General features: G+C 33.1%; 9 protein-coding genes, 1 non-coding gene and 1 pseudogene across 14 annotated transcripts; 7 read left to right on the top strand and 4 right to left on the bottom strand.

Moving 5' to 3' along the window:
- The first annotated feature begins 4,511 nt into the window (after positions 1–4,511).
- Positions 4,512–6,299, top strand: LOC133698410 (GATA transcription factor 5-like). Its single transcript, XM_062121318.1, has 3 exons — positions 4,512–4,744; positions 4,859–5,173; positions 5,267–6,299. Exons 2-3 carry the CDS (start codon positions 4,862–4,864, stop codon positions 5,936–5,938), a joined length of 984 nt encoding a protein of 327 aa, XP_061977302.1. The 5' UTR covers positions 4,512–4,744; positions 4,859–4,861; the 3' UTR covers positions 5,939–6,299.
- A 6,405-nt stretch (positions 6,300–12,704) lies between these two features.
- On the top strand, positions 12,705–14,885 carry LOC133698413 (cytochrome P450 84A1-like; annotated as a pseudogene).
- A 2,705-nt stretch (positions 14,886–17,590) lies between these two features.
- LOC133699798 (zinc finger CCCH domain-containing protein 19-like) lies at positions 17,591–29,558 on the bottom strand. The gene is made up of 10 exons (XM_062123266.1): positions 28,086–29,558; positions 27,876–27,955; positions 25,629–25,816; positions 23,362–24,277; positions 23,138–23,265; positions 22,719–22,778; positions 22,594–22,644; positions 21,340–21,410; positions 20,179–20,333; positions 17,591–20,070 (listed from the first exon to the last, which is right to left on the bottom strand). The coding sequence occupies exons 1-10, from the start codon at positions 29,435–29,437 to the stop codon at positions 17,993–17,995; spliced, it is 5,079 nt and encodes a 1,692-aa protein (XP_061979250.1). The 5' UTR covers positions 29,438–29,558; the 3' UTR covers positions 17,591–17,992.
- Positions 29,559–42,629: 13,071 nt separating this feature from the next.
- LOC133699567 (zinc finger protein GIS2-like) lies at positions 42,630–46,917 on the bottom strand. Of its 2 annotated transcripts, XM_062122863.1 has the most exons (5): positions 46,750–46,917; positions 46,239–46,294; positions 45,288–45,501; positions 44,577–44,669; positions 42,630–43,405 (listed from the first exon to the last, which is right to left on the bottom strand). In XM_062122863.1, the coding sequence occupies exons 3-5, from the start codon at positions 45,416–45,418 to the stop codon at positions 42,868–42,870; spliced, it is 762 nt and encodes a 253-aa protein (XP_061978847.1). In that variant the 5' UTR covers positions 45,419–45,501; positions 46,239–46,294; positions 46,750–46,917; the 3' UTR covers positions 42,630–42,867. The 2 variants fall into 2 exon arrangements, with proteins under 2 accessions (XP_061978847.1, XP_061978846.1); XM_062122862.1 differs by lacking the exon at positions 46,239–46,294.
- Positions 46,918–56,862: 9,945 nt separating this feature from the next.
- On the top strand, positions 56,863–60,715 carry LOC133699007 (endoglucanase 24-like). The gene is made up of 4 exons (XM_062122130.1): positions 56,863–57,353; positions 58,244–58,543; positions 58,706–58,867; positions 59,773–60,715. Exons 1-4 carry the CDS (start codon positions 56,934–56,936, stop codon positions 60,379–60,381), a joined length of 1,491 nt encoding a protein of 496 aa, XP_061978114.1. The 5' UTR covers positions 56,863–56,933; the 3' UTR covers positions 60,382–60,715.
- Positions 60,716–62,677: 1,962 nt separating this feature from the next.
- On the top strand, positions 62,678–62,750 carry TRNAE-CUC (transfer RNA glutamic acid (anticodon CUC)). The gene has a single exon. It is a non-coding gene; the product is annotated as a tRNA-Glu (tRNA).
- Positions 62,751–63,843: 1,093 nt separating this feature from the next.
- On the top strand, positions 63,844–67,272 carry LOC133699424 (uncharacterized). Its single transcript, XM_062122664.1, has 6 exons — positions 63,844–64,024; positions 64,282–64,410; positions 66,173–66,243; positions 66,363–66,402; positions 66,519–67,016; positions 67,103–67,272. The coding sequence occupies exons 1-6, from the start codon at positions 63,844–63,846 to the stop codon at positions 67,270–67,272; spliced, it is 1,089 nt and encodes a 362-aa protein (XP_061978648.1).
- A 1,036-nt stretch (positions 67,273–68,308) lies between these two features.
- Positions 68,309–70,562, top strand: LOC133699534 (fructose-bisphosphate aldolase 1, chloroplastic-like). The gene is made up of 6 exons (XM_062122817.1): positions 68,309–68,594; positions 68,840–69,109; positions 69,301–69,410; positions 69,511–69,601; positions 69,694–69,963; positions 70,122–70,562. The coding sequence occupies exons 1-6, from the start codon at positions 68,424–68,426 to the stop codon at positions 70,398–70,400; spliced, it is 1,191 nt and encodes a 396-aa protein (XP_061978801.1). The 5' UTR covers positions 68,309–68,423; the 3' UTR covers positions 70,401–70,562.
- Positions 70,563–81,058: 10,496 nt separating this feature from the next.
- LOC133699372 (putative transcription elongation factor SPT5 homolog 1) lies at positions 81,059–89,035 on the top strand. The gene is made up of 23 exons (XM_062122606.1): positions 81,059–81,289; positions 81,375–81,775; positions 81,858–82,099; positions 82,193–82,339; positions 82,452–82,610; positions 82,692–82,775; positions 83,012–83,082; positions 83,177–83,534; positions 83,654–83,809; positions 83,910–84,007; positions 84,087–84,135; positions 84,215–84,367; positions 84,445–84,588; positions 85,040–85,133; positions 85,297–85,458; positions 85,548–85,596; positions 85,679–85,773; positions 85,922–86,000; positions 87,332–87,386; positions 87,467–87,584; positions 87,662–87,805; positions 88,316–88,416; positions 88,654–89,035. Exons 2-23 carry the CDS (start codon positions 81,406–81,408, stop codon positions 88,897–88,899), a joined length of 3,174 nt encoding a protein of 1,057 aa, XP_061978590.1. The 5' UTR covers positions 81,059–81,289; positions 81,375–81,405; the 3' UTR covers positions 88,900–89,035.
- Positions 89,036–91,676: 2,641 nt separating this feature from the next.
- On the bottom strand, positions 91,677–94,725 carry LOC133698492 (B-box zinc finger protein 19-like). 4 transcript variants are annotated; one of them, XM_062121436.1, is made up of 6 exons: positions 94,323–94,725; positions 93,850–93,946; positions 93,623–93,738; positions 93,288–93,530; positions 93,100–93,167; positions 91,677–92,215 (listed from the first exon to the last, which is right to left on the bottom strand). In XM_062121436.1, exons 1-5 carry the CDS (start codon positions 94,413–94,415, stop codon positions 93,105–93,107), a joined length of 612 nt encoding a protein of 203 aa, XP_061977420.1. In that variant the 5' UTR covers positions 94,416–94,725; the 3' UTR covers positions 91,677–92,215; positions 93,100–93,104. The 4 variants fall into 4 exon arrangements, with proteins under 4 accessions (XP_061977420.1, XP_061977419.1, XP_061977421.1 ...); XM_062121435.1 differs by lacking the exon at positions 91,677–92,215 and adding an exon at positions 92,677–93,008; XM_062121437.1 differs by lacking the exons at positions 91,677–92,215; positions 93,100–93,167 and adding an exon at positions 92,677–93,036.
- Positions 94,726–100,618: 5,893 nt separating this feature from the next.
- LOC133699491 (uncharacterized) lies at positions 100,619–102,957 on the bottom strand. The gene is made up of 2 exons (XM_062122741.1): positions 102,800–102,957; positions 100,619–102,372 (listed from the first exon to the last, which is right to left on the bottom strand). Exon 2 carries the CDS (start codon positions 102,368–102,370, stop codon positions 100,835–100,837), a length of 1,536 nt encoding a protein of 511 aa, XP_061978725.1. The 5' UTR covers positions 102,371–102,372; positions 102,800–102,957; the 3' UTR covers positions 100,619–100,834.
- Between the last annotated feature and the right edge of the window lie 7,883 nt (positions 102,958–110,840).

The raw sequence follows: 110,840 nt of genomic DNA, 5'->3' as shown, positions 1-110,840 counted from the left end.
TTTGGTTACTGCATAAGCACTCACATGCTACGTGAATGGTGTGAAGGTCATCACGTGTTGACGCATGCACGCATCAATAATGTTTTTTTAATAATATTCTTAAACCTAAAATTACCAAGACGACGCTATAAAAATCCAAGAATAACAAAAAAAACTAGTTTAAAAAGATCAAAACACCCCGCAATTAGCCTTTGGTTTTTCAAATTCCAAGGGTAACTCTTACTTTTAATTGTTTAAATGAAAAGAAAAGATGAATAAGCCCCTCTATGCATGTATATTTCTTTTCCCTCTCAAAAGTATGACCATACTTTTATTGTTTCTTTGTTATCTAAAAAGACAGAAGAGCCCCTTACTTAAAGATTATTTTTTTGTATTTCTAAGGGAAAAATAATATTTATATTGTAGCAAAAAGAAGTGTATACACCATTTTTCCCCAATCAAATATTCAATATCAAGTGTATCCATGGAAAAGACTTCTTTACCCCTAATTGCATGCCTAGTCATTTTTTTTTGGCAAGGGAAAAATCATTTTTATAATGCTCCAATTCATAATAATACGTGTTTTGGTCAATAATAAAAGACTAATACCTTTTAGTTTTTTTTATAATAAAAAATATCTAAATATATTTGATTAAAGAAACAAGAATATAAAATAAATTTGTTTTTATGATAGTTTTTTAGTTATTTCTCACACTTACAAAACAAGAATTAAAGACAAATATATCTTCTTTATCTGACTGGTTTTGTCTTTTTTATTTTAAGATATATTGTTTTTTTTTCAATCTTAAATATATAAACAAGTTATTTAAAAAAAAACAATATGTGAACAAATCAACTCCCTTTCTTAACAAATAATAATAAGATATTTATTTTAAAATCTCACTTAAAAAGATTTGAATTTAAATTAATTCACACATTTTGGGTGCAACATATTAGTATTGAAGAGGTGGCCTTTTTTTGTTATCTTTTTAAAAAATTATTCTTTAATATTTGTTTGATTTTGAATTTATCTTTATAAATTATTTAGTTTGCTTTTTAAGGTTATCACTGTCTTAAACAAAATCTTGATATTTAGTTTGAGCTTGATTTATGAGCGTCTTTTTTTTATTATTGTATAATTAAGTAAAAAAATAATTTTAAAAAATAATGTTCTTAAACCCAAAGAAGTTCATCACTTGGAACACAAATTTGACATATTAAGTCGTGAAACACAAATCAATTTAATATATCATCATCTCCATAATAAAAAAAAAAGTTATCTTGATATTTTTAAAAGAATATAAACTTTAATTTTTACTTAGTTATATGAGTTATTTTTAAACTCGTTGGTGATGGGTCATGGTTTCTCAAAATCAACCCCATTTAAGATATAGCGTATGAAAGTCATAACCCGAGATAGGAGTTGTCAACGCACAATTCTAAGCAAGGGAGGGGATGATCGCCCCCAACCCCGTATTGGACTTGGGCGCGTCCCTGCCCAACCCTCTGTAGGGGATGGACGCGTCCATGCCCAACCCCGTGTTGGACGTGGGCGCGTCTGTGCCCAACCCTGTGTTGGGCCTGGACGTGACCGTCCCTGATCATTTTTTGGTGCAGCCACAAGCTGGACCTATTTTCTCCTGGGCTCTGAGCATGAATTAAGCCCCACATCCCTCAAATTAGGTGCGAAACTGAAGGGTTACTCTACACTGAGCCTCTCATACCCCCTCTCATACCCTGAGCCTGAATTAATAATCATGATACTCATCGTAATCCCATTAAATACAAACAAGTCGTCCATACTTATATTGATTAGATGTTATGGTACAAGCAATAGAATAATATTATTTTACTATTATGAGATTACATCTCTACCCCTCCTACATTGTATGAAGCAGCTCAAGCCAGAAAATATAAAGGGGAGTGGTATATACAGAAAGGGGTTAGAGACCTACTACCCTGAGACAAAAACACACTCTCAACTTCTTCTTCTCTTCTCTATTTTCATAATAGCTCATTAATACTTCCATTAATATTTTTCTTTACATAAATATTTCTGGTACTGACTTGATCTTTTAATGGTCCCCTATCAACACCCCCATAGGACTTTGTGCCGACATTTTTTCCAGAAGAGTTGATATCCCCCTAAAGAAAGATTTGCCCAAGGAAAGCCGACGTGGACTTGAAGCGGAGATCATTGAATTCACCATATATAATGTAGAAGAATTTCTAGAAGTAATTCATCCCAAAACATTTCCTGTGATTTTTATAATCTCGTCAGTCAAGTCAATTAAATGACACAAAAATAATATTTATTATTTAATTTAGAGTGTTTTTGTTTTTGAGATAGTTTTTTGTGATTGTGGTTTTAAAAAAATATATTTTAAAAACAATGTGGTTGGTTGGATTTAGATAAGTGTTTGGTAAAAATTATGGTTGAGGTTTATATGTAGGAAAAAACATGTATAAAATATTTGGTTAGTTGTGTTTGAAAGTGTGGTTGCGGTTGCTTTTTAAAGTATTTTTTACTTGAAAATGTATTAAAATAATTTTTTTAAAAAAATTATTTTTGATGTCAATGCATCAAATTGATCTGAAAACACAAAAAAATATTAATTTGAAGTAAAAAAAAAATAAAAAAATTTTTAAGTTTTTCAAAAACACTTTTGAAATGCAAAAATAAATAGCATTTTATAAAACTCGATTAAAAAAATATAAAAACAGTTTTACAAAAACTACATTTTAAACTTAATTTTTTATTAAACCCTATAATATAAAATATAATTTAAACCGTGTTTTTTAGCATAGCATACACAGAAATTAAATGTAAACAAACGCACAATAATTTCACTGATTTAAGCCGCACCGTGTAAAAGTGTAATCTAGTGGGAGCTAAATAATGAAGAAACAAATCAGAAAAGCATGCGGGTCCCAACAGACAGCTTAGAGACCATAATGCAACGCGCTTGGACTGTGCTTGACAACGTGGTGCACTATCGTTTCACACTTCAAAATAAAGAACTCCCCCTCCACTCGCTCTCGCAGCGTGACCGTTAGATGCAAGCTTCCAAACACTAGTGACAGCTAGATTTACACGCGTTAGGGATGCGAATGGTTGCTGAAGCAGAAGAGGACATGAAAAATCAGCCAGAGATGGTGGCGTGGTTAACGCGGCCAAGGAAGCTAATTTGGCAAATAATTTGAATCCGGAAGGACAATTTACGTAGGCAGAAGGGCCAAAATGATTTAGTGGCTTTTTCGATGATTCGTCGCTGTTTTTCCCTTTATTTTTGAATGTATTTGGCGCCGTGTGCTACCATGACTTAATTATTTCAGCATATAAGATCAAGGAAAGAAAAATATAATTGAGATATGTTTTTAAAAATATAAAAATTTATTTTAAAAACATATCTGTTTTATATATTCTTCATTTCAACTAAATACATGTGAACGGAAAAATTTAATATGCAAAACGGGGAACAAGTACGAAGAAATGTGTGGATATTTTTATGCAATTGAGAGAATCTTGTTACCAAAATTTGGGGTTCTCACGTGTGCACGCGTGCAATTTTCAGACTGCACGTGTTTGTGAGACAAACACACACATGCCATGCACCCTACATGACATAGACAAATATTGCAGCTATTTGTTTTTATTTTTTTTTATTTTTTAATTAAAATTTTTTATTTATCAAATTTACTCCCTTTTCATTTTATTTGAAATAATTTATAAAAATATTTTTCTTTTTAATTTCATCATCTTTCAACTTTTTTATCTGTTAAATTTGATCTCAATTATTTTAATTCTTATTTATTTTATTTGAGATAATTTATGAAATTATATTTTTTTTAAAGTTATTTCTATTCAACTTTTTAATTTGTTTGAAAAAAATATTAACAATTTATTTTTCAGCTTATTTTTCACGACATAACTAAACACTGAAAAATATTTTTTAATTTATTTTTCATCATGCTACCAAACATTAAAAAATAATTTCCTTTCTATAAATTTATTTTTCAAGAAAATCTCATCCCAAAATAAAATTACTTACAGCAAACAAACAATAAGTGTTATAAAAAGGATTATATCATAAATTATTTATTGATAGACAATAGCAGGATAAATCACTTACATGCAAAATTTCACTATGATATATTTCATTTTATTTGAGACAAGGAGTATATATCCCTATAGATTTAATTTTTTAATATGTTAATGTAATAAATAAATTTTTAAAAAAATAAAAAAAATATTAAACACCGCCTTCAATCTACTAGTGTAAAACAGTTGCTTTCTGAAGTCTTTCTCAACATAAATCAAGTGCGAATGAGGGCAGCTGGACACAGGTAGAAAATCAAAGAATCGGGGCCTAACTAACCACGAAAGTTCTTTGAATTTTTTTATTTTTTTTTTCTGGCTTTGGTGGATTCGTATGACCAAGGCATGGTGGCTAAAGGTAAGAAATCTATACGGAAACTGTGGATTCGCATGGCCAGCCTATAAAGACCTAAGAATAGTCATCTCCTAAATTGACCACATATCACTCACAAAAATAATTCGCCACCATTAACTTTTACATACAAACATTAAATTTTCAAAAAAAAAAAAAAGAATTGCTAATAATAAGAGAGAGATATCTAAGAGAGGCAGACAAAGATAAGCCATTAACTCCGCACCAGTTTCGCCCAGTAAGAAGCCTTCATTTCAGTGCCCAACTAACACCATCTATCCTTTCAGTTTCTTCCTTCTCCTCATCTTTGTCAGGTAATTTAGCCATTTACAGCACATAAGCAAGCAATTAGTCTATGAACAAAAAACTTGTTGTATATTTAGGGAATTTTGGTTAAAGTTTTTTTGGTTCTTGAATTTTGAATATAGAAAATGGAGTTCTGCATGGAGACAAGAGCCTTGAAGTCAAGTTTACGCAACGAACTAGCTACAAAATCAACCCAACAAGCTATTTCTGAAGATTTCTTTGCTTTTAATACATCTGCTGTTGTTTCAAGTGATCAAGATTTCTCTGTTGATTGTTTCTTGGACTTCTCTAATGGTGAATTCAAAGATGGTTATGCACAAGAAGAGGAAGAGAAAGACTCTCTTTCTGTTTCCTCCCAAGACCGTGTTGATGATGATTTTAACTCAAACTCCAGCAGCTTCTCCGATTCCTTTCTCTCAAGTGAACTCGCTGTACCAGTAAGTGAAGATGATTGAATTTTTGTCAGTTATTGTACCTTCTTCTGATATTTTTTGTGTTCTTAATGAAACCCATGTTTTGTCTTTTGACAGACCGATGACATAGCAGAGCTTGAATGGGTATCTCACTTTGTCGATGATTCTTTGTCTGATGTCTCTCTTCTGCTTCCTGCCTGTAAAGGAAAACCAGAAAGCCATGCAAAGAACCGGTTCGAACCAGAACCCAAACCCTCTCTAGCAAAAACTCCTGGTTTTTTCCCTCCACGGGTTCCCTCCAAGGCAAGAACCAAACGGTCCAGACGCACTGGTCGCACCTGGTCGGGTAGGTCGAACCAAACCGAGACACCGTCATCCTCAGCATCCTCAACCTCGTCAATGCCGTGTCTTGTTTCAGCCAACACGGTTCAAACAATTGACTCGTTATCGTGGTTGAGTGAACCGCCAATGAAAAAACCAAAGAAAAGACCGGCGGTTCAAACTAGTGGGATAACGGCGTCGCCCCAATTCCAGCGTCGGTGCAGTCATTGCCAGGTTCAGAAGACCCCACAGTGGCGAACCGGGCCGCTTGGTGCCAAAACGCTATGCAATGCTTGTGGTGTTCGTTATAAATCCGGTCGACTCTTTCCGGAGTATAGACCAGCCTGCAGCCCTACCTTTTCGAGTGAAGTTCACTCGAATAGCCATCGAAAGGTGTTAGAGATGAGAAGGAAGAAGGAGATGGGCGGGCCTGAATCCAGGTTGAACCAGATGGTTCCTAGTTTTTGAAGGTCTATCGGTAACATGTAGGTTTTTTCTGAACCAGAGTCGAACCCGGTTCAGTTAGTCCGGTTTTATTTTTAGGTTGCAGACATCGTATGTATCATAGGAAGGGCATTTCTTAGTTCTTACCGTAGTTTATAGGGAGATTCCTACCTCTATATAGTCTTATCCTTTTACTTCATTTTTCTTAGTGTTCCTTTTAGTTTAGTTTCTCCATCGTCTAATTTCTTATTTTTAATTTTTTATATTGGGAGGGTTTTTGAAATAGCGGAGGGGGAATATCCAGTCTCTGCCTATTCTTAGAATTCCCAGTCTGTTTTTGTTCATTATTAGTATTTTTGCTAGTAAAATGCCCATTTTTGTCAAAGTCCTTTGAAATGTTCAAAACAATCCAGCCATCACCTTTGACAATATATAAAAAATAAAATAAAAATTGAATGGATGGATGAATGGAGACAATTTAGACAATAAAATATTGGACAAATGGTGTTAGATTTCAGATTCAGACCACCAAAGCTAATTCAATTTTGGACAAATGGTGCTTTCCCGAGTGGGTGCACTATAAATTGTTTAGTGGTCTGCTGACTAAGAGCATGCCCCTGCTGTCATTATTATTTGAAATTGTATTTGAGATTGAGTTTTAATTTATTTTTTATTACAAATTATTTTATTTTCTTTAATATTCTTGGGTTGTTTTGATATATTAATATTAAAAACAAAATTTAAAAAATAAAATATAAATATATTATTTTAATATTTTCTTTAAATAACCAAATACTCTTAAAAATAACCAATATCACGTTAGGGTTATCAAATACCATCCAAGTCAAGAGTCATGGCCAACTTTCAATATTAATATTTATTAACAAAACAACCTTGATTTTACGGTGATGGATAAGCATCATCAATTGGTGCACTTACGTGCAAGGCGCATGAATCATTGGTGGAACAGTGGTTTAGTGTTTTTGAAAAATTTAAAAGTTTTTTTTTAATTTTAAATTATTTTTTTAAATATATTTTTTTAAAAAAAATTAAAAATATTATTTTATATTTTTAACTAAATAGCTGACCCTCCCGAGGCTGACAGGGGTGGCGATGTTTCCATGAACGTGAAATAATAAAGCAGCATCATTCTGGTATGGGACAACATTATAATTCCCGTCTTCTTACACGGGCATGATGTTATTTTAGTTGCGATCATTATTCATTGCAATTATTCAGGACCAAATAAATCATGAACATGATTGACTAAAAAAAATGTTTTTTTTTTATTTCTGTGGTCAAAAAATATTTTTGAAAATTTTTAATTTAAATTATTTTTTTATGATTTTGGATTGCTTTTATGTTTTAATATGAAAAATAATTTTTATTTTTTAAAAATATTATTACAATATATTTTTAAACAATTTTAAAAGTAATCATTGTTATAATATAAAGCAATACTTTAATCATTTGACTTTGAAAAATTTTAAGGATATATGTCTTCGTATCAAAGCTTGTTTTTAGTAATTTTCTTTTTACAATCATGTTGAAAATTGTTTCTCAGATATAGGTGTGTTTGGGATGGAGTTATAGTTTGTCTTTTTTTAATAGAATAAAAAACCAAGAAAAAACGTTTAGTACTGTTTATTTTGATGTTTTAAAAGTACTTTAAAAAAAATTTAATTTTTTTTTAAATTAATATTTTTTTGATATCTTTAGATTATTTTAATACGCTGATATTAAAAATAATTTTTAAAAAATAAAAAATATTATTTTAATATATTTTCAATTACAAAATACTTAAAAAAAAACTATATTATGAAACTTACTTTTTCCGGTGGCTTTTTATACATTTTTATTTTTAAAAAAGATCAGCACACTCATAAAGTGAAAACGTTTAAAGTGGCCTTCAAAATGGAATCATGATCGTTGTTCTGTTTTTTCTAGATGGGCTGGATGGACGGGTAGGATGCCCAATCCCCCCAAACCCTCTTTGGAGCTTCACCTTGGCTGTTGAAAGGGACTGGCTAATCATTATGGTTTTTATTTTTTTATTTTTTTTATCGGATTAAGATGGATTTGGAATGTGATTATCTTGGCATATACTGACAAACTAATTAATTGAAAACCTTAAAGGGATTGGTCCCTAGGAAAAGAGATTTAAATGCTTTCTTTTTTATATGAAAAAGAACTCCTAACTCATGTTTAGCACCGTTTATACACAACACATAAAATAACCTCCTTTTCAAATAATATCTGGATCAGATTCTCACAATTAAATATTTTGTTTTTCACAATTACTTTACTTCTTATAAATCTTAATTGACTTGACAAATTTTATAATATTTGAGCAGTAACTACCATATATATAATTTAATTAAATAAAAATTATTAACAATAATAAAAATAACTTCAATTCATTGGATGAGATTAGTCACAATTATCTCTGTATGTATAACCATGGTAGAATGTTAAAAAATGATACAAATTATATTTTAAGACTTCACCTAACATGTTATATTATTGGGTTGAGATGGTTTTTTGACATGGTATCAGAGATTTGATGACCAAACAGTCACGAGTTTGAATCTTATCATCCCTATTTATTTGATAAAAAAATTAAGTAAAGTAATGTGGGTCTGTGCAAGTTTCAAGACCAAATAACTTTCACTTGAGAGGGTGTGTTAGAGAATAATATAAATAATATCTTAAGATTTCATATAACAGCTTAAGTTATTAGGTTGAAATTATTCTTTAATATAGAATAAATTGTTACTAATCTTCCAAGTTTTCCTTCCCCACCTTTGTATACAGTAAAATATATGTTTGTATTTAAGAGTTGTGTTTTTTATTCAAAAATATATTAAAATAATATGTTTTTTAATTTTTTAAAATTTATTTTTAATATATCACATTAAAATGATCCGAAAATATATAAAAATTAAATTTAAATATATATTTTTTTAATTTTAATCGACCTCCATTTATACTACATTCCCAAACAGGATTTAATCGACCTCCATCTAGAATACATTCCCAAACAGGATTTCATCTTTTACAATAAGACAAAAAAAAAATTGAGCAAAGTATCATATTTGATGGGTTTCTCAATTATTATTCTTCCTCTGTATATCTTATCTCTCAACTTCTGCATTTTCTTGTTCTTAGAATTAATCTGTTTATTGTAATGCGAAAAAAAAAGTAATAATTTATTTTGTTTACTACAAAAAGTTGATTAGAGTGCTTAGTTGTTAGAGTTCGTCCACAGTATCATCACAGACATTACACATGATTTGGCAACTGGCCTCTTCTAATTAGAGTCTGAACTATAAGATGTTTAGAGATTAAGATTTTATTTTTATTTTAGAAAAAAAACTTGTTTACATGGCATCAAATATATATGCCATATTAGTTGGTGTTTATGTGGGAAAGTATATTGATAAATCAAAATTTAATGTAATTAAAAAATCTCTTAAAATGTTCAAAAAAACTCTCTCGTAACCATATGTGGTAGCAGTCTAGGTCCATGCTAGGCGTGCTACCTATTCCCACTAAAAAATAAGATTTATAAGCTATAAATATCATATGAATCCATCAAATTCAAAGTTCACAATCTCTTCATTCTCAATATTTTTAGCACATATATTTTTTAAATATATTTCTCTAAAACATCATTAAATTTTCTCACTTTATAAAGTTATCAACTTAAGCATCTAAAAGTCCCCGTGTCTATTAAATGAGACATTTCATAGGTATTTGGCTTCTCATATCAAGCTATAAGCCACCTTAACTTCTATATCAAGCTACCAACCACCATGTCTAGGAAAACTGAAAAAGATTACAAGAACAAAATGATTAAGCGATTATCCAACACATAAGATTTATTACTAAATTACTTGAATTTAAGCTTTTAGGTTGAATTGGTTATTTAACATAGTATTAGAGTTTTAATAACTAAGCGGTCATAAGTTTTAATCTCACTATCCCTATTTATTTGATAAAAATTAAGCATAAGATAATGTGAGTCTATACAAATTTCAAGTTTAATAAGTTTTCATTTAGGGGGGTATGTTAGAAAATAATATAAATAATATTTTGATACATCACCTAACAAATAAACTATTGGGTTGAGATGATTCTTTAATATATATTTTTTATAGAATAAATTTAAACATGCTATTTAGGAAATTAAAATTTAAAACTATCTGGTTTGAAAAAAAAAAGCTCAGCAGAAAAGTTATTAGAAAAATTTAAAGATTTAAAAGGAACGTAATATTTACCAATTTTCCATCATGATACAAAAATATGTTCATTTAATGGTTAAAAAAAAAACAATGGTTCACATGCAAAACATGTGCCAAGTACTACTGCCGTGTCATCTCCTAACAACGACAAAGTTCGAAATTATGTGCCGGCGGCTATTCCTGTTTTTTATTTTAAAATTGCTTGTCATTTAAAATATTTTTTATTTAAAAATATATTAAAATAATTTTTTTTAAAAAAAGTTATTTTTAATATTAGTATATTAAAACAATTCAAAAATACTAAAAAATATTAATTTTAAATAAAAAAATTAATTTTTTTTGAGAACACAGTTGGACCGCATTCAATGATGGTTTGTTTTTGTCTTTTAAAAGTATTTTAAAAAAAATTTAATTTTTCATATTTTTATTTACTTCAAATTAATATTTTTTGGTATTTTCAGATCATTTTGATGTGTTAATATCAAAAATATTTTTTTAAAATAAAAAATTATTATTTTAATATATTTCTGAGTAAAAAATATTTTAAAAAGCAATCATTACAGTATTCTCAAACACCATAATAATGGATCGACTTATAAAAATGCTAAAATATAGATTGAATAAAACTTGGCCCACATAATGAAATATCTTGTAATTAAATTTGTATGTTTATTTAATTAAATGAAATGTTGGAAACATAATTTTTTTACTATAAATATCCGGCTAGTATTTCAATAAAAAAAATATAACATAAATATGTTTAATTAAAAAAATCAATATATAAAATAAGTTTATTTTAAAAAAAATGAGTGAATTTTTTTTGTAAATGTACCTTTTATTTTTATTATAGCGTTTGATTTTTATGTAGAAAGAAGAACAAAATACTAGCCAAGTTTTCTTTTAAAAAAAGAAAAATGCAAAGATAACACGTAATTGACTGTTTAGAACCATCATGTAGGGGTGATGGAACAGAAAACTTTTTAGGTTCTCAATATATTTTATAGCTTTCATGCTGAAAAGGCCAAACTAGAGACTTTAATTGCATGGCCATCAAATTTAACTTGACATAATTTCTTTCGGGGCTAGAACTATTTTTATTCCTTTTGTTATGCCACGTCATTTCTCATTTTTTTCATGTTGAAATTTACTTTTAATCGACTGCAAGGCTTCAAAAATTTAATCATGCATGTTTATGGGCCGAAATGGGCCGGGCCGGGCCGGGCTGTTGTGCCAATCTGTAGACTACCCTAAAACCCACTTTAGGCCTCTACTCCTAGTGCTAGAGGTGTTCTCAAAAAATGAGCCTGGCCAATTTCAACTGACCTCGATGGGATTTCCATTACGATTAAAATAATATTTGGAAGGGTGGTATTGATAATATTTTAATATATATATTTTTTAATTTTTAATGTAATAAAATAATATATTTTTTTATTTTTTAAAAATTATTTTTAATATTATTACTATATCAAACGATTTAAAGACATAAAAAAATTAATTTAAAAAAAAATTAAATTTTTTCAAATATATTTTTAAAATACAAAAACAAAAAACAAATGTACTCGAAATAAGTGGAATTGACCATTAGATCCGTTAAATGGAGTTGTTGAAATTTTTTAGGTAGTAATTTGATAAGATGCATCTTTTTTTAAGAAATGAGATTAGCATTACTCGTAATTTATTGGGCATGCAGAGTAATTGGAGATAAAAAAAAATTGTTTTTATTTTTAATTTAAGCATCATAAATTTTTGAAAGATGAAAAAAAAAAAGAATTTCACTCCACTCGTACGCGATGCATACTCAATCAGAAACGAAAGTCTACGTAGCCATTTGAGTAAAGCTGATTTTGATCACTATTTTTCTCAAAATGATGCTAAGAAATAATCATCTCATAAGTTTTACGCAAGAATCTTACGTTGGACCCGCAAATTTAATGGTTGAGGTTTTTTAGGAAGTGATTCTGAGACAACCTTATCAAATAAAAAAAACAATAAGTGGGAATTGTTTTTATTCCATTCTGTACTCTGGCTCTTCACTCACTTCCTTAATTTGCTAACCAAACAGACCCTTGTCATTAGGACTAAGGACTGAAAAACATAAAATAGGGATGTAGGCAAGTGGTGGCCGGTGACCGATGACAGTAGCAAATCAAATCTGGAATCTCCAAATGTTCCCATGGAATTCTTCTACGTGCCATCTTGCTGTCGCCACTCATACAAGCAATTTCTTCGAATCATCTGTGTGCTGGTCCTCTGATAAAATTTTAGGATTAAAAAATTTGTTCTTTTTGTAGTTTTTGATTCGAGCTCTGTGATTGCTCATATGATAGCCACTTGAAGTTTACATAATCGTTAATTTCAAGACCTGTGAAATTAGTCGAGATGCGCGTAAGTTGATCCGAACACCCATATTAAACTAAAAATAATTTATCTGAACAGCAGTGTTTTATAGATACGGCTAATTCACTGATCTCTCTGTATAAATGCAGCCATGCAATGGTTATTGCCTGTTACCCCAAGAGTCACATTGTGCCAAACACAAACCCATGGATTCTCTCCAATCTCTTCAATTTTCTCCGATGCTTTTTTTCATCTTGGTCTCTCTATTTGTCTCCATATTTTTACTGATTCCGATGCGTAAGAAGCTCCCATACCCTCCTGGACCAAGAGGGTATCCGATTATTGGCAACATGGGCATGAGGGACCAACTGACCCACCGTGGTTTAGCTAGACTCTCTAGACAATACGGTGGGCTCTGCCACCTTCAAATAGGAGGGCTTCATGTTATGGTTGTGTCAACACCAGAAATAGCTCGTGAAGTCCTCCAAGTCCAAGATATTGTTTTTGCCAACAGGCCTTTGCCAATTATGGTTCATTCTGGCGTCAAATGAGAAAAATCTGTGTAATGAAGCTATTTAGTCGAAAAGGGCTGAATCTTGGGCCTTCGTAAGAGATGAAATGGAATTTACAATTAGACAGATGTTGAAAAAAAACTGGTAAACCAGTTAATAATGGTGACCTGGTGTTTACATTAACAAGGAGTATAACGTATAAGGCTGCTTTTGGCTCATCTCCAAATGAAGGGCAAGAAGAGTTTATGTCAATTTTGCAAGAATTTTCAAAGCTTTTTGGAGCCTGTAATGTTGCTGATTTCTTTCCTTGGTTGGGTTGGATTCATGCACGGGATTTCAATAAAAGGCTAGCTAAGGCAAGAAATCCTGAAGATGGACAGAGGCCGAAGTTTGTAAACTATTTTGGTTCTTTAGATAGGTTCATTGAGACAATCATCGACGAACATTTAATCAAGAAAAAGACTAGCGAAAGTCTCAATTCCAAAGATGAAAATGAAGAGGTAGACACAGACATGGTGGATGAATTGCTTGCCTTTTACAGTGAAGATGCTTCGAAAAATAATTTTGACGAATCAAAGTCCACCATCAAGTTCAACAAAGATAATATCAAAGCTCTCATCATGGTAAATTAAGAACATTTACTCTATGATATTCCCTCATTTATTTTTTATTGATTATATTGACATAAATTTAACATCAGAACAAGCTAGAACGTAGAATCTCTCGCACTAATCAATACGTTTTTTTACAATTATTTCTCTCGTTTTGCCTCCTTTTCTTTTGTCTCTATTTACCTCATTTTTCACTTTCGATCTTATCCATTCTTTGAAAATCAACACACCTTTTGGTGAACAAATGGCTATTTTTTTACTAAGAAATATATAATCCATCAACTCTTCTACCCTTGACAAGATAACTGCATTATAATATTTGATATGTAAAAATCACTCCACCTCTTAAAGGTTCATAAGTTTTTACTATTTCTTTGGTTATTATATTTTAAATGACAATTTGTTTATGCTCTCATTTTAACTATAAAATGGTTAAACTTTATATAAATTATTTCGATCTCAAATATAGAATCTTTAATTCAATAAACTATCCAATCTGTTCATTTAATTAAAATTAAAATAATCAATTAGAAATTGGTAAAAGCATTCAGAGCATGGTGGGCAGGAAAACTAGTTTTAAACACATGCATTGTTCTTCGCCTCTACAGATGTTTGGTGGAACTGAAACTGTGGCATCAGCAATAGAATGGGCAGTTGCAGAGTTAATGAAGAGCCCAGGGGACCTCAAGAGAGTCCAGCAAGAACTTGAAGACGTGGTTGGCATGAATCGGAGAGTCCATGAATCAGACCTCGAGAAACTTACCTATCTCAAATGCGCAATGAAAGAAACTCTACGTCTTCACCCTCCAATCCCTCCCCTCCTCCATGAAACAGCTGAAGATATATAGTATCCTTAACGGGTATGGAGTCCCGGCGACATCGCGTGTCATGATCAATGCATGGGCTATCGGGCGTGACCCGAATGCAAGGGCTGTTCGACTTGTTGCTGTGGCAACTTATAGGTTGAATTGTTCCTTTTGAAGTAAAAAGAGGCAGGGAAGAGGAAAATGGCGGTCAATCTCTTCAGTATGATCTTATGGTTCCGTTGTCTCAGAGTCTCGACATTATCCTTAGTACGTACTTAAGTATTTTGTGTGCAACTTTCTTACTTTACCCGTCTTTCCGTACGTCTCCTGTTCTGCTAGGTTCATGTGCGAGTTATGGTTCAAATTAAGCCTGAAAAACGATAGTCATGACTTGTTCTGTCTTTTCGATATATTGGATGGAAGTATAAAACTAGCAAACGAGATGTCTACGAGTTGGATTCTTGGTGTCTCCTGGGATCTTCAAAGCTATTCTGCTACAACATATAACCAAAGAATAGACTTGGGGCTATCCTGTGAGCGCGCCTAAAATTTTTTTAAATGTGAAAAAAAAAAGTCAAGGTAATGCAAGTGTTAAAACAAAAAACTAATTTTTTTTTATATAGATTTGGCCATTAAATTGATTAGATTTAATAAGCTCAACTAATTTAAATAATACAAATAAAAAATATGACAACTTTAAATAAATTGATAAAAAAATTCACAATGAAAAAAAAAATAAAAAACAAAGTCTATTCAGGTTAGTATGTCAAATTCATAACTTGATCATGCATGATATAACCTCATCGAAAGCAAATTAAATAAAACTATGAAGATCAATTATAAAACAATCTAATATTCAAGGGTGAAGCTGGAAAAATAAAAAAAACAATGAAAAAAAAATGTGTTAGCTTGGGTTAAGCCTCCAACTACATAGAAAGGAAATAAAAAAAAAAAGAGGCATGAAGATCAACTCCTAATAAATTAAATGTTTAAGGATGAAATTGAAATAAAAAACTTATTTTATGAAAAGACCATAGTCAACCCATATTAGCCTTTAAAATCTGCGACCCTAGTCATGAGTTTAAGACCAACACCATCGAAAACAAACCTTAAAAATAACAAAACAAAACTATAAATCAATAAATTTTCAGGGAAAAAATTGAAAAAAAAACGATAAAAAATACCCTCCAAAATAAAATAAATGAAAATTAAAATAATGAGCACTAAATTTGACACAAAAATAATTTGATATAAAATGTTGAGGGTGAAATTAAAAATAAAATTCAATTAGAAAAGTGATAAAAACAAACATAAATAAAAAAAATAGGGATCAACTTTAAAATTTAAATCAAATCAAACAAAATAATAAGAGATCAAATTGAAGAAAGAAATTAATAAAAAAGAAGAATAAAAACAAACCAAATAGCAATAAAAAAAATAATGATCAAATTGTATGCAAAAACCAAATGAAATGACACATGTATTCTTTCGCAAGGAGAAGAGAGAGAAAAAAAGGGGGGAGAAGATAAAAGTTCATAATAGTCCAACCACTGATCTGACAACCACATGTGCGCCGCCGTTGAAAAGACCATAACAATATGCTTCTAACGATGTCCTGGAAGGTGATGTTTGGATAGTGGACGGCGCTACACACGCCGCTCGAAAGGCGTTGGTGTCGTCCACATGCTGGCTCGTGCGTGACACACCGAGAACTTTTTTTAATTAATATTTAAATTATTAAAAAGACCAAACCACTCTTAACCCAACATGTTAATTACAAAAAAGCCAACCTGAAAAGCGCCAATACCCTTGGTTGCAAGGGTTTTTTTTTTTTTTTTTGCTTTCAAGGGCATAGATGTATTTATATTGTTCATAAATATGTTAAAAGACCAAATCAATCTCGGTCAACCTTTTAATTACAAAAAAAACTAACATTAAAATAAACAAATAACCATGTTTGTTATTTTATTTTATTTTTGCTTTTAAGGGTGTAAAAGTCTTTATACTATTAAAAAAAATATATAAAGATAAAATTAACCTTGTTATACCTTTAAACAAATTTTACTTCCAAGGTGATATATTCTCTATATTGTGCTAATGCAAGGCTACAAAAAATTATCCTAAATAATTAGATAATGACTGATAAATGCTTTGAAAACTACCAAATCAACAGAAGTTAATAATTTTTTTTTGTTGGAAGCTCAAAAAAATAATTAAACTATTCTAGTGAATAAAAATAGCAATTATGTATTGCTTTAAGGTTCAATAGATACCATGAAAACCCAATAAAAAATCTCACACATTACATGCCCATCACTTGTAGAGGTCACACTTCTAACATTTTTGATAGGCTAATTACCATTCTCATGTAATGTTGCGGGTTTATATTATTCTTTTAGTGAAATATTTCAGTGTTGCAAGCGTATTTTAGTCTTGACCAACTAAAAAAATTGGTTTTATTTGACTCATATTAGAAAAAAAAAAGACAACGATAACAAATGAGAAAACATAGATACAAAAAAAAAATACACTATCAACTTGAATTGAATGATAAAATTAAAGGGAACAAAACTTTTATAAAATAATTAAAAAAAAAAAAATCATTGAGATTTTGTTCATGTCGTTACCAATCTAAAGAGAGGTGAATGAATTAATTTGGACGTGGAAAGAAAGCCCTATTTTGGAACCCAAGATTAGCTAAACATTTGGTTAAACCATAGATTACAGGATGTATTTGAAAGCGATCAACGATGTGTTTGAAAATATGTTAATAATTGTTTTTTTAAATGTATTTTTTAAATACATCAATGATTTGAAAATAAAAAATAAAATATTAATATGAAATAAAAAAATAAAAAAAATCAGTTTTTTAAAATATATTTCTAAAACACAAAAATAAACCGGATTTAAAAAAAAAGGTATAAATTGCGGAAAACTTAATAAATCAATTGACAATGACTACCATGCACCCAATATATATTTTTTCATCCAAATGTCTACTATACCCTCCAACGCCAACCCACCCAAGGACATCCATTTACGTGGATTTGCTTCCCATGTCATGTGATTTACCACGTAATTCGATAGTGCGAATCCCGTGAACACATTGATATGATCAGATCAGTTACTGAGATAAAGAGAGAAGAAATAAAAAATCAGGTAATAATCTCAAGGCCTTTCATCGTCAGCCATAGCTTAAACAAAGGCTGTAAACATAAATTATAACTCTTTATCAATCACAAGACGAAAAGGGAACAAAAATTGTCACTCGATCAGCAACCTAAACGCATCAAATCAGAAGAGTCCTACTAGCCTCGTATGGAAACGGGACAATTGATCCCAAGCAGCTGCCTCGACTAGTCAAATAAACCGTTGACATAAAGGTGAACAGCCGAGCATCTACGCAGACGAAAATCCAAGATGGGAAATGAACGAGCTGATGCAAGAGGTTTTTAGAAGTATAAAGCATCAATGGATGATGATTATTATAACATCAAACTTCTATCAAAGAACATAACTGTACAGGGATTAACTAATCTATGCTGCCCCAAAATTCCTAAAGCTCTCAATTATGCATATAATCACATGAAGCTCCTTTTTTGCAATGCCCATGTTCATGGTGGTATTTGCAGATTCTCTGCCCTTTAAATGGAGGCCTGGGGGAGTCTCTGCTTCTGTTAAATGATGACTGCCTATTCCATGGCTTGCCTCCACCATAACCAGAATCTCCACCATGAGAACCTCTATCCCTTTGGCTCGAAAACCTATCTCTATCCCCATTTTGATTTGCATCACTTCCCCATGTACCTGCATTCCCAGTAGGCACTGACCAATTTGTATTTGCATTCGGAGGAGGAGGTGGCCCCTGACTGGGTGGCACCCAACCAGTGTTTGCATTTGTTGGTGCTGGCCCCTGACCAGATGGTCCCCAACCTGAAAATGCATTTCCAGGTGCTTGCCCCTGAACAGGAGCACCACCCCAAGCAGGATTTGCATTTCCAGGTGCTTGTCCCTGGACAGGAGCTCCCCAACCAGGGTTCACATTTCCAACTGATGGGACCTGACCAGGCACAGCCCACCCCTGATTTGAATTTGCAGGTACGGATACTCCCCAGCCCATGTTTTGATTTCCTGGAATTGGTCCCCAACTGGTATTTTGGTTTTCTGGCCCTTGCCTTGGAGTAGCACCTTGGTTGTCTGTAATACCCATGCCCCATGGTCCGCTGGATGGAACAGAAGGTTGAATGTTTGATGATCCTGGAACAGGAGCTCTCCAAGGATTGGTGCCCGTGCTTGGCACAGGGGAAACCCCACTTGGATTTCCTGTGGTCAAGGATGAAGAGGGGTTCCGGACAGAGGTTTGTGCATTGCCCCAGTTACTATAAGCACTGGGCTGTGAGGGCATTGAAACCAGATTATTTGCCTCTGGCTTCTGGGATTGGGTACTTCCCCATGCTTGAGATCCAGCCCCAGTTACTGCATTTGAGGCATACATTTCTGGCCTTGGAATTGAACCTGCCCCCCATCCATGTGTCCCAAGAGAGTTACCACTAGTCCCCGGCTGAACCAGGTTCTGGAGACTTCTCATATCAACAGTTGCGTTAACTGAAGTTCCACTGGGATCAAGTACTGAATGCATATGGGAATTGACCTGTACCTTGGGTGATTCACCTGGCAACATTGATTGAGAATGCATTTGAGGACCATTTGAAGAAATTGAAAGCATGCCTGGTTCTAACTGGGGCAACGGGCTCACTCCATGAGACATTTTTGATGGAGTCCCTGAGATAACAGTAGCACCTTGCAGTTCTACATTGCCTCCTGAGGATTGATTGGCTCCTAAGGCAGAACCCACTGGTTGAGCAGGAGTTGGTGACCATTGGCTTTCAAACACTTGCCCCTTTGTCAAACTTGGGGTTGTTTGGCCTGGAGTTGGAGAAGGGAGGTTTGTCCCAGAATCCCACCTATCCGCAGAGTACTTGGGGACCTCAACTGGAACCGGAGCAGCTTGGGCTATATTCCCTGTAAATGACGATGGTAGATGCGGACTCTGAACCAATTGAGTCTTCAGGAAACTATTGTCCACTGCTGGAGGGTCTCTCTGGAAATTTCCAGACAGTGCTTCAGTCAAAAGTATGGAGTCATCTTTCGCCCCAGTATTTCTCCATATCCTCAAATCAACAGGAAAATATCCAGTATTACTCCATTTCCGCAGCTGCACCATCGAAAATGGTCCTTGAATTTTTCCAGATGGATCCTGATAGTGCCATATTTTTTCCGCTTCATTAACTTTGGCAGCAGATTGTGTGACCACTGTAGATGGAGTTGAAGGTGAAATCTCTAGGGCAATCCCAGGAACAGATTCTGATATTACCGTAGAATTAGTACTCTGGGACTGCTGTGTTTGTTTTTCTCTTCCTTGACCCCAGAAATTCTCATTCACAGACTCACCACCTCCTCCAATGTCATCCCCTTTGCTTGAGAAACCTTTATCAGACAAGTTTCTGCTTAGCTCCCGATTAGTGCTTGAATAACTTTTTGATCCACCCCAGGTATCATTTGAAGTAAAACCTCCTTTTCGGGGGGAAATTGGCTCCCTCCCTTTCCTACTAAAGCCACTACCTCTCGGTCTGAGAGAGTTCTCTGCAACACCAAAATGTATTTCATAAATAAGAAATAATAAAAGATGTAAATATAGTCAGTATAAGTTGGAAGATTAGGTTTGAAATGCACAAGAAAAAGAGAAAGGACCTTGTCTCTTATCTTCTGTCTCGCCTTCATCTTCATCAGATTCATGACTTGGATCCATATTTGGGTCTGCATGTATTTCTGGAATTTCTTCCAATCTACGCTGCCGCTCCTCAGGTGTTTTTAGAAGCTGCAACTTCTCTACACATTCTCTAAGCGTGAACAGAAGTCAAGGACTACTTAAATATCCAACGGAATGAAACCATTTTCTATAGAAAAAAATCCAATGATCATGATATAATAGAATAAAGAAAAGTGTTTCTCTTCTTTTCCTTGGATGAGGATGCTTATATCAAATCCTAGATTGAAATAGGACCTTCTAGCCTGCTTTAGAGAGGAGCTATTTAACTGGATAAGCTACCACAAAACAACATTTAAACTTCATATCAGATCATCAATAGCAATTTGTATATAATTATAAGTACATCTTAAATGCTTGCTTGCTCCATGCAAATGAATGCATATTTTGCACAAGGATGTGGATAAAGGGACTGATAACGTGTTATGCATCTAGAGCAATATTCAAAACCGTTACAGGTTTTGTCAACAAAACAACCACGTATAGAAGCTCTTAACAAACCTACTAGTCACTATCATATGAATAGAGCTCACACAATCTCCTTTCTTCAAGAAATATATTGAAAAGAGAAAAGGGCCAAATCCAGCAGATGGCAATTGTTGTTTACATAATCACCAGGTTCTTCCTTGAAAGAAAGGGGAGTGGCAAGGCGAAAAGGGTTGAGCATGATGTCCATTTACATATTGTTTATTTTAAGTGAGAAACATTTTAATCCCGCAACCCAACCAAAGAGAAAAATATAATGAATTGCAGCTCGCAGGTTAAGTATCGTGACACTGAAAATAGAGAAGATTATCAGATCGTGTAAACTATCCATTTTCAGTTTGGATTTAAGAGTTTATATCATGCAGCACCTTTATCTCAACCAGCTTGCAAGACTTAAGGATTGTTAAGCCGAATCACAAATGGAATTAGATTTCCCACTCAACAGCTATTGAGGCATCCAGAATGAGGCTACAGAAGTCAGAGAACACTCACAACTTCCATCATATGTTCAGAATGTAAAACAGGACATAAAATGTTAATGACTGCAAAAAACAGAAAAATGATAAAATTGCCAATAAAATTTCATAGGCAAAGGATATTCCTTTCTGTGTCCCATATCACTAGCTCGATCACGGAGATGACTGAGACGTGTAATCTCTGACTCCAAGGACTGCATCAGAAGTAAGATCATTAACCGCCATAGAAAACAAACTTCATTGCATAATTATCACATACCCACAGCATAACAAATGAAAAGAGTATTCGATAAGCAAAGCCACAGTTATGATGGGGTAAAAGAAACATATTCAAGATGCTTAGCAAAACAATTGAGTCTACATGAGAGGTAAATTCACAGAAAAAGATCTCAATAACATCTACTATAAGGGTTGAGCAGATGCTCCTCAAAAAATAAAGTTGCTCTGAAAAAAACAGTGTTCATTTGGGGAAAAGCAGATATACAGGTAAAAGTTATAGATTGTCATGTGGGCAAAAATATTTTGCATTACCACAAACACACATCCAATTGAGTTCATTTATATAATCTTCTATGCCATTTCCATCTGGACATCTGGAACAAAATGAATTCGAGAAGTTTTAAATCATATAGCACCAAGGGAGATTCCATATTTTAGAAGGAAACAGATACTATCAAAGAATCCAGGTCTGCTAGTTTGCTTGAAAAACAGACTCAGAGATTAGGAGACATTCAATACCAAGTAATTTAGTACTTTAATGTAGCATTTTATTGGGGGGTCAATCACTGATATGGCTGGCACACTTATTCGTAGTTAAAATATCAAAAGATTGTGATGAGAGAGGCCCCTGTCCACAGAAAACTTCTTCTATTGCTCCCAGCCAGTTGACTCTAAGTTGGGATGCAAGCCAAATGAGGTGAAAATTACATGCTATACAAGTTGATTTATTATAACTGTTGATTCCTCCAAACCTTAAACAGGATGCTTCATGATGCCAAAAAATGCACATCTTACAGGGTTTTTTTTTTAAAAAAAAAGAAGAAAATGTTCTATCGATTTTTTGCTAACCAGATATTATTTACCTTCACTGTCAAGTTTGGACCCATATAGTCTCGGTCAACTCAGCTCTCTTTCAACTAGAAAGGATTTTATTTATCATATAAAGGCAGAATATGTTGACAAATTAATCATTCATTTCTTTGAAGCTTAGCACCATCCATTTTTTGGTTGTCAATCATTTTTTTTTTGTGCTGTCAACATTACATTTTGGTTCAACATTACTCATGATGGAAATTGATCATATTCCAAATTTGTCAAGGAAGATCAATAGTGAAAAAGTGAAGCATTGCAACAATAGATCACATCAAGAAAACTTACATCCTGAACTCTGACTGCCTGGATTGCAATGGCCTTTTCCTGAATGTCGCCCTACAAGCAACAAATAGCCTTTTAGGACAGAATCCAGTAACCTAAAAAGATGAATAAAAAGAAAGGTACATTACCACAGTCAACCGATTGATAAGTCCACATTTTATGCTCTGGCGCAGACGCTTGCACTCATCCTAAAAAATATAAGAAGATCTAGTTTAATGAGGAGATATTCATATACCAAAAAGCATCACTGCTGATATGTAAACAGGACAAAATTTCATTAAAAAGCCGCTCAAAGCAAACATTGCATATTAAAAAACAAAAACAAACATCAAGCATAAAAAATGACTCTGGCAGTTATAATGACTTTAAAGAAACATGTTTATGACTTCAATTATCATTGGCAGGTGTAGAAAGAAAAAATTCCTCTCATATTCACACATCAATTTTTCACTCCGAACTGGGATTGCTGAAAATTCACCTTGCAGTGAAACCATATTAACAGAAAAGGGCAAAAATAGCCTGAAATAAAAGTGTTAACACTACTCACCTCTGTGAATTCTTGATTTGAGATTATATCAATTGATACAAGCTCTGTCTTGTTTAAATTTAATATTTCCAACATAAAGCTAGTCATCTTTTTGCCAACTCTGTATGGCTCAGCAGCTTTGCTTGTACCTGCACACATGTATAAAGATTTTAAAATCTTTTAACAATTTCTTCAGGCCCAGGTCAAAATTCATGCAGAATGCGGATAGTTATCTATAAATTCACCTATAACTTGGACCAACCGATATAAATCTTGCTTTTGAGCATTGCCGGATATTCTTATTCTCACAAAGGATCCGACAGCTTTATCATGAAAAGCTTCAGTATCTTCAATTAGATCTTCCAGAAGACTACGTCGCAAATAAATCAAATTGATATTGTGCATATTAATGGCTGCATAGTCGTCAATATTAGATTGCAGTCCTCTCCCCTCACCCTTTTTACGTGATTTTCGTCGCTTATCCTTACTTGCCTTCATAAGAGCATCAGAGCTCCCATCAGCCTCCAACTGACTAGATTCAGTGTCAACAACACTCCCTTGAAGATCATCTGCCTGCGAATCATCTTTCAAAAGAAAATGAGATTCAAGAAGCTTTAACATTTCAAAATGCCCCACGCGTGGTTTCCCAAACAAATTCTCAAGCCTAGAATCACAAATTATTTGACTTTTGCGACGAGGATCACGAAGTTTGTTCCTTTTTATGTAATCAAGCAGCAAAGCCTGTACATCAAATTGAGAACAAGCAGATTTATCGCCATTCTTCATGTGCATAACAAACTCCAAAAGTTCCTTTGATGCCCACTCAACACTTTCATCTGCTGATTCCCCTTCAGCCCATGATACTGAGCCTGGTGAATCCTTCTCCTTCGCACGAGACCTCAACCGTTTTTTAGGCTTCCTTCTTCTAGAGGTGGTGACTTCTGCATCAGCAGAACTGTCTGATCCTGATCCTCCATCATTATGCACATCATAAAGCTCATCAGCCAATTCCTGCTTTCCAGTATGTGAATCAGAACCTTTCCATGGATTTTTTGCTTGAGCAAGTTCTTCCGGTGTTAGAGAGAGCCTCTCTTTTAAATCATTCCAGTAATCTTTGAAGAGATACTCCCAGCTGCTTTTGTCATCAAAATCTACTTGAGCCTGCAAAAATACAAAGGAATAGGCACACGGAAAAGCTTAAAAGGAATATATAAAACAAAAAATAAGAAAACACTTCAACAACCAAGTAAGAGAAAACAAGAAAAATTGATGGAAAACTAACACTAAGTTTGGATAGGAGCAGTTAAGGAGGACGGAAAGAAATGCAGCAAATGAAATTTCAAAGGCAAAGTGCTAAGTGCTAACTACTAAGGAAAAAAGACAATTTGATGGATTAATATCAAGATATAAGACTTTCCTACAATAACAGGCTACTCAAGAGGATCTCCTGTACTTGCATCAAATATTCCCTCTTTCTGCTACAAAAAAAAAGGCACCTTCTTAAAGGAAAGGCAGTCCAGACCAACCTCTGGACCATGGACAATCTGCTTTTAGAACCGCTTAAGGAATAACAGATTGTTGGAATTCCCTAAGTGATACATTCTTGAAGAGACACTGTATTGGAGTTGTGAGAGTTCCTTTAACCCCCAATTCCCTCCTATTAAAAAAATCCAAAACACCAAATTGGGTTTTAAGGAGGGAAGGATTGAATTCACAATCTCCTTTACCCTAAGATGATGAAAGATTTGTCTGTACTTTTTATAAGGCAAAAAAAAAAAAAAACTCTACCTTCTAACTGAATACGAAAGTGGTACATTACTGATCTTTCCCCTCTCATTAAAAATGTAAGGCAAGGTAAAAACATTTGTGAAGCACCAACTTCAGGATGAAATGAAGCTTGTTTACAGTTAGTTGAGGCTGGAAAGGATGCATTAGTTCCTCAATTGGCAGAGGAGAAAACTGATCGCAGCAACATCTATACAATTATGTGTGTGCTGAACAGGGATGCTCCCCTAAAAAATGGGGAACAGTACCCTATAAAGCAAAAGCATGAATAGATAATAACATGCATCTGCAAGATATGCAAAAGGAAAAAACCGCCTCCAAAATATAATGAGTGAGATTAAGAACATTTTTTTAAAAAAAAAACCTCTTTTTCCTAAATCTCTCCAAAAGAAAATGAGAGAAGAGAGCTTAAAAAGTCAGAACAAAGATAATGCAGGAATAAAATAGTGATGCTTTTAAATCTTTATTTTTTTTGTATATGCACTAGCCATTATAGGTACAACTGTCAAATGATAAGATTTCGTATTTAGCACTTATTTTCCATGGCCAGCATATTTGCTAATCCACATGCCTGTTGATATTCAAAGAGAGCATAAGGGAAACAGTCGAAGACGAACACAAAATGACACCAAAATTGTAGAGCTAATAGCTAGATGCTAACTAGAAAGAAAGAAAGAAATAAAGAAAGAAAGGGAAAAAAACATAACATAAGTTAGTTTGGACATACCGTTTCCTTGCTTCCTTGCTCATTCCTTTCAATCAACATGATAGTTTTCATGCATGTCTCACAGAAGCCCTTGTTACCTCTTACACATAATATGACAGCATCTTTAATGCATCCCTTGCACAAGGAAAAGGTACACGTATAGCACATATAGTAGGCATTCTTCACACAGTTGCTACACAGATGCCAACCTAAATCAACAAAGAAACTCTCATATTAGATAGAACAAATGACCAAAGTTAACATAAATTCATATGCAGGAATTCAATGAAAACAAATGAATAGATGGTAACAGATCTTGAAAGAAAAATCATAGATTCCCAAAAGTATTCACATCTGCATATCAAATGACAATAATTACCAGTAATGCCATATGTGAAAGAGCCATCAACAAATTTTATGCAAGAGAAACAAAAAGACGTTTCAATGTGCTTACCACATCTGCCATGCAATGAAAGCATCATACAACAGTCAACCATCATTGTCACTAATGCTAACAAAGGAAGTGATTTACCATTCCATTTACAAAGAGGGAATTTTTGTTTCCCTGTATTATAATACTACCTCACATTCTTTCAAACTGAAATGATCTAGAATGCAATTTTGAGATACTAAAACAAGATCTCCAAATTCTCTTTCCCATAGAAAGTACTTTTCAGATGAACTAAGAGTCTCTAAAAGTGTGTTCTCCGCATATCAAACCCCGGTGTTCTGCCCAGAACACTACGCTTAGTACATTCAACATCTCTTGAAATTGATAATCTCACTGAACAAGAAGCTGCAAAGAAGTCAAGTATCTTGTGTTTTACATGGCTGTTCTGCTAAATACAACAACTACCACTTGTCAAGTTCAAGAAGCAAGGATCAGAAATCAGAAATCAGACAAAGGGCATCTATGCACTTGCAGGAAAAAGGGTCCTTGATAAAATGCACTCAGGAATCTTGCAGCTCGAAATGATACAATACTCCAGCTGCCATACCCTATAAGTATAACAAATTGGTTTGAATCCTCACCTCAAACTCCCCCCTTCTTTTAAAGTTTCCTTTACATGAATGACAAGACCCTTAACAATTTTTTCTCATGCTAGTAGAATTCTAATATTTTTCCTTAGTTCTACAAACAAGCTACTGTGAACAAATAATAGTTTAAAAAAAAAATCATATCCAAGCCCTTAAATATGTTGACTGCCACAAGTGAACAATCAACTAACGTTCTTTTTGCTTACAATTTTCCATAAATAAAATGATTTGAAAGAATGCAAACCATTTTTGCACGATAAAATTTATTCCCTCTCAACCATTTTAAAAAGAATATACTCTCTAGTAAAAAAAACAGAATATGTTGCTCTTAGCTTCTATGGTTACTTGAAAACTGACCCAAAATTGTATAAAGAGGCCAAAAGGACAGAGCCGAGAACATGTATAATATAGTCCTTCACAGAAACATGTTTACAGAGCAATGGAATCACCGCATCGGTGTTAGTGCTAACAATTGTCCTGGAGATCTCAGATATTTTATTGGCCATGTAATTGAATCGTTGATTTTTGTTTTCACTTTCCACTCACCACACTTTGCCTAATCAAACCCAAACATTGCAAATACCAGCAATTAGTTTGGTTTTTCAACAATTCACACGCCCTAAACATTCAAGAAAATGTAACATGTCAAATGATGCACAACAACCCAACCGGGTGAGTTTGCAAAACTTAAATAATGTGATGGGCAAGAACTTCTGTCCCTTCACACAAATCTTCTGTGACAAACTTTGCTGTTGTGTACATCAAACTTTTTTGCAAAGAAAAGAAAAAATAACAACTTAAATACTTGAAAGCAATTTCAATTAAAAGAGAGATGAAAAAAAATGCCAGGATTATGATAACTATGGTTTGAGTAGTTTGGTTTCCTTTAAACTAGACACTACAAGTGGCTTTCTTCTTTCCAAGTGCTGTGAGGAAATTTGGACTATCCTTTGCAAAAAGAAACACTGCCCACACTAAGTAATTCTTGCTTTTTCCATGACAAAATTTACTTTCACCTCTTGCAGTCATCTAAAAATATATGAAAGCAAATCACAAGTGAAAAGAGCCAAAAGCAACATCATAATACTCCTGATCAGCAGAAACAAAAATATTAAACACAACACAGTAACAAATAATGAATAACCAAATCCAAATAAGCTCCATCAAATAAAACCTAGCAAAATGACTGGTAACAGCAAGGAAAAGTTTTAAAAAAGACAAACAACTTACCACAATTCCATCGACCTTTTGCCCGAAAGAAAGCCTCATCTCGATTAACACAAGAAGGATGATAAGCCTTAGAGCAACCCCTGTACAAGCAATTATTTATTAAAACCATAAAAAAAAAAAAACAATAATAACACCTAACACAATAATGAGCATAGAACTAGAATTACAAAACACAGAGCAATGCTTCAACAGTTAGTTCATTATTTTTACCTGCGATCACACAGCACAAGTTCACCTCCATCAAAACAAATGAAACAGACATCCTCCTCCATCTTTTTCTTTGATGTTGCTCTAGAGGGAGTTTTAGCATTCTTTCCCCGCTTCCTCTTCCCACCACCACTTCTACCCCCTTCTTCAACTCCCTCCCCCGCTCCTTCAGCTTCATCTGCCATATCATCTCCTTCATTCCCTTTCTCTGCCATTTCCATTTCTGTATCCTCTTCCTTATCACCTTCCTCTGCCACGTCAATCATTTTTGTCTCCATAGCTTCCCCTTCCTCGTTAATAGCCTGCTCTGTCCCTCCTGCAACATCAGTTGTTTCTAATTGCCCTGCCACCTTAATTTCCTCTGCAATGTCTGTCATTTCATTTTTCTCATCCTCTCCCATTTCCTCTGCAATGTCTGTCATTTCAACCTGCAATGCTGACTGCTTTTCCTCATTAACTTCTATCTTCTCCGCCTTCTCTTCCTCCACAATCTCAGTCATTCCAACCCGCTCCACATCCTCCGTTTCCCTTGCAACATCAGCAACAACTTCTGTCTTCTCCACTTTCCCTTCCTCCACAACGTCAGTTATTTCCCTCTGCTCCACCGCCTCCATTTCAGCTATATTTCCATATATTTCCGTATTATCCACTCTCTCTTCTTCTTCCTTCACCCTCACAGTTTTAGTTTCCTTCACCACACTATCCATCTCCACGTCCGCACCCTCTTTTTTCTCCTCCACTACATCCGCATTCTCCATATTCTCAGTATTCTCATCCTCTGTCAATTCCTCTTTCACTTCAGCTACCTCCTCTTCCATTGCCTCTACTTCCTGACTCGATGTCTCGGTCTCTAATTCCGCTGCCACGTCAGCAACGCCCTCTGTTTCGGTCTCCATTTCATTGTTTCCAGCATTCGCATATCCGCTCACATCCTCATTCTTCTCCTCTTTAGCAACCAAATCTCTATTTTCCACTTCTTTCTCAACTACCTCTCGCGGTGCCTCAATCTCTCCACTCCCCTCTGTAGCCTCCGCGACCTCCTCGCCTTCGCGTCCCTCGATCACCAAATGTTGAGGAGAAACCGATCCAGAGTCGCCTACAACAAAATCCCGAGCATCGCTCATATCGACAACTGTTGTTTGTGTTTGAGATTGTGGCGGTTGTGATTGTTGTTGTAGTAAATCGGTATCAGTAATACGGAGTTGAGACGCGTTCGACTCGTTCAACTCGGCCACAGACTCCGTGTCTGTTGTTGTTGTAGTAGTTGTTATTGTGGTTGTTAAATTAGATTCGTTTTCGAGTTCAATAGAACTTCTGGAAGGGTTTATTGAATTCTCTTCTTCTTCGGTTTCCATTTGGGAGAGATTGAAAAAAAAATTGAGAAACCCTAAAAACAATTAGGGTTTTGAGTTTTTAGGTGAAATTCGTGTCGTTTTTTCCTAAAATGTATACACAGAGTAAATAACAAATTTGAGAGAGAAGAATTCGCGCAGGACATAAATTGCGTTTGGAATTGAAGGCAACTTCAAAATACCGCATCTACCCCTAATATAAATGGGCCTTATCTTGTTAGGTGATTTTGGGGTCAAAGCACATCCATAATGAGCAAGTGCGCAGAACTGTAGTTGTTTCTTCCGTTGGACACCGTGTTGTGTAAATAATTATTTAGAATTTTTTTATTTTATTTTATAGTAGTTGTTTTTTAAAATATTTTTTATTTAAAAATATATTATAATAATTTTTTATTTTTTTAAATTTATTTTTGATATTAGCACATTGAAATGATAAAAAAATTGAAGAAAAATTCTTTTCATAAATTTTCAAAAGTATTTTTTACCGCAAAAATACACTCTAATTATATTTATGGTCGGCGCTATGTTGTAAAACCAGACGAACCTTTTAAATTTAATCTAATCTCTAAAAATTACAAATAATTAAATCTTGTATCCAGATTTAATTAAAAAAAACTTAATTCTTAACTAATTTAATTTTAAATAATAAAATCATGAAAAAATATACATATACTAAAAGAAAATGATGTTTTCATGTAGAAATGACATAATTGTAAATTTTGCTAAATTTGTTTTACTGTAACGGAAAAGTAGTTGTGATAAAATTATAATTTTTAGCCTTTTCTTTTTTAAGAAAACAAGTTTTCTTTATATTTTTTTTCTCTTTATACTTGGTATTTTTATCATTTTACACTTGTTCAATTTATTACCATTTTTTTATCTTCATTTTTTTGTAATTTTTTTTTGTTTTTATTTTTTTTCTTTACATTTTATTATAAAAATATTATTTTTATGTTTTACACTTTGAATATTTACCACTCTACACTTAATCTATTTATACCATTCTTTTTATTCTTATCTTTATTATTTTGTAATTTTTTTTCCTTACACTTTATTTTTGAAAAATTATTATACAAAAACTAAGGAAACGGTGTTTCACTATAGTAATTGCTACATTGTTCCAATCTTCTAACTACGTTAAAAATTAGTTTGAGATCTCACATGTTTTTATTAGCACATATGATATTTATTGTATTTTATTATATATAAGTGTCGACTTTTTGATTCATTGTTATATTTTTTACTTGATGTCAGAAAACACGCTAAAAACACATAAACATTAATTCTTTTGCATTAGAAAAAAAAATTCGACGAACAACGAGACGAGTTAAATAGATACGTTAACACTTTATTTTTTGCATTTATTAGCACAAACGGTTCTCGATGTATTTAATTAAATGCATGCATGGGCCTTTTGATTTATAATTAGAATTGAAAAAAAACATTTGAGAAGCTTGTATATTTATTTATTTATGCCAAAAACAATTATCTGACCTACAAAGAAGTGTGAGTCAAATAACTAGTACATAAAAGAAATGGTGTTTTCATGTAGAAATGGCATAATTGTAAATTTTTTTCAATTGTTTTTACTGTAGCAGTGATAAAATTGTAATTTCCATGTATTGTTTTTAGAAAATAAGTTTTTCTTATATGTTTTTCTCTTTATACTTGGCAATATTATTATTTTAGACTTGGCTTACTTATCACCATTTTTTCTTCTTATCTTTATTTTTTAAAAAATATTTTCTTAGTTTTTCCTTCTTTTTTCTGTTGCACTTTTTTTTGGAAAACAAATATTATTTTCTATTTTTTACACTTTGAATATTTATCACTCCACACTTGACCTATTTATACTTTCTTTTGTTTTTATCTTTATCTTTTGTAAATAAAAAAAATTATTATTATTATACACTTTCTTTGTAAAATTATTATACAAAGATTAAGTAAATGGTGTTTCACTATAACAATTGCAACATTATTCCATTCTTTTGCTACGTTAAAAATTAGCTTGAAATCTTACATATTTTTATTGATGCATATGATATTTACTATATTTTATTATATGTAATCATCGACTTTTTTATTCATGGTTATATTTTTTACTCAATGTAAACAAACATGCTAATAACACCTACATATTAATTCTTTTGCGTTAAAAAATATTATTCAACGTGCAACGAGACGAGTTGAAAAGACACGTTAACACTCTGTTTTTTGCATTTATTGGCATGGATGGTTCTTGATGTATTTTAATTAAATGCATGCATAGACTTTTTTATTTATAATTAGAATCTTTTTTAAAAAAATACATTTAAAAAGCTTTCATATTTTTTTTTGTTAAAAACAATTATCTGACCTGTGGCAAAGCGCATGTCAAATAACCAGTATAAATCTAAAAAACATGTAAAAGGAAAAAAATAACAATAAAAAAATGATGATCAAATTTGACAGAAAAAAAACTCAAAGAGGATAAAGTTGTAAAAAAATCTAAAAAAATATCTCAAATAAAAACAAATGACAATCAAAAGAATGAAAACTAAATTTTAAAGATTAATAAATGAAACATTTTTAATTTTATACATCATTCAAAAGTAAAAAAATATAAATCAAAAGGGTAGGAAGCAAATGTGAAGGAAAAATTAATTGTAGGGGCTAGTTTAATTAATCAAAAGGATTGACACTAAATTTGAGGAGGAGAGAGAAACAAATGGATGTTGATGCCAAACCATAAATGTGTTTGTGACATGTGTCACCTCGTCATAAAAGGGGTGTTGAGATCTTTCAAACATGTTTGGTGATTAGATGACTCTAAATGCGCCGCTTGAAGGGCTCGAAAGTTGTCCACTTGTTGATGCATGCTAAACACATGTCAACATGTTTTTTTAATAACAAATATTATATAATCAATTACAATAATTTCTCTGAGTAAACTTCACAATAACAATAAAAACAATGTAAAATGAAAAAAAAAGACCTTAAGAGAGAGTAATATTGATTTTGTCCTTAAAAGCAATATAGTAATTTCACTATTTAAAAAAATAAAAATACCATAACACTCTAGGTTGAAAGGCACTGTATTTTTATTATGGGAATAAATAATTAATTTTATTTAGTAAGAAAATGAAATTAGTAACCTAGCCCTGTATAAATTGTTAAAGATAATTGTTGTAAACCCTCAACTTAAAAATCAGTAAATTGATGTTAAATAGGGTGATTCTTAATTGAAAATGATAAACAATGAGGGAAATTATTGCGATTTGGGAAGAAAATTCCAAGTGAATTGATTTAGATTTCAAATGAGATAAAGTATTAAATTGATATGCGAAATATCAGCCTAGTGACGAATCGTGTAACTTTCCTAATATGATAAAATAATTATGCAAAGGAAAAAATTTTATAAATTGAGATGATAATAATAATAATAATAATAATAATAATAATAATAATAATAATAATAATATAATGGAATTCTAAATAAAAATAATGTATGACTTTTACATGCAAAAAACTTTGATCACTAATATAAGCCTCACTTACAATCGCATAATTTTGACTTGAAGTGGTGAAAATTCTTAAGGAATTTTTACAATGATTATGAATGGGTTCCCTCAATGAAATAGTTTAAAAATCATGATGATTTAAGTAAATAAAATAGTAAGTGAATTCAGATTTTTGACATTAAATTATCTATTGACTAGTTTTATGATATCAAGCATAATACTTAATTTTACTGTTGAATCGGGCTAAAATTTTATGATGAGTCTTATGACATATTGTTTTATAATTACAAGATAATTGGAGTTTAAGAAGGTCTTGTGAGAGTGATGATAGTTGAAAAAAATACAAAAACAAAATAGCATATGGATCACTCATCAATGACATTATCATAATTTTGGGCAAATCCTTCTTTCCTTTACTGTTCTAGCCAGGAGCTCTTTAAAGAAAGGAGAGTTGGATATTTTTTTCTCACTTTCTCTTGACGATGGGTTCTTATTCTTTCAAAATCATGGGTTAAAGAGTGTGTGAGGGTGATTTTTTTAGGGAGACTCATCCAATAAAGAAACACCAAAGAAAAGTGGGTTAGGAGGAGAGAAGTTAGAGAGGAAAAGTGTTCAAAATGAAAGGAAAGTTTGGGTTTTGGGAAGAGGAGAAGCAAAACCCTTGGAGATATGGTGAAGAACTTATTAAATTGAGTTTAAAATTTATTGGCATGGTGTTCTCCCTATGTATTTTCTTATTTAATTGGTTTAATGGTGGAAGAATAGAAAAGTGCCAGATTCTTAAATTTAGGGTTCGTGAAACTAATTAGGGAAAAAAAAAGATTGTTATGAATTGTGTACTTTGACTTGAAATCAATGTAATTTATGGTATTAATGATAGTTAAATTTTGATTTGGTGTGTGTGTATGGTGTTTTGGTAGGATGTCTGATTTTTATGTTGGATTTGTGTTGTAGAGAAATTAAAAAAAGAAAGATGGAAACTTGTTAAATTTTGATATTGAATGTTTATGAAGGAATATGAAAGTCTAAGATATTGTTAGTAAGACAGAGTTTTGTTTAGGTGTGTGAATTACATGTATGGAAGTTTAGAAATTTGTTTAAGTTGTATAAGAACTTGTTGAATTGGATTGTGTGTGGTGTTTTGCTATTTATAGTACAGAAATTAGCATACTTGAAAAAAAAAATTAAGAAGACTGAAAAAATTATATGTTTTATGGATGAAATGAAAGGGTGAGAATGGCAAAAGTAGTTATGAAGTTGAGTTAGGATGTATGAAATTATTTTGGGAGTGTTTTGGAAAAATCAAATAAAATATTGTGAAAATTTATGTTAATTTAATGTGTATGTGTGAGAAACATGATATGGAATAAGGGTTTGATATAAGTATGTGTTTAAGAAAGATTCTTGGTTAGATATGTGAATTTCATGTGATATGTGTGTTTCGGGGAAAATTGTGGATTTTAAGTTTGAATGAATTTATGATAATACTTATGGTGTAATGTGAAAGCCTTATAAATTGTAAATGAAGTAGATTTCTTGTTTTAATGAATACTTGACATGTTGTGATATATGTTTAGAAAGTGTAGAAATGAGGTTTGAATACCTTGGTGTTGAAATTGTTAAATGAAATGTATATTTTGCTCCATGATTGGAAGAAATATGTTTGAGTTTGTGTTAAGAAAATTATAACAAATTGTGAATGTTGTTCAAATTTGCCAAATTGTTAGTTTAGAGAATTTTAGAAACTTTAAGAAGTTAATCATGATAATTTGATTAATTTGCATTGTTTTTAATGTTAAACTTGTTGATGGTATGTTGGAATTATCTTGTGTATGATGTGATGATAATTTCCTTATTTGGGTTATATGTGGTGTTTATAGCAGTTATTTTGAATGTGTAAGTGATCATTAATGTGTCTAAGAGGATTGAGTATGTTCAAATACCAAGTATAAGATAGTTTAAAAGTCAATGGTTACCTTGAGTTTAATAAAATGTTAGAGATTGAAACTTGCTGATAAAAAACTAAGTCATTGGGACATTAAAATTTGTTGGCAAAAATGAATAACAAAACGTTAAGATGTTAATTGTTATAATAAAGACATGGGATAATGAAAATGAATTCCAGTGATAAAAAAATATTATATCCATGAACTTGCTTACAAAAATATTTGATTATGTAAATTAGTAAATGTGGTGAAAGGTTTGAGTGCTAATTTGGGATGTTTTATTGGAATGTAGGAGAAGAGTTTCGAGTGAGACCTAACTTCTGAAAAGCATGTATAACATGAGTTCAAGGTAAGAGTTGCCCCCTTGCCTCATAAATTGTTTAAATTGCTTTTGTAAAGTTATAATGCAATAGAAATTATATATATGTTGTACAAATGTGTATCATGAAAAAATATTGTCTACAAGGCAGTAAAATATATTATGTGAATACTTTCTATGAAGCAAGATAGTATATTATATGAATATTACGTTTTCAAGGTGGGTTATATGAATATACCGCCTTTGGAGCAGGAAATATGAATATTACACCTTCAAGATGATTTTATGAATATTTGATATATTATGCCTTTGGGGCAGGTTATATGTATGAATATTACACCTTCGAGGCAAGTTATATGAATATTACGCCTGTAGGGTGAAATATATGAATATTATGCCTTCAGGCAGGTTATATGAATATTATGTCTTCGAGACAGGCTATATGAAAATTGTGTCTTCGAGGCAGATTATATGACTAATATGCCTTCATGGTGATTATATGAATATTATACCTTCAGGTTAAGTTATTATAAGTGTTAAGCATTTGCGACTGGTCTATATATTTATTATGCTTTTTAAGTAGGATGACATGATTTGATGTACGCACTAATGATTTGGATTGCTACATGAAAATAAAATGATCATATGAATGGGGAAAATAAAATTAAATAGAGCCAGCCGTTTAGACATGGTCTATTGTTAGAATAAATATCGTGCAAATTATGCTTATGGAGCGGGAAATAAATGTTAAATAATAATATTATATGTCTATAAGGCAAGGGAAAATGATATGAATAAAAGTATGGTTTTTTTATGGCAGGAATTAAATATTATGCAAATTAAATAGATCATATTGGTAGAATATAATGAGTCAAGATTAAATGGACTGCAACAATAAAATTTAATATTGTGTGTATTAAATGGATCGTAATGATGGAATATAATGTGTGAAGATTAAATGGACTACAACAACGGATTGTAATATAAGAAAATATTACATGGACCACAACAATGGAATGTAATATGAGAAAATATTACATGGACCGCAACGGTGAAATTTAATATAATGTGTATTAAATGGACCATGTTGGTGGAATATAATGTCTAAAGATTAAATAGACTGTAACAACAAAGTGTAGTATGATAAATTATTAAATGGACTGTAATGGTGGAATGTAATATTGTGTGTATTAAATGGATTGTAATAATATAATATAATATGTGATATAAAGATTAAATGGACTACAACAACAGAGTGTAAAATGAGAAAATATTAAATGGACTGCAATGACAAAACATGGTGTAATATAAGGAATATTTACGTTAGAACAATATAGGAATATGATATAGCTTAAGAAATATTTTAAATGGATAAATATAGATGTGCCATGAATGAGCATAAGAAATATATGGAGAAAAATATATATGAATGTGTAAGGAATGTTTAAGGGAGGAAAATTTATAAGAATATGCTAAGAATGGACATAAGAGGGGTGTGTGTGTTTGAATATGCCATGAATGGACATAAAGAATATTTATGAGGAAAAATAAATGAATGTGATATGATTGGGTATGAGGAATATTTATTATAGAAAAAAATATGAATGTGTCATAAATGGGTAAAATGAATAATTATGATGGATAACTATATGAATGGACCATACTTGGTATAATAGATGTTCAGGATTGAAAAAAATTATATTGATGAACCTATAATTAAACTAAAGTACGATTTATGAGTATAATAAAGGATAATGAACTCGAAATTAGTTGAACAATGAATAATGAGTAATTTTGAATATTTTATAAATGAGAGTCCGTAAATTACTGAAGAGAATGTATTAAATCAAAAAGTTATCATGGAATTGATGTGCTTATAGATGCGTTTAAGATGTGAATGTTTGATTGTTTGATTTGGTAAATATTAGTAACTATAATAGTACGATTATTGATTTTGTGATCCTATATGTTTTTAGAAACACCTTCTCTCAAAATACTTAAACTTTGATAGAGTGGTATCAAAATATCTTACTTTTTACATTGAACAGTAACTTGTAATGTTAGACAAAAGTTTGTAAGCAAATTTATATATATGAAATCAAGAAAAAGTTGCAACCTTACAATTTTGTATGTGTCATAATACTTGATGAAGAAAATGATAGAGGATGAGTTTGAGATTACCAATATGGCTCTAGAAATAAATTACCCCATTTAATAAGTACACGACAATTGTGAAAGGTGAAAAAATGCATTGCAAGTTTAGGTTATTGCAATTGTATCATGATGAAAAGATCAATTTGCCTTCAATATATAGTTTAAAAGTTTTTTGAACAACGAGCAATTTCATCAATTTATTATTCCAATATGTAACATCATTGCATAATTTTATTATTCAATATTTATATATATATATATATAATTTGCACATATTTCAAGGAAATTGTTATTATTATTTTATTATTATTATTATTATTACATATAAATGTCAATTCTAATTCAATTAAAATTTCAACAAAGTTTCCTTATAAATTGATATACCAAGTTGTTGATCTTTTCACTTCTTTCTTTCTTGTCAAATTATTCATCCTTAATTCTGATCCAATCATCATAATCATGTCCCATTTAACTTCACCATCATTTTCCATTATCTTAACAATTCAATGATACATTTCAAACATAAATTGAAATATAACTAATTCCTAATATTAATACATATAATACATATAAAATAGTAACTCTACACAATATAATATAAATCAAGATTAAATTTCAAGCCTCAAAATAATAATATAAACATTACATGTATCATAGTCCTATATTAATTAATAGTATATAATTTTTTACAATTAAATACAACCCCCAAAATAATAATATAGCATTATATGTTTTCAATTACTACACTAATATTTCTAATTATACAATCAAAAGATTTGAACATAACGTTTACAATAATTATATAATAAGATGGTATATTAATTGTTGCTACTCTGGTTGGGATTATGAGAAACTTGTAATTAAATATTTAATTCATTAAATAAAATTTCAATATTCAGTATCAAGTAAATTAATATCTATAATTTCTCCTAATTATCTCCAATATATTCAGCCTACTAATATTATTAATTTCTACAATTACAAACAATGCATATGGTGATTCAATTAATGCCACTACTCCAGTAACCCCTCTCGATTATCCATCAAACCAGTAAGTTACCTAGAATTGCATAACCCCACAAGTTATCAATAATCTAGACAATCCATTTGATTGTCATTCATTTGGTAACCCTTTATCGATATCAATAATTTCAGCAATCCATTTAATTGTCATTAATTCGATAACCCCTCATGCAGGGACGGAATGAAAGGGGGGCAAGTAGGGGCCTGGGCCCCTGCAAGATATATTTTTTTTATTTTGTAATTAAATGTGAGGTGCTGTAATATTTTTTAAAGAGGTGTCTACGTGGAAAGACTTTGCCTTGATTAAATGGTGCCTACGTGGAAAGAAAAAAAAAATAAAGTTATCCATGTGTTTTGCTGCCTTTTCTCTCCCTACAGGCTACAACCCTAATAGAAATGCTTTCAACGCAGCTGGTCAAAAACAAAAACATGAATAAAGATACAAATCATAGACATAATTTTTATACGGAAAGATTGAAGCAAAGTACTAATTAATTTATCTTTCATTAAACAAAACAAGGTAATTGGGTATCCATAACTCAAATTTAAAATATATTTTTATTTTGTTTTGAGATATTTATTAAGAATTTGATGAGATTTTTTTAATAATTTCATTATTTTTGCTTTTTTTTTCAAATTTGCTAGTTCTAATATATGGCAGCATTATCACTTTTATTATGTTTAAAATATATTTTTTATTACAAAGATATTTTTGCTTTTTTTTTCAATTTCCATTAAACAATATTAAATTGATGGATACATCATGAAAATGAAATTAACTTCATTGCTTTGACTCAATTTGGTATTGCTCCAAACCTTTTACCTTATACAAATGTTATTATATGTTTGTAATAAGTTATTTGAATAAAATTAAATCATGCATGTTTTTTTTTACAACTCATGTACAATAAATTAAAACAAATATTATATCTTATTGTATTATTTTTTGCCACCCCTAACAAATAATCCTAGCTCCGCCCCTGCCCTCATGGTTACTAATAATTCCAGCAATTCATTTGATTGCCATTAATCTGGTAACCCCTAATGGTTACCAATAATTCTTATTCTCTTAGCTTTTTTTTTTTTTGTATGTAAGATACATATCCAAAACCAAATGATTTGAAGATATAATTATAAATATAAAATTCTAAAATTTAAATGAGGTGAAAAACACCTACCTTCTATTTGCGATGATCCAACTCCTCCTAATTGAGCTCTTATCATAGCAACCTCCCCTGTAATAATAGCTTAATTTGAAAGATAAGTTTTGTAAACTTACTCATAAACCTAATCTGTCTAATTTCAAGGCACAATAAGTTTTGTTTTAAATAAATCATCACATCAAATAATCTAATTATTTGCAAACCATATTTCTCAAAATACCAAGTATTATGTTTCATTATCAATCAACATACACTATTTCTCTCACACTTCTAGTAAATTTCAAAATATTATTAACATATTTACACTAACAAAATCAACATGATTTCACTATCCATGTATATTTTGTATACTTAATGCATCATTCATCTTACAACAATTCACTTACAATGTCCTTACATACAATTTATATAAAATATTTTCCTAGTTTCCTGTACCATGCCAACTCCTTCTTCTTCCCGATAACTATAATTTTTTATTCAATTTTTTTCCTTGATTTACACATGTACACATTAAAAACACACTATTCCAATTAACCCATAATTTTTTCTTGCATGGCTGGCCATGCATCATAAAACATAACCATGAATTTTGTTAAATTTTGTTATAATTTCACTAGTTCCACAACTATATGCAAACTAAGAATCCTAATTCAAACTAATTTTTCAAGAACCCCAATTCATCCATTTCAAACCCTAGAGACAACTTGAAAACCTCAACTCAATATATCTACTTCTCATGTAACCTTGTTAAAATTAAAGGGATAATGCCTTACTAAGTACTTGTACAAGCTTTAAATGTGTTTTAAAAGACTTCCTAAAATTCCCTTCCTTTACTTGGCCGACCCTCCCTCCACCTTTCTTTACCTCCTCTTGCTTGATATCTTCTTAATTTAGTGTGTAGCATAGCACACTTAATTTCTACTAATCTTCAAGATTTTTATCTCTAATTTTTACCTTTCTCCCAAGTTTTTTCTAAGTTTTCCTTAGAATTCTCTAGAGTTCTCTCATCATTTCTATTTTCTTTATTGGTCAGCCAAACATCTCATACACACACACACACGTTACAATTTGATTAATTTCTTTTTCGTCATACTTTTCAACATTTTATTTTCCCGGGTAAGTTTTTATATGTTCCAAAGATCTATTTCTACTAAATTTTGACACGGCGAATTCAAAATTCATTCAACTCTATTTCCAGGTTTTATTTCCTATTAAGTTATTTTCATTTGGATTTATTTGCATTCTGGACTTTTTATATTTTCCAGGTATTTTTCGATATTTATTTTTTAAAAATCCTTTTATAATAATTTTTATTTAATTTCTCCCATCAATAATCATTCACACGAGTTAAATATTTATTCTTGACATTTAACTTATTATTTCCTTCCTTAATTTTTATAAGTTTCTTCATAAGAGGTTTACACAATGCATAGTGATTTGTTTTGAGGGCTAAAATATCTTCTCTCTCTTTTAGGTTTTTGTTAGTTTTGTTTAATAATTAATGATTCAAGCCATTTGATAAGCTAGCCTCATCATCGGGTCCAATATGAGCCCACCAAAACAATTTTAAAACATTTGGGTTTAATTCATATGATGATCTAATGCAAACCTTAAGGAGCATGCTTGATGTTAAAGGAGTTTTTTTTTTTCTCGATTCAAACTTTGAGGTCAATATCAGAGAAGATTTAATTAATTTTTTTCAAAAACATTGAATCAATGTGGAGAGAACTTAATATTAGTATGTCTTTAAGGTAGTGTTTGATTATTCTTTTGAAACAAAACAAAAAAAAAACAGAGATAACAAGGGCAAAAACATGATTGATTGAAGAGAAAGGGACATACAAAGATATAAAAATAAATATGTTCCTAGAACAATTTTTAAGTTAATTTTTGTACTTTCAAAACAGGAGGTACAAAGGGTACTTGTATTCAAAAATAATATTTTTTATTTATTTTTTGTCCCTAAAATATTCATATAAAAATCTGTTAATTTCAAAATTATCCAACCAAGACATAAGAAGATAAAAAAAGGTTATTATTATAGTTTTAAAACTCAATCCGAGAGTTGACCCGGGTAAGGCCCTGGTTATGGGATCAAGAGAGTTAACCCGAGCTAACCCATTTTTTCTTTGAAGGATCAAGTTGTTTTGACCATTTTTTTTAAAAGTCAAAGGGTTTTTTACTCGGGTTGACATGGTCGGATCAAGTCAATTATTCCTTTGTTTTTTCTTTACTTGAACTGGTCCAAACCCCAAGACAACTAGGTCTCAAGTCTACCCCTAAGATAGTCGGACTTTTATAACTAGAATTATTATACTATTATTAATTTCAACACTCAATATAAATTAAAATCAAAAAAATAATATAATTATTTATTAAAACAAGCAAGTTTGTCGGTAGCAAGTATTAAGAGTAAAACATATTTTATCATATTTTATCAACTTTCACTGTTTTTGTTTTTTTTTTTTTTTGGAGGTCACATAACAATAATCAAATACTAAGATTGCCTGGAAAAAACAAAACTTAAACTCGGTTAACACACCAGCCAAGCTTAAGATACCCTGTCATTTAACAAAAAAAAAAGGAAGGAACATTAAGGTGGAAATGCTAAAGTATGGGCTTGATTTTTTTTATTTTTTATTTCCAATCCAACCATAATTCTAACACCTCCAGCCATATCATCAGTCACACATTTACCATGCTTTCCTTCTATATGCTGATTGTCAGGTTGATAGTCAGGCGGTAATGTTATTTGATGATCTTATGCTTGATGATTTTGCACTATCGATAGTTAGTGGCGTGTCCTATCTTTCCAATACAAATGGATTTGCTTGATGAAAGTCGGATGATTTAATTTTGAATTTCATGGTGCTTGCAGTTTCTTCACCACAAAGTGTTAAACAAAGGCTAATCTGTTACATCTCTTGGCATTTGAAGAAAGCTTAGTTGGTCTTACCGTCTGCTACTGCATTTGCTTGTTTCTGACTAGATAACCATTATCAAGGTTTTTCAGATGAGCTCATGGTACAGTGAAGAACTCAGGCAAAAAAATTGCAGATGGCAAACTCGCCTCACCATCAGAAAACATAATTAGCACACTGCGTAATAAATCCTTTATTCCAAACCTGAGCAACTTTTAACACAATTATTAGGTACTACTATAAAATAAATGCTTCGCATGAAACATCATCAAATCACTGCCTATCAAATAGAGAGTTTCAAATGCCCCCGCAAGCCTAGTGTTCAACACTCGATAAAAAAAAAAAATCTAATAACTAATTAAGCTACATCCCTCAGCTAGAAATATTGCCAACACTCAGATCATTATTCAACGGTAGAACCTCTGTGGATAGCGGTCCATCATCCTCCCAGAAGGGCACTCAATTGCCCGGTGTCCTCGGCCCCCACAGTTGTGACAGATCATCAAGGGGCCCATGCAATCCCTGCTCATATGTCCATACTGGTGGCAGTTCCTGCATACAATGTCTTGGTAACCACCACTGCGCATACCTCCCCGATCTCCAAGCATGTTTGATTTTGGGCACTGCCTAGCTACATGCCCAGCAACATTGCACATGTTGCAAATAGGCTCATTGGGGCACTCACGTGCAAGGTGACCTGTTTTCCTACAGTTGTTGCATGCTTTGTCATTTGTACAGTCAGCTGCAATATGGCCCTGCTTATAGCAGTTGTTGCATAACCTCAAGTCCCCAGGTGGCATGGGTGGAGCTGTGCACTCTTTAGCTCGATGCCCAGCCTTTCCACAGGTGTGGCAGATTCCTTCATTTGGACAATTGCTGGCCATGTGCCCAGGTTCCCGACAGTTCCAGCATAAGGATTTTGTGGTGCATTCTGAAGCAATATGCCTGCCAGACATTTTTATGCATGGATTTACTGATTTAGTGAGCTAAGTAGTAACTGGAAGGTCAATTTCGTTTGTAAGGGAAACTAAAATCAAAACTGGAAATACCATCAACACTGGTGTACTTGCAGTGCTATGACCAAAACTTGAGATTTTTATGCATGGACTTAGTCAGCTTAGTAGTAATTGGAAGGTCCATTTGGTTTGCAAGGGAAACTAAAATCAAAACTGGAAATACCATTAACACTGGTGTACTTGCAGTGCTATGACCAAAACTTGAGATTTTTATGCATGGACTTAGTCAGCTTAGTAGTAATTGGAAGGTCCATTTGGTTTGCAAGGGAAACTAAAATCGAAACTGGAAATACCATTTAACACTGGTGTACTTGCAGTGCTATGACCAAAACTTGAGATTTCTCAGGACAATTTTCTCCAGTCAAACAAATAGCTTGCTTTCAAGTCCCTCACTTCCAGGATTTCAGTATCAGTACAAAGATAAAAGGCTAAAATAGTATTTTGGTAATGCCAAGATACAGCTAAAAAGGTGATGGAATGGATGCTAGACTACTATAATGACAAAACAAATGTTGCAGGTGCCAGCAGTAGAATCAAGTATCTTGTTCATATTTATGGGTGGACCAGGTGAGGAAAAAATAAATAGATTTGCATGGAAATAGGAGAAAAGGGAAGAAGTAAACCAAAAACAACATGGAAGAAGCTTCAAAGAAATTTTCAGAAATCACAATTCTACGTGTGATGCTTAGAAAATTTTTTCAAAACACAACAGGCCAAAGCCAAACATCCTTTAGTGGATAACCATAGATGTTGAGTTTGCAAAATGTCGTCGGGTGAAACATATATTCTTCCATTTACCCTGAAAGTAGAACAAGATTCCAACAATAGAGCCTATTATTCTAGAATGTCATTTAACCATGTGAGGTCAGGTAGATGTCGTAGTGGATCATTCTAGAATGTCATTTAGCCATGTGAGGTCGAGTAAATGTTGTAGTGGAGCCTATCATTATAGAATATCATTTAACCATGTGAGATTGAGTACATGTCATAAATTGTAAATCTAAACTAAGCCTGCACAGTTTTGCTCATGAATAAATGCAGATTTGCATTATGATGAACATAATGCTCCAATTCACAGTCTCTAGAATAAAAAATCATACCCGGGAAGGCCACAGTTGTGACAAATTGCCACATTGGGGCACTCTCTAGCATAATGACCTGGTCGTTTGCAGTTCTTGCACAGATTGCTTTGGCTGGTTGCAAAATCACAGAAAACTAAACTTTAGCAGAGTATAACAGCACAGAGAGCATTGAATTTATATAAGAAAAGGAATACGGGAATCAGTGATTCTTTAACAAGCCTTCACAAAAAGAGATATGCAGGCACAACATCAAGGAAATGAATAGGGCGGCGGACATCTATCATAAAGGAGCCCTTGTTTCTTCCACACAAACAAACAGCAGAGAGAAAGAGAGAGAGTTGATTCCATACTTCTCCACACAAATTGTTGTCTAACCAAATACCACAACAAAGAAGGAAATGGAACAGCACCCAATAGCACCACTTATCAAAAAATAAGTATGGCCACATCCTTATTCCATGAATGAAAGCTAGCATTCAATCACAATCTAGAAGAAGCAGCAGAAACACCAGTGTTGTGCATTTCTTTGACTTGGAACACAAAGCTGTTACAATTGCACAACCTGGCAATAGCAAAAATTTAAGAATCTCTCATCCCATAACCACAGATTTTCACTCTCCATGACACCATCAGATGAAATGAAATTCTTTACTAAACTCTAACACTGTTAGTTTGCTCATCTAGGCCACTTGCAAAGCACATAAAACGGAAAAGAAACTAAACAGAAACCTGTAACCCCGACGTGACTCTCGTCTGTAAGGTGCACCACGATAGGAAAAGCGATCAGAGCGGATCCTACGATCCATTGGGCTCCTGCTCCTGCTCCTGCTCCTGCTTTGGCTCCTAGTGTCAGAACTCATCTTCAAACTTACCCTTATTAACACCTACCAACACTGATCTGCAAAACAACACAACACCAACACCCACCGCTGCTGCCTCCTTCCTGTCCACATCAGAACCACACACCCATCATCATCCATTAACTCAAACCCAAACCCCTAACTACCCCTCCAAAACAAAAACACCAAATCCCAACAGTACAAAACAAAACGTTTTTCAACAAGCATCCATCCTACTAAGAGAACATAACAATGATACCACTCAACTCAGCACCAGGAACACGTAACCCCGTTCCTCAATTATATCCTTTGATTATAATTGTACATCTCTTGCAAACAATCACTGCCCCCAACAGAGTCAAATCTACATAATTATTAATGACACTACATAACTCCATCTTCTTCACTGATCATTCAAACCAAACCAGCCACTACAGAAAGAGGCAAATTAAAAGAACATGATACGAGGTGAGAAAAACTTCAGTTATTAATTAGTAAAATTTTCTCCCTGCAACAGAAGAAGTCCATCAATAATTAGGCAAACGTTCAAAAAATAGTTTCAAGAGGAGAGGGTGGGTATTTAAGCAAGCTGGCTATTTCTTTCTGTTACAGAATCAACCATATCTAGAGATACAATCCTGAACTAAGCTAACAGGTCCTGACCAATACTGCAAAAGAAGATTGCCAACAAGCGTTTGGAGCCTTTTCGTAGTTCTGTTGAGAGTTTCCAAAATTTTTGGGAAAAGGGCCAGAATCTAGATATATAAGCCCTCGGAAACCTCTGGCAAGAATTTTAACATTTGACCGTAATATACAACCACAATGCACAATATATAATTACATTTCCATTCCCTGCCTTCAAAAACGCTGCAGTTTGGTTCTGCCTCCCCGTCTCATCTGTAATATCGGAAAAGTAAAACTTTTTTACCTATTTTCCTAATCAACCTCTTCCACAAAGCATAACAGCGAACTAACAATTCATTCATCTCCTAATTGTTATCTAGACATCCAAAAGAGGACACATCCGGGTCAGTCTAACAAAATTATCTGGGTCATCTGAGTAATGGAAAGCCACTACAATTTACAGCCAAAAACCCATTTTAAACACAGTGTGAACATGAATACCAGAACTTTTAGACCTTAAATAAGATTACAATTCCAAGCAAAAATCACAGATTACCAAGCACAAAAGGCAAAAAAATAACACGAAAAACTCTAATGACAAGTTGTGAGATAAATTATACCAAAAACAAGAACCAGTTTTGCACCAAAATTTGAAACATATAAGATAGTTATCGCTAACCCTAATATTTTGAAATCAAATAATTTTTTTGAGAATTGAAGAGGCAAACCTGAAGCTAACAATACAGTAACAGGGTGAGGTGACCCAGTAAGAGAGAGAGGTGAAGTAACCAATAGCTGTACGAACCGAGAAAAGGAAGGGGTTCAATTTGGGGATTTTGGGAGGTCAGTAAGCTAGCGAGCGGCGAGTGCGTGTTTGTTTATCAAGGCCTAGGGCACGACTGGTGTCGCCTCTTATTTTAGAGAAGGTGTGAATGGGTTTTGAGGCCCACTAACCATGGTCAAATACAGCCCAGTCATGTATTAGATCCAGCCCATAAAAAAGCGGATGCTTCAAGAGGGCTCATAACCTATTTGTTTTTACGTTTCAAAAGACCTTTAAAAAAATATTTTTTTATTTTTCTTTACTTCAAATTATTATTTTTTATTTTTAGATCATTTTAATGTGCTGATATTAAAAATAATTTTTTTAAAAAAAACATTATTTTGATGCATTTCCAAACAAAAAGTATTTTAAAAAGTAACTGCTGTCACACTCTCAGACATCCCCTTGATTTAATAAAAAAGTGTTTTGTATTGGTGGTGGTCATGGTTAGCTTTTAAGATGTTTTTAGGAATGCGTTAACATCTAAAACACTTTCCAAGTTTAGTTTTTTGTTTTGTTATGAATATTTATTTAGCAAGATATATCTTTAAAAAAAATACAAAGAAGAGATTTGGACACCGTTTGTTTTTGTGGTGCAAAAAATATTTTGAAAAAAATTGATTTTTTTGCTTCAAAAAATATTTTTTAAAAAATAAAAATATTATTTTGATGCATTTCCAAACGAAACGCATATGACTGAGGTTATCAATCTCTCTACCTCTTATGTTGTTTGGACCGTGTTGGATTCTGTTTTTAGCCATAGATTGAAGACCCATAAAATTCATCTAAAGAACGATCTGTAACTTTTGAAACGAGGTACTCACAGTGTTACTGAGTACTCTCGCACTTTTAAGGTATTATGTGATCAACTGGCTACCATAGATCATCATGTTAATGGCACTGACATAATCTACTGGTACCTTCATGGTTTTGGTCCCGAGTTTGCTAATTTCTTTACTACTGAGCTCTCTTTTTCATCTGTTCCCCTATTTCATGATCTTGTTCCAAAGGCTAAAAGCTTAGAAATATTTCAAAAATCTCTTGAAGCACTTGTTGCTTCATCAGCTGCTTTTACTAACATTAAAGGCACCTTTAATACATTTCACAACAGAGGGAATCAGAAATCACATGGAAAAGGGAATTTTTTGATGTTGGTGGTGGCCAGGTCTGTGGAAATTACACTCCTCGTTGCCAAATCTATCACAATGAAGGACACATTATCAAGCGATGTCATGATCGATATGTAAGGACAGCTGATTCTCATGCTCACCTTGCTGAATCTTTTTTCTCAATGTTCCCTAGAAGGTACCAGTATTGACTAGTACACAAACATTAGAGCCTCTGCTTATATGACTTTCGATGCATCTCAGTCGAACAAGGTTGAACCATATAATGGTAAGGATTGTGTAATATTTGGTAATATAGTCTTTTTACCAATCACTCATATTAATACTTATTCTCCATCTAAAAATCTAAATCTATTGGATGTTTTAATTATCCCTTAACTCACCTAAAAAATTGTTATTTATCATCAAACTAACCTTTGATTATCCAATTTCTATTACTTTCATTGATAAGTCGTTTACCAAACAGAATCGCGTAACAGGAAAGGTGGTGGTAATCAGTTGCTGTGATGATAATCTCTATATGCTTAAGCATGGTCATTTAACGTTTCTTTCTACTTTTAAATATAATTCCTTTCTTATTTCCTATGATGTTTGTAAGCTAAACAAGACATTTTATGGCTTGAAGCAAGCCCCTTATGCTTGGTTTCACCGCTTTAGTTCCTTCTTACTTTATTTTGGTTTTTTCTGCAATCATAGTGATACATCATTTTTTGTCCTCACCAGATCTAACAATCTTATCTATTTATTACTCTATATTGATGATATTGTTGTGATAGACAATGATGATACCTTACTTCGAGATTTTATTTAGTGTTTTCATCGTGAACTTGTCACCAAAGACTTGGGCTATTTGAGTTATTTTATTGGTCTTGAGGTGTCTTTTTTTGCAACTTGACTCTTTTTAAGTCAAGCCAAATATGCTCATGATATTCTTGTCCATGCTTAACTCCTTGACAATAAGTTGGTGTCTATACCAATGGTTGTTTCTTAGCAGCTCACTAGTGATGGTGATTCCTTCTCTGATCCCACTTTGTATCACTCCATGGTGGGAGCATTGCAGTACTTGACTATAACTCGTCTTGATCTCATTTGTGTTGTAAATTTTGTAAGTCAATATATGCAATCTCTTACTGTAGATTTCTTCACTATATTAAGGGCACACTCCACTATGGGTTATATATATCTTTTTCTCCACCTTCAGGTATTCTTGCCTACTACAAAGTTGATCGGGCTGGTTGCCTTAACACCCGCTGCTCCACTTTTGGATATGTAATCTTTTTTGGTGAAAACCTTGTATAGTTAAGTGTTAAGAAACAACCCATTATTTCTCGTTTTAGTTGTGAATATGAGTATCAAGCATTGACTCACATGGCCTCTAAAGTTATTTGGCCCTCTCACCTTTTTCGATACCTTAAGATTTCTTTGAAACACCAATCTGTACTTCTCTGTGATTAAAAAAAATGCAATCTTTTTAACTCTCAATCTTGTTTCTCATATACTGTCTAAACATATTGATTCTAATTATCATTTTATTCATAAGCTAGCTACCTCTGGTGTTATTCATCCTCAATTTGTTTTGTCTTAGATACAGATTGTTGATGTGTTTACAAAGGGCTTCTCTTAATCTCTCTTTACTTTCTTTTGTTCTAAATTTCATGTTCGGGTCAATTTGACACTAAGCTTGCGGGGGGTGGGGGTGTTAAGGATACAAGAATATTACATCATAATTCATGTGATCCTCATTGATTGTAGAAAATATTATAAGAGATATCTTAAATAATTGCTTCTATATTTATTTGTCAAGTATACAACTGTAAATTCTACCATATCTGAATATTGTACTTTCCTACAAATAAGAAACATCACCATTACATGAAAAGCATGATGGTTTAATAGATTTTTTTTAGATATACTACCATTTATACAATGAAAGAAAAAACTAATTGTTCATTCTTGAAGGCATATGTTACAGTTACAAGTTACGAATTGACAATTAGGGCTAAGCTCATATTTAAAGTTCTTGAAATTGTCAGTGTTTTAGGTATCCATGACCCAACCACTGATAATTGTTGGCATAATATTTTTGTTGGAAATTGTGCAATGTATAATTCTCCCATAGAATAATGAAATTCGTTATGATAAGAAAAGGGAAAATGTATAAAAGAATTAACAAGTCTACCACATAATAGTTAATAAGTTGACAAATGTTAGCTGATATATTCATTTGATGATAACCTTAATATATTTACTAAGTGACAAGCACTAAATATATTAATTTGTAAATCACAATATCAACATCTTTAATTCCTGACATAGATGAATCTGGTAATGTATCTTATAATAATACTACATGCCCTGAAAAATACTATATGATAATACCATGCTTGTTGGTTAATAAAGTTATAATACATAATAATATCTTATTTTATTTATGGATGATTGATTTCTTTTTTTTATAGCATTGGTAAAGCAGTGGAATGTACCAAAAGAATTTTGGGAAAGTATCATAAAGGTTCCAGTAAGTTATCTCCTACCTCCAACCAAAAAGATCATGCTGACATCAAAGCACCCATCTAACTGTTAATTAATGCATCTAGAGAAAATGCATCGCCAATAACATATACAATAATCAAATATATAAAAACTAATCAAATCATTTTGATATGTTAATGTTAAAAATTATTTTATTATTTTAATGTATTTCCGAGTTAAAAATACTTTAAAAACAACTATAACCACACTTTCAAATACCCTAAAATACTTTTCATGAATCCCCATTCTGCTGATTTGCAGATATTCATCATAAATTACCCTTTTGTGACCATTTATATCTGGCCTAAGATGAAAGTTGTCATGTTTTGTCTCGAGCGCTGGTCTAATAAATGTATGGATTTAGAAAAGCTATTTGTGGGTACAGTCACCTGTCGTTGCTGGGTTTTTTTTTCCTGTCAAGAAATCATATGTTTCATAGTCCTTAGATCGGACCGAGTCTAAAGCTCGGGTTTTAGATTTTGACCAGGTTGTTCAGGTTAATTTTTTTAAAAAAATCAAAACGACGTCGTTTTAGTAAAAGAAAAAAAAACAAAGTCAACGGGTTGCAACCGGGTTTTTAACTGGCGCTTGCCGGGTCACACCGAGTTTTTTCTTCCCCTGTTTTTTCTTCAACCTGGCCCGGTTCCAGCCCCAGGTCGACCCGCCAGGCAAGACCGGGTTTTAAAAATATTAATTTCTAAAGTTTTGGGCTTCCTTATGTGCTTAAAAGCATGCATGAATAGCAAAAATTACTAGTAAATCTCATTTCATGTTAGTGCCAAATCTTGATTTAAACAGGTCGTGAATATTTAGAAAAAAAAATCTAAGTTTTGATTTTTAAAATTAATATTCAGAAGAATGTACGATTTTGAACATAAGATATGCTTTCAAAAAATGCTTAATATGAATTGACCACTGCGTGAACCTTATAGTTGAAAAGAAAAAGGAAAGAAAAGTAACCAATTTCACATTCAACGACACCATACTACAAAAACTTGCTTGCAGTAGTAACTTCCTCTCATGGTAATTTTGTTCGACCCTTGTCCTTTCAGCGAAATCTAATCACAATGCTAAGCAAGGTTGTTAAAATCGCGTTTTGACTCGTAAAATCGTACGATTTTACGAGTCAAAACATGTATTACGGGTTGAATCGCTTGAAAAAATCGAAAATGAGTAAAATCAGGTTGAAATCGAGTGAAATCGTAAAAATCGGATGAAATCGCGCAAAATCGCGATTTCAGGACCGATTTTACGATTTTGACAAAATGAGGCCCTGAAACAAAATCTTCCCCTCTTGGACAGCTGTCAGATGCTTTGGTAAGAGCAAAAGCTTCAAATAACAGCAGATTCCTGCATCTATGCACCACGTCGGATCATAATATTTTTTTAATGTCATTTTCTATCAATGCTTTGCAGACCAGTCAAACTCAAACTACAATATGTACATCAACAGCAACTTATCTTAACTAGCACGTGCACGAGAGGAAACACCCCTCAACATCCCATTTTTATACAAAAACAACTCAAGGCAAACGGGTTTTTTTCCCCAGAAAAATCTAGCGATTTTATTGCTGCTCGAGGCATATAACTTTAGAAAGTACGGTGTTTTTACTGTATACTAGGAGGTATTAAGAGGAGAAACAACAATGTTTTAATATTACTTTTTAATATTATGATAGATTGTTGTTTAGAAAATCGTGTTTGCAATTTAAAAAAAAATATTTTCATTAAAATGATTAAGAGATGCATTAATAAGAAAATAAAGTTTAGATTAAAGAAATATATTTTATCTACATATTTCAAATGCCTTGAATTTAAAAAAAAATCTTTATTTTATTTAAAGCATGAATTTTTTTTATGTATTTTAAAATTCCTTACGATTTTATGATTTTACGATCTGTTTTTACGATCTGAGTTTGTAAACGACTTTCCGTGCCATGTTAAAATCACGATTTTAACAACCTTGATGCTAAGCACTCGTTCAGATTTTGTCAAGTCGTCATTTTGTTTTCTCTGCATTGCAATTTGGTACGATTTACTCTTCCAATAAACAATGCGCTGGTTTTTAAATGGAGATAAGGGTAAATTTTGAAATTTCTTGAAATTCTTTTTTTTAATTGTTTTAATATACTAATATAAAAAAATATTATTTTAATATACTTTTAAATAAATAAAATATTTTAAAAAACAACGCTTATATATTCGCAACCATCCTATTAACGAGGAAAAGAGGAAGAAGCGAGAAAATACTCAGCAGCGCGAGCACCTCCCCCAGTAGGCAAAAGCTCGTGACAAGGGGATAAGAATCTGAATAATACAGACAAGCCCTCCTGCTCCTTGTCTCCCGGCTTTTCAACATGCTCGGAATCCTCAGCCTCTCAAATTATTGCATCCATCGCGATTCAAAACACTACCACTGCCTCTCAACTTGCGTGTGCACACAGGCAAATATGGCCACGACCCATGTTTGGTTTCTCTCTTCTTACTTAGAGTTTGTTTGGCAGTATGATTGCGGGTGTTTTTTAAATAACTTTTCATGCTAAAATGCATATCAATAATATTTTTTTTATTTTTTAAAAATTATTTTTGACATCAGCACATCAAAATGATCCAAAAAATACAAATCATATTACATTTTAGCAAAAAAAAAAAAATCAAATTTTTTTGAAACGCAGGTTGAACCGCGTTCCCAAATGTTACTTTAATAAGTTCCAAGAAAACAATATGTTAGTTAATTTTAGAGTTATTAAAAGTTTACGTACTTATTAATTTTAAAATTTATAGGATTAGTTAAGCCATGTGTAAATTAATTTAAACAGTTATATTAATTAAAAAATAAAAATTACAGGAAAACTAGTGCATTAATCTCAAAACTGTTTCCTGTCAAACGCCTTAAAGTTTTAGATTTTTCACTAACTTATGCTTCCCTGTCATTGAAATTGGGTTTGCTTGTCGTTTGTCATAAGGTACAGCACGATATTGTTGCTTTCCACTTACCATTTTGAGGACACCATCTAAATGGTTCCCTTCTAAGTATACACTAACTTTGGCTATTTAATCCGTGAAACGTTGCGGGCTGTAATTTTTTTTATATATAAAAAATATTAATAATAATGAGAAGAGAAATTAAAAAAATTAAGAGTGAGATATAAATTAAGATATTTAATTATATAAAATAAGAAATTTATCCGTTTATGTTTGTTGAATTTGTTTATTTAAATTAATAAAAAATAATATAAATAAAAAACAAATAGAATTGATTGAATAAACCTATACCCTAGAAAATATATTACACAAGGCCAAATATAACATAAATATTATTTAAAAATAATTTTTTTATTTTGAAAAATAAATTCATTTGTTTAAAACCAAAAACAAATCATGGATGAATTAGAATAATATTTTCAAAATCAAATACAAACAATTTTTTTAAAAAAACTTTTATTCAAAAAAAGCTTGCAAAACCTGTGATTTAGGTCATAAGACTGTGATAAACTTCTAGAAAATAAATTGAAGATAGCCACAAAAATAATCTGTAAAAAAAAACTAATATAGAACGTTAAGATAACAAAAGAAAATGAGAAGAAAAAAAGATATTGAACGATATTAACTTTTTAAACACATGGCATGAGTCATTAAACGAGAAGCACTATAAATGAAAAAAATTACGAAGTTCAATCCCCAACAAATTAAAAGTCAAAGGAATGAAACCATGAAAAAAATCAGCAACACAAAAGAATCTAAAAACTATATAATTAAAAGAATAAGGATGAAAATAAAAATAAAAAAATAAATTAGAGGGAAAACAAAAAACTACAATCAAAGGGTTACTGGATTGATTGAAAAATAACTTTAACAAAATAAAAAAAAATCAAGAGAATTAAGGTCAAATTAAAAAAAAAACAACATAAACTTTGATTGGAGGATGAAATTGAAAGCCACCAGAACTTTAGTAATAGGTTTGGGGGGAGGAATTAAAAATCAAAAAAATAAGGACTGAAATGAAAAAAATAATAGATAAGAAATTATAATTGAAAAACTAAATTGAAAATAAATAAAACTTTTATAAAAAAAATAGGAACGAAATAAAAAATTAAAAAAATGAGAATTGAAATTGAAATACTAAGAATAAAAATGACAATTGTGCACCTTTTCTACCATGAGAGAGAGAGAGAAAAAAAAAACCCGGAGACACTCTGATAATCATATGTCATCATGCGCCGCGTTACAAGAAAGATGACACAATGATACTTTAAAAAAGATAGTGAAATATCATGTTAGACCGCTGGATGACATTGCAAGCGTCATCCAAATAACTTTAAAAATTAAAAAAATAATGTGAAAACACCAAAGCATCCTAAACACATACCTTAATTATTGTAAGATCAAATGCGTATTTTTACTCTAAACTAAAAAGGTAAAAACCAAAAAACCCATTGGCTAGTAGCTCTATAATTTTTTAACCTTAAGGTAAAAAAAAGTTTTTTTATTATTTTAAAGTTTATGAAAAGATAAATTAAAAAAAAAACATACATGATCAAATGGTTTTATATTTTGTTAAACTTAGGGGTAAAAGCTTATTTTACTACAAAAAAAATTGAAATAAATAAATAAATTCCCAAATAAACTTTTAATAATCAAGAATTTATATATAAAAAACCAAACTACCCTCGGTACAAAACCTCCCATTTTCTTAACTGAATAATATAACGATGATTTTATTTTAGCAATCTTAGTACTTTGTTTAATGATAAAGTGAAAAACTCACGTACATATTTTTCCTGTGAATATTCAATTATATGGAAGATAAGTCCAATATTCTATTATATAGACCAACAGAATCATAATTAACGAGATGATGACATAATTGGATAAATTGTCATTTCTAATCCGTATTCTGACAAAAAGAAAACTATAGACAAGTGGACTAGTTAACTACTCTCAACACCAACCTTAATTCATCAACCCTTTTCAGTTAACATTCAAGAACAACCTCAGTTGCTACATAAATCAGTATTGATGGTTTTAAGGATTTAGAACTCTAGATGCAAAATCGCAGAAAAGTAGACAATTTATGAATTTGGAATTTCAATTTTCAGCACAATCTCGCCCGAGCTTCCAAACCAGCCTTTAGCTCTCCACTTTTTTCCGACCACTGCAACGGAGAGTGCCCTCAACTTCCGGTTGACTGAAGGTATAGATTAATCCATGTACTTCCCTCATTTCACAGCTCTTCTTTAATTATTTCAGGGGCCCATGAAAATAAAAGGAAAAGAAAAGAAAAAAGCCAAGATAATTAATTTTGTCCATGCATTCTGCACTGACATTGGGTATACCTGTGAAGTAAACTGACAGACATAGCAAGTGTCGGCGCTTATACTCAACCCATCCCCTTGTCTCGTGACAGCACCTCCCTTTACTCTCCGGCGGGTTAATGGTGGGCCTTTAGCCCTTTACTCTCTCATCTTCGATATTCCTAGTTATGCTTATCTTAATGACATCCTCCTACTCTGTTTATTAATCAAGTGGTCTTTCCATCAACTACTTGTTGAGCCCAGAGCTCTCAAGTGAAGAAATAATAATAAGATAGTGTTTGTCTTCCGCGGTGAAATTGTATTTTTAAGAAAAAAATTTTTTAGTGTTTTTGAATTATTTTGATATATTAATATTATTTTTTTAAAATAATATTATTTAATGTATTTTTAAATAAAAATTATTTTAAAAAATAAATGTTATCATAATAATAAATACTGCTGGAGTAAGTTTCACATTACATGTAACTTAGGGTAGAGATTTAATTAAATACAACTATTCATAGAATGATTAATTGAATATAAAATGAAGACTAAAATAGACACACAATGATTGAAATTACAATCACACCACATGTTAATAAACAATATTTATATAACAATTATTTAGTAGGTGGCTTAGTAATAAAAATTTAAGATCAAAAGGTATGTTTTGCTTGTGGTTTCAAGTTCGAGTCATGTAGTTGCTAATACAATGACCACTACAGGCTTACATGATTATTAATTTCAGAGTTCGTGAGATTAGTCAAGACACGCGCAAGTTAGCCTGAATACTCACATTAATTAATAAAATAAAATAAAACATTTTGTGTTGAAAAAAAATTCAATTCTAAATAAACATGATTATAGAACATTGGCCTACACGAAACAACTTGGTTTGTAAAAATACACCGTAAATATGAATTAAACTTGGATGACACGACCCACTTTACATGTCCACAGTCAAGGCAAATCGATTACGAGGACCAGACTAAGATAAGTTGAGAAATAAAGGGATTAAATGCACCATTAAATAAAAATAAATAAATAAATAAAAACCAAAACCTCAACACCACACCACACTTTACATTTGCATTTACTAAAAGAAGAAGCCACCACCACAACCCATCTTCAGCACCATGAAGAACCTCTCTCCTCCCCGTTACGCTCTTCTTTTCACTGCACTGCTCGCTCAATTACCCCTGTTTCAGTCAAGCTATCACGAGTACCAAGATGCATTATCAAAGTCCATTCTTTTCTTCGAGGGTCAAAGGTCAGGCTATTTGCCACAAGACCAACGCGTAACTTGGCGTGCTAATTCAGGCCTAAGTGATGGGTGGACATATAATACAGACCTGACTGGTGGCTACTATGATGCCGGTGATAATGTCAAGTTTGGCTTCCCCATGGCATTTACAACTACAATGTTGGCGTGGAGTGTGAATGAATTTGGAGACTTAATGCCTCCGAATGAGTTGAGAAATAGCTTAGTTGCCATTCGTTGGGCCACCGATTATCTGCTCAAGACTGTTTCTCAGCCTAACCGGATTTTTGTTCAGGTAAGTCATAAGTGGCACGGGACACTGTAGTTTTTTTCTCTCTTTTTGGTAAATGCCAGGGGGTAGTTTTGTGATTTTCAAGGTGGAGGTAGGGGTAGTCTGGGGAGTTGGGGATGTGAGTTGCGTCCGGCGAGGGTGAACTAATCAGGGAGTGAGTGAAGACATGTAGAAATGTGGCCAAATTGTGTAAAACTTGGTCGACAGATTGTCCTGTACTGACTTTTTTGCCCCCCACAAGTCATCACCCGGTGAAATATTAGGTTTGACCTGATTAAGATTTCACCTGCCTTCACACTGCATTTAAGTGTGTGCTTGACACTCTCGGATTTAGGTTTGGCTAAGTTCATGGATCCAAATCCATGATTTGGAAGTTAATGAAAGTTGTTTAATCAACTAAAGCCATCTACTCAGAGTGTTTTTTTTTTTTAAAAAAAAAACTTTTTGAATTTTTTTATTCAAATTAATTTTGTTTTATGACTTTAGATTGTTTTAATATAACATATTAAAAATAAATTAAAAAAATAGTAGGAGCTAGGGAGGGGGCCATTTCCTTTTCAATTTCATTGCCATCATCGGTGCTGCAATGATGCATGACAGTGCTCTGTTGTCCTTAAAGGTCCAGGACTTGTATGGGTCAAGAAATTGGGCCCATCATGTTTATGTTTCGTGGGGAATAAGAATTTAGCCTTCGCTTTAAGACTGTATGCGCTTCACTTCCCTTGACGGGACGATTGATCTACTATGATTGCTATGTTAATTTCAAGGACTAATTAAGCCCATAGTGATAATTAATCAGAATCAAAACATAAATACATTTTGTTTGATGTTTTATTTTGACCATAATAATTTGATTTGGCTGTTTAATTAATACTAAATTTCTTATGCTGTAGGTGGGGGATCCAAACGGAGACCATATTTGCTGGGAAAGACCAGAGGACATGGATACTTCTAGGATTGTTTATGCTGTGGATGCGCCAAACCCGGCATCTGATGTTGCCGGTGAGACTGCGGCAGCCTTGGCAGCTTCATCTATGGCATTTCGATCGTCGGACCCGGGATATGCAGAAACATTACTAAGAAACGCCATTAATGCCTTCCAATTTGCTGATAGTTACAGAGGAGCTTATAGTGACAACTCCAATATTAAAGATGGTGCATGCCCATTCTATTGCGATTTTGATGGTTATCAAGTGAGTAGACATCTCTTTGATGATTTCATCAATTTGCAATGCTGTCTGCGTGCTAATTTCTTACCATTTGTAGGAATCAGACTATTTTAAGTAGTCTGGATAAAGGATGTGTTAAATTATTAAATTCAGACTGATCTGATCTATTTTGACTGGTTTCGTCAGGATGAGTTGCTATGGGGAGCAGCATGGCTTAGGAGGGCATCTTACGATGACACTTACCTTAGTTTCTTACAGAACAATGCGGAGACCCTGGGAGCTGATGAAAATATTAATGAATTTGGGTGGGACAACAAGCATGCTGGCCTTAATGTTCTTGTCTCAAAGGTTAGTGGTAAATTTGAACGAGGTTGCACACCTGATTCTTTACACCAGTTTTGAATCAATTCTATACTATAATTGATTTCAAAGTTTGTTAATTGAATTCTTTTATTTGAAATGGGTTTTAAAAATATGAAATTCATTTTATTTTACCTAGTAAAAACATATTATTTACTTAATTTGTCTTTGTTCCGATATAATTAATTTAAAGCATACGTGTGAGAAGAAGAGGAGAGAAAAGGTTGCTGAGATTAATTTTTGATGGATCAATTCTGAAGTAAATCACACATTTTTTTTTGTGTAATTTACATTTTTTTTTATAAGATATTTTTGGATGTTGAGAGACACCACTCTCATCCCCCAAAATATATGCACGTCTCCTAGTGCTATACACGCGCCAATTCTTTATATATATATTAGTTAAATATCAAATTATTCCTTAATTAATATGGTAATAACAAAAATATCATGTGAAAAGATGAAAAAACTCATTAACTCTGGTTTTAAATTTTGTTTTTAAAAGTATTTTGGTTTATTTATTGTGTTTTTTAATTGTTTAATATTTTTTATATTTGGTCAAATATTAAATTAACTTTTAGTTAATATTATAATAACAAAAAATTATTGTAAAAAAAATTATATAAAAATGCCCTATAATACTATTTTTAATTTTTTTTGCTTTCAAGGTGTTTTTATTATTTCACTAAAAAAACTTACTTATTCGTCAATTTAATATGAAAAAACTTCAATACTTTTAAAAACTAGTATTAAGATTTTTTAGATAAAGAAACATAACTATCATTGTACTATTCCAATTAACAATATTTTTAAGTTTGCATTTATAGTTTTTTCGCAAGGATATTTAGATTCATTGAGATTCTATATATGTTAATTTGATTATTGTGTGATAGGAAGTTCTAGAAGGAAACATGTACTCTCTCCAGTCATACAAAGAATCAGCTGATAGCTTCATGTGCACCCTCATACCTGAATCATCATCCTCTCACGTGGAATACACTCCCGGTGGCCTAATCTACAAGCCAGGAGGCAGCAACCTGCAGCATGCAACAACGATCTCATTTTTGCTACTTGCTTATGCAAATTACCTAGAAAGAACATCGCAATCTGTCAATTGTGGAAATGTAAATGTCGGTCCATATTCACTTCGGCAACAGGCTAAGAGGCAAGTTGATTACATTTTAGGAGATAACCCTTTGGGATTGTCTTATATGGTCGGATATAGCGACCATTATCCTCAACGGATTCATCACCGTGGATCATCGTTGCCGTCGGTTAAGGATCATCCTGATGTTATAGCTTGCAAAGAAGGTTCAATCTACTGCAATTCATCAAACCCTAACCCTAACGTTCATGTTGGGGCTATTGTGGGTGGACCTAGCGAAGATGATTCATACGAAGATAGTCGAGATGATTTTAGAAAATCCGAGCCAACAACGTATATTAATGCACCATTTGTTGGTGTGCTTGCTTATTTTGCAGCAAATCCCAGTTTTAGTTGAGACAAACAGAGCTCAATTCTGTACATAAACCAGTGTTTATTGGCATTTAAAAGTCGGAGGAATGTCTCTCATCCTGGCGAAAGCAAAGAGGTTGGAGGCTTGGTAGCTGCTGAATTGTTAGCACTGGATCGCGAAGAATCGTCGTGACTTCTTACAAAGGATAAGGACCTGATTTTGAGATGTAAAATCCCATTCTGGCTTTAATTAATCTGATACAAGGAAATGAAATCTTCCATTTTCTTGATATTTCATTTTCAATTTAGTTGTAAGAACAGAGCATTCGCTGGCCGGCTGTCAATCAACTGAAAGACATGTGATGTGTTTCGTGACTTTATAGGCATCCCCTTTACAGATTCCTGCCTGTGAAAATTTAATTCCGCTCTTGAAAAGCTTCCGTTCAATTTACCACTTTTTAGTGGGCTCTTGACTCAAAAGCCACTTAGCTTCTCTTTGATTTTTGTGTGTTCTTAGGTCAGCTTTTGAGATTAACTAGATTTGATGCCCGTTATCCACTCCAGTGGGACAAAAACAATTTCTATGTAAAAGATACAAAAATTTTAGATATGAGTTAGTGATTTAATTGATAATTTAAATAATATAAATATAAAATATAAAATAACAAAAGAAATTGACAAAAAAAATAACAAAAAAATAAAAATAGGCATGAACCCATTTGAGTTATCAAATAATCTAATGTAAAAAATGTGAAACTATATAAAAAATAAAAAAAAAAACCCAGACAAATCACAAATTTCACGATCATGGGTATAAGATTAAGCTAATTTCATAGAAGGAGAAGCAAGAAAAAAAAAGAAAAAAAAGTTTGAAAGATAAAATTAAAATAAATCAACTTTAAAAAAAAAACAAAAGTCAACCCATATGGACATTTGAAACTAGTGAACCTCTTAAACTTATTTTAATCTTTAAAATTCATAACCCGTGAAATCTTGGATCCGGATTCAATTAATAAACTTAATTCCTAAAATTTTGAAGGATGAAATAGAAAAAAAAAACTTGCAAAGTAGGGATAAAATTTGATAGAAAAAACTTAAGAAGGGTAAAATTGTAAAAACAAAAACCCAATTTAAAAACGATCTCAAATAAAATAAATAACAAACAGAAAAATGATAACCTGAGTTTTATTTTCAGTTAATCGGGTCAAGAGTTGGCTTAAGTTTTTGATCGAGTCAGGTTGGATGAATCCTTTCTCTATTTTTTTTAATCCAAACCAATCCAAATCTTGGATCTACACTCTTCTAGTGTCTATCATTCATAAAATAAAACAAATTATCTAGTCAGTCGAAAATAAACTAATCATATGTTTAGGATAAGATAATTATCTATCCAGTCCTGGAAATACTGTGCAGCTTAATCTTATTCATTCCTGTTTTTTTTTGTTTTTTTCTTATCCTGCTAATTAAAACGCGTAGCATGATAGCGGGGGTGTGAGAAATGTTTCCTAGAGTAGGCAAAAATGGCCAAATGGCCAGATGATCATTGGCTAAAGATCGTAAGGAGAAAGGCTAAAAGAGCAATGACATTGACACCTACTGAACATGGCTGGCTTATTTCACGTTATGAACCAAGTTTCTCTTTTATGAATGGTTAGACATTCATGTCTTGGATCATCTAACGTTAGTAAAGTTCATTTATTGGCCCAACACCAGTCATTTTGTTCCCTATCTGCCGTATTCAACTGGTTTCACCATTATAATTAAACTCACCATTATATCAAGAAAATGGAAGATGAGGCAACTTGCAAGTTTATCAAAACAATGAGGCGTGGTTGCCAAAAATTGATGGACTGTGAAAACCAACCCAGGTTCTTTTATTTTGATCTGGTAAACAAGTTAATGGGATTCTCGAGGTGTTAAGCTTGGATGGTTTGTAGATTTACTTACTCATTTGCTTATCATTTTGGTTAAGATTTAGAAGATAAATAAAAGGAGGAAATTTTTTATATATAAATAAATAAATCAATATGGACATGGATGTAAGAGAGAGAAGCTGGTCCAAAAATGCTCCACGAGAGAGAGCTATCCTTCTGCTCTCCTCTCTCAAGAACTTCAGGCCTTCAACAGACGTTTGCCGGGTAGCTGCGTAAAAATGGAGCTGGATTAGTGGGCCTAAAAAAGGTTTTATGGGCCTTTTCGAACCGCTCAATTAACTGGGCTCAATACAGGATCTATTCCAAAAGCTGAAAAGGAAATGTCCAAATCGCTCGACATCAATGAATAGGAATAATTTCTTAATGAAAATTAAATTTCAAACTTACTTGCCAGCAGCTTATCAACAATCCGTTGTAGTCTAGTTGGTTAGGATACTCGGCTCTCACCCGAGCGACCCGGGTTCAAGTCCCGGCAACGGAAATAATTTCTTTTTCCTGCAGCCTTCTATTCTTATAATCACCCTAAAAACAGAGGGCACCGAGAATAAACTAAAATCAAATGCCTCCGCGGTCACAAATTGGCTCACATTTTTTAGAAACAAGAAAATGAGCAGATCCATTAACAAATGCACGAAAATAACCCAAGAGCCCAAATTGATCAGGAAAACCCACAACGGTTCTCCAGGCGCTACTGCAAAGTGTGCATATCTCAGCTTTCTTGCATAGAAATCTTAAATTTCTTGCTCTTGGGGCCACTTGATCTAGTGCAAAAGATCCTCCCTTTTTATAGACTAGAACACTAGTGTACTCATATGTAACTGTATTTTATGTGCCGAACACCATTATCTTGACAAAAGCAAGACAAGACAACCCATTACACGAATTGCTTAAAGTCAGCGAATTGGGCCAGCAATTGAGCTCTCGCAGCGAGATTAAAATCGTGGGTTCATAATTTTAAAATTCAGTCCAGCTTGGAATCAAGTCAAATCTAAGTAAAAACCAGTTAGGAATTTAGCCTGTCGATCTGAATAAACTCAACACCTAACTTTTTTTTAAAATATATATACACATAAAACAATGTTATTTTGTCTTATTCAGTAATTCCCAAGAAATTCATAAAATCTCTCAAGTTTTCCAACAATTGCATCTCTAGAATTGTTGTTACTTTGTTTCGACGATCTTCAAAGTTGGAATATGGATCACAGTGAACAAAATGTCCAAACCAACATTTATAGTCTTCTAGTAGATGAAATGTCTACGGTTTGACAATAAATGGCCAAAACGATGAAGACAAAAATAAGACAACCTAAATTACCTAATCTCATAAATCTTTAAAGCCATTTCAGTTGCCATTCGCGAAGAAGAGCAGAGAAGCAAAAGACATTAAGGTAAGCCATACCAGTTCAAATCTGCGAATAAGGTTAGATGAAGTTGATGTTGCTTGTTTCTCTTCACATCTCTCCTTCATTCACCCTCTCTCTTTTTTATTCTTTGCCTCTTTTTTGAACTTGCAGTTCTTGATCAGTTGACCTAGTATCGATTCTTTATTAAACCCATATGATGATTTGGATGAAATGATTGTGTTGCTTGATGAGTTGGTTAGATTGTTTACTAGTGTTGAAGGATCTGGGAATGTTACCACTGGTGTTAGAAATGGTGGGCTGGAGTTGGTTTGTTCTATTTGTTCTTACATTCTTATTGTGTCTGAGAAAGTTCTTGTTTCGGCTTTGAAAACATTGGCATTGTTAATTCATGGTATGTGCTTTTTTCTATGCAGGATGATGCCTTTTGTTCTTTTAGATGGTTGGTTATGGATTTAGAATTTGAAGTGTGAATTTATGAGAAAATATTTTTTTTACGGAAGGCAATTTTGTTTATATTTCTGCTATATATATTTTTTAGTTTCATTGGATCTTCAATGTTTACTTTCATAGGAAAAAGATTATGACTTGATCCTATATTTATTTGTTATTGGTGGGTTTTTCTAATGTTTGTGTCCTTGTAATTTGTAGATGTTCAAAATACTGAAATGTTTCGATCCAGTGATGGACCAAAGATGGTGGTTGGCATTTTAATGGATGGAAGTGAAAGTTTAGAAGTATTGAATATTGGGTTTGCTATTGTTGCTGCAACAACAACCGGTAATTTGTTAAACACAAAAATATAACAGACTCTAAGAAAATGTCAGATTTTATTTTAGCATGGAGGTGGTTTTTTTTTTTTTAAATCCAGGTTGTTATTGGGCTATTGGCCCAATATAATAAACATAAAGATTTGTTATTGGGTTAATGGATCATTGGCCTAAAAATACTATTTAAACCAACTTGCAAGTTCTAACTAGAGCTACTAAACCACTAAACCAAATGACGACAACATAGGCGTTACAACAACAAAATCAAGTACTATCTCTCTCTTCTCTTTCTTTTTTTCAAAAACTTCAATTGTAATAACCAATTTTATTAGATAAGAATGAGGGTTTTTTCTTCAAAACAGTAAGTTCTACAACTATCTCTTTCTTTCTCTCATTACTTCTCACTCATATATTAGGCATGATAGCCAAATAAAATAAACCCAAAAAATCCTTCAAAATAGATCCAAGAAAATCCTTAAAAAAATAAAAAAAAACACCAAAAAAAAAACATGAGCTAAGGTATGGTAGCTCGAGCCCAGATCCCAAAAAGCATGGACTCAGGTAAAGAGCTCGAGCCCACGCATGAAGAATATGGGCATCTTGCTTGAGCCCAACACTCGCTAGAAAATTTTTCTTAGACCTCACGCAGATCTTTCAGTATTTTATACTAATCAAATATATATTATTTCAACTAAAATACAACTTAAAATATCACAAGAATGAAATTACATTTCAGCCCTTCCTCTCCATAAAATGGATAAGATTTATGAGTTATAAATACACCAAGATTTACAATCTTTTCATTTTCAACATTTTTAGCATACATATTTTCATAGTTTATCTTTCTAATATATCATTGCACTTTCTCTTTCTATAAAGTTACTAACTTTATAATTGGAGAATCCCCATGTCCATTAAAGAGGATTTTTTACAGGTATCAATTATCGGTTACCTGACTTATCAGGCACCACTTACTACTACTATAATTATTGGTCATTTGCCTTATCAGACATCACCTACTACCATTTACCAACCATTTAGACTTTTTATATCAAGTCATCAGATACCTTAACTATAAAGAATAAATCAGATTGTTTAAACTAAGAGATCAACCAATTATATAACACATTAACCTTATTCTTAAATAGAATTTGAAACTCATCAGCATCCATCATTGATAGGTTCTTACTTTAAAATTGCTGCATTGAAAACCTCTGGTCGATTTCTAGTAAGAGACACCAACTTTAAATGTCGAGCTTAGTTGGTAACAATGCTAAAATCTTGCATTTAGTTTGTTAGAAATTCAACAAATTTCATGTTATTGTGAATTATTTTGCCCTAATTGTAACTACTACGTTTTATGATGCATTTGTTGTCTATGCAAACTTTGTCGTAGGGTCATACCAGTGTGTGTGTCTATATAAATTTTTTTATTTTGTTAGCAGCATGCTTGCTAACTAGGAATGGGAATTGCTGTCTGATATGACTGAATGATAATGCTTGTAATAGTCTGATGATGAGTTTCATTGCAAGGGGGCTGAATGTTATGAATAACATAGGTAAAGGTATGGCTACGGTTCTAGATAATTATATTGGTGGAATTGTAGGATTCCAAGTGGCTTTATTTCTATGGCTTCTGTATTCTTTGATATTGGACAAATGCTGGGATTTGGGTATTTTCCGTAGCTACTGTGGGTTGTGATGGCTTGCCACATACTCTCATCATAGGACAAGATAATTCGAAAGCTCCCCTTTTGCAATACATTTTTCAGGACATCCGTTTCTCTCAGCATGCGAGCTGGCCTGTGTTCTTGGGAAAGTTGGTTTTATTCGAGGAAATGCAGTGAGCTTATCATTAATAGAAAGAGAACATGAGTTTTCTGCCTCTGGTGGACTAGATGTCTTATTTGAACCATATTTTGAACTGTTATGGAAGCGCTCTTCGACTAGATAATTGTGCAGGGCAATGCCACCCTGGAGGCCTCATTGCTTAGGACAAAATGTAATTTGCATGTCCTCACTAGAAAATCAATTTGTCTCTGCCTCCTGAGTTTTTATGGTTGTGCATTAACCTGTCTTCCTTCTTGTTTATTGACGTTGCTTCCTACATATCTTTAGCCATGACTGCTGGTGATAGTGAGATGGTACAAGGCTCTATTTCTTCTGTTCTTGTTGATTCGTTGGAGTCTAATGAGAACGGAGATGCGCTTTCACCTGAAGATGTAGCTTGGGTTGATTCTTGCCTTGTTAAAGATCCTGAAATTTCAGATGGTGACTGGAGTTCTCTGAAAGATGTTTTGCTAGAATTTCTCAGTCTGCAGCCAGAGTCACATGACTCTTCTGAACCTGGAAATGATGACTTGCCAAGAGGAACAGACATTCTGATGCATCCTCCCAATGAAGCAGAAAATTTACAGTCACGTGTAGTAACTGATGATGAGGTCTCTACAATTGATAAAGAAATACAAACAAGAAGCAACGGTTTTCCAATCAACGAGGAGATTGATGTTTCATCATCACAACTCTTTCAGGGAGATCTCTCAGAAACTTCTCTCGAACATGCCTTCTCGCCTAATTACAAGGAAGATGATGACCCAAAGATGTGTCTACCAGTAGGTTCAGGACTTGATATGGGTTTTACAGCATCTGATATTGAGCCATCAACTGAGGATATCTTTAAGGTTTGGGGTTCGGCATTCCAGATGAGGAAGATGAGCTTATCAAACAGTTGAACAAGGCGCTTGCTGAAAATCCTGTTCAATCCACTCCATCATCATCTGATGATTCCGGAGCACGGAAAGATTTGAAAGAGGAGTCCCTTGATACTTTGATTCATGGCATTGCTGACCTGTCTTTGGATCAACATTCTTGACTTTACATGACAACATTGTACATTCTATAATTTCAACTTCGTTGCACGTCTCCTGCTTCTAGCAACCGCTTTTAATTGTGATGGACGTAGGGTTTAGAGTTCTGCGTAAGTGTGAAATATTTTTACATAAGCATTCTATTCAACCGAATGAATGATGGACCGGACAACCTTAAATTTAGTTGTTGTCTCTGAAATACTGACATGTACATTAAAGATTTTATATCTACTTCTGATGTTCATATTATACAATGCATTACCGTCCCAATGAACTTGACAGGGGCTTTCCATGACTGAAATCTCACGTCCAATTGAATTCTATACTAATTGTGAGGAACCGCAGCCCTACTCACATGATTCTCAGTTCTCGTTCTTCAGGCTTCTGCAACTGATGTTCAGAACCACCAGTTTGACCAACGAGCACGTTGAGGCAAGGAATCAAGAATTAAGGCTCTAATTTGTCTAAAGCCGTACTGGGGATCCTTTAACCAAAAAACGTTGGCAATTTGGTGCCTCTGCCATGAATCTATGCTATTTTAGTGGGTCCTTCAAATGGAACCACCCAGTGATATTTAGACCCACCATGGGGAATAGAAACTCGAGCCCGTCACATAGAAAGCTGATATGGCAAGCTATCTACCGTTGAGAGGGGAATCATAGACTATCAAATTTGGCTATTAAACAATGGCCATTAATCAAATGAAGCTAAGAAACAAAACAGGAGAGATTACAACCTCATATTTACTCTCCAGAGAAATCTCCCAAGCGACACTGATTTGGACTCTGTAACATAGTGAACAGGAAGCAGTTGTCCGTTCTTCTTGACATCGAAGAGAAAATATCAGCTTTATGACTCCATAATTTCATTAATTTACGAGGTGGGAATAAAACCATCTATTTCAACCACGCATACACAAAACAAAGTGTACCGTGCTATATATATCATCCACGTGGCAAATTGTTATTTGTCGATGAAGGACAGCCTCAAATGTGACATCTTGTGATAACATGGAAGCCAAATATAAATTCGTGGAAGTGCATGCATGTGTGGTAAAGAGGCACAAGATAGAGAGGAGATAAGATATAGACACTTGTTATAGGCTATCTTGCACTGGCAGTGTAGTCTCCTATCAGCAAAAACAGAAAAAAGAAAGATGGCCTCGGCATCATTTCTCAAGTCATCACCAGTTCTAGACAAGTCTGAGTTTGTTAAGGGTCAGACCCTCCGCTTGCCTTCTTCCTCCATTGTCCGGTGCCGCTCCACCGCCCCTTCTGCTCTTACCGTCCGTGCTGGTTCCTATGCTGAGGAGCTTGTCAAAACCGCGGTATGTAATATTGTTACATCTTTCAATCACTTTAACTGAAGTGAGACTCAACACTTGCAAAAAATATGACATGCAATGACTTTCTCATTCATGATATATAGTGTAAAGCGTAGGCTTTAATTAAGTAGAAAGTGATAGTACTTCTCTTGCCAGCTTTAAGTCCATGATATAAGACACTGCCCTTTTAGGTTTTTTGGGTAAATGAGACCGCAGTACTTATCTGTTCTTGTTTCTGGATATTGTAGAAAACTATTGCATCTCCTGGCCGAGGTATTTTGGCCATGGATGAGTCCAACGCTACCTGTGGAAAACGTCTCGCCTCAATCGGGCTAGAGAACACCGAGGCTAACCGCCAGGCATACCGTACCCTTCTTGTGACAGTCCCTGGCCTTGGCGATTACGTCTCTGGTGCCATCCTTTTTGAGGAGACTCTCTACCAATCCACCACTGATGGCAAGAAGATGGTTGATGTTCTTGTTGAGCAAAAGATTGTTCCCGGTATCAAAGTTGACAAGGTAATACTCCGACACATGTCTCTCAACATCAAGTTTTCACGAATTCAAAACTTTTTTTATTGAAATTAAACTCGTGCTTTATTCTTGTCATTGAGTTAACTAAATTTTATAGTATAGGCAAAAGAGTATACATCTTATTGTTTATTGAACGAAATTTTAGTAACATACAGTTTGAAAAATGAAAACAATAGGGTTTGGTGCCTCTAGCTGGTTCCAATGATGAGTCATGGTGCCAAGGTCTTGATGGACTCGCCTCCCGCACAGCTGCTTACTACCAACAGGGAGCTCGTTTTGCCAAATGGTATGAATTCTGTTTCTCTATGTTTCGCAAAATGCCAACTTTCTGTAACCATTACTTTGCAACGTAACTAATGAACTAAATGCTTACTTTCATTGGTCAGGCGTACTGTCGTGAGCATTCCCAACGGCCCGTCTGCCTTGGCAGTGAAGGAGGCTGCCTGGGGTCTTGCCCGCTACGCTGCTATTTCTCAAGTATAGCACCCCAAACAAATTGCTGTATTGCTACCTGTTGTTTATAATCTCTACTTTCTGATTGAGAAGATTTTGTTACTTGGATCTTGTAGGACAATGGATTGGTCCCAATTGTGGAGCCAGAAATCTTGCTTGATGGTGAGCATGGCATTGACAGGACTTTCGAAGTAGCCCAGAAGGTTTGGGCTGAGGTTTTCTTCTACATGGCAGAGAACAATGTCATGTTTGAGGGTATCCTTCTCAAGCCTAGTATGGTCACTCCTGGTGCTGAATGCAAGGACAGGGCCACCCCTGAACAAGTTGCTGAGTACACACTCAAGCTCCTTCAGAGGAGAATCCCCCCAGCCGTCCCCGGAATCATGGCAAGTTTCATTTCAACTTTCATTCACAGTTCTACTTCTTGTTTTTTTGCATGAAGTGTTAAAATTTCGGTTTATCAAGATTAACATGCTTGAGGCAGGACGGCTTCTTTAGCAATAATAGTGAAACATGTACTGATAATGGATTATTTTTTGAGCAGTTTTTGTCTGGTGGGCAATCCGAGGTTGAAGCAACCCTGAACCTCAACGCAATGAACCAATCTACAAACCCATGGCACGTGTCTTTCTCATATGCTAGAGCTCTTCAGAACACTTGCCTGAAGACATGGGGAGGCAGGCCAGAGAACGTGAATGCAGCTCAGGAAGCACTTCTCATCCGTGCCAAGGCCAACTCTCTTGCTCAGCTTGGCAAGTACACCGGTGAGGGAGAGTCAGATGAAGCCAAGAAAGGAATGTTCGTCAAGAACTACGCCTACTAAGCTCTGTTGTGATTGAAATCTATAGATGAAGAAGATGGGGATCCGAGGGAGCAACTGCAACACTAATTTATCTCAATGTTTAAAAGATTTTATAGCCATGGAGACTATTTTTGTTCCTTGTTACATGCACTTTTTAGTCACATAATAAGCCTCTTTGCCAATGAGATTTGGTATGCATTAAGCACTGAAATGCTTTGATCTGCAACTTCAAATCCTAATATGGGTCCTGATTAGAAAAAAAAAATCAACTCTAGTTGATGCATTGAAAATGTTCATAATTCCAGACTAGGAGAAGAATCTATCATCCAAGCAGGCTAAACTAAGACCTATGTGACCACCATAAAAAAACTCGAGATGTTAGGCAAATTGAAACGTTATATCTACCCATTTTTTGGAACCTGCAATTCGTACGCTACAACTTTGCTGGCGATGACATAGGCCAGCCAGCCACATGGAATGGAGAAGCAACAACCTTAGCCACGAAACATAAGGCCCAACAACCTTAAATAAGGGCCATATATAAGGCTGTGACCAAAATGAGACGGAGGTACCAAATTCACTGATTTTTTAAGAAAAAATTCAATTTGGTTTTCGAAATTCTATTTTGTATAATTTAGCTTTATGAGTTCAAATTATAAGCCAATTGTATTTTTTTGACAAGGAGGGTTGAATTAAAAGAAAAAAGACTAAAGTTAAAGCAAGTAAAATAAGTGGTGGATTTGAAATTTGTTTAAAAAATTTATTTTAGCCCCCCATCTTTTTTAGCTCTTCCATAACCGGTCCTTTTAATTTTTTAAAATTTAATTTTATTCATTTTTCTCATTTTTTTAGTTCTTAATTTATAGGAGGAGAGAAAGAGACTCGCCAGATTTAGGCATGGAGAGAGAAAATTGTCTTTGACGATAATTATAGTCACCAAAACGGTCGATTTTTATGTTAAATAATTCTATATAATGAGAGAAGTTCGAGTTCGGTGTTTTTACCTTGAAAGTACATAAATAAACAGATCTAAGCTTGAAAAGATTTTTAGTTTTAGGTTTATTTTGGGTTTTGAGATTTTTTTGTGTGTTTTTGAGGCTATAAATTGGTTTAACAAGGCTTTTAGATTGTTTTCTAGGTGTTTTAGGTTAAAAATAAGTTGAAATGAGTTTTTGGGTTGAAAAAAAAACATAAACCTTGTTTTAAGTAAGTTGCGTCATAATTCTCCCTTTTTTCTCAAAAGAAAGTTTGACTAAGAGGTTTCTTAAGTGGGATCGCTATTCTATAAGGAACAACAACCTTAGAAAAAATCAAAAGAGACAGATTAGGGAATGTTAATCCTAAAATGCATACTACTCCACTAAATGCTAGTCTCTTTGAAATCCGTATCACCATCCAAGGTAAAGAGTTTGTCTAATACCCTTTTCCTCTTATGAAATCGCCACCCAATACTCGTACATCCAATAAGAATTGTTTATTTCATAAAGATAAAGGACACAACATAAAGGAGTGTTACGCCTTGAAAAAGGAAATTGAAAGATCGATAATTAAGGGTTATCTTAATTAGTTTTTGAAGAATGATTCTCATCCCGAGCCAAAAGGGGAAGTGCTTAGTCAATCCATGATGGCACTACCTACAATCAACATGATCTTAGGTGGAACCTTTACGGAAGGTGATTCTAGCACTAGGAAAAGAAAGTATAGGAAGGAAGTACTTAAAACTACTCGTCTTTTAAACCAATGGCATGCATCTATTGTCTTTACCCTAGAAGATGGAGAGGGAATAACTTTCCCATCTGAAATGACATGTTCATCTTTACAATCCTTTCTAACCATCGAGTATATCAAGTGTTGGTGGATAATAACAATGCAATCAATATCCTCCCCCACAAAGTAATAGCCCGGATAGGGATATCCACATAAGACTGATCCTGATAAAAACTCCTCTTATTAGGATAAAAGGTTCAGGCATACCAGTGAAAGGCGTCCTAAACCTCCCAATCACCATTAACACTCCCCCTAAGTGAGTCTCCCTCCAACAGACCTTTACGGTTATTGACATGACATTGGCCTACAATGTCATTTTAGGTAGACCTCTTTTGCATTAGATTAATGCAGTCATTAGCACCAGGTACATGACACTGAAATTTTTAACTCTGAAAGGAGTGTCCATAGTGAAGGAGAATCAAATAACCTCAAGGCAATGTGCCTTTACTTATCTGAAGGGGAAAAAAGGCCCTGGTATTGAACCAACAAGGGTTATTGAAAGAAAGAGTGGAGGTTAGAGCTAAAATTAATGAAGAATTGAAAGAATATTTTTTTAAGAGAAAATGACTAAGTCGTCATGAAGTGAGTTTAACCTTGACACCAACACAATAATAGTCATTGACAAAGCTCATCTATATCTAAAGGTTTAATTTTATGATAAAAACCTCTAACATGCTAGGAATCAGTCCTGAAATTGCAACTTATTAATTGAAGAATAACCTAACTGTTCATCCAGTCTACCAGAAAAAGAGGTGTTTCGAGGGTGAAAGGTAGAAATCAATAACACAAGAGGTAGATAAGCTCCTAGATGTTGACTTTATTATGGAAGTGATGTACTCTGTTTGGTTAGCAAATATGGTAATGGTTAAGAAAAGCAATGATAAGTAGTAAACATGTGTGAACTTCACAGATTTGAATAAAACTTGCCTAAAGGATAGCTATCCTCTTCCCAGGATGGACTATTTAGTTGACTCCACTGTAGGTTTTAAATATCTGAGCTTTTTAAATGCCAATTTTGGATACTATTAAATCCTCATGCACCTAGATGATAAGGAAAAAACAACTTTTATATCTGAATGGAGGAATTTTTGTTATAGAGCAATGTCATTTGGGTTTAAGAATGTTGGAGCTACTTACTAATGAATGGTTAATAAAATATTCAAGAATTAACTTAAAAAGGTTATGGAGGGATATGTTGATGACATATTAATAAAACTAAATCCTTTCAAGTATGTCTTTTCCATCAAAAGAGGAAAGTTTTTGGGTTTTCTAGTAAGCAACAAGGAAATCAAGCCTAAACCACAAGGTTCAGGCCATTTTAAGCATGACTCATCCTTGGTCAATAAAAAAGTTTCATTGTCTTATAGAGAGATTAATTGCCCTTAATTAGTTTATAACTCATCTAGAGGGGCGTACTTTGCTATTTTTCAAGACTTTGAGAAACATAACCAACTTTGAGTTAACTTCAGGTTGTTAGAAGGCTTTTAAAGAGTTTAAAATTTATCTTTCATCTCCCAATATCCTGTCTCAACCAAAAGAGAGTGAAAAACTTTTTCTCTACATAGGGATGGTTGACTCAGCAGTAAACTTTGTTTTGGTAAAGGAGGATGAAGGAATATAATGTCCAATTTATTACTATAGTCAAACTATTCATGATGTTGAAATGAGATACTTGAAGTGGAGAAAATGGCCCTTGCTCTGGTGAGTGCCTCAAGGAAGATGAAACCATATTTCCAAGCTCACCAAGTCATAGTTTTGACATATCAACCTGATGTAGTCGAGCCTACGATAACGAGTGATTTTAAACCATCACGTATGAGTCTGTCATAACTAAATGAAGATTTATCCTAAACAAATTACGTAGATGGCCTAATAATACATTTATGAACCAGTGGGTAAGTCAAAACCCAAGAAGAGGTCTGGTTATACCAGATCGAATAACAGTTTAAAAGGTCCATAACTTTTGATTTGTTTGTTGGATTGTGTTCAACTATTTACAAAAGTTTACATAGATCGTTTTCTCTATAATATTCATTACATTGCTACACGGACCATTGGATTTTTAAATATAAAAAATCTCATCAAAGCCTCTCAATTTTGGCAGCTTTTGTGTTTTTTCTTTTTTCTTTTGGATTTCTTACTTATTTTAGATTTTATGTTTTTTTTCCTTTGTAATTTCAGGTTTTTATTTTTATTTTCTAGTTGAAGTAAGGTTTTTGGACTATTTAAGGGTTTTAAACCTCTTAGTGAGGAAGACTTCATTATCATTATTTTTAAAAAGAATAAACTTACGAATTTGAGGCTCACACTTGTAGTTTCTTTCACCCATTTAAAATATTTTATGTTCCTCATTTAACTACTTTCTTTAGCTTCCGCCTACATCACAACGTGTGTGACAAATCCTTCATAAGCCAGAGATATTTAGATGTCTAATTATATGGTTATTGAGTTAGGAGAGTTTAGATTTCAATATATATCCTGACCAACTATAAAAGGTTAAGCTTGGTAGAGACTTCATTATTGAATGCTTTTTTAAAGGTCCTATGGATACATATGAATACGTATTTTCGATCATAACTTCTTCAGCCAAACCAGAAGCTCTAGTAAAACAACCTCTGATTTTCCCTACCTGGGGATTATATGTTAATAACTCTTCCAACATTAATGGAAGTAAAGCTAGGATAATGCTTGTCAATTCTGAAAAACAAGTACTGGAATATAGAGTTTGTTCTGAGTTTCTAACTGTAACAGTCTCAAATTGTAAACTCAAAATATATGATATATATTTGTAGTTACCAAATTTTATATATTTCTTTTTATTTTTTAGATACCAAGTTATCGACTCAATCATTTCTCAACCTGTAACATCAATCACATATTCGTCCCATCATTTGGATTTCAAAAACTCAAGCATGTTTCAATATCTCAATTCTATTTTTTATAAAACACAATAATAAAACTAATAAATTCTTAACATGCATCGTCTCTTTTTTTTTTAAGTATTTGTGCTCAAATATATATATATAACCAACCATAATTTAACTTAATAATAATAATAATAACATTATAAATTAGATCATACACAAGATAATAAGTTAAACATTACAATTTTAGATAAAGTATATTACAACAAAATATTAGTTCTTCCAATTACATTAATCACATAAGAAAATTATTTATCCAAGCATATACTTTTCAGATCGAGGGTACATAATCGCATTAAACATGATTAAAACAATTGCACATTTCATTAAGTAATTGATTAAGGACTAATTATTCATATACATTAAAGTGACTTTCATATCATAGAATAAATTGTCTTATTTTTTTTTTTTTGAAGTTTCTAATTTCATAAATTTTCTTCTAGACATAGGAATAAATCTAGTAAAATAAAAATATCAAGAGTGTCTCCCACAAACCAGCATATTTAACATATTTAACCTCAAAGTTTTACAATTAATCTATTTTACATCGAGTGATTATCCCATTAATTTGTAAATTAAATTTTCTTAATATGGTCATTCAACCAGGCATAAATTCCAGTAATCAGAAAATGATCTTCAAGGCTTGCTCATTCAACAAGGCATTATTTCTAATGACCAGAAAATAATCTTCAAGGCTTGCCCATTCATAAGAGCATTATTTCCAGTAACTGCCCATTCACTAGGGCATTATTTCCAGTAACCAGGAAATAATTTTTTTCAAGGCTTGCCCATTCGCCAGGGCGTTATTTCCAGTAAGCAGGAAATAATTTTCAAGGCTTGCCCATTCACCGGGGCATTATTTCCAATAACCAACACTAAAATTTACAATCCATAAAATTCCTTCTACAATAATAAAAAAATATAAACTAATTAATTACTCTAAGGTGTCGAACACTTACCTGGTGTCTGTGCGCATGAAGAGGTCCCTTATTGCTGATTAGGTCTTGTGGCCTTCTCTGTACCAACAAAAATTACTTTGTCATTGTTCATTCATTCGAACTGGTAAAATTCTAATACCCATTACATATTCTTTGATTAAATCCAACACCCTTAATTAAGTTTAATTAATTTTAATTCAAGAAGGACAAAACCCTTTTTTTGAAACATTTACTTATTTTTTCATAAAAGTCCCTATACAATTTAACCTATCAACATCATTTGTCTTTAATTTGGTAAGACTCCTCAATAATATCATTTAAACTCCATTCTCTAATTTTTCTTCTCTATTTAGCCAAAAACTGCTCAATAATATCATTTAAACTCCATTCTTTAATTTTTCTTCTCTATTTAGCCAAAAACAACCTAGGGAAGGAAGTGAAGATTTTTCTTTTCTTATTGAAAAATTCTTACTCCATTCATATAATAACACTTATAAACCTTCATTTTCCTATATTTTCCAAACAATTGTATTAAACCTCAAATCCCCTAAATTATTCCTCTTTTGTCCAAATATTCAATTAAATGAGGAAAAATAATTTTTGTTTCTTTTACTTAAAATTAAACACTTACCCAATCATAATTCATGCTTTCTAACATGGTTCAAACATAATTTGCATCATTCCTATAAATTATAACGTAAATCCATAACTTCACATAATCATAATTTTGCATAATCCTTCATCAAACATAAAATTAAAGGAATTAATCATTTGGAGCATGTTATTTACCTCACTTTGATAAGGATTTAAGGAAAGAATGCAAGAAAATTCAAGTTTTCTTCTTCTCCCTCTTCAAACCCTAGCTTGAAATTCTTCCTCCAATGCACTCACCACCTTAAAATGAACCCCCTCTTAATGTTTAATTAAGTTAATCACTCTAAGTACTCACTTTAATTAGTGAAATCAATGAGAATTTAAGTAGAAAAATCACACAATTCTTCCCCCTCTCTTTGTTTAAAGCTCACGGCTAAAAGAGAAAAAATGGAACATTTATAGTCTAACTTTTATCTATTTACACATTAGCCCTCATTTCTTTTCATTTCTATTTTTGACACTCAACTCTTCTTTTTACTTAATTCTCACCATAACATCTTATATTTTATTCTATTGTATCCAATTACAATACTTGAAATCCTTTTATTTAATCTATTCGATACTTTATTTATTTTACTCAGATTATAATTTAGTGGGTTTTCACACTAACCATAAATAATGTATTAAAGTATGAAGCTCTTCTAGCAAGATTACACCTTGCAGGGACCTTGCATGGCCCTTGAATGCATACCTATTTAAAGTTTATAGTGACTCTTGGTTAATGGTTAATCAATGCCAAAAAGTATATAAAGCCAAAGAACCGACCATGCAACAGTATCTTTAGAAGGTTCCGCCTTATTTAAAAGTTGGAGATAAATGTATTTTAATCACTCGTGTTCTAAGGGAAGACAACCACCAGACAGATCTTATATCTAAGTTAGCAAGTTTAAATCTTGTAGACCTCCTTATGGATGTTTGAGCTGAAGATGTAAAAATATTAAATGTAGATAAAAAAAAAGTGTGTGGTTATTCCCATCAATATTGAGAAAGATTGGAGAACCCTGATCATGCATTACCTACTTGTTGAAGAATTACCCTCAACAAAAATCAAGTCATTCATCTAACTAGGCGAGCAGTAGGGTATTACATAATTGAAAATGTACTATATTGAAGATCTACCTCAACTCCACTACTAAAATGCTCATCTTTAAAAGAAAGCACTTATGCTTTAAGAAAGATATATAAAGGTATATGTAGTCTACACACAGGCTTTAAAGATCTTACTGCTCAGACTATACAAATAAGTTTCTATTGGCCCCAAAGAGGTTTGAAACCTCTTTGGGGACATTCCCATTCCCTCTTCCAATAGAAGAGGGTTGAGCAATGCCACTTTTAGATCTAGGACCTATTTTAATGGCCATAGATTCATGGCTAGTACTTCCAGTTTCAGGCCTGAAACTGAAATCTCCCTTAGCAGTTGAAATTTCTTTGCATTTTCTAGAAGTCATTTTTAACCTAAGATGATTTAAAATAAGAAAAAAAAAGATGAGGTGTGTTATGTGTTTACCTAAAAGATGACTTTTCTTCTGCAAAAAAGCATAAAAAAACTTGATCTTATATAAGGCTTCTAATACATAGAATGCAAAGAAATTTTTGGCAAAAGTAAAATTCAAAAAGAAGAGGGTTTATATACATCACCGCCTTCTACTCCAAGTAATGAATGAAGGACATGTGACCTCATATTATAAACCTAGGAAGGATAAACACCTATTATATTGGTTGCATATAACCAAATGGTCTTTTTAAAAAGATCATTTCACCTCCCTCTAATTGTTTTTTTAAATATCTTTTTTTAAGGGAAGACAAGACGAACATGACTAGTTGTCTCCCAAAAGGCTTTTCAAGTCCTTATGCATCAAATGCATAAAAGACTTGGGGTGGAACTGATGAGAAAGTCTTTTTTACTCAATATTTTTTTATGTTTTGAAAGAGCTCAAATTCATAATAGGGTGATAACTCAATCAAATATAGGTCTAGCAAGCTGCTTAAACCGATATGTTTGGGTTTAGTCATGAAATGAGCCCAAGTCTTTATGGGTTTAGCAAGTTGTCGGACACAATATGCTTAGGTTCAGCCATGAGCTGAACCCAAGACATCGTGTGTAAACCTTTGGATAAAAATCTTATATTGAAGTAGTAAAAAAAATAAATTAAATTAAAGTGATGAATTAAAGTGGTAAATATGGTTAAAAAAATATTGGAGTCAATGTATAAATAAAAAACATAGTGGGGTCAATGTGAAAAAAAAATAGAGAGAATATGAGGGGTTAATATGGAAATTAAGAAAACATAAGGGACTAATATGTAAATAAAAAAAGTAAGTGAGTGTAAGATGCAAATAAAGAAGTTATAACTATAAATAGAGAAAAATTGTTTAGAAATCTCTTGAAATGGCCGGCTATAAAAGGAAAAAAAAAAGGAGGAAAAAATGATTTAGAAATCTTATAAAAATTACATTAAAAACACAAAAAAAAAGTTAGATTAGAGAATTAAAGGGAGTTAAGAGGAGATTTACAAAAGAAAAATTGAAGAACTCCAAGGGATTTAACCTTGATAGGGGCAGCAAAAAGGAAAGAAAAGTAGGGTGAAAGAAATTTGATTCATCTTGGGATTTCTTCATTAATTTCTTGTTTTTAGGGGTAATGAATTCTCTTTTGTTTTAACTTATTTTGTGTTTTTCTTAAATTATTAGACTATTTGGTAGAGGTTCATGGTTTATGAAGTTGAATATGAAATTATATTTTGATGATATTTGATACATGTGATGAATAAAAAAATAGGTTAGTATGGAGAATTTTTATTTTAATGAATGGATTTGATAAGGTTGATGAGTTTAATATTTATGTTAAATGATGATATATGAAGGTATTATATGTTCTTATTGCTGAAAATAATGGAAAATACACGGGGAAACAAGTAAAAACTTGTTAAATTTAGAAATAAAAAACTGGACAGTTTGTCTCTCGGTTTCTTCTTTAAGATTAGAACCCTCAGATGATGGAATTTAAGATAATTTCATTCATAAAAGTTGTATACATTGATGCTAAATTTAAAAAAAAAAAAACTAACCTTGCTTAAATCAAAATGAGAAAACGCTGGATATGAGATAAAAACCAAAGAATTGACTAAACTAAAATCAGCTTGACAATTTTTTTTACTACTGTAATTTGCAAGTTTAGGCATGTAGATGGAAAAACTGAGTCTAGTCATCTTTATCAAAGTTTTATACCTATGTTTTGCTTTCCAAATAAAGAAATCACCTATAAAATCAAGTTCTATAAATCCAATTATAACACAATATGAAACAATGTTCTGAGTCAATTACATTGAACCACTTGAAATTTATAAAATGTTAATTCTTGTTTGGAGTTGTTCTTGATTAAAAATGTTGAATTAGTGAAGGAATGAAAATGGAAAGTGTGTATATGCATGGACAAGGCTTGAAATTAATAAAATGTACCTATTGGTACAGGTAAGATCGAGGGCATCAAACAGCAGCAGGAGATAATTAGTAGAGCATAGATTTCAGGTAAGTGCTCGACACCTTAGATTATTTTGTAAAAGTCTTTTATAAATTTGTTATTCAGGTTGTTGTAAAATCCATGTCAGAATTTTTATTATACAAATTTATTATGTAAATATTGGTCAGACTAGTTTCCTTATGAAAAGACAAGTGTCATGTGAATGAGTTATTCATTGGACTAGTTTTTTGATGATAGAACCAATACCTTGTAAATGAGTTATTAGTTACACTAGTTTTTTAAAGATAGAACTGATGCTATAGGAATGGATAATTAGTAAAATCAGTTTCTTAGCTTAAAATTGATGCCTTGTTAAATGGATAATTATGAAAATTTGTTATCTAATTAATTGGAATTAAAACCCTAAATAATGAATTGTTTAAAAAAATTAATAAAATATTATATAAATTCTTAAATTATTTATTTAATCTTATGGTGCTTTTATAAATCAATATTTTTCCTCGTCATAGCATTTTCTAATTGATAAATTTTATGTTTAAAAATGAGAAATTTCCTTATTTTTCCTTTTGTAACTAGGAAATAAGTTTTAAAATATTTTTGATGTTACAAAGTTTATAATTTAGAAGAAATAGAATTGTATGGTGGTGTTAATATAGGTTACCTAAATTATACATGGCATAGAATATTAATTTTTCTTACACAGATTTTTTTAAAAATATAAAATATTTTTTTTTATATGGCCATACATATGCTTGCTTAAAGTGTGAATTACATTTCCAATAATATTTTTTTAAAATATTGTTTTATATTTTTATATTTTAATATTAAAAATAATTTTATAAAATAATAAAAAAATATTATTTTAATATATTTAAAAAACAACTAGTTTCGTAACCCAGCTTACCCATACATCGATGGATAAGACGGCTTCATACTCTAAGTCTCTAATAGGCGGGGGATCCGACTTCAAACAACATATCGTTTTTCCTTTCAGATAAAAAAAAAAAATTCACTAAAATTCTCGACGTCTTCCTCTCTTCTTTGTTTCTGTTAGGGTTAGCACACTCTCTCTCTGTATCTTGCTCCCCGATTGATCGAACTGAGCTTAGAAAATCTTAAAATTCCTAATCCTCTCACTTTCAGCAGGTACAAGATTCTATACTATTGTTTTCTCTCTCTTTCTTGAAATTAGCATGAACTGTTGCCTACTGGCTTCGATTTATTGGATCAGATTACAACTATAGCCGTCAATTCAATTAACCATGTCTCGTCGAAGAGACGAAGACGACGACCTTGAAGATGAAGAGTATGAGGAGCAGGAAGAGCAAGTAATGGATGAAGAAGAGGAGGAATATTATGAGGGTGAAGAAGAGGAAGATATAGGAGCGTCGATTAAGAAGAGACGGAGATCAGATTTCTTTGATGATATTGCGGAGGAGGAGGATGAGGAAGAGGAAGATGAGGATGATGAGGATGAGGATTATGGTGGTGGTGGTGGTGGTGGTGGTGGTGGAGGAGGAGGAGGTGGTGGTAGGAAGCAGAAGGGGAAGAAGCGGCGTGGCTCAGAGTTTTTTGATGATATTGCTCAAGTTGCCAGTGATGACGAGGAGGATGAAGATGATGGCGAGGACGGTATGTTTGTTTAAATTTTAAGCCCTTTTTTTTAGTAATGGTGGTGAATTCAATGCTCTTAATTGTGCTTTTGTAAATGCAGATTTTATAGTTGACGATCACGGAGCTGATTTACCTGATGAGGGTAGTGGTAGAAGGATGCATCGTAGGCCGTTACTGCCTGCAGAAGAGGATCAAGAAGATGTTGAAGCACTTGAGAGAAGTATTCAAGCAAGATATGCAAAGTCAATGCACTCAGAATATGATGAAGAGACTACGGAAGTGGAGCAACAAGCTCTTTTGCCATCTGTTCGGGATCCGAAATTATGGATGGTTAAGTGTGCGGTATGTTTATCATTCGTCAATGGGCGTGGTTTTCTTATTTGTGGTACTAGATGTATTCATGTACTTATTTAATTGTTCTTTAATATTCATCAGATTGGCCGTGAACGGGAGACGGCTGTTTGTTTAATGCAAAAATACATTGATAAAGGATCGGAGTTTCAAATTCGGTCTGCTATTGCTCTTGATCATCTTAAAAACTATATATATATTGAAGCAGACAAAGAAGCCCACGTGAGAGAGGTATCCTTCTGCTTTGGGGCTTTCCTGTGATTACCGACTCAACTTTTTGCGTTTTCATGCTTACAGCTGTGACGGATGGAATATGTGATCTATTGATTTGCTTCTGCTTCAGGCTTGTAAAGGCTTGCGCAATATTTTTGGGCAGAAAATCATGCTTGTTCCAATCAAAGAAATGACTGATGTTCTTTCAGTTGAAAGCAAAGTAATTGATCTTTCAAGGGACACCTGGGTCAGAATGAAGATTGGGAATTACAAAGGGGACCTTGCCAAAGTATGTTTTATAACTTCTGTTCCTATTCACCTTCTTGTTCTCAGTTTTTCCTTGCTGATTTTTCGTTCTCTTATTTTGAAGGTTGTAGATGTAGATAATGTCCGGCAGAGAGTTACAGTAAAGTTAATTCCAAGGATTGACTTGCAGGCTCTTGCAAACAAACTGGTAAGTTTTCACTTCCATTATTGCCCTTTGTTTGGTTGATAGTAGACATATTCGACTGAGAAAATTTTCTTGTTCAAGGTCATGTCTCATCAAATTGGTGACCTCATATAGATGCACAAGGCATTCCCTTTTTTATCATCAATATTACTTTGCCGATGCATGAGATGGTGTGAAACTTAATTATGTTAGTGCACTTTCATAATAGAATATGGATTTTGTTACCCCTTTTTCCCCAGGAAGGCAGAGAAGCGCCAAAAAAGAAGGCATTTGTACCTCCTCCACGTTTTATGAATGTTGAAGAAGCTAGGTAAATACCGATTGCTTCTTTTTCATTCAAATATCAATAGTACTGAATCTTTTTGTTTATTATATGATTATTTGTTGGCCCTGTAAATTTTCAGGGAATTACATATTCGTGTAGAACGCAGAAGAGATCCAATGACCGGTGATTATTTTGAAAATATTGGCGGGATGCTTTTTAAAGATGGTTTCTTGTATAAAACTGTATCAATGAAGTCAATTAGTGCTCAGAACATTAAGCCATCATTTGATGAGCTTGAGAAGTTTCGTACACCTGGAGAGAATGGAGATGGTGATATGGCCAGTTTGTCAACCTTGTTTGCAAACAGAAAGAAGGGCCATTTTATGAAGGGTGATGCAGTTATTGTTGTCAAGGGAGATCTGAAAAATCTAAAGGGATGGGTTGAGAAAGTTGATGAAGAAAATGTACATATTAGACCTGAAATGAAGGGTCTTCCGGTAAGAATTTGTTGGTAAATTGAAAATAATCATTTGTCTTTGTATGTTGTTAAGAATAGGTTGAATTTGCTTATTGTCTCATCCTTTCATTTATTGGTATTCAAACTATTTATTGGCAGAAAACACTTGCAGTAAATGAAAAGGAATTGTGCAAGTATTTTGAACCTGGCAATCACGTGAAGGTTGTCTCAGGCACACATGAAGGTGCAACTGGCATGGTTGTTAAGGTTGAGCAGCATGTGCTCATTATTCTGTCTGATACAACAAAGGAACATGTGAGTGATGCTTTTGCTGCATAAATTAATTCTCTGCTTTAGTTATTGCTTGACAAGGAAACTAATGTGTGGAGCCAATGTCGATATCTGTTGTCTTCAGATCCGTGTATTTGCTGATGATGTTGTGGAAAGTTCTGAGGTAACTACAGGAGCTACCAAAATTGGGGGCTATGAGCTTCACGATCTTGTGCTAATGGAGTAAGCCTATTTGCTTAAAAATGTTATCCTTTTGTCCTTATCATTTGAGGCCTTATTTGTTCTTTGGTGTTTATTGCAGTAATATGAGCTTTGGTTTAATTATTCGTGTAGAAAGTGAAGCCTTTCAGGTTAGTCATCACTGAACTGCCTACATTGCTAGGTTTACCTGTCACCTATTTTGGCTCAAGATCCATCCTTTTTCTCCAGGTTCTCAAGGGAGTTCCAGAGAGACCTGATGTTGCACTTGTTAGACTGAGAGAGATCAAATGCAAAATTGAGAAGAAAACCAATGTCCAAGATCGGTACAAGAACACTGTATCTGTGAAAGATGTTGTTAGGATCATTGATGGTCCTTGCAAAGTAAGATTCCCAGCCACTGCATGATCTATCTTGCTACCACATGTTCATTGGTTACAGCTTCCCTACTGTCTTGTTAGGGAAAACAAGGTCCTGTAGAACACATATATAGAGGAATTCTGTTCATTTATGATCGGCATCACCTTGAGCATGCTGGGTTTATTTGTGCTAAATCCCATTCCTGTGTGGTTGTCGGAGGATCACGTTCCAATGGAGATAGAAATGTAAGCATTTCTGTCTTATTTTAGGAATAAAATTTCTGTTTTAGATGAGTTTTTTGTGCATGCAGCTTTTAATTCTAATTATCCAGGCTTTTTTCAGGTGTGTTTGGTTTGAAGTGGATTGGTGTTCATAATTATCAAAAGTTGCTGATAATTGCTAACTGAATTGGAGCTTAAAAAGATGATTGATAGTCACTGTCACTTTTGTTATAGCAGATTTGTTTTTATATCTTTGTAATTAATTACTTAGAGAAGCTATTGCCAGATATATCATGTTGCTTAATTTTATTTTATTTTCGTTAAAATATTTTACAATCATTATTTGTTAGTAACCTATGGAGGTTAGCAGGACATGATTTTTAAAGTGAAAACTGACTATATCAATTTCAGATCAAATCAGCAGAAATAATTTAAACCAAATTGTCCCTTTTCTTACTCATTATTAAATTTTCAGGGTGATTCCTATTCAAGATTGAGCAGTTTTAAAACTCCTCCCCGAGTAACCCCGTCACCAAAGAGATTTTCTAGAGGAGGTCCTCCATTTGAGTGTAAGTTTTTTAAAGTGACAACTCTTTTCTTTAAATAAATGTTATCATAATTGGGCTTCCTTAATTGTTATTTACCCGAGAAAGGAAAGGATGTTTTTGTTACAATGGTGTCATATTTTTCTCAAGTCGAGTTCTAATATTAACTGCTAATTGAATTCTGCAGCTGGAGGAAGAAATAGAGGTGGACGGGGAGGGCATGATGCATTGGTTGGTACCACAATAAAGGTACGACAGGGTCCTTTCAAGGGTTACCGTGGGCGTGTTGTAGATATCAAAGGTCAACTTGTTAGAGTTGAACTGGAATCGCAAATGAAAGTTGTTACAGGCAAGTCTTCACCTATCTACATACAATGAAAAGCTAGCCCCTTGTATTCCTGTTTGTTTTATGGAAAATGAATGCTGTTTCAAGTGCAGTTGATCGGAGCCACATCTCAGATAATGTGGTTGTTTCAACTCCATACCGGTAAATACACACACTGAAAATTGTTTGAACTGGTTTTATGATTCTATCTTTCTGATTAACTATTTTTCACATGTTTTACCAGCGATACACCTCGATATGGTATGGGAAGTGAAACCCCAATGCATCCTTCTCGGACTCCATTGCGTCCATACATGACACCAATGAGAGATGCTGGAGGTTTGTTCTTTGTATGCGAGTCTATTTAGATTTTGGATGCTTTAATTGATTGCTACTCTGGTATATTCAGATTTGGATACTTTGATCAATCATCATTTTGGTATAGAAGTGATTGGTATATATACTCATGTATATCTCATGTTTGCAGCGACACCTATTCATGATGGCATGAGGACACCTATGCGTGATCGGGCCTGGAATCCTTATGCACCAATGAGTCCTCCGAGGTTTGACCATGAATTTTGTTAATACTAATGCTTTTCCTATTTAGATATCTATCCTGAATCCTCTCTGTTGAATATTTTGATTGATAGTATCACTTTTAAGAATTTCTGGTTTCATTTAGTTTTAGCCATCCCCTGTCACGGGCATATTTGCTTCCTTATTAGAACTGCTGATGATACCGTTTTGCTTAACTACAATCTGTCTAAAATATGACCTTCATTTGGTGGACACAACTTCATAGGAAATAAAATGGAGAAAGAGAAACTGGTAAGATGGCAGTTGCAGCAGAAACAGTGAATGGGTTGGATTTGAAGATTCAGCAGTTTTTCCTCTTTTGCACATGCCTAGAGGAATGTGTAGTACTTGTATCAATAGTCATGTACTAATATAGAAAGTTATCTTGGTTCCTTTATCCTTAATGAATTGGTCTTAATAGTGTTGTTTCACCTAAATAGTCAAAATAACGATTCAAGGACAAACTAGAAATAAGAGGCACAATTTAACACTGCATCTCTAAAAGTTACTTACCCGTTTGCAATAATATAGAAAGTTATCTTGGTTCCTTAATCCTTAATGAATTGGTCTTAATAGTGTTGTTTCACCTAAATAGTCAAAATAACGATTCAAGGACAAACTAGAAATAAGAGGCACAATTTAACACCGCATCTCTAAAAGTTACTTACCCGTTTGCAATAATTTCTTTGCATCTTTAATAGTTACTTCCCTGTCTATGCGGCCTATTATCTCACCAGATTGATCATGAATTATAACCATATCCCTTAAAATTATTTCTATGTCATTCATCTGTCCCATTTTGCTTTTAAGAATTAGACAATTATTTTCCTTTTGTTGTCTTTAAATTAACACTCTTGCTTTAGTTATTAGCAAGTTATTTTCTTTTGCTTAATTTAAAACTGTTGGAGGCCTACTACATTGTTTTACATAGTTTTATTCCAATTTGTGATTTTTCTGTCATGATGGATAACTTTAGCATGATGAAATTAAGCAGATTTTAATAGTGCTTAAGGATCAATATTTATCTTGCTTTGTGGTTTGGTCTAATCTCTCCTTTTTTTCCTCGGCCCAGCAATCTGTTCTTTTCAATTTTTCATAACCAACATTGCCAAATTAGAACATATCTTTCGCATTGCATAATCCTGTTTTCTGGTATACCTGATACTAAAATGAAAAGTGTCCTGCATTTCCTGTATTTTGACACTGACATAAGTTTAATGAAAGTATCATCTGACAAATATAATGAACTTTTGACTATGTCACTTTTATACATTGTAACTGATAAATGGTCATTGGAATTGTATCCAAAAAAATGCAGGGATAATTGGGAAGATGGGAATCCTGGGTCTTGGGGAACCAGTCCGCAGTATCAGGTGAAGAACTTGGTATACTTTGACCCTATAAATAGTACAAGTTATTCTATGTTATAATAAAGAAATTGTTCTTTTTCCAGCCAGGAAGCCCTCCCTCTGGAACATATGAAGCTCCAACTCCTGGTTCAGGCTGGGCTAGCACTCCTGGTGGTAATTATAGTGAAGCTGGAACACCAAGAGATAGCAGTTCTGCCTATGGTAGTTTCTTTTTCAGTTTCACATGATACTTTCAGCGTTTATTTGATTCTGTAGCTAACTTTGTGCACCTCTTATAGCCAATGCTCCAAGCCCATACCTGCCATCAACTCCTGGCGGCCAGCCTATGACACCTGGCTCAGCATCCTACCTCCCTGGCACTCCTGGAGGGCAACTAATGACACCTGGAACTAATGGTCTTGATATGATGTCCCCTGTTATAGGTTTGTTCTGCACTTTCTTATTTTGCCATTAGTCATACTTAATGTGTTGGACCTGCCGATGTTTACTAGTTTATATAAAATAGAATATATCTAGTATGTCCCTTTTCATGGTTCAGTTTTTGGTTTGTATGTGTCATGTGATTAAGTGAATCCAGTTTTCACATTGAATCAAGTATTTGTATGGTGAGGCTGGGAGCGGCTCTGCCATTTATTAAAAGAAGAAAATTAATTCTGTTTTCAATTCCAGAAAATGAATTGGTGCTTCATGAATTTTCTTTTCTGTTCCTTCTGTTTTTCAGTGGTTTGGTTTAGAAGTTAGAATTTAATCTTCATGGTGAAGCCTCGCTGAATGGGCAGAACATTTAAATAGATAAGATACATGGATTTTGATCAGCTTTCTACAAAATCTTTGTGCTGTCATGCCTATTGTGATGTTTACAATATCTAGGGTATTAAAAACTCATGAACATTCTTTTAGCAATTATGGAAGTTGAAATTCATTCGTTACAGGTGGAGATGGTGAAGGACCATGGTTCATACCTGACATATTGGTGAATGTACACAGGACCACAGACGAACCGACTGTTGGTGTCATCAGGGAGGTGCTTCAGGTATGTCTTTCCAAAGCAATTTGGGAAAGTTTTCATCTGCATCTCTCTGCTGATAACTATTAACTAGATGTTTGAAATCCACAGCAAGTTCCTTAATTATATTTTTTATGAAGTTGCACCAGTTTATATGGAAGGAATACAAAGTAGAATTGTCATTAGTAAGAGGGAACAGAGTAGAATTTTTGTCTGAATTGATTCATGCAGCTGCTATACTAATGCTGGTGTTTATGGGACCAGGATGGCTCTTGTAAAATAGCCCTTGGGGCAAATGGCAACGGCGAGACAATAACTGCTCTTCCTAGTGAAATTGAGATAGTAGTGCCTAGGAAATCAGACAAGATCAAGATCTTGGGTGGTGCGCATCGTGGTGTTACTGGCAAGTTAATCGGTGTAGATGGCACTGATGGAATTGTAAAGTTGGAGGACACTCTTGATGTTAAGATATTAGACATGGTCATTCTAGCTAAACTTGCACAAATGTGATTTTTGTCATAATACGCATAAATTAAAATTCAATGACCACCCCCCGAGCTTCAACTCCTGATAACCTTTTGTTATTGGGGTGCAGTGTTCTTTTCAAAAATATTTCACTTTAAAATGTATTAAAATATTTTTTTTATTCTTGATATTAGTATATCATAATTATTTGAAAGTTTTTAAAAAATGATATTTTTTAAGCCAAACATACTTTTCAAATATATTTAAATGCAGAAACAAAAATTGCCTTTGTTTGTATTAGGGTTTTAAATTTTCATACTACAAGCAAAAGCTATCAAGCAGGCTAAATATGAGTTGTGCATTTATGTAAAAAAGGAAATTTAAGGTTGGAAACAATATATCATTAAGCATTCTTCATTCTTCACCAATTCCGCGGCACTCTAATTTGTGAGTTGCAACAATTGTGACGCCTTCAGACTACAACAGGTGACCAAAATACCATTTAGCATTATTTTTTTATTATTTTGATATATTGATGTTAAAAGTAAAAATAATATTATTATTTTACAATTCATTTTTAAATAAAAAATATTTTAAAAAATAATTTCTACCGTCAAATCTTCTGCCAAGAAGGCCAGGCACCTTTTCAACCCTTTTTGTCTTTCAAGATCGTAATTTTAGAACAGGTCTTCAGTTAGAGTGGAAGTGCACTCCCCCTTGTCTCTGCAGTCTTGTGAGATGCACGCATCTTAAACATAGTTTGTTACTTTTAGCTTATAAAGTGAGGAATTAATTATCTCTTTTTTTTTGGGGGGGGTTTCAACGCGGGAAAACAAGTGTATGCTGCAGATAAAAAGGTAGTTTCTATTACGGTAAGCCGTAGTATCCTTAAGGTTGTTTCATCCAGGGAGCCCAACAGATTTCGGCCCACTAAACTATGTGTTTATTTTAATATTTAATATGCTTCAGTTTGATGCATTAACGTTCCAAACTAGGAGGAGCTATCATACAAACAGGCTAACTAGTTAACAGAGAGAAATTCTGGAAGGACAAGAGGTGTGATGAGCAAACCTCCTCCTTGTAATTCTTTCATTATCATCATCATAATATTCATTCTGATATAGCATCAGGTTAAATACAGCACCCTTTTCTGAAAGATAGAGACCTTAGCTAAATCAAAACGCAGCGTAGAGTAAGGGAAGTAATTAATTGAAACGGTGTGCATTGGAGGATCAATGAAACGTAGCGTTTCTGTTTTTTTTTTTTAATTAAAATAGGTATTCGAGTTAGTTTGTATATTTCTTGACTAATTCTTAACCCTAAAATTAATGACTATTTAAATTTGTAGTGACTCTGAGAGAACTCGAACTCATAACCATTAAAAAATAAATCATAGTTAATTCTTTTTCTCTTCTCAGCTGATTTGAGCCGTGACAAGAAACCGTGGAAAAGAAGAGAAAAATGAAAAAGAATTTGGAACTGCCCCACCAAAATCCAACAGGAACATAGCAGCTTGGGATACTGGACATGAGAGAATGGAATTATGGAGACTGGGCACTAGGAGATAAGACTTTGAAGACGAGACATCAGGTTTTTGGTTAAGTCGATAGAATTTATTTTTTTATCCCTGCAACTCATTGCCCTGAGTCCAAATTATATTTGAAATATGTTTTGATGACATTTTTTTCTTTTTCAAAACCATTTAAGGATATTTAATGGTCATTTTTTTTCAAAAAAAAAATTATAGTTTAAAGTTTTAATTATAGATACTTGCTGATAATCTTTTCCATAATGATTTTTCAAAAAAAAAATCAATTGGGAGATTAATTAATAAGCACAATTATTCATTGGCCGTATTTTTATGCACAGAACTTGTATTCATATCAACAATGATTATATTTTTTTTGTCATTTGATAGCAAAGAGTGTCCTCAAGCAAGTTTGTGCGTCAATTACAGAGAAGTTCTGTGACCTCTACGTAGATGTAATGCATTCAAAATAGTTTAATAAATTTTCAAAATCCAGAGAAAATCAAGAACGAGAGCAAACTTGCTATTAGTTATGTTTGGTATTGTGGTAGTTGTTGTAGTTGTGATTTGAAAAAAAATTATTATATAAAAAGTACTTTTAGTTGAAGTTGATTTGGAAAAATATATATTTGGTTAAAACTGTAGTTGAAATTAAGGTTAAATAAAAAGTAGTTTAATGTGTTTGGTTAAAAGAATACTTTTCAAAATGAGGTTATAAAATAATTAATATATATATTAATGGTTTTTAATTTAAATATTGTAGATTTAACTACTGCTATTATATTATGAAATAAATAATATTGATATCAAATATTTTTTATTATTCGATCAACTTCTTCAAATATTACGTCATCAAACAATCTTCTTCTGATGTTTTGCATAAAAAACAATAAAAAAAATTAAATTTTTTTAACTAGGTCAAACCTGGTTTAATACATTTAGTTTTGAACCGGATCCAGTCCGGCCGGAACAATAAAGAAAAAAGCCAAGCATTTTCCCCTTGTGTTAACACCCCTCCCCTCCTCTCCACCAAGATATTATATGCCTCTCTTTATCTCCTCTCTTCTGGTAACCATACCTCACGCATATTCAACTTTTATTTACCGTGATTTTTATGGATATGGCAGAGTGAGTAATGTTGATTTTCCACACGGCGACCATTTTACATTTCTCTGTACGTTGATGATGATGACACCAAGCATTCAAAATTCGTAAGTGGCTGGAGGAAACTCGACTGTGGCACTCGTATATCTATTTTTTTTAATTACCAGTACAGAACAAAAACACAGCAAGAAGCATGAAAAAATTGCTTCATCAAAACCTGCAGTTAAACCTTATTTTTAGTGGGTCCCATAATACAAACCGCAGCTACTTATTTATATTTAGAAACCACTTAGCCAAACACCCCTGGCAAAGCATCCAATGATGGCTAAACACCATTTCCCTATACTTCTATAGCCTCTCTAGACTGACAGCCTGCTTAAGCTCCCTTCAAAACAAGCATAATCCATCAGTCTTACTTGTGATCACTTCAAAGGATTTGGCTTGCAATCACTTGGATCAAATCATCTTGAAAATCAAATGGAAAAATAAAGGCCTTGATAATGCAATAGTCCATCTGCCTTGGCTCTCGTATCAGGTAGCATTCTGCTATTCCACAAATAAGAATAAAGGTCCCTCTGGGTTTCAACTGCAACTTCTACATGCCATAATTTACAGAACCTGGCAAACAATGTAAAGGCACGCCAGTCCAGTCTCCAAAGGCTTATAAGCATCTGTCAACCGTTCCTGCTAAACAATAGATAGACTACCTAGCATTTGCAGCACCTTAATCTGACATAAAAAAACAAGGCAACGAATGTATGCCGATGTTTATTAGGACAAATAGAACAACACTTGTTCTGTAAGTTGGGGATATCCAGAAACTGAGACAAGTGAATGACAAACATTTGCAAAATAACCACTTAAATTAAAGGAAAAACCTGGATGTCCCTTTCTGAAAGCACTAGCTGCACATGGCCTGGCTTTAGACCTATCCTCACTATGAACAAATGCACACAAGGGTAAGAGAAACATGAAAATTCCATGATTTCCAAGTTCTGCCCTCAATACCCGTAACTGTGATCAGCAAATAAGTACCAACCACACACTGCATGGACCAATCTGCAAGCCAACAAGGCCAAACTACATGGCCATACTCAGTATGTCTGAGCGTATCAACGAGAGCCGCTTTGTGTACATTAGGATTGACATGCCCTCAAATGGTATCTCGTAAGTTAGCAGCTAAAGCGAAATTTTGAAAACCAAAATAGTATAGTAAATTTCAGCTAGGCTCCATCTCAATAACAGATGCACCCTTTTTGTTCTTTTGAGAATCCATATAGGTACATATTTAAACCACAGTTTGTTATGCCCTTGCAAACATGGAACACGGTAAAAGGCCATAACAATATTTGTTTATCTTCATTTCAGATCCATATAGCTACATATCTAAACCACAGTTTGAATAAAAGAAGATTACATTCACCATCTTACAAGCAGCGGAATTTAGAGTCCTATGCATACTTGCATGTAGAAGTCATCCAAGAGCTGTTTTAAGAAAATCGACTTCAATGGAAACTTGAAGCTTCCCGCATAACCATCCATAATGTCAACTTTATGAAACAATAAATGGAGAAAAGAAAACACGAGTTAGGCTTACTAAATGCAGATCATACCTTGCTTACTTTTGCGGCTCCCCTTTAAAGAATCCAAAAGGAGCCAAACTAGAGGATTCATGATTTTCCTAAACAGAAGACGGACACAATTTTGTTGAGGTTAAAATTAAAGCATAAAAAATTGCAATGCATGTGCACATGGTTTAAAGAAATATCAACCTGTAAATAGAAAGCATGATTAGTGTTACCTGGTTAGTGGGATTTTTCCCATGTACACGCTGAGGCCTGGCATTAAGATCAATCAATTTGTTGTCCATTTTCCCGTCACTATCAGTGTTATTCTCTACCATTGGAACTGGAGAGGCCCTGTGGTTCTGTTGATTTTCTCTAGCTGTGAGCTTAGGCAGCTGATTTTGGTCCCTTCTTGTTTCATTATCATCAAGCGGTTGCTGTCCTTGTTCCTCTGTACAGCCAGGTTTATCCCCTGGAAACTAAATGAGACAATCAAACAAAGCATGTTAATTCTGAAAGCTTCTTACATATTTGATACAAACTCAAAACACTTCAATCCCGAGAGACAAACCTCAACTCTCTGCCTCAATAGGAGATATCTCCCATGGGTTCTTTTACCACCAACATGCACTATCATATCACATTGCAAGCAGAGCGAACTGCCATCTATCTCGCAGTAAAAGAAAGCTACATATACATTTCAAGCCAAGGGAAAAAAAATCCTTTAAAAAACTTCAAAATTAATGTCCCGTGAAAAAAAAAAAACCCAAAAATGTCAGCAAAGACAGGCCTGCATACCTGGTGCCTTTTCACATATGTCACAACGTGGAACATCACTAGGATCTGCAAGTCCTACTCGTACATGCCGACTAGCTAGCTTGTTGCACATATGAACCTGCAATCCCATCACAAAAAACAGAAACCCATTAGCTTAAACATGACAAATTCGATCATGCTTACTTAAAAAGACCGATATTTGAACCATCATCAAAAAAACTATCAAGCTTGATATTTCACAATAAAAGATCGTCACTTTTTAGGCTTAACAAGGAAATAACAATTTTCACTCTTCCAATATCAAAAAAAGAAAAGAAATAGTTTTTTTACAAATCCAATGAAGCCCGTCTCGATTTATCACATACAGAGCTATATTATTACCTTAGCGCTTAAATTGTTCACTTAAACAATACAATTAATATAATTCTCAAGCAGTGAAATAAACACAATTAACAGGAAAAAAAAATGGAAAAAGGAGAAAGTGATTGATTTACCTTCTCGTCGCAGGAGCGGCAAAGCGCGGCTTCATCAGCAGCACAGAAAAGAATCGCAGCTGCGCTTTCACACACATCACAAAGTATTCGCATTTCCGTTTTTTAGAATCAGTTTTGGTTCTTTCTTTATTATCGTACTGTCCTCTCACCTTTCAATCTCTACTTTCTATTATTTCTCCTTTCTCCATCTCATCACCATTTGTCAATATTTCATGAGATTAAGATTATTAAGTTAAACAGTCAATGACAAACAGATTGGAGAGGGAGATTTAAATGGTGAACAGGAGAGGGGATGAGAGCATACAACAGGACTTGTTTATGAGTCTATGAAACTGGAGACGATGAAGAAGAAAGGAAAATGGAGTGATATTCGTCGCTTGCTTTGCCTGCCTTCTGTGACGCATACAAGTCTCTAGTTTATGTTAACTTCTGGTACTCTCTCTGTCTGGCTGACACGTTTTTTTTCCATTTGTCGAAAAGGAAAACGATTAGGTGGAAGGATCGACAATATGTACACGAGTACAAACTTGAAAGGATGATCTCATAATTAGTATTATGAATTACATACCAGTCCATTTAGTTTTTAAAATAAATTAAATATTTTTTTATTTTTAAAATTAATTATTTAATTTATTGATAATTGAATTTTTTTACTTTAAAAATATTTTTTTCTCGTCAATCTTTTCATAGTCTCTATTTTTTATTTTTTAAAAAAATAAACTGGGAAAGTAAAATAAGTTAAAAGGATTAATTTATTAGTAGATTAAGAAAATAGAGAATAGTTAGTTATTTTAAAAACTATAAAGATATTTAATTCTTTTTGCAAAACTTAAAAGATTAATTTGTAACTCACTCTAATTAACAAGATGCATTTCCTTTTATGTCCATGTAGTTTGAGTTGTAGCCACATGAGATATGAATATAACAATGATAATTAAAATCTTATTGATTTTTTTATTTCTTTTTATTGATTTTTTCTTGTTTTGGTTTAAATGATTTGTTTTGATGAAGGTGGAATTACTTTTCAACTTGGCTAACAAAATATATTTCTATTTTATTCATTTTGTCTTGATTTTCTAGTAGGCTATGAGAAATAAAATTATCATGAATTTTATTATTTTAATATAAATCATTTGATTTTTTCCTTAATTATTGAGGTAAACTTCCTTTATAATATATATATAACCTTATTCAAATATATATTTAATCATGAGATCAAAACTACTTGTCATGATAATTTCCATTGAAATTATAAATCTACAATACTCCTACTCCTAGTAGATGGAATTAACTACTAGGAGTAATGAACATTATTATTACGATGTAATTTGATATATCGTATAAGTAATTATATTTTAAAAATTATATTTAATCATTAGACATCTTATCCCTTTTATTTTCAATTACATCAGAGCATTCCTGCGCTGAATTTCATTAAAAAACCATTGATTTGTGGTGTAAGTTTATTATGGTTGTTTTATGTTTTTTTTTAAAAAATTAATTTTAGTTTTGAGTATTTTTTTAACGAATGTAGATAGAATTTTATCTATTAATAAAGTGTTAGTTTAACGGTTAAGACATTACTGTATTCCTGCGACGATGAGAACACAAGTGTGATCTCCAAAAAATACATTTATAGAAAGGGATAGTTACGAACACCGAATGAGACTAATCTTATCCTTTAAAATTATATAAGGATACTCGAATAAAAAAAATAGAATTTTATCCCTTTTATGCAATGAGATTATTAAAACTTGGCTTCAATCTTTTCACTGTTATTTCACAAAGAGGTAAAAAAAAAAGAGAGAAGAAAAGAAAATTAGAGTAGTTTATTTTGGGAGGGAAAAAAATATCGATTGTGAAAATTAAAAAAATACTCCGCGGCGAGTATGGTGTTGTCAGCGCGTGGTAAGAGTACACTTCTAAGAGCTGAGCTGTTAATGTTTGTGATCCGTTCCGCTGCTGTTGGTAGTGACTGGATTGCCACACGCTCTATTTCACGCCGTGTGCAGCACGTTCTCTGTAGACACCACGGGCCTACTTGGGGTTCATGGCACGTGTGCTCCACGATCATACACGATCCCTGTCTTGTTGACTGTTTGATTGAACAGCAGAGTTAGCGGTATTCTATGTTTCTGCTGTCTAAAGGGGGCCAATAGTATCCCTCAATTCATCACCAGCCATGAGCTATCATTTTAAACTCTCTTTTCCCCCCCTCGAAACATTATCACAAGGACTCCAAGTACAGTCCCCTTACGGGTCCTGTTTTTTCAAACATTATCCATAATGTTTACTAAGAGGGTTTTATAAAATATTTTTTGTTTTAAAAATTATTTTTAACATTAATAAAATAATTTTAAAATATATAAAAAATAATTTTAAATAAAAAAATCAATTTTTTATAAAATATTATTTGAAATAAAATTCTAAATAGAAGATAAAGCCAAAAAAGAATCAAAATGCTAACTAGTGGATAGTGTCATGCAAATAATAGTTTTCAATGGATGTAACGTGATGATAAAGGATTTGAGATCTGCACAGCAGATCTCGAGTTCAAGTTAGGGCGTGCATCACTTGTAAAAACTTAGAACAGTTAAGGTTTTACTTGCTCACTCGAGCCTATAAAATATATTTTTTAGAAGACGAGATTTACTTGAATCCAAATAAAACAAAAAACAAAAAAAAGTCATGCAAACATTATACATCGTCCGAGTAATCATATTTAACGTGTACACGAGATACAATAAAGTTATGTTTTTTATAGTATAGTTAATTTCCAGCATCCAATTAGGAGCTCAAATTAGGTATTGAAAGTAGTAATTTTTGCAGCAAGAAGCGGGAAACGTAATGGGTATGGGCAAGTGGTATTTATAAAATTGTGTTTTTTTAAAATTTAAATTTTATTTATTTATTTTAATGCAGTCATATTAAAAATAATTTTTAAAAAATAAAAAAAATATTATTTTAATATATTTTTAAATAAAAAAATACTTTAAATATAATTATTTATTCATGAACAGTACAAATCCATGTTTCTTTAATTTTTTAAAAATATATTATTAAAAATTATTTTTTATATTTTAAAATTATTTTAATATATTGATATTAAAAATAATTTTAAAAAAATAAAAAATAATGATATTTTAATATATTTTTTTAAAAAATACTTTAAACTTAATCATTACCACAGTCCAACCACGCAAGGAAGATCGAGTATGAGGAAGGGTGCATTCTCTGTTCACGCACTCCATCAAGCATTGCGCATTCTGGACTTTGATTGATGTGTTAGCCATCATCATGACCTCCGTAGACCATGAACTACTGATATGGTCTCAGTGGACGCCTAGGTGTCGAGATGTTATTGATCAAATCCTAGCCATGACATGACAGGTGACTCTATTAGAGTGGATTTGATGTCACGGCCATACAATTATGAGTTGGAGCATTCTTGCCATGGAAATAAATGCTACTGAGATTTCTTTATTACAGACTTGGATGGCTACTTGAGATCTGCTGGTCGGAAACATTGTTATTAATCCGGCCCGGCTTTAACGGGTTGATCTGAAATCCGATCAATCTAGTAGCTGGATTGATTTAGATTTAATAAAAAACCAGCCTGAACAATAACCCTGTAAAACCCAGTCGATTCAGTAGGTTGATTCATGACCCGGACAAGAACTGTTGGATATTGCATCAAGAATTGATGATAAAAGGCTGGTGCTATGGACCTGTGGTTGTGAAGAAGAGTGAGGAGAGTTGTAACTGCTGGTCATAGCTGGAAGGAGAGACCTGATGGGAGTTGTTTGATTATTCCCGTTCACTTAATCGAATGGATTTAATGTTGTTGTACTTCCTGTGCTGGAGTGTCATGTTATAGTTTAGAGAATCCATTTTCATCGTCTGGTAGAAGGATCTTGATGCGGTCTAAGTCATCTTCAGAGTCTTCTTCTTGTTGTTGAAGAGTTGCCATGTGCCGCCAAGACAAAAGCTTTAACCTTCCTTAAAGTGATGTTGCTTGATAAATTAAGGCTTTGATTTTGAAAGGTTATTTAAATACACGTTGGCTATACGTTGTGAATTTTCTATCTTGCCCTCCATTTTGTTTTGCCAACAAAACTGTTGGAGAAAAGGCTATGTTGATTATCATATTTATAAATTAATACGAGTACAATAGAAGAATTTGATTAAAAAAAATTAAAATATTTTTTAAAATTTTATTATTTATAAGATGTATAATTTATATCTACATGAATTTTTTAAAAAAAATTTATATGAAATATTAAAATTTTAAATATTTTTTTTTTAAGACAGGGCTAGGCAGAAACTAAAATCTAAGTCTAAGGTGGTGATAATTTTTTTTAACATGGAAAGGTAAATAGCAAGGTTATCCAGGCTGATTTTCCAGCAACGTTGAAGCTAATATGCAATGACAGCAACAAACAAGCATGTTTTTCAAACTAAAGGCAACATTCTTAGGCTGTTGCATCCAGAGAAGGAAGCATTCACTGCAGATGTTGTAATGACAGTAAGAAACTAAGAAAGCATATTAATGCAGAAATTCTGATTTGTTGATGAATCGTTTTTTCACAAACCACTGTCATCGAAGTGCCACTGTGACTGAGAAATCCAAAATTTTCAGCTGAATTCTTCGATTCCATAGACAATCTAGACACTTTCTCTGGATCACACACTCCAATCCCAAACAACGACATCCTCTCTGCAAGCTCGACCGCATACAAATCCTCTACCCTCTTATCAACCCACTTCCTCAATTCACCCAGACCAATAGCCACCACCACCCTTTCCCTCCCAATCACCCTAATTTTCTTACAATCTCAACCTTAATCATAAAACACATATCTCAACGCTTCTTCCCCGGCTGTCCACTTTTGTTAACCTTATCCAGCAAAAGGATGCCTATATAGCCATGAGACTGGTGAAAAAGCTTCATAGAATTCACTATGACGAGTCTAGCCAGAGAAAAAAGCAATTTGTATACTATTGTGTGCAAACCGTGGCCATGCCAACCTAATGCCTGTTTATTTGCTTGAGTGATCCCAAAACAATAAAAATTCTTCACTTCACTTTGACCACGCAATCATGTATATTTTATATTTTTATACAAACCTTGAAGTAGAGATCACGCTCACCACCAATCTCCAAAGAAAGTCTCAACAAGAAACACAGATTCTCCAAGCATGTTTGTGTCCACAACCAGCACCACCAACGAAGAAAAAGGGTAACAGGCTTTCTCCTAATCCCTCTGCAAAGTTCACCCCAAGGCCATCTAGATCCTTAGAAATATGAAACTCTTTTATTGAGCACTGTACTGATTTTAGTTAGCAATGTAAATAGAAGAGCTGCAAGCCAGTGTGTGTTGCAACAGTATCAGTTTCGCAATGCAAGGGGAAATATGTTTTTGTTATTGAATATGTTGCTTGAATGTTTTTTTATTCAATTTGAACAGAATGGTACTTCAGGAATAGTCTTCCAGACCAGCTTAGACCTTGCAAGGATGAGATCCCCGAAGTTCAGGAGGATTATCTCTGACTCAGGCCTCTCATGATGGCACACTTCATTAATGTTCCACAGGAAATTGGTATATTTGCAGAAGATGGTGGCCTGGTGAGTCGGTATTCAAGCCTCTTATTCGAGGTAGCTTTGTTATTCTGCTTACTGCTATATGAGTTATTTCCTATACCTATACTTACTGCTATATGAGTTATTTCCTATACTGTCCTTCAATGCTTGAGTTCTTTTGGCAGGGGCTGTTCCTGGTTTAAAAGTTTGGTGATAGGGTATCCTAAGGCGTTGGACAGAAAATATGTAATGGTCAATGGTGCTGCTGTTTCTGCTCTAGGCAAAATAATGCAGTTCCATCGTGGAAGACTCAATGTGGCAAAGGTATGTTTACTTGTTTCTTCTTTCCAGATTATTGGCAAAAGAAGCCTTTGTGCTTTACCAAATGCATTTACATTTCTTAGTGAATTTCTTCTTAGACCTTCCTTTTTGGACTGATCTTGTGAGTTCTAGCTCAGTTGAAAGTAAAAGGAGATGTTTTGCATGATTCCATTGCATTTTTGGAAAGAAATCCTCCGATATTTGTCAACAATTCATGCTCTGAAATAGTACAACACAAATATTTTCTAAAAAATGCTGGTCAGTGATCATTCTGTCAAGTGTGAAGCTGGTTTCTTTATTTAGCAGGTTATCGAGATGTGGTTAAGCCATTTGCCACTAAAAATAATAGAAATCAGGAAACAGTTTTGCTCATCGGCTAATTCAAACAATAAAGGTTGATACAGCCAAAAATTCCCCTTTCTGCTATCATTTCTGCATAAGCATCGTCAATACAGCAAAAAATTCCCTAATTAACAAACACAACAAATTACAAGCATCATTTGTTGAAAGAACTACATTACGCGAAAGCAAAGACATGTCAAGCACAGAATAAAGCTACTTGATGAAAAGATGATTTCAAGCCAACCAGAAAAATAAACAAAACTTACTATTCATTCCCTCATGCCTTCATCCTCATCTTCGGCGTCATTTATCTCAAGATCAGCAAGCAACTCCTCTAGAGGAATGGAAGGTATATCTTCCCCATCAGTCATAGATGCCATCTCAGAAGGCTGATATTCTTTGTTACGATACAATGATACATTGAACCTCAACTCCGGGTTCTCTTCCAGATCTCTCAGGAACTGTTCATACTCTGAGTTCATCTTCTCTTGGTCACCTCTAGCTCTCGTGTCATCAACCTCCATATTGAGGGACTTTAGCTTCCAGGAACGAGGCTTCCCTCGTTTCCTCTGGCGCTTCTCTTCATAGCTTTTCTTTACCAAAATTGCTTCTGGAATGACTAGATTTTTGTACTTGTCAAGCTCCATGTCATTACTGTTAGCTCCATGTAAATCATAACCAAGAGCATAATCACCAGGTTTCAAAATATGCCCCAGGTGTGTTTTTATGTTGAACATGGTATCATTCTTCCCAAAATCTGACATGCGAGCAACAGTGGCATCAGCGAGAGCATATCTAGACCCACCAATATTAACTTCAGGGGAAACAAAGTCCACATCAAATACAATATACTCTACAAGTTGCCTGCTAGTGAGAAGAGACTTAAAGGGTGTTCTCCAGTACTGGTCAGCATCCAAGAAGCAGTGTCTCAGGGTGAAAGGATCTAACAAAGCAATGCTATTTGTCACTTTCGAGCAGATCACAAGAGGACCTAGATTCCCCAAGCTAACAGCAACCCTTGGAGGCAAGCAGACTAAATCCTCACGGCAAATTGGAGAGATTTCAACAGAGAAAGTATGTTTGTAATTATAGTTGTTGCTCTTAGTATCATGGGAAACAAGTTGCTTGTCATTGCGACTCTTTACTGGAGCTACTTTACCCACAAAGTCAACAAATTTAACACCATGGCTACGATTTGCAAAGAAAAAATCAATACCATGATCCATTTGCTTTATTTTAATGGCACGGGCAGCAGCATCATGCTTCAAAATCAGCTGCTCCAAGTAAAAGAAAGTTCTTCTATGAGCAACATGTTGCCGGAGCTGGACAGCAGCAACCCACTGATCAGGGTTGGCCTGAACTCTTGTGCAAGAATCACACATTTGGTCCTGCTGAACATACTCAATAACATATGCTTGTTCGAGTATTGCACCATGAAGGACCTCCTTCTGAACTCTCACTCGGAGCTTGATCCTCTTGGAATGCGGTTCAGTCCAAATAAATTCCGCATTTACCAAAATAACTCCGGTGGACTTCAATTTCAACTTCTTCAGACAAAATGCCATCAACTCCCTCGATTCCAGTTGGGCCCTAATCCGTGTACTAGGTGGATCCAAGTAGGTATCACACTCCGGGCAATGTAAAAGAATTACATTCTTCTTTAGACCTTCAGTGATGTCAACTTCAGAGCGCAAACACTTAACACACATATTAGCAGCATTTGGTTGCATAGGAATACCACATTTGCAACACAAAACACTTCCAATTGTTTGATGAACCATAAACATGCCTGCTTCTTCGGCCATATCTGGCAAGTATAACACAAAGAATAAGAACACGGACAATTTAGCATCCACAAAGCAAACACACATATATCAAGATTTGCTTTTCTCCCTTATATTAACTTGACAGACTATAATTCCATCAAAAGACAAAATTTACAATCCAAATCTAGAGAACTAAACAATATAAATCACTGCAAAGCTAATCAATCAACAAGAAGATCAAAAACTAAGAATCAACAAGAAGATCAAAAACTAATAATACAGGCAACATGGAGGAAATGCCTTCACAGTCAAAATCTAACAATCAACAAATGAGTACTTATTTGTAAGAGCTTAAAAAGCATGGAAAAAAGAGGGAATCATTCAAAATCTGCAGCAATTGTTTGCAATAAGAAATCTCAACAAGGAAAAAAACATAAAAAAGTAAGCAGCGTAAGGAAAATAGAGCACCTGTAGAAATAAACACTAATTTCTCCGATGAAATCTCAACCAAATATTTGTTCTGCAAAAGATAACAGAGAAGGAAATTGGGGGCGGGCTGCTCTTCTTAGGAAATTAGGGCATCGTTTTGCTGCCAGCGACGCAAAGGAAAGTTGATGAATATATACGCCGGGTCTCACCCGGTTCGACCGGGTCACGGGTTGACCCACCGGTTCGACCGAGTTTGACTTTTTTTGCGCTAGCTGGTTTTTAATCCTGTCGGACTGGTCCAGCCACCGGGTATCGAGTCGACCTGCCGGTCCGGTCCGGATTTAATAACTGTGGTCGGAAAGCCAAGAGTTCCTTTTAAAAACAGCAAAGTGATAAAAAAATATTTCTGGAGTTGAGGAAAAATTGAGAAAATAGTACATCTACTAGGGCTGTGCCAGGGCAACTAAAAGCAAAATAAATGAAAATGGTGCGATAAAGAGAATTAAAAACGTGGCATTGTAGCACTGGCTGGTCGGAAAGACAGTGTCAAATCTGAAAAGGATGAATCCACGTCATGTCGCCGTTAATTTGCAGTGATTTCAAAGTAATAACTACACAACCAAGACAATACAAAATAAAAAGAAATACTGAAATAACACTGCTGCACAAGGCAAAACAGCGTCTTTTTAGATTTCGTGATATTTAATTTATCTTGCGGTCAAGAAATTTAATATTTAATTAAATATCATGGATTAAAACTATAATATAAATTTAGCTGATATTAGATTTTTTATATATTAATTAAATCGCGGTTTCGCCCGCTTTGAAGAACAAGTCAAAATCCTGGAGATGAAATGAAATTAAAGACACTGCAGTACTTCTCTACAGTCTAAGGATTCTGGGAAAGAAAGAGAGGGAGAGAGTCGTCGAGGAGTATATTGATATTTGTCCCTCTCAAAAACTCCATTTTACAGCACTGCACTTTCTTGCTTGCTGGTTTCTCTTACTTCCTGGTTTTGATCGTGTGTGCGCGCGCGCGCGTGTATTGCTCACACGTGTCAGTATTTCTCCAGGTTATGTTGAAAGGAGGAAAAAAACTTGGTTCAAGTTGAAGAAACGAACAACGTGCGAGTTATGAAAAAATAAAAATGGGAGACCAGGAGAGGATGGGTCCGTGAAAGTTCGAGAAGCTGGGGGTAGTGGGGGGCGACACGGGATCGTTTAGGTGGACCCACAAGTAAAGCCCCGAAAAGGGTAGCCGATGGGTTAGCTATCTTGAGTCCTCACTGAGCCCAAAAATAGTCAAGAAATTTGATTCGATTCGGCAATTAATTCATGGCCACAGACTTCTGAGATGGTGTGTGGTGAAAGCTCCACCTATCTAATTCTCACCCACCTATCTCATATATCGTCCCCTCCTGTAGCGTGTGAAATGCAAAATACTATTTTGAAAAACTTAATTGATAAAATAATATTTTAAATAATATAAATATAGTTTTTTTTATTATATCTATTCTAATAAAAAAATAATTTGAAGAGTTATTTATATTGATGAAGTGGAAGAAACAAGTGTTTTATTATTTTTTAATAAATTTAATGTTATTTTTTTCCACATGCTTACATTTAATTGGTTTATTTTTTTAGTAGCCCCACTTTGTTGGTTTTGACTCTTTAAAGAGATATATAGGAATAGCATTTGTGGGAGAGAAAAGGTATTTTAGCATTTTATTTGGCTTTTCCCTTGGAGTGTGCAAAACAAGCAAAGAAAAACCAAAATATTAATTTTTTATTTTTGACTATCCATTTAGCTTCTCCATTTGAAATGCTCTTACCCGCATCGCAGTTTTTTTTAAAGGAAATTTATTATTTTCAGGCAGTTACTTTTTTTTTTTTGGTTTTGAAAATATGATAGTGGTTATCATTTAAAGTATTTTTTACTCAAAAATAAATTTAAAAATTATTTTTGATATTAACACGTCAAAACGATCTGAAAACATAAAAAATAATTTTAAACAAAAAAATTAAATTTTTTTAGAAAACATGATTTGAACTACATTCTCAAACACTATCTTCTTCTTCATTATCATCTATATTTGTGGTAAAGATTACTTTAAAAAATACATTTTCATCTAAAACTATTTTTAAATAATTTTTTTATTTTTTAAAATTTATTGTTGAGAGTGATATATTAAAATAATCCAAAAATATATAAAAAAATTAATCTAAAACTAAAAAAGTTTAAGAAACATACATTTGAACTACAATCCTAAACAATTCTCATTTTCTTTTGGTGTTCGTTTATGCGGTGGCTTCTACTTTTAAAAGCTCACCACGTAACACATATGTTTGGTAACATCAAAATATAACTGACTTTTTGTGTGGGACCATGTTTTTTTTATTGAAACGCCGATTTATGGGAAGCATGTCTGCAAACCAGGAGATTATAATTCACCTGGGCACTATTCACGTGAACAGTGCCATGATTATATTTACTTATATTAAAAAAAATTATTTTTTACTCGAAAAAGTAGTGTTTAATATTATTTATTAACACTACATAAATTAGAAGAATATCGCATGATGACGTAGCATTTGTAGAATTTAATCGCAATTTCAATTTTGTTTCTAATGATATTTTACTTGATTTTGTTGCACGTTTAAAAAACCATGGAAACTATAGTACTTATCAAATGAATTTCATACATGATGAAAATGTACATAATTTAATGGAATAATAAAAAATATTTGATATAAAATAATATTTATTTAATGATGTAATAATGATAATTAAATCTACAATATTTAAATTAAAAACCATCAATATTAATACATATATATATATATATTTTTAATTATTTTATAATCTCAATTTTAAAAGCATGTTTAACCAAACACATTAAACTACTTTTTATTCAACCTCAATTTCAACCACGGTTTTAACCTAATATATATAAATATCAAACCAACCTTAACTAAAGTATTTTTTTTCAAATCACACTTAGCAATTTCAGAACTCTCATATTAATATACCAGAAGTTTCATACAGTAAAAAGTAAAAATGGAGGGGAGTATCGTTGAGTGCAGATAGGGCGACACTGCCCGCACTCCAGTATTCTAATTATTTTTTAAAAAAATAATTTTAAAACGTAAAAACAAAGAACATATGGATTGACCTTGAAAATGGTTAAGGCAATGGATATTAGCTCTAGCATCTTTGCCCATTATAGGCCCTCCCTGGCAAAGGCGATGGGACCGTTTTTCAGGCAAATAAATGTCGGGCCTCTTGCGTGAGCACATGTCCATGCTTTGTGCAAACAGAAAAAAAATCCCAAAGCATTTTCTTTCGAAGAGACCAAAGCCCAAAGAAAGGTCAGGACTCAGGACTATACCTCCACACAAAAAGATAGAAAGGGAGCGGGGAAGGGAGGAAGAAAATGCTACTGGCACACCTTTTAATTTTAATCCAACGGCACAGAATGAAAAAAAAAAAAACAATTCTTTCAAGAGTGTTAGAAATATAACAATAGTTATTTTTTTAAATATTATTTTATTTAAAAATATTTCACAATAATATTTTACTAATAAGAATAAGTTTTCATGCGTTCTATATAGAAACAATTTCTCATGTGAGTAAGAACTTTCATACTCACTTCCACCACTTCCACTTGGCATGAAGCAGTTTCTTTTAAAAAGTAGTTTAAGTATAATATTATTAGAAAATTAATAATATATTTATATAGGAAATAACATATTAGGATTTATTAGTATACAATATAAAAATATATTAATTTGATATGCTAGTGCATGTAATATTTTAATTTAGATAATATTGCTAGAAAATACATTCAAATACAAAACATGCTATATCTTATAATAACCATACATCTTAAATCATATAAATTGTATTATAAAATTAGGATACCATAGAAAATAATTATATTTTCAATATTCTCCCAACACTAAAAAAATGATTATATGTATATAATATTATATTTAAAATATTTATATTATAAGTATATATATATTATAAAATAAACCATATACAAATAAATAAAACAATAATTTTTTTTACCATTACACTTTTTATATCTTATTGTTTTTTATAAGTGGTTAAATAGTTACATTTAATGTTATAATTTTTTTAAAAAAATTAAAACATTAACAAGTGATTTTTTAATTTATTTTTTATGGCATAATCAAACATTATAAAATATTTTTCAATTTTTTATGATACTATAAAACATAAAAAATAATTAACTTTATAAAAAAAATTATTTTCTATCAAACAAATAAGATCAAAACATGTATTTTTTTTGTCGAGAAGAGAAAAACATTCTCCTAGAAAAAATATTTACTTTTTAAGTTGAAAACCGCTCTCCAATTTTTATTAACCAACTTTTAAAAAATTCATAAAATATAAAATAGTTTAAAAGTGATTTACATAAAACTATTTACTATAAAATTTACTATAAAATAAACAAAGCTTACTTGACCCAAGTCTTGGATTATAAATAGGATGAATTGATTCTAATTCGGATGAACTAAACTTTAACTTAAAAAATTAAATTTTAAAACAAAATCACACATGTATATAAAAAAATACAAGATTTTTAGAAGTCATTAATTAAAGTGTTATAAATCTCATAGCCAGTAAAAATTTACATGTTTGTTAACTTTAAAATCTTGAAAAATTAATCTAGGTGTGTATATAAGCTAACTCGATATTTACTGTTAAAAAAAAATACAGGGTTTTCGTACTGACCTTGCCCGGACCAGCCATAGATCGGCGAGTTATCAAGTTTTCTTATAACAGTACTGATGAAAACATGATCGGGACTTCGATTGGGTACTGACTGACCCAGTATTAATTAGTGGCGTAACTTCAGCTAAGGCAGTTTACAGAAAGCAATTTAATCCATATTTCATCATCATCATGACAGTTTGTTTATGACAGAAATGTGCGAACTAATCACATGTTATTGAACATTAATTCATTGGTTTAGAGTAATTATTGTTGGTGATGGGATATTGGAGTAATGAGGAGAGAGAGAGAGAGAGAGAAGGTTCTAAATTGACTGCCATACATGAGAGTTGTTTCACCAGCAACTAGTCCACAGGTACTCATTGGCCCTTCACTTTTCTTGAGTGTCGTTACCGTGGTATGGAAGCAAGAAATATTCTATCACATAAATAGCAACTTTCCCGGCTAACACAGCAAATCCATCATATTAATGTGGCCAGTCACTGTCGTCTTTCGCATAAGTTACTCGAGTTTGCAGCAGTAATTAGGTAAATTAGCAGTAATTGAAGTGATTAACCATGACAGTGGCACGTGATCTAGATCGAGTTCCTAATAGAATAACCTGGGACATGTACATACAGTTAACTTTATTCACATGGATCTTTGAGTTGTCCTAGAAAATATCTGGAGCTCCCTCTTTTATGGGTTCTCTGTCGCTTCTTCTTTTACATGTTCTTTTACAGGTTCTCTGGTGGGAGCACTGTTATTTCAGCCTTTCTTTTTTCCATATATCCACGAGAGAGTGGAAATGCACAGCAGAATTAGATCAGCATGGGGCTTGCCCTTGTATAGTTTGGCATGAAAATCCCATTTCATTCGAGCTTATGCTTGCAAGTTTGTTGAACTATACCATCAACGACAGCTAGCCGCTGAACTTCCTTGTTAAGCAAGTCTTCCATTCGTTATTTATATCCTTTTAAATTTGATTAGACCATCGATCCTTCCACCTCCTTGGTCGGGAGGGATGGATGGACCCATAGAATTAATAATAGGCGGCGTGCAACCTGATAATAATTGCCCAGAAAAAGTTTAATCTCCTTGAATCTATGTACAAATTTTATTATTGTATTGCTGATTGGGGTCTCGGATGCTCCCTTTTGTCAGCGCCTGAAGTGCTCCCATCATGGCTACCCCCAGTTGACCGAAACTGAGATACGGCAAGAATTTAAATAGTCTTGTTTCTGGTTGACACGAAAAAATTATATTAACAAGAACAACAGGGATGCTATACATGGTTGATAAAATTCAAGAAAAAACAAGAATCTTGACCAAATCAAGAGGAGAACACAGGAATTTACTTCCATGTTGCTGTTGGTTACAGTCGCTGGAAAAACTACTTCAATATAATTTGACCAGTTCAGAAGAATAAACAAGAATTAGATTCATTCTATAGCTTGATTATCAACCCTAGAAGACCTAAGACAATACAAGGTGGATGGCCATAAACACTTTCAACAGCTCTGTTTCTTTACACTTTGTGCCTAGCATCATTTTAGTAGTTGATCTAACCGACAAAAAGGTGTGAAAGCTACTACTGCTGCTCTTTCATCGATATTATTAAATTTATTGGTCTGTTCTCTTAGATCCCCTTCATCACCACCGAAAAGGTGATCCGTGATTCACGAGCATCAGCATTAGAGGAAAAGAAAAGGCGAAATTTCTTGCTTTTTCAAAACCAATGATCACGGTGTTTTGGTTTATGAGACTGCATTTTTGTCAACCCTTCTTCATGATTTAGTCAAATCTACCATTGAGAAGTACAGCTATGTATACAGTAAACTTGGATATGCTCACTATATTCATGGGCGTGCAAAGTCTTGCTGCTTGATTATTCCCACCATTTTTTTATGCAACAATGCTTCCTTGGTTATGCCTGGTATAGTTAATTAGTCTTCTTTCAATGTTATCTAACCAGATAGTCAGCCAGTAGCCTAGCACCAACGCATATTTTACGCTGGTATTGTAATCAAATAGCTAAAACTAGATTTGTTTGCCATGATCCTCAGCATGCCCCCTTTTTTTTTTTTTTGAAAAGGAATATATGTTAAGATAAAGAAAAATACGAGAGTTATTGAATCAATTAATTTAAATAATATAAAAAAATACAAGAATAATAAATAAATTGACAAAAAAATAATAAAAAAAGTAAAGAAAAACATATTAAATAATTATTAAATAAATTAATATTGAAGAATAAAAATATATATAAATAAACAATTTTAAAAACAAGCCTTCTTAAACCAGGTGATTTCACAAATTTTGTGACTATGGCACAAGATTGAGATAATTTTATAGAAAAAAAAACATAAAAAAATATTTAAATGATGAAATTAAATAACTCAATTTGATAAAAAAACAAATAACAAAAGTCAACCTATATTAAGAAATCGGCAATTCTGGTTACAAACCCGGAGTTAACCCAGTAAAAGACAAACTGTAAAAAATAAAAAGAAAAACTAAAAAAGGAATAAAAAATAAGAAAAACATCAATTTTTTTTTAGAAAAGAAAAACCCAAGCAAACCCAACAAACTTTCTAAACCTGGCATGATCTTTAAAACTCGCAACTTGTGAAATTCTGGATTCGGGTTCAATTAAAAAGTTTAATTTCTTACTAATTTATTATTGAAAGATGAAATCACAAACAATTATTAATAAAAAATACTTGCAAAGGCAAAACATATATCAACAAAAAGGATGAAGATAAAATTTAACAGGAAAACCCCAAAGAGGATGAAATTGTTAAAAAAATTCATTTTTTGAATTATTCAAAATAAAAATATATAGCAATAAAAAAAAAGACTAAATTTCTAAGAGTAAAACATCATAGGAGTAAAATTGAAAAATACTCATAATTTTAATTAAAGATTATGGAAAATTTTAAAAAATAAATAATTAAAAGGACAAGGACCGAGTGTGAAAAAAAATTATAATTTGATAAATATCTATGGATAAAAAATATAGTAGAGGGTGAAATTAAAAAATACTCAAAATTTTAAAGATTATTAAAAAATTTAAAAAATAAATAATTAAAAGGACAAGGGCCGAATGTGAGTGATAAATAAATTTGCAGGGGCTAGTATGAGTTTTTAAAAGGGTTGACACTAAATTCGAGATAAAAAGAAAAAAAAATCATTGACACGAAGCCCAATGCACATTAGGAGCACGCGCCACCCCATTGCATCAGGGGGGTCAAGACCTTCTAAACATCGCCTTGGAAGGCGGTGTTTGGTGGCTAGATAACCCCACACTTGTTGTCTTAAAAATACGAGGATCGTCTA

The sequence above is a fragment of the Populus nigra genome, chromosome 7, assembly GCF_951802175.1.
Source record: "Populus nigra chromosome 7, ddPopNigr1.1, whole genome shotgun sequence".
Classification (NCBI taxonomy): domain Eukaryota; kingdom Viridiplantae; phylum Streptophyta; class Magnoliopsida; order Malpighiales; family Salicaceae; genus Populus; species Populus nigra.
Note: the sequence above shows the minus strand (reverse complement) of the source record. Positions and strands in the feature narration are given on the sequence as shown.

Coding starts and splice junctions, on each gene's coding strand:
- LOC133699424 (XM_062122664.1), top strand. CDS start 63,844: ATGATTGTGTTGCTTGATGAGTTGGTTAGATTGTTTACTAGTGTTGAA. Junction 64,025..64,281: donor ATTGGCATTGTTAATTCATG/GTATGTGCTTTT, acceptor TGTAATTTGTAG/ATGTTCAAAATACTGAAATG. Junction 66,403..66,518: donor CTCATTGCTTAGGACAAAAT/GTAATTTGCATG, acceptor ACATATCTTTAG/CCATGACTGCTGGTGATAGT.
- LOC133699491 (XM_062122741.1), bottom strand. CDS start 102,370: ATGGCCGAAGAAGCAGGCATGTTTATGGTTCATCAAACAATTGGAAGT.
- LOC133699534 (XM_062122817.1), top strand. CDS start 68,424: ATGGCCTCGGCATCATTTCTCAAGTCATCACCAGTTCTAGACAAGTCT. Junction 68,595..68,839: donor AGGAGCTTGTCAAAACCGCG/GTATGTAATATT, acceptor TGGATATTGTAG/AAAACTATTGCATCTCCTGG. Junction 69,411..69,510: donor GGAGCTCGTTTTGCCAAATG/GTATGAATTCTG, acceptor TTCATTGGTCAG/GCGTACTGTCGTGAGCATTC.
- LOC133699798 (XM_062123266.1), bottom strand. CDS start 29,437: ATGGAAACCGAAGAAGAAGAGAATTCAATAAACCCTTCCAGAAGTTCT. Junction 25,817..27,875: donor AAAAGGTCGATGGAATTGTG/GTAAGTTGTTTG, acceptor TTGTTGATTTAG/GTTGGCATCTGTGTAGCAAC. Junction 20,071..20,178: donor GACAGAAGATAAGAGACAAG/GTCCTTTCTCTT, acceptor TTGGTGTTGCAG/AGAACTCTCTCAGACCGAGA.
- LOC133699372 (XM_062122606.1), top strand. CDS start 81,406: ATGTCTCGTCGAAGAGACGAAGACGACGACCTTGAAGATGAAGAGTAT. Junction 82,100..82,192: donor TATGGATGGTTAAGTGTGCG/GTATGTTTATCA, acceptor AATATTCATCAG/ATTGGCCGTGAACGGGAGAC. Junction 86,001..87,331: donor GCACCAATGAGTCCTCCGAG/GTTTGACCATGA, acceptor AAAAAAATGCAG/GGATAATTGGGAAGATGGGA.
- LOC133698492 (XM_062121436.1), bottom strand. CDS start 94,415: ATGCGAATACTTTGTGATGTGTGTGAAAGCGCAGCTGCGATTCTTTTC. Junction 93,947..94,322: donor GCCGCTCCTGCGACGAGAAG/GTAAATCAATCA, acceptor ATGGGATTGCAG/GTTCATATGTGCAACAAGCT. Junction 93,739..93,849: donor CATATGTGAAAAGGCACCAG/GTATGCAGGCCT, acceptor ATGTATATGTAG/CTTTCTTTTACTGCGAGATA.
- LOC133699567 (XM_062122863.1), bottom strand. CDS start 45,418: ATGAGTTCTGACACTAGGAGCCAAAGCAGGAGCAGGAGCAGGAGCAGG. Junction 44,670..45,287: donor GAGTCACGTCGGGGTTACAG/GTTTCTGTTTAG, acceptor TTTTGCAACCAG/CCAAAGCAATCTGTGCAAGA. Junction 43,406..44,576: donor CACAACTGTGGCCTTCCCGG/GTATGATTTTTT, acceptor AATGTCTGGCAG/GCATATTGCTTCAGAATGCA.
- LOC133698410 (XM_062121318.1), top strand. CDS start 4,862: ATGGAGTTCTGCATGGAGACAAGAGCCTTGAAGTCAAGTTTACGCAAC. Junction 5,174..5,266: donor CAAGTGAACTCGCTGTACCA/GTAAGTGAAGAT, acceptor GTCTTTTGACAG/ACCGATGACATAGCAGAGCT.
- LOC133699007 (XM_062122130.1), top strand. CDS start 56,934: ATGAAGAACCTCTCTCCTCCCCGTTACGCTCTTCTTTTCACTGCACTG. Junction 57,354..58,243: donor CTAACCGGATTTTTGTTCAG/GTAAGTCATAAG, acceptor CTTATGCTGTAG/GTGGGGGATCCAAACGGAGA. Junction 58,868..59,772: donor TTAATGTTCTTGTCTCAAAG/GTTAGTGGTAAA, acceptor ATTGTGTGATAG/GAAGTTCTAGAAGGAAACAT.